The sequence below is a fragment of the Pogona vitticeps genome, chromosome 2, assembly GCF_051106095.1.
Source record: "Pogona vitticeps strain Pit_001003342236 chromosome 2, PviZW2.1, whole genome shotgun sequence".
NCBI lineage: Eukaryota > Metazoa > Chordata > Lepidosauria > Squamata > Agamidae > Pogona > Pogona vitticeps.
This window is the reverse complement of record NC_135784.1, coordinates 176,064,630-176,175,836: the sequence shown is the minus strand read 5'-3', so window position 1 is coordinate 176,175,836 and position 111,207 is coordinate 176,064,630. Positions and strand designations below refer to the sequence as shown.

General features: G+C 44.1%; 2 protein-coding genes and 1 long non-coding RNA gene across 7 annotated transcripts; 2 read left to right on the top strand and 1 right to left on the bottom strand.

Moving 5' to 3' along the window:
- Positions 1-21,615: 21,615 nt before the first annotated feature.
- Positions 21,616-70,272, top strand: SLC38A5 (solute carrier family 38 member 5). The gene is made up of 16 exons (XM_020797653.3): positions 21,616-21,809; positions 42,303-42,500; positions 47,043-47,127; positions 48,548-48,663; positions 49,398-49,471; positions 51,470-51,562; positions 52,247-52,328; positions 54,861-54,943; positions 58,193-58,251; positions 58,481-58,603; positions 60,196-60,275; positions 61,482-61,582; positions 63,178-63,302; positions 64,457-64,601; positions 66,903-67,006; positions 68,127-70,272. Exons 2-16 carry the CDS (start codon positions 42,409-42,411, stop codon positions 68,229-68,231), a joined length of 1,467 nt encoding a protein of 488 aa, XP_020653312.3. The 5' UTR covers positions 21,616-21,809; positions 42,303-42,408; the 3' UTR covers positions 68,232-70,272.
- On the bottom strand, positions 49,309-52,205 carry LOC140704714 (uncharacterized). Of its 2 annotated transcripts, none has more exons than XR_013542269.1 (2): positions 52,083-52,205; positions 49,309-49,516 (listed from the first exon to the last, which is right to left on the bottom strand). It is a non-coding gene; the product is annotated as an uncharacterized LOC140704714 (long non-coding RNA). The 2 variants fall into 2 exon arrangements; XR_012084078.2 differs by lacking the exon at positions 52,083-52,205 and adding an exon at positions 50,276-50,376.
- Positions 70,273-81,694: 11,422 nt separating the features above from the next.
- Positions 81,695-102,895, top strand: WAS (WASP actin nucleation promoting factor). Of its 4 annotated transcripts, none has more exons than XM_072991329.2 (12): positions 81,696-81,924; positions 86,788-86,928; positions 88,345-88,431; positions 90,756-90,852; positions 91,578-91,619; positions 91,934-91,981; positions 95,217-95,394; positions 96,536-96,578; positions 98,146-98,299; positions 98,987-99,402; positions 101,235-101,340; positions 101,849-102,895. In XM_072991329.2, exons 1-12 carry the CDS (start codon positions 81,811-81,813, stop codon positions 101,899-101,901), a joined length of 1,479 nt encoding a protein of 492 aa, XP_072847430.2. In that variant the 5' UTR covers positions 81,696-81,810; the 3' UTR covers positions 101,902-102,895. The 4 variants fall into 4 exon arrangements, with proteins under 4 accessions (XP_072847431.2, XP_072847433.2, XP_072847430.2 ...); XM_072991331.2 differs by lacking the exon at positions 81,696-81,924 and adding an exon at positions 82,810-82,911; XM_072991330.2 differs by lacking the exon at positions 88,345-88,431 and having other exon boundaries at positions 81,695-81,924.
- The last annotated feature ends 8,312 nt before the right edge of the window (positions 102,896-111,207 follow it).

Below are 111,207 nucleotides of genomic sequence, written 5' to 3'. Positions count from 1 at the left end.
CATAGAGTAAATTGTAATTGGTTGAGGTAGGGATTTGAATGTGCCCTTCTCACTTGACATTTGGGAATGGAGGCAAGCTTGGGTCAAATGGAATTGGTCAAATGCAAGTGCGACGAGAATCCATGCATAATTTCTGTTAAGCAGAACTGCATGTTTAGTCTGCTGGAAGCTGGCTGACGTGTAAAGGGTCCTGCAGTTCCACTGATCCATTTTTATAAATAATCGGAGCTTTGCTTATGCTCTAGGATAGTAAGACTTATAGTCCGTCTCCATGGCCTCCATTGTGTTTTCTCCCAACTGAATGAACACTACAAGACCTCTTGATAGACTGATGGCATATGTAGGTTTGTCAAACAGGCCAAGCCAACTGTCTGCCTTTGGGGTCTCTCATTAGTGGGTGAGGGGCTTATATTGCTCTTCCCTAACTTGCCTTGCTTCTGACACTACTCCCTTGTAGCCTAGTAAGTCAAGATTGCTGGCAAGGCTGTCCATGTGTGGTAATAACCATTGGAACAACATCTGTTACATATCTTACTTTTAACAATAACCTAATTCCAGGGCTGGTTTGGGAAGGGTGGATCACAGACCCCCCGTTGTGGTTTTCTTCCTACATCGTTCTGTTGGAGTCTCTGTGTCTCAGCCAGGTTTCCTTGGTTATTTGTTTGACTTCCTGACAGATTCTACTCTAAAATCAGGGCAAGTTTTTAAATAGTTCCCCTTCATATGGGGACAGGATGGGCATGGACTTTTACTTCTCCCCATGCTCAGAAAACTTCCCTTGAGGAACTAAATTAGGATCTGCCTCTTCGGTAGGATACATAAGGCCATTGTTTGTCTCAGCTCAAATAGAACCACCAGCTCAATAGGATTTATAGAGTCGACATTAACGTAAGACTCAGTAGGATCTGGAAAGATAACACTAATGTAATTGATTCAGTGGTCTGCTCTGTTTGGGATAAGCTATTGGGTTTACATCTTAAGAGAGTAGCTGGCTGCAGCAGAGTCATTATATGTTGACATTAGTTTCTTCCACTGCTGTATACTGGACCAATTGTGAAGAAAAATACTTTCTTCCCCCAATACTCTAGATTCCACCTCTAGTCAGTATGGTGCTAATCATTATGTTAGCTGGATAACTACTGATGGTTGTGTTTCAAAAAATAATTTTTCCAAGCTGATTGTCTGCCTCTGGTGACCATATTCTTCTGTGATGTTGATTATGAAAAATTAAGCAAATAATGGCTTTTAGTTATAAAGACTTAGCTTTGGAGCAGGGAGAGAGAGGGGGGAAATCTGTATTGGGGCACACTTGAGCTAAGTCCTTGTTATCCTTGCCTATATCAAAGCTTCTCTTTTCTCCCTTCCTTGCCCTATATTGCTACAGCTACTACCATCAACTCGCTCCTGTTTCCTCTGTTTCATGCAGAGGAATTTGGCCATGAGGCTGTCACTCAATTAAAAGTGTACATAATCTGTTGGGTTGCAGCAGAACTATTGTGGTAATGAGCAAGATTTTAATTCTCATGCCATTCATGATGCTTCCCTGTCAGCTTTGTGCGGGAGAGTTTCCTGGTTGGTGTTTATTATCAAGGTTGTGGTTGCGATCATGTTTAGGCAGCATGCGTATTCGTATTTCTGCTTCTGAACATCCACCAATGGTCTTGCTTGGTATTACGGGGCTTAGTTTTTAGCTCTCACTCTGCCCGAATCAGGTCTCTGTTCTTCCCTACTTATTTGATAATTCTGAAGTAGAGATGGGGATATTCATATAAGAATATCTCCATGCAGCTGGACTTAACGAGGGTCCGGCCCCTGGGGCAGGACTGTCCACTCACATGTCCGCCGGCGGCAGCAGCCTCACTCATCCTTCCAGTTGCGCCCAGAGCACCGCTCTCTTCCTGCTCAGCTAGCACTCCAGGCAAGGGGAGGGAGGACGAGTTTCCCTATATGGCTGCCGAGTGGCCAGCCAAACGGAAAGAGAATGGCACTGTGGGCTCGATTGGAAGGATGAGTGGGGCTACCTCTGCCAGCAAACTCACGAATACCCCCACCTCTATTCTGGAGACTACATTATAATTGGTGTCAAAAGCCAGGCAGCCATTGTGTTACTATAGCTTTTCTACCTGCTCCATGTGAATTCCATTTTGTATGATTCCATCTTTGGAACTCTCCTGCTTCCCACCAAATTCTGTTGGTTTTCACTCCCCCACCCACCCAACAAGAAGACTTTCAACTTATCCAGACTTTTTGTTCTGTGAGATATATATATATGTCTATTTTTACTCTGCCTTTGTATTATTTCTGTGCTGCTGGTTTATTTTTATATGCCTTTCTATTTGTTGTGGTGCTTTATGTTTCAGGCTGGGACTTGGAAACAACACAAAAAGACTTTAAAACTGGACTGTTTGCACTTGGGATACTGATTATGCCAGAATCCCAGTGTGCACAAACGTTGGTCGGGTTCCTTTTGTATAGAAATATTTACTTCAGTCTCCCATATGCTCTCTTTGACGGGCTGGCTTATTTAAGGAACAGAAGCGGAAGAAATAACTTGTTAATAGTAAGATTCAAATACTGTATAAGTCAAAATAGCATGGGACTTAGTACATGTTCTCTTAAAACGGCCACCTCAGGCAAAGGATTTGGAGCATCATTCAGAGTTATGAAGTAGGAGTAATATCTGAATTGTGGCACAGAATGTAGTGGGAAGATCTCAAGGCAGTGCCTCAATGAAATAATTAGGCACATGGTAGGCGTTTTGTATTCCATTCATGTCAATGGGGCTTGCACAAAACAATATTGCCATGGGTTGTAGCTTCCTGTTCATCAGCGAAAGAAAGGATGTTGTGTCTGCTCCAAGCACCCTGATGTGTTTAGTTACCCTGTGTACTAACTCTTGTGTTTGTTTTTGATTCTGAGAATGATGGAGGCATAACATTTGGGCACATCTGCTGAGAAAATGGAAGCCAACGCCCTATTTTTCTTGGCAGTCCATCTCTTCTGTAAACCTTGAAGCATTGTCACTTTGGAATCGAGTTAGGATCACATCCTTGGGCCAGGATGGCATCATTTCTTTTTATCCTGGGGTTCAGTGGGTCAAGGAGTAAAAATATCTAGCTGGCCAAATAATAAAAGAACCAAAAAGGAGCAGTGCATTTGGTGGCATGGCTGGACCAATGCTGTGCCCTTTGACATTCAGTCTCTTCCAAGTCTTCTCTCTTTGGACATGGCAATGCCATCCTTAGGGCTGCAGGCTTGAAGGTAATTCCTATTTAAACAGTTTTGGTTCATGTCGGTATGTAACTTCTCCCCCGTTTGATTCCCTGTTAATGTATTATTAGATATGACCATGTTTTCTTCCACACCGCAGGCACTTTTGTCTGTCTTTATTTTAAAGCTAATGTGAGAAAGGAATGGAAGTTAAAATAAAACGGTGCTGCTTACTACTGACTCGGTTTAAAGCTGGTTTGGTAGGATGGCAGGTTGTTCAAGGGTGTGCCTAGTGGTGGGGTCTACCACCAAAGCAGATGGTGGGAGGAGACAAGTGAAACTCTGAAAGGCAGATCATAAACTCAAATGTGCTTAAATGACACAGGCCTAGAGGTTGATCTGTGTTGAAGTTATACTGGGAAAAGCTGCTTCAAAATGCAATTCCGTGCAGAGTGTTCTGAAAACTCAAGAACTGGTGGTTTATTTTATTAGCTCCATGTAGATAATTAGAAAGCTGAGCTACTTCACCTACCTGGACTGCCCGATTTTATGAAACACTGCTCAGAGCAGTTTGCATGAATTAAACAAAACATACAACCATACTAAAAAATTTTAAAAAATCATAAAACAAACATGACAGAAACAAGAACAGAAAGGTGATCATACGTAATCATAAATTCTACTGGATAAACTAGTTTCCATAGTAAGGTTAAGAATATTTATTTAGATTGCAGAGTTGCTGGAGAAAATGTAAATCTTGTACTTCATGACCAGTGTTTCCTCTAATTTTCTACTAGTGGCGGGTTCTGGCCACAACCGGAACCAAATGGGTGGCAATACTGGCTGCGGATGTGCAGTACTGATGCAGTGCTGTGTGGCCATGCACTCACACAGCTTGGAGGGAATGACTAACTATGCCACAGTCATAGGGGGTAAAAGCAAATGTCATTAAGTGTGGCACATTCAATGCTGTGTTGGTTAAGCACCCACAGCCATGGTCCCCAAACTTTTTGGCATTGTATCTTCTTGTTCTTCTTCATGGCCTCTGTGAATGCACACAATTGGGTTAACAGTGCCTGCGCTGGTCTTCTCGGAATCTTCTAGAGCTTTTCTGAACTCACAAATGTAAGTCAATAAATGATAAGGATTTAAAGGGCAGGTAGGGAAAGAGTAAGTTCTAAAAGGCATGTTTTGTATAATTTTATTTATTTATTAAACTTGTATACCACCTGGTTAGTGATAAACACTACGCTGGGCTGTTTACAGCTGAATAAGCATAAAGTAAAACAAATTATAAATATAGTAAGAAATACAAGATATAATCAATGAAAATTTCATTAAATAAGTAAGTAAAAACCAGACTTGGGAAATAGGAAATCTAAAATTAGCCAGTCATATTGCATTAAGAGAGGATGCTTTCAAAGGCTTGTCTTGAGTATCCTCTTAAAAGCAGGAAGGAGGGAGGCCAGGTGTAGCTCCACTGGGAGTCCATTCCAAAGCCCATTCACAACTTAGATGTCAGGCAGTTGAGAGCACTGGAATGAGATAGTGGAAGTATAACAGGTGGGGGGGCCTGACTGCCCTCGCCATAGTGGAATCCCCTTAGATGAGCCAGTGAGCAGGGCCACAGCCTGGCCTAGCTGAGGAGCCAGAAGCTCGGCCATGCCCTTTGGGTGGCAGGGAGACACAAGAGTGTGTGCATCTGCATGGGGCTTCATGGGACTGCCATTCCTGGGTTGCCCTTCTGTTAGTGTCTGGAGGAGATAATGATTGGCATGGGGTGACATTCAGGTCTCTTGATGAACTGGGTCCATCCCCAATGCTAAGCCAGGGGAGCTGTTGCTGTAACTGCTACAGGTGTGGCCTTTTCTGTTCCAGTCAGTGGTGGTGTATGAAAAGCAACCGTGTCCAGGTACATTAAAAAAGAAAAAAATAACATTAAAGGTGTGTAAGTGGGGCCTGCTTTCCATGTTTCAAATATTTGGAAAGGTGTGAGAAAGAGGATACTGTAGTGGCATTTCACCTTATACAGTAGCCACTCTTGCCCAACTTTCTTATCTAAAATGTTGTGCAAGAGAGATCAAATTATATCTAAATGATCTTTGCTGCCTATGCAAACTGTGAGGCACAGTAAATGGTTTCTTATTACATTTTAGGTTGCACGACTGGTTGAATCTGTGTGTGGAACAGTTCCATTAGTTCATTTTGCCCACAGCCCTCAGGAAGACAGAACAAGCAATGATGTCTTCTCTTCAGTGAAGGAGGAGATTGCTCCTAACAGAAGGGTTTCAGTTGTGCTGAGTATCCTGCCCCCTCCCTTTTAAATACAGCACATATTAGAGATTTACTAAACTTCTGCTTCCATTATAATATTCCTGTTACATCTTGTAATTAAGACAAAAGCCCCATGGAGCTCGTGTGCCAACCAAGGTATAGGTACTTATCCATTGGCTTGCACTGAACATCTGTGACTATCTTTGTTGGATGGAAGCTATATTCATACATCTGGTGCACTGAATCCGTTGCTCTTCAGAAGCCAGTGCATTGTATTGTGATGATGAAGTAATCAGGTAAGTTCTGCTTCTCCTTGGTACTTGTTTCTACAAATAAAAGTAGTAGTAAGTCTCCAAGCAGATGTATGCAGTTGGGATCTTTGGGGACATGATAGAAAGCTCCCTCTCCCGTGCTGACAGGTCTGCAGTTTATAATGAGCTTGATGGGCAGAAGGGCGTAAAACAAATGAATTTATTATTTCTGTTTATATACTTCCTGTAGCACGCATACATTCTGGGCTGTTAACAACATGTATAAAACACATAGATATGCAACAGATATACAACAGTAAATCCATAAAATAGTTAAACCGTGTCCCTAGCTAAAACCTAGCTTTCAATAAAATTAAAAGAGATTTGAGTTTCTCAAGTAGTTAATAAAAGGCAGCTTTAAATGCTACAATTTTTACTGATTTCTTAAAAACAGCAGGAAGTCACTTGACGATCCTCTCTTTGAAGTTTATTTCAAAGGGAAGGGACTGCAACCAGAAAAGCATGGTTCCTTGTGTTGTCTTTTTTGGGCTTCTTTTGGTGTCACCATTTTTAACATCAGGGACTTCAAGGAGCAGGTAGGACAGGCCACCGTTTTCTGGGAGAGATGTTACAATGAAGATGAAGGTTATCAACTGTTCAGGGCTTTATAGGTCATGACCAGCGCCTTCCATTGGGCATGGAAAATATAAAGTTGAGTTGGATAGCGTTTCATACTCCAAGTACTGTTAGCTTGCAATATCTATCATCTGTAGTGCCTAGGGCTGTTCAGAGGTTGTTGGGTTGTAGCTCCTAAGAACTCTGGCCTACTCCCTGTTGATGGTGTGGAAGGCAGAGTAGTCAATGGGAGGTAGAGCCAAGTATTAACAGTAGGAGAGTCTGAAGCAGAGAACGAGGCATACATGGGGAAACTCCGGTCCACGTATATACACTAAGGCATTCCTGGGCTCACATTTATCTGAGCCACTAGCTCTTTGCTTAAAAAAGGGAAATTGAGGCAAGGAACAGGAAGAACATGAACCCAAAAAGCAGCCCACTCATGCCATCAGAACCATTTAGTAATAAAAACGTACACACTTAAGCTCACATTTTACTACTGCACATAATCAGCGACTCTTATTGTCAAATTGCAGGAAATAGGATGGAGAAAAATAGGTTCCAGTCCAGTAGGATAGTGATTGGCCGCCCCTATCATTCATGGATGTTCCTTTTAATTAATTAAATGTGGGGTTTCTCCAGAAGACCTTGGAGGGACCAGCACTCTCTATTGCACACAAGCAGAGTGTTTGTCTTCTACCTCCTGTCTGCCTGAGGGGGAAACACAGCATTCCACACAATTTCTTCCTCACAAACCTGTTCAGCTTCCAACATTGTGTCTGAGAAGTCTTTGCCTGCCAGTGGAAAGACAACAGGGAAAGGACTGATCTAGCCTTCCTTGGAAGGGAGTTCTGTAGGTTGAGAGAAGACTCCAATAGACCCTCTCATGTCCTTACCAGAGGTGCCTGTGAAGATGATAGGGGACAAGAGAGAATGGAGAGCTGTTCATATGTGTTAACCAGACAAAATGAGACCTAAATGTAAAAGTCAAAAAGAGTACAGTAGGGGGAGAATCCAGTTTGGGAAAGACTCATCCGTTAGAACTGATGATGTGTAAACTTTTCAGGTTCTCAGAATGGGATTAGGTTTGAATTTGGCAACAGGGATTAGGTTTGAATTTGGCAACAGGCATATAGAAGCAAATGACAATGTTTTACAGAGATCAAAAGACATAGTGAGATATTTAAAGGGGGACACAGCATGTGTGGGTTTACAATTAATATGATGGAGCAATTATATTGTGTTTATGTGATTCCTTATCTAGAGCTGGAAGAGGGTGCATCTGATAGCTCTAATCTCTCAAGAGTTGTCCACTATTTTCCCATGCATTCAACTTCTTTTTTGTTTTCTGAAAGAGGAAAATGAGAAATGAATGCAGAGGCCATACTTTCATGAGAAAGCACAGTGCTGGATAGCTCAGTGGCTTGGGGGTTCAATTCCCCACTGTGCCTCCCTGAGAGGGACTGGACTCGATGGTCCCTTCCAGCTCTGCTGCTGCTGCTGCTGCTGCTGCTGCTGCTGCTGCTGCTGCTGCTGCTGCTGCTGCTGCTGCTGCTGCTGCTGCTGCTGTTGTTGTTGTTGTTGTTGTTGTTGTTGTTATTATTATTATTATTATTATTATTATTATTATTATTATTATTATTGTGTGCCATAGTTATTGGATCAACACTACAGTACTGTACATTCTGGAATTACTTGCAGCTACCCTTGTAGATCACCAGGTGGAGATAAACCCTCAAGTCATCCTTAATGGCTACAAAGATTAAGGATACAGTGTACTACAGAAATGGTAGAAGTGACTTATCTCTGTTGACGTCATGGCAATAGTCCTTTGATTCTTTCCCAAAATAAACATGGGCTTTCTGGTCCTGCTCTGTCACAATTCACTAACATACAGAGTAAACTATAATCTAAAATTGGGCTCATCTCTGTTTTGTACAATGGGGATTAGCCATGTAATATATATCTGAAATAGAGCATGTGCAAAGTAACCATTGACTAAGCAACTTCATCTAGTTTATATATGGAAGAATGAGAACAGAGGTTACAACTGAAAGAAGAGTAATTTCCCAGGCAGACATGAAGCCTGGTGCCTCACTTTTTAGGAAGCAGGCACAGATAACTGAAGGAAGTGATGCAAGATTTGCTAAATATAAAAGGATGAAAGATTTCAAGACAAGTGGGTGCAAGAAGCCCCACAGAGCTGAAATTTCCCATCAGCAAACTGGATGGTGTTTCTCAGAGTCCAGTACTCTATCACTCTCCTTTTTTTTAAAAAAGGCTTTCATTTAATGCAATGGGGATCACTCAGGATTTTTTTCAATACTGCAGTATGTGAATTGTTTGTGTGTTATATTCTTTTTTATCACTTCAGCTATCAGAATGGATCTTCCTTACTCATTTACGTCATTCGCTCTGCTTCTCATCATGTGCTGTCAAGTCAATTCTGACTTAAACCATCTCTTTTTCCGGGTTTTCCAGGTAGAGAATACGCCAAAGTGGTTTACAATTCTGGGGGCACCCTGGGACTGCCTGGCTTATCCAAGGCCACACAGGCTGACTCTTCTCATGGAAGCCACAGTGGGGAGGGGGAGTAAAAATCCCAACGTTTGGCTCCACAGTCAGATACCTAAACCACTGAGATATCCAGCCAGCTTCTCTGCTTCTAGCTCTCTATTAATATATCTGTCCGTCTGTTCATCTATTTTCATATGTGCACACACCTCTGCAAAAATCTGTTGCCGCCGTGGCCAGTATTAGCAGATAGTGGAAGGGGTACTTGCCTGAGTCCAGATACCAGCAAGGGAGAAGGTGAGTGCTACCATTATAAATTCACAGGGTGTCCGACGCCATGCAAATGCTCAGGCATGGATTTCAACATGGTTCTCTTGAATAGTCCTAAATTGCACTGTTCAAGTAAAACATCTGAAATAACTAAAAGTCAGGTTTTCATTCTATAAAATACAGATGTGTATTTGCACATGGCTATACTGTACAGCAGCCTTATAGCTCTGGTACATTGCCCTTTTTAGGGGATGAGCCAGGAACAGAAGCCAGACATTCTAGCTCTTTTCCAGCACCGTTGTTTACCGTGCCTGGAACACACTAGAACTATAGATACACAGCACACCTATTTTTGTCTCTCTTCCTGCTTTGAAAACTGAAATGACACATCTGTGGCCTTGAAGGTGGGAAGTGCTGGGTGTGGAGGTCCATGAGAATAGGGTCTAGCACAAAAAGGTGAGTGTTTTCCATAAGTGTTAATGGGCTGACTGACATCAAGAGTGTGGCAGTTCTCACTTAGCATGGGCCACCCTAAATAAGCTCTGGGGCAGTGTAAGAGAACTGGTATGCATATGCCCCATATCTTCTAAGATAACAAGGTTGCCTTCTCATAACCTTTAGAATCCCGGCGCCACCATGGCGGCAGAAAGTCAGTGGCCGGACGTCAGCGAATTTGGACAGCAGCTCTAAGTGGAACAACGTGACCACCAATGGGCAATGAATTAGTTCTAATAACATGACTGTCTCTCCATGCTGGAACAGGCCTCATGACAGGCATGAGACAGAACAATCCAATGCTTCCTTTTACTGTGAGGATCAGCACTGCAATAAACCTACAATGCCACTGATTCCCTGGCAGCCTGGGATCTTGGGTTCCAGTTTCTGCAAGATGAGTGGAACTGATTCTAGAAGACTGAGATGTTTTGTTTCCCAGTCACACTTCCAGTGTTCTCTCTCTCAAAAGACTGAGACATGGAAAGCTGCCTTATATGGAATCAGCGTGTATTCCATCTGGCCCCATACTTATCAATGGCAACAATTTTAAGGGTTTCACACAGGCTTCTTTCTTAGTCCTCTTAGGAGATTCCCTGGTGGTCTGGTCTCCTACCCAAAAAGCTAGTAGGCCTGACCCTGCTCAGCTTCTGATATCAAGATGAGATCACATGTTCAGAATGGCCCAGTTGTATTCTGAATGGTTCAAAAGGAGATTTACAAAGCAATCATGTGCTTATTTATTCCACTGTAAACCCCACTGAGCTCAATGGGACTTCTTTCGAGGTCAATGCATGTGGGATTGTAGACCAAGCAGCAAGGAGACTAGTTATACAGGCCATGATTAGACTAGCCTTCCTTAGTATGGATTTCCACTGCCTTCTATTGGATGGCCTTGTGGAGGAGGAGAAGACAGGCCAGTTCCTTGCCCATTTTCAGAGGAGACTCTGGAAAACCATAATCACATCTGCAGTTTCTTCTGCGTGTTTGAATTCACAGTTGGGAAGTCAGTGACTGTTGCTTGGGAAGTGGCTGGTTTGTGAGTTGTTAGAATGGAGGAATAGAGGGCTGCAGATGATGGAGAAAAAGAGGCATAGGCATAGGTTTGTTTCCAGTAGATGAACAACTGGCATGGCTTGATTGGGTGCAGAGCCCTCTTCCTGCCCCCAAGACTTGTTTTCTACAGAAAAGGCTGAGACTCCCATCTTTTAACAATAACTAGTCTCTATTCTTTTTACACAGTGGTAGGAACAACATCAATGGATGAGACAACGTCTTGCTTCCAAGGTGTCTCTGTATATAACTTCTCTTCAAATAACAACAGATCCCTCTCATCCGACATGGGAATAAAAATCTTTAATATTGGTATTTTGCTGGGATGCCTAATCTCGACTTCTAGAATTTCCATGCTTTCTTGCCTGACTCCAGATGTGTTTTGGGTCAGAAAAGGCTTCTTCCAGGGGGTTCTGAACATTTCTTATTCTCTCTGTTCTGTTTCTCACCTCTGCCAATCCCCAAATCTCTTTCTGATTTTCCAATCTTATGTCTCTCCCCAGTATAGCGGCTTACAGTATTTCTGTTGTCTCCACTCTGATGTGCATATTCTCGAGTTACTCTGAATTCAGTTGCTTTCCAAACCTGCAGTGTAGGGGACTGCAGACTCCTTGCTCCTCCCAAACAACTCCTCCCAAGAACCACACCCCTGCCCAGAGCATCCCTCTTGTCTTAGACCTCCCAACAGGAATGCCATTTTGGGTTAGGGTGTACCTCATCATTGTGAGAGAATGTGGTGGCGCTGCAGGTTAAACCGCTGAAGACTCTGTGCCACAAGGTCGGAAAACCAGCCATCGTAAGATCGAATCCATGACACAGAACTCCCGTCACTTGTCCCAGCTCCTGCCAACCTAGCAGTTCGAAAGCATGTAAAAATGTGAGTAGATAAATAGGTACCACCTCGGTGGGAAGGTAACGGCGTTCCGTGTCTAGTCGCGCTGGCCACGTGACCACGGAAACTATCTTCGGACAAATGCTGACTCTATGGCTTGGAAACGGGGACGAGCACCGCACCCTAGAGTCGGACACGACTGGACTAAATGTAAAGGGGAACCTTTACCTTTACCTTATCATTGTGAAATACAGATGAGTAGAGCAATATCAAATATTGTGGTCTGCTATTAGCAATATCAGATACACAGCATTCTTTCTTATGATTTAATCTGGAAAGCATCAGGGAATATGACATTGGACCTTGTTGTGAATCACCTTCCCTTCAATTGCACCTTAAGATTGTGCTTCTGGTCCTGTCCGGACTGGTGGATGCTGCATCTCTCTCAGGCAATAGTTTTTCTACCTTTAGGAGGGACAATACAGAGTGAGTCTTGTTTCCCCAAGCTGATCCCTCATTTTAGCCCCCAAGCAGTTTTCCTTGGATGTCCATCAGACCCAGATTTCCCCTGGATACAGCCCTAGAAACAGAACAGTCAGAGCTCATAAAAGTTACTTTATTGGATTACAATCCCCAGAACCTTTCAGCCAATGTCATCCATAGGATTCTGGCAGCTGTCATTCACAAAGTAATTTTCCAAACTTTGCTAGAGTTTTGGGAGCGGGGAGATTACTTCAGAAAGTTTAAGTTACTGTAACAGGGGCCTGAAAACATAACACTTTATCATTATATTTCAATCTAACTTTTAATAATACAAATACAGTATAAACAATATAATATTTAATTTTATATTTTGATATAATATTTCAATATATTTCAATATTGTAAAAGGGCTATTTGAAAAACATCAAAATGGTATGAACAGCTGTGTTGGAGTACAAAACACGCTTAAACAATAAGGCCACAGTTCTCCTGTAATTATAAAAAAGTAATTGCAAAGCCAGTTACTGTTAAAGTGTGGAAGGAATGAAGCTATCTGTCATTACTACAAACTTCTAAGCTGCTTGGACAGTGAGTTAGGGGGAGCTAGAGGTTGGGAGTTCAATTCCCCACTACGCATTCCAGAACAGCCAGCCTGGTTGGCCTTGGGCAAGCTGCACAGTCCCAGGATGCCCACAGAAGAAGGGCATGGTAAAACACTTCTACTATTGACCTAGAAAACCCTGAAAAGTGTCACTGAAAGTCAGAATTGACTTGATGGCACAGAATTATTATTATTATTATTATTATTATTATTATTATTATTATTATTATTATTATTATTATTATTATTATTATGCTTCTGTGTTCTGCTTAAGATCCTCACTGCAGTGGCAGACTATAAAAAAACCAACAAAGGCAATTGTGATGAAGAGAAAGTGCCTCTGGACATGCACAGAGTTCTTTTAATATTATCTTTGAGCAGGCCTGTCCTCAGACATCTGGAATATGCGACGAGGGCTTGGTTTCCAGTGATCTATTAGCTTTAGCATTTTCCTTTCTTGAAACTGGCTGCTGCTTTTTATGCCTTATCGTTTATGCACAGCAGGTGCTGGAAATCGAGAGTCTAAATTCACACACACACACACACACGCACCGCAACTCCTTTCCTAGTGCACCTCTTTCAGGAGAAAGTGGTTCCTTTTTGAGCCTCTCTGTTCTTCCAAGCACCTTGATCTGAACGCACAGCCTCCTGGGAGCAGAAGAAAGAGTAGCCAGGAAGGAGGGAGGAAGGGATGGATCCTCCCTTGCTGTGTCTTTCTTTCTTCTGGCTTTAAAAATGCATCGCAGACGCTTGCAATCTGCCTGGAAGTCCGGATATGTGTGAGCTGTCAAAATACTTTCTCTTGAGAGTTTCCAGTTCACAATGAAGCGTGGAAGCTTGGCAGCTATTTTCCTGCTTGGGAGCAGAACTATTCATACCAGCAGAACTATGACTAGTTATGATGACGAGAGGGAAAGTCAGCTGTATTCGTGGCAAGGAGGAGGGAGAACAGCTGGGCATGCGTGAGCCAAAAGTCCAGACAAACGAACATCAGCAGCAATCCTTGCGTGGTGATACACTACTGGGGCAGTGTATATATATCTGGGGTTTATGGCAGTTGTAGTCCAATAACTGGAAGGCCACAGGTTGTTCCCAACTGTTCTAGATCACAAAAATGTCTGTATCCTTCTGCAACCTAGAAGTTGCAAGACAAGGACTGTTGTGCAAGTAATCTGCAATATATTGTTGTTTCAATTTTTATACTGCCCCCATAATGCTAGAACACTCTCTGGGTAGCTTACAATAAAATTATGCCAGGGATACTAACCACTGGGAGAGGTTGTGTGCATATGGAATATTTACATGCACCCTCACAAACACATGCATGGTCAGCCTTACCCTTCTAAAGTATATACACCATTGATCGATGCATTCTTGGTAACCTTGACTCTGAAATGTGAATGTATTTTTGAAATACACATGTGCAAGGAAAAATACTCTGCACATGCTCAAAGGCATATTGACCTTATTCCTCCCTGTTCTGAAAGTTACAGATTCCAGAGCTCAGATCCAGACACCGGCCCTCCTTGCATAAGGTGCAAAGACTGCTTCAGAGGTAAATGTACTTAGGCATCTGTGAGGATTCGTTGCCTAAGTGACCACTCGTCCTTTGGTGTTTGACAGGGTCAGGCTTTCCAGCAAACCTTTGGGCACTGGTCATGCTGGCTGGGGGATTATGGATGCTGGGATCCCAAATGTAACTTTTCCAAGTTCTGGTTTCCAGCAGCCACTTTGTTTTAGGGCATACACAGCCTCCTCAGGATCTTGTTGCGTGCAGAGTCAGAGGCAGTGCCCTGCAAACTCCTCCACGAGGGCACAGATGCCTTCTGGGCTGGACCGACTGCGGCCAGCCAGGCAGCCTGGAAGTTTGAATGGGGAAAATTGTTCTCTGTGCAGGAGCAGCAGCAGCAACAACCCGGGAGGAAGTGGGAGTGCCTCTCCCGCAGGATAGGGACAGGCCTGTGGTTGGCTGATTCGGTTATCTCCCTTCTCTGCTCCTTGGGAACTGCCCTGTGGGCAGCAGCTGCGAAGGGAAGGGAACACTGCTTTGCCAAATATGAAACTGTCTTGCCAGTGCCGTTTTCTTGTGAGCTGGGTTTAGCAGAGTTCAGTAGCTTCACAATCTTGAGTACAACAAGGCCCTAGGTCTTGAATGGTAAAGACGAGAATGCCTCTGTGTTCAGAATGCTGCTTCTCCCATTGCTATAAGAACCTCACCAGTCCTCTAGAATAAGGGGGTGATGATGACACCTATGCTCTAGCTGTCCCGCTGAGCCTGACATATCTGTATCTCTTTTTATAGATTTGGACAATGTTAAAGAGGCAAAGGAGTTGTTGGGTTAAAGCACAGGAGAGATGGGAACATAAGACTTCACCTTTTACTGAGTCAGGCCCTTGGTATTACCAACTCTGACTGGCAGCAGTGGCTCTTCAGAATTTCGGATAGGATTTTCTCCCCTAGCTGTATCTGGAAATTCCTGCTGTTCCTGGTGGTCCTCCACCATAGGGGCACCACCCAGGCCAGCCACTTGCCCTGGACATGTGTGATGGCGTTCTTCCTTGATTGTGTACAGTCTCTTTTGTTGAGTCCACAAAGAGCCCAGGACAGGATTTTCCTGCAACATCTTTTTATTGGACAACAACATAGGAGTGTAAACAATAACTTTGTTGGGTTCAACCTAACCATCAACACAAGGCCCCATTGGCCAACCTTTAACTCTGGTGTTACAAAGGAATTGACCAATGGCAGCTCACTCCCAAACCTCTCCTGGCCAGCGGGTTTTCTGAGGGGTTTCCTCAGAGTAGGAGAAAGAGTCCTGCAATGTGGGTGATGGGCCCATTCTCCCTCGGTTGGATCTAGGATCATTGATGGGGCTCCAGGATTGCCTCCTCCTTCCAGGGGACTCCCTTTCTTTGGATATACAATAAATGGTCTGTTCTATGAGCCTCTGGCTCCTCTAGATGCACCGCTATGCCCTGGTTTTCTCACAGCTCCCTGTTCCTTCCTTTCCTTTTCTCCCCGATAGAAAGGCTTACTAACCGGCTTGCTTCTCTGTCATCTCTCCATCTCAGTCAAGGGTAGTTTAATCTTAACCATTTTGGGGTCCACAGATCCTCCAGCTCTATCCACCCGCAACCTATACATATGTCTTCCTCCTTTTCTTCCTTTAACTTTTCCTCCTTCTCTGCCTTCCGTTTTACCTTTTGATCCCAATCCAGACCTTCTTTGTTCTCCTCCTCTATTGACACCTCTGCCTTCCTGCCAGTCATCAACAAGCCTTCCACAATCAGAGGTCTACTTCCTGCCGCCAGTTCCCCTCCTTTCTCCTCTTTGAGTTTCCCGCTCTTTTCATCCCACATGTTTATCTGAGATAGGGTGAGCAGCAGAGTGTACGCTGTCTCGTATCCCTCCTCTATTGACGGTGGAGGGGACGGCTCACTCTTGGCTCCCGTAACTGGAAGCTGCACCTTCTCACACCATGGTCGGCTTCCAAGATGAGATGACAGCCGTCAGTTCAGTTTAGCAAGGGAGTTCCCCCAGGGTTGACCCCACCATTCAGCAGAGTGAGGCAGTAGCCTCAGGCTGCAGATGCTTGCAGACATGAAGCAGTCATGAGGGGGTGGAAGAGAACCCTCAATGTATGCCGGACAGACAGCTGTATAACCCCACACCCCTTGCTGGTTTCCCTTCCCTCAGGTACTGCAGAATTAAGATTCAGTTGTTGCTCTGGTTGTGTTCTTCATGTGGGATGGTGGTGGGGTGCCCTTTTGCCTTTCTTCTCAGGCTGAGGTTACCAGGTTAGCAGCATCCCATCCCCTGAGCTTCCAGGGCTAAAACAGGAGTCCTGAATCAGTCCCTTGTGATGTCACTGAAGCAGGGTAGGCAACAACTGGGAGGGAAAACAGAATTGCTTCTAGGCCAACTGACTGTGGAAACATCCATGAGGGGAAGTGAGGTGAATGGGACCCAGCATCAAGGTGAAACCATCCAATTAGATAATATGCCAACCCAGAAATAGAATTGACGTGGGTGGGTTGGCAGCTATATCGGTAAGGTAAAAAAATGTGCTCACTAGCTTTGGGACTCACAGCCTTTGCAGTCTTACCTACAGCACACATAATACGTGGGGTGATTTACCCCAAGCTGCTAGGGCTTGTGAAAAGTTCATTGCCAATTCAAGCAGTTTCCCCCCTCCTTTCTAGACCATTTGCCAATGCTAACAGAGTTTATGCAAGAAGGCTCAAGAGCTGTGATGCTGGTGCTTCACTTCCCGCTATATTTCAAATGGTCCAATGAGCCAAACTGCATACTTTCACTGTCTCTTTCCCCCAGGCCTCTCCCCTTACCCCTAGCCTCTTTTTTTGTTGGAGTTTTATTGGCAACTGCACACACTATCTGTAATTGTGTGGCTGGAAGGGACTTCTTTGGGCTGGAGTGATTGTACATCTATCCAGCATTAACTAATTGGTCCTTCCAACATTTTGATTTCAAAAAGAGCCCTGCCTCTGTGCTGAGTGCCTTTCTCTGTAGTCTGTTGATAGCAGTTGTTTGTTTGCTGTTTATCTGTTCAGTTGGTTGCTAAATATGTGTGCAGTAAAGAAACCAGCATACCCAAGTTTATAATTTCAAACAATTGTAAGTAATTTTTTTTTACTTTTTCTCTTACAAATATCTTAGAGTGAATTTAAGTGCTAGTTCATAAGAAACCAATGGCTTCTGGGGAACTTGTAGCTATTCTCCTTTGTAAGTCTCTGTACTTCTATTTTGTAGCAAAAAGGAATTTTGCCAGAAATTCAAAATTCTGCAACATTTTTGGTGCACCAAAGTTGTTGTTTTACTCTCTGGTTTAGAGAGACTCCCTGACACTGACCAGGTTGATGCTGAGGTTATTATACTTACAGACCAAACCCCGCCTAACCCTCTTCTGACTTCTAAGTAATTACAGGAATATGGTGAGAGCTGGTCTTTTGAAAGGCTACAGTCAGTAGCCACTCCATTTAATTAAAGCCGTTTGATGTCATGTTTTGTGGCCTGCAGAGGCAGTAACATCCAGAAGTTAAAGCTGGCACTCAATATTCCCTGAGTGCTCCTGGCATTTATGTCTTCATGGGTTATGTTAATAATCCTTTGCCCTTTGGAATTCCAAGCTGCTTTAACAAACAGTTTATAATTATACCTAATTAGTAAGGAGGCATAATTATATCCATTGTCAGGCACAAGCCTGTTTAAAGGCCTGGCCCCTGGAGGAATATGGAAATTCAAGGGAAGGGTTTTTCTGAGGCTGCAGCAGGAGCTGAGCTGAGAAACAGACCCTTATACAGCCATGGAAATTTTGGTTGTGTATATAGACACTCCACATACAGTGTAAACAACACAGAAAGAAACCAGCCCAACTGAAGTTCCTTCTTCAGGCAGAAATGCTGGCAACCTTTACAGTATGTCCTGCTCCTGTGGCTGGCCTAGCCAGTGGTGTCTCGAGACATTTTGCTGCCTGAGGCCAAAAATAACACCCAACCCCCCCCCCTCCTTTCATATATAGAAACACCGATGGGACTGGTGGCTGACGTTTGGCAATGGGACAGGTTCCTCTGCTCTACCACAATTGAGGATTGTATGCCAGTTGAGAGATGCAGCATGAGTTATGTGGTACATAGGAGTGCAGTCCAGGAAGGAGGTTGGAAAGTCCAGGGGGAACAGAGAGGAACATATGGATGGGGGTTCCCCTGCTGCCTCCCTGTCTTTATCACCTCGGGGAGGCTGCCCGCCCTGAGAACAGTTCAGAAAGGCAATTGCCCTTCTCATCTTGCAGCCGGCATATTTTATTGCCTGATGCTCTTTGCAAAAAGGAAAAGTGTAGCTCCCTCCCTTTTTATAGGCAAGCCTGAGAATTGAGCAGCCTGGCAAATGAGGAACTGGGTGGGCTGCATGGCACAGAGGTTCCTCCTCCAAAACAGAGCTGCCAGCTTTCAGCATCTGCAAATTGACAGCGGCTTCTTCAGGCCGCCTTAAGGAGAGGGCTAGCACCGTTCCCAGCGATCCGGAGGTTCTGGTCCCAATTTATAGGTTCGAAATTGGAGCGATTCCAGCACTAAGTCTTCAGAGAGCTCTATGGAAGCCCTGCTGTTCCTATCCCCACCTCATTTGAAGGAAGGCGCCCACAGATTTGCAGAAGTGCTCCCAAGACACGGCAGAGTTCCTGATTATGTGAACACATGAGAAAGTGCAGACTTTCGCTGTAGGGTGTTGTTGAATGTGTGAGAGAAAACGTCACTGTGGGGGAAGATGAAGCCGGCTGAGAGGATGATCTGCTTCTGCAGCCTTCCAGAACCTTCTTTGAAGCACGCAGAAGAGAGCCATGTTTCCTCTGCACAGCCATACACAAAAAGCTTGAAACAAGATAGCTACTGATATTTTGATTGAAACAAACAAACAGGACTGTTAGCCTATTAAGTATTTATTTTCCAGTTAACAATTGCTTGCTCTTTAACTACTTAGAACCTACCCTCCCAGAATACCTATGTACATCACACCATCTCTCTCTCCACCATCCCTGCCTCCCATGTTTCCCCTGAAATCCCTGCTCAAAACCCACACATGACCAGTCAAATCTCTTAGTTTCCTAAGCCACCGCTTGGAAAAGTTACTTTTAAATCCTTCCAGCGATCCCAAAGAGTTACAATTTAAAATGTAACTTTGTCTGGATGGTTTTAGGAATGGCAGTCCAAAAAGAGAAATGTAGTGTTTTCAAACTGTGAAGCATACATGTAAAAAATGTACATTATCTTGTATTCCTTTATGTTGTTGAAACAGCATGACATAGTGCCATAATCCCAACATAAACATACATTTTCTATATTGAAAAAAGAAAAAGAAAAAGAGAGAGAGATCATTATGGTTGATGAAATGCTATCACCCTTTCATAGGACTGACCAATTTTAATGATGACTTTCCATCTTATAGCAAAAACACGAGAAACTAAATTGTTCCGGAGGATGAACTGTTACAAGTTGTCGTCACTGGTATCAACAAACTATTGGCTATTGAACGATTACCACCCCATAGGAGCCCGTCTTGGCTTTTAAGATCTTCCAGGGAGGCCCTTCTCTTGGTTCCATTCCCTCCCCAAGCTCCTTTGGGGAGCAGACAAGAGAGAGGGCCTTCTCGGTGGCTGCTCCCAGGCTTTGACATGCGCTGCCCCGAGAAGCCAGGTTGGCTCCCTCTCTCTTGTCTTTCTGTCATCTGGTGAAGACCTTCCTCTTGAGGCAGGCTTTTAAGCAGTAAGTTATATCAGGAATGCGGCTTTTCAATGTATAGGTAGGTTTAAAATGTTATTTGAACTGTTTTTAAACTTGATTTTTACATTTTTTAAAAAATATACAATATGTTTTTTAAATATGAAATTTATGTACGGTAATGTTTTTTTAAAAGCCAGGAAGGAATAACCATGTGCGCAATGTACCATTTTGCTCACAGTCAACCAAGAGGATTCTGCCTTTTTTTTTCTTTTTTCTGTCTTCTGGGATTTCAATCCTTTAGGATGACAACTTGCCTTCCCCCCATTTTTTTTAATCACCGGTGCGCAGTCTGGTCTGCCCACTGTACTGTCTGTTTCATATGTATTTATTTATTTTTAATGTGTTTTCTTAATTACCCATTCCTATGAATAGCAATACAAATAAAGCCAATTTTTTTTAAAAAAAACACAGTATCTGAAAATCATCTCATTAAAGTAAAGTAAAACAAAACAAAGACAACAAAGCAGAACTAATCAGACAATGAAAATGCCTTGGCAAACAAAGTGACTTTTAGCTGCTGCCAAAACGGGGGCAGGGTTTGCACCGGCTGCACCTCCCTGGGGAGCATACTGTATTCCATAGCTGCCCAGATGCCACAGTTGACTGAGTCGCTCACAGTTGCAAAGGAGATGCTTGGAGAAGAGCTTCTCCTGTGCTCTTCAGGTACAAGGAGGTTAATGTAGGGAGCACACTTTGGCGGCCCTTTTGAGTTCCAAGTTGTGCAGGGCTTTGCAAAAATACATGCTTGAATGGGAGTCAAAAGTCTGGCCAAGATGGGAAAAAAAAAACATTGTCAATGACAGCCAACAACAACAGCTAGGCAGGATTTTCCAATTGATCATGTCTATGAGCCTGTCTCTGATCCATCTAGATAACAACATTGTAGACTGGCTAATATGCATGTGTGCCTATCACTGACACCGCAGAAAACCTTTTGGCATCACTTCCAGTAGAAGGGATTTCGAAGGAAGCCAGTTCACTCATTTCACTAGAGGGATGAACAAATGCAAACGTCTCAAGATGTTTTCTATACTCATTGGCGGCACATTTGATGTCTGGCTGTTTAAGAAAATGTCTCCACAGAAGACTATAAGGCAAATAAAAAAAAAATAAAGAAGACAAAAACGTTGTAGCACCTTAAAGACTAACTGCTATATTTTAATGTGAGCTTTTTGTGGTCAAGTCTGAGGAAGTGGACATGTCCACGAAAGCTCACAGTGAAATATAGCAGTTAGTCTTCAAGGTGCCACATTTTAATTTTCTTTGTTTTTTTTCCTTTTCTTTTTGTTGCTTGATATGCTGGCACAAACCGACAGGGCTGCCTCTTCTAAATCCACAGAAGCTTGTCTGGGAGAGGACATAACCTGATGTTGCCGTTCCTTGTGCACTATTTGAGCCCTGATGTCCCATGCACGTTTGCAAATCATGCTGAACACTGCTGTCACCAAGTGATAAGAAAACACTTGTGAACCATGCCTATGAGATGTTCCACATCCAGGTGCCAACCAGGTTCAGGCATGGAGATCCCATACACTAGTGCTATGCAGATTTCTCTGGCCGCCGTGGGCGAAAGTCGGAAGCCACTGCGGGTGGGAGTAAAACCCGGCCCTGCGCCCCACCTGCTTTCATTCCCACGAGGAGCTGGATTTGCTTTTTTTCCTCCCAATTTTTCTTTCAAGCCTCAAACTTCCCTAGGGCGTGATTGGCTGAGAGGTGCTCGCGTATGTGTTTGTGTATGTGTCCGTGTGTGTGTGTGTGTGCGCGCGGGTCTGCCTGGTGTGTCCATGTGTCTCCGCGCTGGCAAGGCAGGAGTCTCTTAGTTCCGCGCCTTCTTCGCCTGGGGAAGCTGCTGCACTGGGTGGCGGCGGACAGAGGAGCTCCCTAGCGCGGCGGTCCTTCCCCAAGACCCACGGAGAGGGTGAGTGTGGGGCTTACGGCGAGGGACGAGGTCTGAGGGGAGGGGAGTGCGCGTAAGTGGGGAAGGGGGGAAGGAGGGGAAACGAGGCGCCTGCTCCCTCTCGCAACTCGACCAGCCTGTTGCATCAGACTCCACGCGCTGGGACGGGGAGAGGCATGCGGGGAGGAAAGGGGGCGAAAACGGGGCTTCGCGGGACGAACCTGGAGGGCCTCGAAGCCCTCCTCCCCGAATCCCCCCACATCCTGCCCTAGTCCCCCTTTGGAGAGGCCCCTTGGGGTGTGTGTGTGGGGGGAAGAGCCCAGTCCCTCCTCGGGCACACCGAGGTCCGCTTCGACGGCTTCGCGGAAAAGGCGCCCGAAATAAAACGCCCACGTCTTGGGGGGGGGGAGAGTCCAGCGTGTGGGGAGAGCTTTTGTTTGTTTGTTTGTGAAGTGTGTGTGTGTGTGTGGACAGGAAGCGTAGTGCCGATGTGTGGGGAGCCCGAATCTGGCGGTGGGTCGTCGGTAGCCTTGGCTGGCCAGGCTGGTTTAAGCCGACGTCTCCTTTTGCCAGGCCTCTCTAGAGGGGATTAGCAGAAAGGAGAGGGGGGTGGTGGTGGGGTCGCTTTAGAAGCCGTGTTTAGAAGAAGAAGGGGTATCGGGAGGGGGGCTTGGGGGCGACACAAGTCAGTCAGGCTCCCGCGGAGTGGGGTTCGCACCCTTGGCAAACGATTGCCGTGGCCTTGTGTGTGTGTTTGTGTGTTTTGTTCTGCGGCGGAGGGTGCCGACGAGCCATCTCTGCCACGTGGGGTCCCAGCGAAGACCCAAAACGGGTCCCCTTTGGGGGCCGCCTGCTTGCAGCCCCAGCCCCATAAACACCCCCGAGAAGGGGCAACGCTAGAGATCAACCACTGTGGCTGGATGTTGTTTAACAGGAGGTAAAATATAGTATCATATCCCCACCTCTCTCTCTGTGTGTGTTTTTAAAAAGGGCTGAATTTCTTGATAGGAAAAAATGCTCTTTGTGTGTGTGTGAGAAAGACAGAGAGAATGAGTTCTGGCAGGCATTGCTACCCATAACTAAAGTCACACAATGTGCTAGTTGATCTTTTTTTTTTATTTTATTTATGGACCACCTTGCTTCCAGTAGAGGGACCCAAGGGACAGAGAAGTTGGTTATTTCTGGTGGGTTATTTCCAGGGAATAAGGCCACTTCCCTAAAAAGTATTAAAGACACTACTGCTACTGAAGTAAATTTGATTACTTTTTCTTTCGTTTGGGACCTCTTTTCCTTTGAGTGGGGAGATCGTGAAGTCTCACTGTGGGAAAGCTAAGAAAAGCAAACCCTTGGTAAAGTAAGGTGGTGACCAGAGATATTTTCACTTTTTCATCGGTCATCTTGCAGGCAAAATTAGTCTGAACTGATTGGTGCAGTTTGTAACAGCCTTCAGCCGTCTACCATAAAGTCAAGGAAAGTAAAATTCTGTCATACAGTTACAGAATTTACTGCTTAGTTGTACTGCTGAGGAAGTATTTTTAGCTTTTCAGTGGATTGTTAGGGCAGGGTAAACTGACCTTTCTCAAATGTTTGGGGGGTGTCTAGGAACTCATCAGTCATTTCAGCAATTTTATGGTGCTCACTCTGCTACAAGCACCATATGTACATTGGCCTATGCCAGATTTTAGCCTTGGTATTGATTACAAGTGCAGAACCAAGTGAGGATAGTTAAGGTGGATTGGTTGGTCAGTACACAGTAGAAGTGTGTGTATGAGAGAGAGTGTAAGATTATAAAGCAGAGGTGGGGATGTATGTCCCATCAGATATTTATGGCAGCTCCCATAAGCGCTGGCTAGTACAGCCAGAGCTGAAGTATTGTGGGGAGTGGCCGTCTAGCAGTACCTGGAGGACCACCCATTGTGGCATGCAAGACCACTGCGTGGTATTCCTGAACAATGACCCCAAAGTAATTCCCTCGCCCCTAGCCTTGTATTCAGTCACTTGACCTAAATAATGCACTGGAAGTGGCTACCCACTTGATTGTGAGGATAAATTGATTAAAAGGCACCAAAGGGGAGTATGTGTGATAATTATTGGATAACCATATGTACATTTCTGAATAGTTTTGCATAATTTATGGCAATTAATTACTGCTTAGTGATAGCTTAACACATTTTGTGTATCATTTTGATCTACGCTAGGCAAAAGAGGTACAGGAGGAGGGGGCACTTCTCTCTATTTTCCTCAACACTGTCCCAAGCTCTTTTAATTGCTTGCTGATTACAGAACATTTTGATTAGGTTAGTGCTTTGAGAGAACAGGGCTGGTAACTGTAGTTCTGAATGAAGTAGTTAGTTGGTAAAAGGTTTGAATCCAGGACTCTTGTCAGCTGACAGACCTTGCTGAAAACTCCATCCAATCCTAGCAGGTTCATTTGATACCCCAGTCAGCAAAATTTATGGGGTGAACATGAGCCCCTTTCTAGGATGACTGGATGGAGCTCCTTGTCCTTTGCAGAACCAGACAAATCTTGTTGAGATCTGTTATCCTTCAGGGTGGGTGGGTGCACCTTGTTCACACCCTTTGCCTTGGGATATTTTGGAGATCTGTCTTGCCCGCCTGCTCCAGCAATACTGTACTCATATGTGTCTTCTCATGCCAGTAAGAAGCCCAAACATTTAATTAAATTAAATCAGAGAAATCTTTATGAATCACTTCCTAATCTCCTGCTCTCTTTACTTTCTTCTCACTCTGCTTTCCCTACACATAAACACTGTTGTAGGGCTACACCTATATACTGTATTCCGTAAAAATATCAGAGTCTATATCTGGTTTCTCCTCTTTTGTTGAACATCAGTTGAACCCTCAATTTGATCATGCCTGGGTCTCCAAACATTTATTTTAAGGCCTAAGTGCTTTGCAACCCCTTTCCAGATATAGTGGTGAGGCTCATTCATTGTAGGCAGGAAGTCACTTCTAGAGCTCTAAGCCTTAAGAGTCTAAGGCATAAATCCACCCAACCCCATTTCTATTTTGTTACTCTCTTGCTAATAGAAAATGACTGAAGAGGAAAGCCTCCACTATCTCTACATAGGCTCTCCAGAAATTCAACGCCCTGGAAAATCTGCTTCTTCAATCATGTGGATAGCAAGAAGCTTCAGACCCTTTTCTTTCCATCTGTAGGAGTGTGATGAAACTAGAAACAGAGGTGGGCAGAGCTGGATCACTCCTCTTTACATGTGAAGACTGTCCTCAAATTAGTAAGAACTGAATATGGTTTAGATAAGCATAGGAGAGATCTGTACCTGAAACAACAAATAGCTGCTGCTACTTGAGATGGAACTAGGCAAACTATTTCATCCCTGTTTTGGTGATCCTGTAAGTGGTGAAACATCTGTTTGTCATGGCAGGTTGATTTTCTTCACCTCCCTATTTTATCTTGCATTTCATGTGTTATACTTTGTTTTTCAGTTGATAATGGGAAGGGAAACACGGGCGTACTTTGCAAGCTGGATTGCTGAAGAATATATCTGCAAAAATGTCCATTGTAGGAGGCCAGAGGGAAACTGTATTAATTGTTGTAGGCAGTAAGCTTTTCTGAGAATATCTAGTTTGACCATCATTTACTTTTATTGTCGACAGAACTGGGTTAAGTGGTGTAGTGGTTTGACTGTATAAGAGACAACTTTTTGCGTTCCGGTGATTGTGTGAATTTGGGCCCTTTGAGACAGTATTTATTCAGATGATCTGAGGTGAAGAAGAAAATTCTGCCTGTGTTTTCACTTCAGAGGTACTACATTTATGCATGTGTGGTATCCCTGGATGTTACAGACAGTCTTGAATGAGCATGTGTGTAAACCAGCATTTGTGGCGTTGTGGTTAAGACATCGAACTAAGACTGAGGGGAACTCAGTTCCCATCTCCACTGACTCATAAAACTCAATGGTTGACCTTGGGCCAAGCATTTTCTTTACTTAGCCTGATCTACTTCACAGGGCTATTGTGAAGTGAAAGTCATGAATGCCAATTTAGATTGTTGGCAGAAAGACAGGATAGTAAATACAGCTAGTATGCGAAACAATAGTAATGGCAGCCAAATGTTATGACTGGCTCTGCTAAAAAAAAATTGCATGCGAGACAACATGAATGCTGCAGCTGTGGCGTTGGATCGTTGGCAGCCCCTTCAAAGACATTGATGGAGCTGCCATCATCAAAGGATGAGCATGAGTGTATGTGTAAGGCAGCCCTGACATGCTGCAAAGTCTTTGGAGCATTCTGGATTGTTGCTGCATGTGTTACTTGGAGTGCCGCCCTGGTGTTGGAACCACACCTGTCTGCCTTGCCAATCGTCTTTTGGATTAGAGAAAGTGCCCCTTAGAGGCCATGAATTCTGTTGCAGTTGTGCCCATCCCCACTCAACCCCAACCAACTGGGATTATTTTGGAGCCATCAATATATGTCTCCTTTCCCTGAATCTCAGTAAGGAGACTGATTTCATCTGTAAATCAGTGAGCGTGTCACCACCTCCTCCTGTGCTTTCCTCTTTGCAATTATGTCCCCAAGCTGGAAGCACATACGGAGACTACCCTGTTTTGATATGGGGACAAGAACACTTCGCATTTATTCACCTGGGATGGAGAAGGGGAGCTGCAGTTAACCCCAAAGAGTGTGCCAATGGAAGGAGTAAACAAGGAGCCCTGTGGCACACAGTGGTTAAACTGCAGTACTGCAGCCAAGACTCTGCTCAGGACCTGAGTTCAATTTTGACGGGCTCAGGTAGCTAGCTTGAGGTTGGTTCAGCTTGCTATTCTTCCGAAGATGGTAAATTGACTACCTAGCTCCACTGGGAGTTGGGCAGTGTGTAAACCTGTAAACCGCCCAGAGAGTGCTTTAAGTGCTATAAGCAGCACACTTTGTTTTGTTCATTGTTGGTGTTAATGTCTCCCAGTCCCTGCAACATCAGAGATGCAGAGGCTGTTGATGAGCATGCGTGTCTCCTGGTCCTGAGCATGCTTTAGGGATCAACTTATATGCCCGTGTCGTGCCCTCAATAATGCTGGGGAAATGGAAGGATGAAATCGGCTGTACATATATAGATACAGCTGGAAGTGATTTCAGCACACCCCAGCCACGGCTATCGTGGCAGGAATAGTTACAGATGTCTTTATGTGGGGTTTTTTTTTTTTTTTGGCTTTCTTGTTTTTGTTTGTTTTTTTGGCCTGTCTCCTGCTAGCATTTCTCAGTGTGGTTACGGAGGAAGTAAGTAAAGCCCTGAATGAGGGGAAATGGCCTTCAGAGAGTAGAGCTTGGAAAAATGTTGGTCTTGTATCTGAGACAGCTGCTGCCAGTTGTGATAATAGTCAGGGCTGTGTGGATTGTGTGTGTAAAAGTTGTGTGTGTATGTATGTTTGAGGAGTCTGTAACTAGCATTAAATAAACTTGGCATTAAGCTAATTTTTTTAAGTACATTAAAAACTGCTGTGAAATGTCACCATCCCAAAATTTGCCATTGCTATGTGAAGTATGAGCATGTGACAGATTTGATGATATTAATGTGGTTTTTTTTTCTTTTATGTGGGGGAAAGTTTGTCAAATTTTCAGAAGAAGGCCTTGCTTTGACAGTGCCAGTCCTGGTGTTTTCTGAGCATCCCTTCTCCTCTTAAGCTTTGTTTCTCCTTCATTCTAGAGAAGGCACAAAAGGGAAATAGCTGAATTCTGGGCCTCTGCCCCCATTCTTGCCCCTCCCCATGATGGCTGCTTCAGATGACACTCTCATTGTGACATTGTGGGAACTTCAGGGGGTCTAAGTGGCTGTGTATATAATAGTTTTGATAGTATATCCACATATATATGTTCTAAACTGTGCACCAAAATAAAATGTATTTGGAAAACTGAATACTGTAATTTGCAGGTTTGCATAGTTTCTTCATTTTAAGAGAAATATTTTGCCTTGTAATGCAGGATCTCTGGGCGAAGAACAGTTAAAGCACTTCAAAATCATAAATCCAATGTAATGTAATGAATGCATGCAAATCCAATAAAAACCATATTCAAACAGAGAAAATAATTCTAGCTGTGGTCATGTAATCTAATCACAGCAAAGAGCAGAAAGCAACCTCATAGAACTAGAGTTACTGTAAAAAGCAAACGTTGACATTTAGTCCAGTGTCTGACTCTAGGGCACGGTGCTCATCCCCGTTTCCAAGCCGTAGAGCCACCATTTGTCTGAAGCCAGTTTCCGTGGTCACGTGGCCAGGATGACTAGACACGGAATGCCATTACCTTCCCACCGAAGTGGTACCTATTTATCTACTCGCATTTTTACATGCTTTCGAACTGCTAGGTTGGCAGGAGCTGGGACAAGCGACGGGTGCTCACTCTGTCACGTGAATTCGATCTTACGATGGCTGGTCTTCTGACCTTCCAGCACAGAGGCTTCTGCGGTTTAACTCGCAGCGCCACCATGTCCCTTCAAAAAGCAGAGACTAAAATAATTTTATAATTATATTGAAATAATATTGAAACAGTCTGTGAAAATTGAAAACCTCTCTCCAGGCAAATGCTTATCATAAAATAAAATAAATACAGATATCAAGTGGGTCTCTTGAGGGGAGGGAATGCTAGAGGTAGGACACTGAGAAGGTGTTTTACACCATAGTCCCATCTTCCGTATCTCTGGTTGGTTTGCTTTTTTTCAGTAATGTGCTGCTTATATTCTGCACTGCTCTTTGTAGCCACCAGAAACCTTATCCTGTTGCACAACATTTACCAGGGCAAAAATATGGTGTGTTCTTTAATATACGGTGGTGCCTTGCAAGACGAATGCCTCGCCGGACGAAAAACCCACAAGAAGAATGGTTTTTGCGATCGTGTTGGTGACTCGCAAGTCGGCTTCGTCTATGGCCGTGCTTCACAAGATGATTTTTTTCGCAAGACTGATGCCTCACAAGACGAAAATAATTCGTTCGTCTTGCAAGGTTCCCACAAGAATGCATTGCAATGCATTCCTATGGGAAATAACTTTTCGCAAGATGAAAATTTCGCAAGACGGCGCTATTCACAGAACGAATTACTTTCGTCTTGCGTGACACCACGGTATTCCCATTAGGCAAGTCCCTGTCAATCCAGCAAGAATGAATTGTGTGGGCTTGGGGGAGATGTTTGTGATGGGGGTGAACGTGGCCAGCGCCAGGTTTTCTACCTGAGGCAAAATGGCAAAGATAGGTTCCTTCCACCCCTTGCAACCCAAGTTTTCCAGTCCAATTACCTTATTTAGGTCTATGAGCAGAAACACCCAAACGTCCCTCTCCCTGTTTTCAGCACAATACAAATGAAATAATAAAGGAAATAGCTAGGAATGTTCTGCCCTCTTATGACATTCTAAGTCTGTGATTCCACTGGCAAGCTAGATGGCTCTGGTTTGGCTTCGCTGCCATTTGATTTGCAGCCTGTATTATGGTGGAATTTGCAGTCCATGATCATGGAGGGCTGCAGATGGATTCAGGTTCAGTGTCCACACACAGATATGATGCAATTTGCCTTTCAGCCCATAGCCTTCTTTCTTTCTTTCCTTCCTTTCTGTGGCCCCACCTCTGCTGATCCTTTTATGGTTCACTGTCAAGTCATTTGACTTTGAAAGATTTGTAAAATGTTCCGGAAAAGGTGGCAGTATTTCAGAGTACTTAATGTATACAGAAATAATACATATCAGAGGAATGTCATTTATTTCCTCTGGGTTGTTTCTGTTTTGTTTGTATTTTTTTAAAAAAAACTCACCTAGAGGTGATCTAGTGCTAAACTGGTATTTCAGTCCTGTGAGCAAGGTGAGCAAGCACTAACCTCATATATGTAATTTAAATAATAATAATAATCAGAGGATGATCAGAGGGGAAGCATGCAGGGACAGGTGTTCCTGTGATCCTGAACACCATGCCCCAACTATCTATATAACTTGAAACATCATCCACAAAGATGACCCCTGTCTTTACAAGAATTAATCCACTGATCACATGGGAAAAAGTCAATTTCGGTCATTCTGGCTTGGAAAAAAAAATAGAAGCCCTCAGCCACAGAGGAAAAAAAGGATCAAAAAGGGTGGCGCTGATTCAAGTCAGCCTTTGTGTCATGTGATCGGAAACAAATACTTCAAATCAATCTAGATTGTAACTGCAGCAAATCCTGCAAAATATGATTGTGTACTGTCAAATTAAGTTTGCCTGAGGTAACTACTTTATTCTGCCTAATGACAGGGTCAGCCCGGTTCCTGAACTTGGGCATGGAGAACTAGTTTTGAACTGTATCACCAGACTAAGTCAATTCTTACCACATTATGGGAGGGAAAATTGTAGAGCACAGCCTACTGTCTCCTGTAGGAACAATTTGCTCTTTTCTTCATTTGAAACCCACAGATGATAGGCAGGCCTATGGCTCAGATTAGTCATATAATCATCTGCTCTCTTACATCCGTAGGCCTATGAGGTTGATTTTTTTATATACATAACAGTTTTTTAGGATCAACATCTGACACTTGATACTGAACACTTAGGTGTCTCTTATTGTTGGAAGCCCTATTAAATATTGTGGGATTTACTTTGAGTAAAACGTTTATAGGATAGCACTGCTCAATACCTTTGGCCAGCTTTTATTCAGAGAGGCTGTGAGTGCAGGTTGTTTAGTCGTTTAGTCGTGTCCAACTCTTCGTGACCCCATGGACCTTAGCACGCCAGGCCCTCCTGTCTTCCACTGCCTTCCACTTGTTTCCTTGTCTTGGGAGTAGAGCATGTCTCTCTTTGTTCTTTGGCTTAGGGGTGAGAGCATCAACCATGGAACCACTATGTGGCTATTCACCGTGTACTCCTTTGTTCCATTGACGTCCATATGGCTTACTCCCTGGAAAATGTACTAAGAATACAATAATCAGGTCTCCTTTCAACTGTAAATCAATGTTCCTCCTTTCTGGCTTTCAGTCAAATTGCAAATGATTTTCCACATTGTCCGTGACTGTCTTGCTTTATGTGTACATTTCTGCAGCATTCCATTCACACAAGTGGGTGTGGCATAACTGCTGGGTGCGGAGTCATTTGAATGAATTAGGATGTGTTGATCTTTCTATGAGTGCTAACATATTTTTCCACCTATAGTTTTTTTAGAAATGAAAAACAGTTACAGTGCTCTAGCATTTTAATACCACCAAGCTAATTTTAAGCTTAGCGGTCAGTGAGTAAGCAAGGTATTTTTTCAACTTGTTTTTAGAAAGAATATTACAGCATGTTGATCTTATTTTTTTAATTAAAAAAAACTATAGTCAAAAGAACAAAAAGAAGTTTTTAGTTTTTATTTAAAAGGCAATTTAAAAAATAGATAAGCATCCATTACAAAGATTTATAAAGAACAGGTGTTGAACTATAGAAGGTGTAAAGAAACAGGAAGGGGATGGAGGGGGTGGAGTAGGAAGTGACAAAGAGAAATAAGGAATGGGAGGAAGACAGAGAAAGAGGGGAATGGGTGGTGTAAATGGGTGAGTGAGAGTATGGCTCTGGCCTTGCTCCCTTTTGCCTCTAGTCCCAACTAGCACTGGTGTGGCTCCTTCTGGCAGGTTTCTCACAAGGGAAGGTGGCCTTCAGGCTGAAAAAGAGTTCCCACGCCTGGCACAAAGATAAGTGAGTCGTCAACACCAACTCATGTCTGCAGATCAAGTTGCTGTTGCAGGTACAGGACCAGGGTTGGGATTAAGAAGGGTGCTGGCTGAAAGCTAGAGATGTTTCATGCTTTACGTTTGGTACATTTCACAAGTATTAAAGTACAACGTGTATGTAGTGATGCCATCAGTTTTGAATGGTGCCAATGTGCTTTGGTGGCTGGGCTTTCTGCGTAACGTTATGAGCAGTTGATAAAAGGATTGGGGCCTATGTGGTAAGTGAGAAATGGGTTTTGCTTTGGGATCTGAAGAACAAAGGCTAGCATGCACAGACTTTGAAAAAGATCTGTTTTGGATTATAGGTCCAAAATCCCCCAGTCAGCATCAGCCATACTTCCGGCACAGAGATTATGGGAATTGTAGCCTAGATGGGAACTTCACTAAACTCGGTGGTGCTGTTATGATTTGCTCATTGCCACCTTCTGAGCTCCACAGAGAAACATAGATTTGGATATTGGTTTGCTACATCCATACCTGAAGCTCTAGCCACCATGGAACTGCATTCATGTCTGGCTACAAAGGTGCCCTGACTAATCTCTTATTGCTCAGCAAGTCTTAATTTGAGCCAAAGCAGAGCAGAACTCAAGTTCAGCCCAAGAGATTCTGCTGCCTGAGGCACTGAAGCACCCCAATCCCGCTATGTGGTACCCAAATCCAGCTGAGTTATTTTTAGCACATAAAAAAGAGAATTGCACAAGTCCTATTCCCCATCCTTGGCAGTAGAAGGACAGTAGGGAAATACACCAAAATTGCTGCCATTTTGACGATCCCCGTTCCAAATCTGCTCCCTGCAGCAGCTGTTTGACTTTTTCTGATGATAGGGATAACCTTGGTTGAGCTGCAGATCCGGTTGGCAGTGCTAGGGCTGAGTGCGGAAGCAAGAGAAAGTAAACGATGTCTTTGAATACATACAGAGAGTATTTCTCTTGAAAGCCAAAGAGCCACAAGTAGCTCTGGATCACTTAGATTTGAGACGCTGTAAGGATTGTGCAGTCTTTCTTGTGCACCATCCAATTCCAGCCAGACTTAACTGTAGGAAAGTCTTACTTTGGCACCACTGTCAACCATAGCTAATACAGACCACAGTTTGTTTTGAACCATCTTTTGACAACAATTCAAAATCTCCATAAAATGTTCCCTATGCTTGACCTGAAAGGAACTGCACCGAGCATCATTAGCTTCAGTTCCGCATTAGTATGTGTAAACTTGTGCTGGTTTGTCCTAGCAAGGAGCTCACATGGAAGAGTGAGCAGAGGTTCTAGAGACGAGAAGTGGTACAGGAGGACCATGGTCTCTGTGGGGGGATCCATTCCAAGCCCTCCCACAAATGCTGGAAAAAAGGGGAAGTACTGTTTGAAACACTATTTCTTGCTATAGGGTTGCTATAGTGTTGCTAAAATAGTGTTGCTATTTCTTGCTATAGTGTTGCTAAAACACTATTGCTTTTGAATTGTGGTGCTGGAGGAGGCTCTTGAGAGTCCCCTGGACTGCAAGAAGAACAAACCTATCCGTTCTGAAGGAAATCAACCCTTAGCGCTCACTGGAAGGACAGATCCTGAAGCTGAGGCTTCAGTACTTTGGCCATCTCTTTGAGAAGAGAAGACTCCCTGGAAAAGTCCCTGATGTTGGGAAAGTGTGAAGGCAAGAGGAGAAGGGGACGACAGAGGATGAGATGGTTGGACAGTGTCCCTGAAGCGACCAACATGAATTTGACCAAACTCCAGGTGGCAGTGGGAGACAGGAGGGCCTGGCGTGCTCTGGTCCATGGGGTCACAAAGAGTTGGACATGACTTAACGACTAAATAACAACAACATGAAACACTATACATTGCATGCTCTCTGACTCCCTCTCGTGGCCAGTTCTGGTAAATACACCCTGAAAATGTACATAAATACAGTAGGTGTTTCTGGGTTTTTTATTTAGTATTTTTAACCAGTGGGTAAGTGAACCAGCAGATCTTGAGCTCACAGATAAATGGGTTCTACTGCATATCAGAGCCAGGTCTCACAGGAGTGAGGTATCAATCCTTTTTGATTAATGAGAATAACATTTATTCATTTTGCATTACAGTATCTTGACAGTAACATGAGAAAGGCATTCCCTCCCAACAATGTTTGGATGCAGATTATCCCTGTTGTAGTGCAAAGTATTTTGGGAGGACAGATCAAGAGACACAGTCATGGACATGTAGTTTAATAGGATTGTGCTGTTGGCATTATATGTATAACAGCCCTGGGAACAGACTTCCTGTGGTCTGCATCTGGCTTCCTAGTCCAACCACATCAGTCACAACAAACCAGTGTCACTTTTGGCCCAGATTCTAGCTCCTAGCAACACAGCTTAGATAAGGTAACACCCATCCAGGTGTGTTTCGGGAAGCGTGGCTGGAATCACATGGCAAAAATGGAAACAACAGGTAGAAGGAAGAGGCGGGAGCAAGTGTCTGTTAGCCTTCAAAACCAGTCACGTTGGCTCTAAAGATAAAAATATTTTCTATTTCTTTTGCTTCCACTATCTGCAGATTCCCTATTTTGAAAGTGGGAGCCTCTTTCTTACAAGCTGTAGAGGGGTCTAGCTCCATAATCCACTCATCTTTGGCTGAGCTAGGCAAGGCTGATAGAAATTGCAGGCCAGACATCTGAAGGGACCAGTGGTTTATTGTGCAGCTTCTGGAGACTGAAACAGGAACAGTGAAATCCTGGGCTACCACCCACTTTCTCCAGGCCGAGTAAGTTCCATTCTCTTGCCAGCATAAAGGGTAGATGTTTACATCTTCTGTGGGAACATAACTTTGAGCTAAGGATGCGGTGAAAGATCAAGGCACCATCCAGAGATCTCAGCTGAAATTTCTCCTGCCCCGCCCTGCCTCCAGAGTTCTTTCCCAGGTATAGGCAGTAAAGGTTAACTCTTGAGCTACTAGCTTCAAGAGACTTCAGCTCCTAAAGTAAAAGTGGTTATTAGTTCATCCATCCATTCATGCATTCACTTGCTGCCTTTGTTCTGAAAAGGGACCCAGGACAGCTCACACATTGCTAAAAGACACAGATACTGTTAAACTCTCAATACATTTGAGTATTAAAATGCAATATTAAAAAAAGTTGTAAAAACTGCTAGCTGAAAAGAAGTCAACAGCCCATTGGAAAACATGACAAAAGTAGTGAAATACATTCTGCACCCCTAATTGGAATTAATTTTTTCCAGAGTACTCAATTTCCAAAGCTTTGAAATAAAGCACTTTTATCTGCTGGTGAAAGGACTGTACTGTACGAAGAGGATCAATCTAGCCTCTCATGGGAAGGAATTCCATAGCCTGGGTGCAGCCACTGAAAAGTCCCTCTCTCACATCTTCACCAGATGTGTCTGTGGAAATGGTTGGACCAAGAGAAGACCATCATCCCCTGAAGACCTTAAAAGCAGGGGAGGGTGATTATATTGTGTGTAAAAATACAAAAGCTTTAATTAGCACTAATAGGAACTTCCGTTCTAGCACCTGGAATATCTGAGAAGAGGATTATTGCAGTATGGAAAGAAACGATTAAATTTTCTCCTAGAGTCTCATTTTTGTTGTTAAAAAAAAACACCCCAAATTATGTTAACCTCAACATGCAGTTTGGCCCAAGGGTGGAGGGGTGAATTACCGTTTTGCCTTTCTTTCTTTTTTTTAAAACCTGGCAAGTAGCCTCTTGTTACACTCAATTTTTATTTGTTGTATAGATTAAAAACTTAGGAAGTCTGCCAGAAAATGAAGCTGGCAACCCTGGAAAAGTGTTGAAATCTGAGGGAATGTTGCTGTGGTCGGTTTTTCTTATCATTTACTGATTTCAGTTCATTTGTATTCTGCCTTTCTTCCAACTCGGGGACCCAAGGTGGCATGCAAAATGGAGGCAGTGAGAACAATATTAAATTAAAATATCCTGTCAGGCTATTTCCACCTGTGCAATGTGAATCCGATAAGGTCTGACTCAAAAAAAAAAATTCAGTTTTGAACTGCACAAAACTTTGTCTCCCTGCATGTGAGCTGTGAGTATCCTGAAATTTAAAAATACCCAATCTGCCGAAGCCTGTCACATCATTCCTGTTGCATGGGCAGTGCTGCACAAAAGGATTTTGGTCAACAATAATTTTAAAAAACAATTAATTAAAGATAGACACACATTTTTTGTTGTTCCTCAGAATGGCTCTTATAGTCTGAGCAGCTGTATTACAAACCATCATTTGAGTCACTACCTGATGTGTAGTATCGAGTAACACTTTATTTGTTGAATTTTTGATGGCAGTGTGGATAATTAAACAACTTCATAGTTTACGGCTGGGATGAGGGACATGCAATCCCCCTCAGGCATTTTTGCACAGGACCATTTCCTGTTCATACCCCAGATGTCTTTCGGAAAAAAACTTCATTTGTTGAGAAAGTCCTCTGGCATAACGCTAGGGGAGGTGGGGGCAATGTGGCCATGTTATCAAGGCCCTCTAGCATCAGGGGCCCCTTGTGCCCCCCAAAAAGTATTCTTAAAATGTGGCCATCAGAGGGTGCAAAAGAGCTTTTCTAGTTTATTAACACAACGTGTTTTAATTGAATCCATTTTTCAGTTGTCAAAATCTTGTTAACTTTGTTATATATAGACATGCAGGTTAGCTTTTTTGGCTAGACTTTCCCCATGTAGCCCTCTCCCCCATGGAAGCCTAGCCTGCAGGCTGCTGATGCATCTGAAAAAATGGCTGGCCCTCAGTTCAGCTGAAATCGCCCACCCCTGGCACATAGATGAACAATGAAACCTATTAGGCATAGGCATAACACAGTCACCCACAGCATGTAACGTACCGTCCAGTCCACTGGTATGTCTATTTTCTGCTGCATGTCCAAGATGCAAGAGACTTGCTGGGAGAGGATGGAGGTAAGGAGAAAAATTGGTACTTCTTTAATATCTCGTTTGATCTCAGTAGTACTGAATTTATCAAGTCTGTAGCCCCACATATTGGCCACTTTTAATGAAACTTAAAACCTATCACTTTCAAGTATCCACTTTGCATGGTCTCTTAACAGGGCCATCTCTACTGAACCCCTAGAATGTAGCCATGCATCCTGCTTAAAAACAAACAATATAAAAACTGGAAGCGAAGGTGGGAAAACAAACAGATGAAAAAACAAAACAAAAACAGCAGCAAAGTGGGAGGTGCGGAGAACAGCCTGACCTCCCATGGGAGGGAGTTCCACAGCCTGGGAGCGGCAAAAGCCAGGGTGGATTTGATTTAAGTTTTTGTTAAAAAATCATTTATTTTTATCCACTCTGACAACAGAGGAGGCCCTGTCTTATGTCCCCAGTACCTGTGAGGTTGGCGGGAGGGAGAGGAGGGCTTCCCCAATAATTTGGAAACCTAGGCAGGCTCATGCGGGGAAATAGCTATGCCAGATGCTTACTGTACAGCCCATAGGGGTTCCCTACCCAGTCTGCTGTTCCCTACCTGGTCTGCTGTTTTCACCTCCAGGCAGTGGCCAACAACTATCTTCTACTATCAGGTGACTGAAGATAAGAACATTTCCTTCCATGGTGAGAAAGAAAGCTGTTTTTCAATTCCCAATGTGGAACTTTTTGCGGGGAGCCATTAATCTCCCTCCACCTGTTGTGCCACATTTGGGGGGGGGGGAATGGGCTGCAAGTGGCCTCTTCTTTGGCAGAGACATGGGGATTAGCTGGGGAGGAAGACTAGGAAAGGTACATACGAATGGGGTGTGTCTGTCTGTGTCAGGTCATGGCTGTGGATGGTGTGGATTCATGAGAAGGATCTGGCCAGACCCACTGTTGGCCTGCAGCCCTCTGGTGGTCCTCCCAGGTGGCAGTCCCACCCTTGGGCTTCAAAAGGTAATTGCACTAGTTTGGGATAGGTGTAGAGAATTATTCTGGTGATGACGGGATACATGGGCAAGTGTGAAACCTGTTGGACTTCCTGCTGTTATTGTCTTGGTGTCCTAGATAAAATGCCCTCTGCCCCCTCTTTTTTTCCCCTCAGGACCCTGTTTGCATTTCCAGTTGTGTACATGACTGCTAAGGCAAGAGGGTTCATTTGGCTCCATGGGTTTTTGATCCCTATGGATGCCACCAGATCTGAAGTTTAACATGCCTTCACCTTATGTTTGCCTGCCGCTTGCAGTTATCAAGATCATGTTCTCTTCCAAGCTTGGAAGTAATGAGGTACAAGTAATGCAGTCACTTGTCAAGGCTAAGGGTTTAGTAATGAGAGTGTAATGAAGTTCCTAAAGTAGCACAGGAAGTGTGAACTAGACTAGGGGTGTGGCATTTTCTAGTCAGTAGGCATCCTTCAATCTCGAGAGACTATGGTAGCGTGCTCTGTATGGAGGTCTTGGAACAGCATCTAGTGTGGCTGAGGAGGCCAATTCGAGAGTGACAATCCCTTCCACACGTAGGACAAATACAATCTGTACCCCGTCTAGCTCCCTGATTTTGCTGCTTTCGTGACTGCCTCTTTGCCTCAGCCTGCTGGGCAAGGGTCTCTTCAAATTGGGAGAGGCCGTGATGCACCGCCTGCCTCCAGGCTGAATGCTCAGATGTCAAGGTTTCCCATCTGTTGAGGTCCATTCCTAAGGCCTTCAGATCCCACTTGCAGATGTCCTTGTATCGCAGCTGCGGTCTCCCTCTGGGGCGGTTTCCCTGCACTAATTTTCCATACAGGAAATATTTTATTTTATTTATTTATTTATTTATTTGATTTGTATCCCGCCCATCTGGTCTGGTCGACCACTCTGGGCGGCTTTCTTTTGGAATCCAACCATCAGCCATTCTCATGACATGCCAAAGCCAACGTAGACGGCGCTGTTTCAGTAATGTATACATGCTAAAAATTCCATCTCATTCTAGGACTACTCTATTTGGAACTTTGTCCTGCCAGGTGATACCAAAAATGCGTCGGAGACAACGCATATGGAAGGTGTTCAGCTTCCTCTCCTGCCGTGCACAGAGGGACCAGGACTCGCTGCAGTACAGGATGTGCTCAGGACACAGGCTCTATAGACCTGGATTTTGGTGTATGCCATCAGCTTCTTATTAAGCCATACTCTCTTTGTGAGTCTAGAGAACATGGTAGCTGCTTTCCCAATGCATTTATCCAGCTCACCATCTAGGGAGAGAGTGTCAGAGATTGTTGAGCCAAGGTACACGAAGTCATGAGCAACCTCCAATTCTTTCGTGGAGATAGTAATAGAGGGAGGTGAGTCCATACCCTGGCCCATGACTTGTGTTTTCTTCAGGCTGATTGTTGGTCCAAAGTCTTGGCTGGCCTTGCTAAAACAATTCATAAGTTGTTGGAGGTCTTCAGCAGAGTGGGCAACAATGGCTGCATCATCGGTGAAGAGGAAGTCCTACATGCATTTCACTTGGATTTTGGTCTTTGCTCTCAGTCTAGAGAGATTAAAGAGCTTTCCATCAGATCTAGTCCGGAGATAGACACCTTCTGTTGCAGTTCCAAAGGCCTGCTTCAGCATGACAGCAAAGAAAATCCCAAACAGGGTCGGCGCGAGGAAACAGCCTTGTTTTACTCTGCTTCGGATGTCAAAGGGATCTGATGTTGAGCCATCAAAAACTATAGTGTCCTTTATATCCTCATGAAAGGACCTGATGATATTAAGGAGTTGAGGTGGACATCCAATCTTGGGAAGTATTTTAAAAAGGCCATCCCTGCTAACTAAGTCAAAGGCCTTTGTGAGATCTATGAAGGCCACAAAGAGTGGCTGTTGTTGTTCCCTGCATTTCTCCTGCAGCTGTCTGAGGGAAAATACCATGTTGTTGGTAGATCTATTAGCTCGAAATCCACACTGTGATTCTGAATAGACTCTGTTTGCAAGCACCTGGAGTCTCTTCAGCACAACACGGGCAAGCAGCTTCCCTACAATGCTGAGAAGAGAGATACAGTGGTACCTCGCTTAATGACGATAATCTGTTCCAGGAAAATCGCTGTTAAGCAAAAACATCATAAAGCGAAATTAAAAAGCCCATTGAAATGCATTGAAAACTGTTCATTGTGTTCCAATGGGCTAAAAACTCACTGTCCAGAGAAGATCCTCCATACGGCAGCCATTTTCAGTGCCTGTATAGTGAGGAATCCATCCCTAAGCACAGCGGGGAGCCATTTTAAGCACCCGGTGGCCATTTTGAAAACCTGATGATCAGCTGTTTTTGATCGTCGTAAAACGAAAATCGGTTCCTGAAGCAGTGAACCGATCATCACTAAGCGAAATTCCCCCATTTAGACCATCATTTTGCAATCGCAATTGTGATCGCAAAAACATCATCATAAAGCAGATTCATCGTAATGCGGAGTAATCGTTAAGCGGGGCATGACTGTACCACAGAAGTTGTTGCAGTCATCCCTGTCACCTTTGTTCTTATACAATGTGACAATGTTTGCATCCCTCATGTCCTGTGGTACTCCACCTTCCCTCCAGCAAAGACAAAATACTTCATGCAGCTCGGTGGTGATTATCTATTTACAGCACTTCAACGGGGATGTTATCCTTTCCAGGTGCCTTGCCAGAGGCAAGGGAATCCAAAGCCGCTTTTATTTCTACTAAAGTTGGTTCACTGTCCAGCTCTTCCAAGACAGGCAGGCACTCTATGTTATTTAATGCCTCTTCGGTTACTACATTCTCTCTAGGATATAGCTCAGAGTAGCGCTGCACCCAGCGTTCCATCTGTTGTGCTCGGTCCTGGATGATCACGCCTGTAGCAGACTTCAAGGGAGCAGATTTCTTCTGTATTGGACCTAAAGCCTGCTTGATACCATCATACATTCCCTTGAAGTTACCTGTGTCTGCTGCTATCTGTATCTGAGAGCAGAGGTGAAGCCAATAATTGTTGGAACATCTCCTGGCAGTCTGTTGGACTTGGCTTCTATTCATCTCTTAAAATTAAAGGACATCATTAAAATGTATTCTGATAGAAATTTTCCACGTTTCCTGCTGTTCTCTCATCTCTTGGGGTTCTTTCCACCCCACCCCCAGAAATGTACCAAGCAATGCATCAGGTTCGGTTTATTATTGTTGTTGTTTGGGCAATAAATGATTTTAACAACCTTAAGACAAGTTATGCAAACAATTTATAAGAAATAATTTTCAAGACTGTGGTTCCGATTAGAGCTTCAATTTTGACAGTGTAAAGCTCCGCCAAGCTGCAAGAGTGCCCCTTAACTGATGGGCTTAAGTGCAAGTAAAAGAATGAGAGGAGGATAGAATACTGGGAGAGACCGAAGACAGCTGGGGATAACCTTGTGCATTGGATTCAGTACATTCTTGATCTTATTCAATATAGATGTGGCTCTTAAAACCCAAAGATTCATATTTTCCATGCAATGGTAAAGGGATCTGCTTTCTCCTCCCCATGTCAGTTTTATACACTCTGTATGGTTCATCACAGCTGGCTGGATAGCTCAGTGGTGTAGGTATCTGGTTGCGGAGTTAGAGGGTTGTGAGTTTGATTCCCCACTGCACTTCCTGATAGTAGAGTCTGCTTGTGCGGCTTTGGGCAAGCTGCTCAGTCCCTGGGTGCCCCCAGAAGAAGAGAACCATGGGCCACTTCAGAGTACTCTATATCTAGGAAACTCTGGAAAGGGCTACCATAAGTCAGAATTGACTTGACAGCGCACACCATTATGATGATGATGTATTTCATCACTGTGTTTGTTCCCTTCTCTTTCTGCCTCCTCCTTACCCTTTGCCGTTCAGGGCCTTGCATCAAGCTGCAAAACTCATCCTTGTGCAAAACAACAACAAAAACAATCCTCTTAAATCTTTGAAAGGAAGCATACTTTCAGAGATAGAAGGTTTGAAAATTTTATAGTAATATTGTGAAAATGCGAAGGTATGAACATTTTCAATATTTATTGTAGGTAATTAATTCAGAAAATGTACACAATACATTCTGAGGGCAGAATTTTGCCTTTCCTTGGCATAAGCCACTAGCTGTTCTGAGAACAGATTATTACAGCAAGTTGTGTGAAGCAAATTGCATAATAAATACCATCCTTTATGCAGTGAAAACATTAATTCAGTTGTTTTTTAAAACACGAACGTAGTTAATTTACATCTCTGAAATCAACAAGTGAACTGAGACACATTTGTTCCTGTGTTTTTGTGATGTATTTGTTCAGTGGCCAAAAATGGCATACAAGAATGCATGCATAAGAGAAAACACTATACAGTATTGTGCATCATACCAAAAACGAGGTATAAAATTTTTTATAGCTTTGTTGATACATCAGATAATTGCTGGCAAAAACTGTCTGCATTAAGGCACATGTTGGAAAATGCACAAAGCAAAATACAGATCCTTTAAAAAGTGGTGGTTGATTTTTTTTTTAAGATCAGAAAAATCAGAAACTGAATCTACCTGACACTGACAAGAGTTGTCTTTCCCCACTGCACACACGAATATAAGAATGTGTGAAAATGTTGGCTAGAGCAGCCTTGCCAGCTCATGCCTAAAGGTGTGAGCGGGTGGGAGAGCTGGGTAACATCCTTCCTCACCCACCTCCTGTCGGGACAGACTCTCCCCCAGGCATGGAGTTGGAATCACAGACTGTTCCTTGGCAGGTAGGTACCCAACTACATGAAAAGGCAGCGGTGATGCATTTCCTGGCAGCGTCCCCCCTCTCCCGCCACTGCTCATCCACACCCATTTTTTAATCTGGGAATAGGATATCTGGGTATCTTGATTCCAACAAGAACCACCCTATTCCAACCCCCTCTGGCTCTCTGCGAACGTTGTGTAGCACCTTGCTTGCTGAATTGTTCTCTTCTTCGTGTCCCCAGGTGTGTTGCTGATCGAGGCGTATTACTGTTGCTGTCCCACTCGGTGCTTTACTCCAGCTGCTGACGGACTTGCTCCCTTTCTCTGAGGATTATTTACACATTCAAGATGGAGCTGCAGAAGATGGGAGAAGAGATGGTCACCGAGAGGCTCAATGGGACTATACCTGATAATGACAAGGCAGCTGTCCTGGAGGATGGGTGAGTCTCTCTCTTTTTGTCTCACTCTCCGTGTGTGTGATGATGGAAAGACAGCACAGGGATGGCCACCCTGGGAGAGGTAAGCCAGCCAAGGCAGGTAGAACTAGAAGGGGAAACCCGTTGTTCCTCTGAGGCAGAATTCATTCTGTTCGGTGCATTAACTTTCATCAAGGTATGGAGAGCTTCAGGGAGGTTTTTTAATGAGTTCAGTTTCCTTATTGCAAAGGGAACAAATTGTATTTTATAATCTGCCGCGTATTTGCAAAATATATATACAGTATATGCAAATTGAGCAGGTGGGAAGGCAGCACACATGCCAAGAACACTTGGCAGGGAGCAGGATCCCTGATGTCTTCCAGGCGGCTTCTGCCACCAGAAATCCTCTTAACCACTTTTTCCTACAAACCTTGAAATACACCCATTTCTTCTTTTCTGCCTTTTCTAAAATAGTGCAAAAACTCTTCATCCTCTGCGGAAGTAGGTGAGGTGTGGCCCACTTCCCATGAATTTTGCATTAACCCTGACAAAGGACATGAGCTAGGACTTGCTCTCCTGTTCTTTCCTTGCCTCCTTTCTCTCTCTCTTCGTGGGACATTTTGCATGACCAAAGGGCGCACTTACAAGGATCCAACACTCTCGGATCACTGATGGGGGCTTGGTAGAACATGACATAAAGTGTATTTAGATAGTGGCTGTTCCTGCACTGAATTCAGCATTGGCACACTGAGTGGTGCAGTTGATCAGATTAGACCGGAACCAGGAGTATGTGGAAAGTAACATCTCTTCCGCTTTTTTGGAAGGCCCAGACGCAAGATACGTGATAGTCCCTAGCTTAAGATTTTTCGTTTTAACAGGTTAGATGCATTCATGGAAGATGGCTGTATTATCTATGATAACTGAAAGGAGAGCCTCCACGTTTAGGGGCAGTATGCTCTAAAAACAAACTACAGTGGTGAACTGCATAACAATTACCCTGCTCCACAACGAATCCGCTTAACGATTAGGTTATTGCGATCACTTTTGCGACTGCAAAATGATGTTTAGATAGCAAAAAAACACTTTATAATGATTGGTTCCCTGCTTCGGGAACCAGTTTTTCGCTTTCCAAAGTGGCTGCCCGCTGTTCAAGATGGCTCGCCGCTGTGTTAGGGACGGATTCTTCACTCTACAGGGAGCAGAAAATGGCCGCCCTATGGAGGATCTTCGCTTTACAATGAGGTATTTCGCTCATTAGAACGCATTAACCAGTTTCTAATGCATTCTAATGGGCTTTTTACTTTCGCTTGATGACGATTTCGCTCTACAGCGATTTTGCTGGAATGGATTAACATCATCAAGTGAGGCACCACTGTATTGGAACAAATGACACCCTAATCCAAAGCCCAGATCCAGGTGCCCTGTTTGTGCCACTGCATAGGATGTCTAGGAGAGGGGCCATCCAGCCACTCTTCTGGTTGTGCAGCCAATTGGCCTAAGGTAGCTGGGGACAGGGTTGGAACCAATCAGTATTGACTAGTTCCCTGAGGGTGGAGTTTGGGCAGGCAGATAAGAGGAAGAAGAGTTTCCTCTCTAATCTGCTTTGGGGATAATCTTTTCAGAACCTTTTGCTTGATCTCAGAGATAAGCTGCTGTTGTGTACTTTTGCTGGATCATGGAAGCGTGGTTGCTTCGATGGCCAAGCGCCTTGCTGGTTATGATGGCAGCATCTACTCTGCTTTCTTGTAGACTGCTGGGGGGAGGGGAACAGTCCCAGTTCTAGTGGCTTGGAAATGCCTAACATTTCTGCTGTGAATGGGACAGAGTGGAGTGAGCAGGGTTTCCTGCCTCCCTCTCTTACTCCTTGTACCCCCTGAAAAACTGCCCCAGGAGGGGGAGACGGAGGGGCCTTTGGGAATGCTGTGAGATATAAGGCAGGGAGCTAGAGGTATGGGGTTGTTCAGTGGGAATGGATTCCTCCTTGCATGAACAGAAGAGCAACCTAAAACGTAAACCAGTGACGGTGGCCAGATGTAAAAACAATAACCCAGAGCTGCTAAGAATTTTGGCTTAAAGTACCTGCTCCCTGCTTATCTCCACTCAGTTCCTCCCGCCAAAAGGAACAACTGCACTAACTAGAAATTAGTGAAAATGCTGAAGTTTCTTGTAACGCTCAAACGTCACTCTCCAGACAAGCCAGGAACAGAATGCCAACTGTAAACCCTGGTTTGGGTTTGGGTGTGAAGGGAAATGTTTGCTTCCTCCTGATTTCAGCAACTCCCAGTGGTGGGAGAAGTCGAGGAAAGCTGATTAGGCAGCATGTGCTAACATGCGCTCCTCAACGATAAGCCAAGATTGCTGTTGCCAAACATGGCCACTGTTGGCCCTACATTTACACTACAAGAAAGGTCTGGAAGTGTATTTGTTGTTCTTCTGTGCTCTCAAATTAGAACCAACTTAATAGGGACCCTAACAGGGTTTTCAGGTTAAGTGAGATATTTAAGGAGTGGCTTTTCCAGTTCCAGTTCCCCAGTACGTTTCTATGGCTGAGCGGGCATCAGAACCCTGTAGTACTCCAGAGTCCTGGGCTATCGTTCTATCCACTACACCAGGCTGAGAACCAGGAAGTGTATTTAACATGTCAGAATTTTGCTGGAGCTTTAGAGTTCTTAAATGCTGGTCAGATATTTTCAAGGCATTGTTAAAACAATAACAAATAATTGTGATCATTTATAGGTTTGACACCAGAACTAATTACAAACAGTCTTGTGTGTGTTTGTGTGCATGCACGCATGTCAAAATCCCATTGTGTAGCTATGCCTGCATAATTCAAAGTTGCACAAAGTACACACCAAGACAAATTGTATGCAACAAGTAGTTTTACAGACACAGTTATGCAACTAATCATGCAGTCAACTACGTAGTTGCTCAGTCAGACACACAGATTGCCCAGATGATAATATTCAGTAATTTCTGCAAGCATAACTTTACACTACACTAAGTGCAATAAGATTTTAGCCCTCAACTGACTGTTACTGTGAAGCAATGATATTATGTTACATTAATCACACGTAACATATTAGTGAATCATTTTGTAGAAATACTATCCTTTAAACAGGGATAAGTACTGTACCATTCTGTAAATGGGAGTGATTTAATCAAGACTTGTTCTCTTCAACCTTGATCTTGGGATGTTGGGGGTGGACGTCAGCAACAGAACCAAATTTTTAAAATCCTTAAAGCAAAAATAAAATAAGAATATAGTGGACGCTTCTGGTGCTGCCATTCAGAAGTCATTGAGCAGCTATTCTGCCTTTTTCTTCCTTAACAGATTTTTGGTGGAAATATAACAGAAGTGGTAGTAAAATATAGAAGGACTAAAAGTGGAAAGCCAGGATGCTTGGACGTTCTGCAAAAGTTTGTGAATGAAATGGGATAACAGCACTATTAAAGCCTTATCTGAAAGCATTTAGTGAGATTTTGTTTTAAAAAAATTAAAAAATAAGTTTTAAAAGGCCGTTATAATAAGTAGTCAAGTGCTGTTATCATAATGGCTCCATAGAACATTGGGTAAGACTTGGCTATACTCAAATAACAGGCAGCAGTTGATTCTGGATTGGACTGGTGCGGGTAATCTCAAATGCTACAGAATCTGGGGCCTTCCAGATGTGATGGAAGGACAACCCCATAATTCCCAGGTTGGTGGCTCTGCTGATGCTTGTGGTCAGAGTCGGTAGGCTAAAATGTCTGGAGAATCCCAGGTTGGGAAAAGATGTTGTAGAACAACGGTATCTCTTTGGAAATCTATCTTCCAGTCTCCTTTCCCTGGGATAGAACTCCCAGATAGCTCAGCGGTTCAGGTATCTCTGTCTGCAGACTCAGAGGCTGGGAGTTCAGTTTCCGGTTGTGCCGCCTTGACAGGGTCTGGACTCAATCATCTATAGGATCCGTTCAGGCTCTGCAGTTCCAAAATGGTGATGAAGATTGACTGAGCAATTTACTTTCCTGTTTGCTAGAAGGCAGCAACCTGGCTAGGCTAGAGGCAGTGCTGATAGAATAGTTGTGTGTTGCCCTTTCCTTTCAGCCTATTGTGAGCAGCAGATAAAGCGGATAGATTGGGACCACACCTCTTCCTTACGGTTCTGTTATCCAGAATGTGTGCCCTTGGGAGTCTTCGATTAGTTAGTGTTTAACCTTTTAACTTGGGAAAGAAACTTGGGAAGTTACAGCAGAGAGACCTTACTCTGTAAGCTGTGCCATTTCTCTAGCTGTCTAAGCGATTTAGACTCTAAATCCCTTACCTGAATCAAGCTCTTGTACTGTTCATCTGTACACCTCCAGCTTCCTCTTCTTTCACCCATTTCAGTTCCCCTCCCCATTCTTCAAAAATGCAAATACCAGATTTTATACGAGGAGCATTGACACTGAGATACAACAAGCATGTTCTTTTGATGGATGGTTGTTTTCTGAGGGTGGGTTTTTTGTTTGTTGCTGATACTGGATGGAAGCACCAGTGTCTTGAGGATCACATCCATGACATTGATCTTGTGTCTCCTTCCCTTTCAGCTACGAGGAAGAGGAGCGTGTTCTGGCTGAGCAGGAGGAGTTCCTACCCCACATTGCCAGCAAGAAACTGAACCAATTCACTGACGTAGGTGATGAGGGTTGTGCTCAGATAACCTTTCTTTCACTCTGGGCAGACCTTGAGCCTCTCTTGACTCTCAAACTTGTACAAACCCAATGCAAGCAATCTGTTTCTTTGACCTCTAGTGTGTAACCATGCAGAGATCTTTTCTTGACCATGTTTTGTGGAGATGGCAGAGGCTCCTTACATGCCCAAAGAGAGAGCAACTTCTGCATTTGAGGTCTTTCTTGTTGACCTCATCTCTGTCTTCCGTGCCCCTTGACTGTTTCAGAGGATCTTGGATGAGGAGTTGCTGGAGTGCACAGTTAGCAGAATCACAAGGAATCTTTTTTAATGTTCTAAATCATGGATTGTTCCATTCAGACTGCAGGTGGGGAAACTGTCCATTGTTTTTCCACTGAAAGCAGTTCATGAGTGCAAAAAAAAAAGAGAGCACATGGTAGATTCCATGACATAGACAAAATTAAAATAGAGAACTTTTCCTTGCTGTGCTAGCTTTACACATCAAGATTTCATTAAATATGAGAGCCTTCAAACATTATAAGTCGCCTCCACTTTGCAGTCTTGAGTAGCAAATCTCAGCAGTGGCTGCAACGCATGATTCTTCTGGTAGCGAGTTTCATTTCTCACCCAGTTCTGGAACCTGCAGGCCTTTGATTCCAGTTTGGAATGTGACACTATTTTGTTCCTCTCCTTGTCCCTTTCTATTCTTTTTAAATCTCTACTTGTTTCTCTGAGACCTCTTTATTCTTTGTCATCAGGTACCATAAGCATGTATGTATGTCCTGTACTTCCTGGATTGATGATTCTGGATAATCTTGTAGCTCTGTGCCCAGAGGCCCTCCAAAATCCTCCCATTTGCCAAAACTGGAAGCCACTCTTGTCCCTCCAAACCATGACAGCCCTAATGAAGGCCAGAATCCTATTTGTGCCATTATGCTCATGCAGCTTGAGGCTATACCCATGGTAGTTGCGGTAGTGCTGAATGCCCCCAAGTGTGCCAGGAACGCATGACCAGTTGCACCATTGCATAGCGCTATTCCTTGTTGCTGGGTGTAATGCCCTTCCACATTGACACAGGCACAATATGAACAGGATTTTCCACAGGATGTTAGCCAAACGTTTTTTTCCTGCTGCTGCCCAAACAAGTAAAGCAGATCCTGGCAGATTTTCATTATGGATTGCAAAAGGCCATGGTGGCTTGGAGATTCTGGGTCTTGTGGTCCAAAAATGTTACTTTTTTAATCTCTGTGTAATAGCAACCTTCTTGCCATCCCTTTTGTTTTATTGCTCATCCATTAGCAGGATTAATACTTTGCTTTTCTGTGCAGACCCTCCCCCCGAAAAAAAAAAACCCAGTGTCCTCAAATTCTTCCAGCCATTTTTTCTGACTAGGTTTCTGTCTTTCGTACTTTTGGCTTTGCAGTTTGAGGGGAAGACTTCCTTTGGCATGTCCATCTTTAACCTCAGCAATGCCATCATGGGCAGCGGTATCCTGGGCCTGGCCTATGCCATGAGAAACACGGGGATCATCCTCTTTGTGTAAGTGACCTTCCCGCAGCGCTCGGTCCAGAGGCAGAGCCTGGAAAGTTACCGGGAAAGGGGATGGATATAATGACATTCTGAAGCTGTCCGTAGCTGAGCAGTGGCAGATGTTGTCAATGCCGTCAGCGTAATATGGCATTCATTCTCCTTAAAATAACTTCTGAAATTTTGCCCGGGAGAAATGGATAGCCCTGGAAGTTTGGTCAAGGGTGAGGAGGAGATGGGAATCCATGTCTGCTTTTTCTGCTGATAGACATAAACTGATAGAATTGTGCGCCAGTCGTATGTTTTGGGGAGCACAGACAACCACATCATAATAACAACAGCAAAAACCAAAGCAAACAAAGTCCGCAAAAACTGCAACACCTTTTAAGACCACCAAATTTGTTTCGGTGTGAACTTTTGTGGAATATAGTCCATTTCAGATACATCTGGGAGAAGTAGATTGTGATCTACAAAACCTCTTAGTGAAGTACATTTTTGAGACTTAAATGGGTTGCAATACTTATTTCTGTGTTGTTGCTGTAACAGACTAATACAGCTACCTCTCAGCAACCACAATGGCTGAAAAGCTCTTCAGCAACAGCTGAAGCAGCAGTTGACTAAAACTCAGTGGAAAAAAAATTAGATTTGAAGCTTAAGTTTGAGGCAGTCCAGCTTCGATGTCTGTTTATTCCTGCAAGAAAAAAAAATCAGGCTGGCATTTGTTTTTGTCCTCCTTCTCTTATCAGGGTGCTTCTGATCTGCATCGCATTGCTCTCTTCCTATTCCATCCACTTGCTGTTGAAGTGTGCTGGGGTTGTGGGTAAGTTGTGGGCTTCAGGAGAATCTCTTCACCAGCAGAAGGGTTCTGTGAGGTACAAAGCAAAATCAGTTTGGCTATGGTGATGGGTGTTTGAGGAGACTAAATATTGAATAAGTGATGTTTTGTTTAAAAAGTTGGACATGATTCAAAAGAGGTTTTTTTTGTTGGTTGTTCATTCTGGTCCAAATCCTGTTCCATAGTTACACACAAAGAAGGCAAATGGCATAACTTTCAGTGGCTTTTAGCTGGCAGTTAATGAGTCCCTGCTGGGATTCTTGAGTACACCCCCACCAACCAGATTCCCTATGGTGACTTGTTAATTGCCAGCGAGAACCAACTGAATGCTATGCTGTTTGCCTTCTGCATGTGTAACTAGCTAACAGGATTTCAGCCACTGTTGTGTTGTGTTGTTTTGTTTTTACAGTGCCAAAAACCTGTTCATTTTTGTAACTCTGCCAATGTCAATATCTGGCCAAACAAGTTTAACAGGTTTTTGAATCAACACAAAATACATCCAAATCTTATGTCCAGAAGAAGAAATAGATGGATCGGCAAGAATACAAGCAGCATTCAAAAATGTTGTCTGTCCCTAGCTTATATTGGTATCATCTAGTTGCCCGAGGTACTTATGCACATTGGACTGTATACCAGCAGAGATTAGGGCAGGCCACAAGGACCCACATATGAGAACTAGGAGGATCTGAAATGCTGTAACACTGCTTCAAACTGCAGGTAGGAAAAGTTGTCCTAAAAGTGGATTAAAGTGAGGCTATAATCACCCCATCACCCCATCTCATCAATTACATTTTGTGTGGTTTCAGACAATGTTGCCTTCAACTTCAACCCTCTCTTGCTGTTCCAACACTTCTTCCATCCTTTTCTTTAGCAGAGGAAATCTATAAAGGACTGGCAGGGTGAGGTGGGGAAATAGAACAGTAGCTTAGTTTCTTCTAGTTTTTAAAATGAGGATCCCTCCATTAGAAAACACCCCAGAAAATATTTATATAGCAGATTTGCTACGCCGTGCTACGAATTGCTTCAAAGAGATGTTTCATTTCTCAGGTGACCTTGGGGGACTGTAGTGAAGTTGGAGGATCTGAGAATACTTGCCATGCTACACCATGGTGGGAAAGCCATTCTCTAGCACAGCAGTCCCCAACCTTTTTCAGTCCACAGACCAGCTGGGGAAGGCAGGGCACACACCCCCACGCTCGTGTGCATGCGCAAACAGCATGCGACGCTCACATGGGCATGCTGGAGCGCACGCGCAGGTGCAAACGGACTGTGCAGGGGTGAGTGCGTGCGGGGGTGGGGCAGGAGGTCTGTCTCGGCGGCCCAGTCTGGCTCAGGCCAACGGACTGGCATCGGACTGCAGATCGAGGGTTGGGAAACCTCTGCTCTAGCAATATCCTTTCAACTCCTTCACCTCGTATGTGCAACACTCAAGAATCTTGAGCCTGTATCCTGTTAAAATATTGCTGAATGGAATGTCCTGCCAACATAGTAAATGTGGGATCATAGTCCTTGCACAAGTACTGCCACGGCAGACATGGTGAACTCCATGAAAGAAAAACTATGTGTGGCTCTCCAGTGGCAACATATGTGGGAACAATGTGATCCCATGCTACTACATTGCTGGGATGTTGTGTTCATCAGAAGCCCGATAGGTGGTTTTTAAGTTGACTTGAGCATCATGTGGAAAGATGGGTTATAAGTTTTTTAATGTGGTGTATGAACAGAGCAGCTTTTTCTGAAAAACGCAGTTGGTCTTTTATACACTGTTATTACCAGTGAGTTCCATACTTTCCTAATTAAGCAGGTTAAGGAATGTGTTCTGTTGAAGGAAGCCATGCCTGTCAAGACAGGTAATGCAAACATGTGCATGGGTTGGAGTGGTGGCAACACCAAGCCAAGAGTTATGAGTAGTAATTAAAATGATATGATTTCCTCAAATATCTCTCTCTCTCTCTCTCTCCCCCCCCCATTTCATATATTTAGGAATTAGAGCATATGAACAGCTGGGTCTCAGGGCATTTGGCCACGGGGGCAAAGTGGTTGCTGCTGTGATAATCTCGATACACAACATAGGTGGTAAGGACCTGTTCTTACTAATGGGTTACTCCCATACCAGCTGAAAAGGCAAAAACAAGCAGGACAGTGTGTGCTCTAAGGTGAAATAACATCCTGCCATGGTAACATGAATTCTGTACTATAAAAAAGGCATAGAACTTCATGGCCTCTTGCATATTATGTAATAAGTGTGGTTGCATGTTGGCTGGGTAGCTCAGTGAGTTTGGTCCCCGGCTGCAGAGCCAGAGGTTGGGAGTTAATTTCCCATCGGGCCTCCAAGCAGAAGAGCCAGCCTGTATGGCCATGGGCAAGCTACACAGTCACACAGCACCCTCCTCAGAAGGGAAGGATAAACCAGTTCTCGTTACTGAGAAAACCCTGAAAAGCATCACCTTAAGTGAGAATTTACTTGACAGTTGACTGTAGATGTTGTTGTTATGGCCATACAATTGCTTCCATTGCAAAATGTGTTGCATTTATGCTACCTAAGAATCTGCTAGTTGTGTGGGGTGTGTATAAGGAACTCTAGGAGGTTACAAACCCTGATGTCTTAAACATCTGTGGCTGTGCAGTTGGGTTCTGCATAAAGTGCTGCATTTGCACCACGGTGACTGCAGGAATTACATCATTCATCCTGGCTGTTGATCTTCTTCTTGCCCACCAGCCAGATACAGTCACAATCCTGACAACTTGCTTTCTTCACAGCAATGTCCAGTTACTTGTTCATTGTGAAATCTGAGCTGCCACTTGTGATCCAAACCTTCCTAGGACTGACAAGGAACAACGGGTAAGCAAAATGCACAGTTCAGTTCCCAGCTGCCCACCGATATCATCTTGTTTTCACAAGTAATTGTTTTAGATAATTACTATAAACTGCAAAAGAACTACAACAAATATTCTGTGGCCTATCCCTTTGAAAAAATAGGCTTGGTGACCAGTATGCCTCCCCCCACTTACAAATTTGCTCCAGAATGAAGTAAAAGGAGGCCATCTCCCACTGTTACTTAAGTTCCTAGGAGTTACCAAAGCAGTTCACTTATACTTTGCTGCCTCCAATCTGGTGCTTGACCTACAACTTCTATAATACCACAGGTAGCATCCAAGTGCTGTTGTAGGATTATCGGAGTTGTGGTCTAAATATCTGGAAGGCACTAGCTAAAGATTGTCCTAGTGCAGAAATGGGCCTTAGGCTTTCAGGAAATCCCTGCCCCTCTGTTTTTGTGTTTTTCAGTGGCACACCACTCTCTTTTTCTGTTTTTTTTTTTTTAAAGAGATTTGTTGCTCCCAGAAGTCTTCCAGAGTGACAAAATACGTTTTTTAAATAGGTCACCATGCACCATCTAACACCCCCAAAACACCAGTTTTGCAAAACCAGAAGCAGATTTATAGTCATCTACACCTACGCCTTCTCTTCCCTCTTCCTTGTCTTCTTTCTCTCCTGGGTGGTCTGTGCAGCTGCTGGAAGGTTTGAGGCAGCAGAAACTTGGCCCTGAAACTGCCAAAGCTGCCCCTCCCTTGCTATTGTGCCTTCCCTGGTCATACCATGAAGAATTTCAATGAAGACACTTAATAATTTCATCTCAGAATCACCTTGGAAGTAACCCTTGACCATATCAGTTGCTATTTTATGGACAAGAACATTCAGTGGCCTTCCCTTGTGGAGCCACCTTAGGGCCACTGTGACCTCAAATGAGACTAGAGGTGGTGTGTGTGTGTGTGTGTGTGTGTGTGTACACACACCACCTCTAGTCGCATCTGGGGTCACATATACACACACATATACACCCATGTTAGGACAACACACTCTTCCGTTCTCCCTCCCTGCCCCTACTCTTCCCTCGAAGTAAGGCTTGCTGGGAGCCTTTCACAACACTTCTATAGAGGGAAACAGCTGGTCTTTTTGGCTCCTTTCCTCCTTCTATAAATGGATCCATCTGGGGCCTGCTGCCCTACTCACATGCCTTCCACAACCAGGAGAATTATGGGCCCAAGCCCCTCCTCTTTGTTGCTCAACAGCATAATGACTCGGAGGACTGACCCAACAGCACCCTTTCAAGGGAAAAATGGGGAGAGGCAGCATGGATTCCCCCCCCCCCCGTAAAATAATCAGAAGCTCGTCCCTGTCCACACTTACACTTTGAACTCAGAATCAAACTGTCCACAACACATTCACATGCAAAGCTACCCCAAGGCCCATTTCTGAGGTCAGGTTAAACTTGGAACAGAAGCCTAGATAAGGGTAAAATCAGGTGAAAGGGGACTGTCTGCCATTGAAGGAAGCAGCAGGTGAGAAATGGGTTAAACAATTTCTGTTCCCCATACCTGTTTCTCCACAGCAAGATTCCCCATCTGAGGAAGTGTTAGGCCAACCTTCTCCAACCAGGAGTCATTTAGATGTTCTGGGCTACAACCCTCATTGTGCCCAGGTGGACACACACCAGGCTGGGGACAGTTGCACGAGGGCCAGGTTTTGTGTTAGTGTGTTATAGCATGCTGTTGGGCCCTCACACTTACAGTAGCCCATTCCAATGGCAGAAACGCTCTAGAGTTTGAGGCAGAATTCTTTCTTACCAATGGTTGGAGATCTGTGGCGTTCTCTGGTGATCATACATCCGAGTAATTGGGAGGCACAACCCTGCTTAGCTTCCAAAATCAGATGCTATTGATGTGGACAAGCTGGAATGGCAGTCTAGGGATTTTATTGAAGGATATAGTAAAAAACAGGGCTGTCCTGAGACATTTTTCTGCCTGAACTGGAATAGCAAATGGTGCTTCCCCAGTCACCCATGTCAAAGTGACTGGTACCTAAAGCCAGAACAGTTATTTTGGCGCTTGAGAAAATTCTACAAAAGGTAACTCGGGTCTCTCTGTTGTTGCCCCAACACTTCTGTGGCTCTCGGCAGGGACCCACTGCAGCCATGCAATACCTCTGTTGCACATGGTCTCACCTCCCTCTCCCCTGTCAAGTCCCCACCGTGAGGGGACTTATTCTTCAGATGTGAATAAAAAGTATTTTGCTCGTTATCCTGGCTAATTAATGTAGGCTTTGGAAAGGTAAAGGTAAAGGAGAGTCTACTGCAAAAGAGTGCAGGACACCTGTACTTCTGAATCATTCTGCAAATAGACAACATCCGTCTGTGGGAGGTGTAAAAAACTGAGTCAGAAAAATGATCCCACCCTTCTCCCAGCGTGGATGTCCTCATTAATGAAATTATTAAAGGCCCAGTAGCCCTGTTTTGTTTTGTTCACCTCCGTCCATGCTAGGAAGTCAGAGACCTCATGGTGTCCTTATTGTGACTCTGGCACTGTTTGTTTTCAGTGAGTGGTATATGAATGGGAACGTTTTAATCGTCATTGCCACGGTCTGTGTCATCCTGCCTCTGGCCATGATGAAACACTTGGGTAAGTGACAAGGAGTACCTGCTCTGGGTGGTTTGCTTCAGGATGGCTTAAGTAAACAACATCTGGGGCTCCTGGGCGTGTTTTTGCGTCACTGCTGATTCTCTTTTACCTGAAAGTTCAAGGCAAGATCCTGTTGATTTTTCCACCCCATTGACTAAGGCGTATGTACTTATTTCTACTGCCCTCTTCTGGAGGAAATCAGGTGTTATACCCTTGGCTCTGACTGACTGATATCGTTAGAAACTGAAGTCATGGTAATCCAGATCTGAGGCTCCTGTTGAGCGGTTCAAATTCTACCTTTCCCTTGAGTTAGCGATAAAGAGAACTAAAGGAGAGGCACAGAAATTGTAACAAGAGGTTCAAATCTTTTAGTGTTGTTAAATTAATCACAATAGGACGTAAAACCTTACAACTTAAAATACTGTATGTTATCCATGCCTAAGCAAGTGTAACAAAGAATAAAATTGTATTGGCTTCATCTGCAAAGAGGGAAACCTTCTGAAGGCATTATTGATTATCTATGCCCCTTTTCCTGCCCAGAAATAGCAAGACAATACCACTTAGGGTATGACTACGCAGCAAGAAAATAGGAATGAATCTGCTGTGAAATTGCACCCAAGAAGCTGAGTTTCCCTGGTTAATTTGTTTCAGCTGACCACACAGAAGTCAGCAGATTGAGAGGAAGAAATCAGCCTTGTTTGTAGCTTATTCACTCTTTGAATCCTCTCCTTCCCACTTCTGGTGCCTGGGCCTGCTTGTTTCTTTCTTCCCATCCTGTTCTGTTTCTTTACCTGACCCCCCCCCCCCTTTTAAACACTTGCCGTCCTTGCGTTAGGTCAGCTAGGTGACTGTGAGGAAGGGGCCTCCGGCACCCCCAGCAGACTGTCTGTTCTCGCCCTGGGCCCCTTGCAAGGCCCCCTTGGAGTTGACATCTGCTGGGTCTCCTGGCAGGCACTGCTAATTAGGCTGCCCAGATTAGGGAAAAGGAGACACCCAGTGACAAGAGCCACCTCGGAGAGAAGGCAGGGAGGTGTCTGGGAAAGAGGGCGGCAGGAAGAAGAGGCAGTGACCGGGATTATGGAAGAGGAAGATCTGGAAACAGAGGCAGAAAAGACTTGTGGTGACACAGTGGAGGGCCTCAAGCCAGCCCTCTTCACCAAGTGGGGGTGGTGTGCATGAGTACACCAGTGGGGAGAACATGTGGACAAAGGTCCTGGTGGAGTTTGGTCCGCCCCAGGGAAGGGGCTGTGGCTGAGGCTTGCACCAGGTTCCTTGCCCACCCCCCACAACACCTGAACTGCCACTGGAGACTGTTGCAACCCATCAGACAGCTGACCCCTACTCTTGACTCAGAAGAGGCACCGGAGATGCCAACACCAATCCGGAGGGTCAACAAGCGATAGCAGGAGGGGGCAGTAAATCCCATGGGGTAGTAGTGGCTCACCTTTATAGACCTTCCCCGAGGTGGTGTCACTTGGTGGGGAAAATTACTGGGACCTTTGGCAGCCCCTCACCTCATGTACATGCTGGTCCCAGTGGAGACAACTGGGAAACCAAAAGTATATAGACCATCCGGGAGGGGTCTGGTGACAGGGCTCAGTCCCCCAAATGGACAGATGGGCAGGGAAGAGATTCTTACTGTTACCAAAGCTGTATCACATGTTCAGGAGCTAATAAAGGTAGCTTTAGCTCACCTTCCTGGCATGGAGCCTGTGGATAAAAACACCAAGGAGGTTTTGCTTGCCACGCCAGCACTTGGCAGAGTGACTGAAGAAGGAAAGAAAAGTGACAAATTGGCAAAGAGACAGGAAGAAGTCTTCAGTTCAGCCTTGTTTCCAGCTGCTTAAGGTAATTCTGCTCTGCCTATCCAGGATTGAGGCAGGCACAGTTAGATCAGATCTACCTTAAAAATTCTTCCCCTCTTTTCCTGACCTCTTTGTTTACCCACCTGCCACAACACTAGATTAGCAAGCTAGAGAAAGAAAGAAAGAAGGAAGGAAAGAAAGAAAGAAAGAAAACAGATACAGGCAGCAGCAGGAGAAGATTTAAACTAGACATGGAGCTTTGTATTCGTATCCTGCGGATACAAATATGAAGCACAGCAGTATCAGTGCTACAGCGGTCCATTCCCACTCCCCTGAACCAGCCTGGTCCACTCAGTGAGCTCTGTGTGGCGCTCACATCTGTCAGCATCATCGTTGTGCCAATTGTGGAAATAGTCTCGCCACCGCTTCCCTCTCTCTCCCCACAGCTAACCACTCAGCACATGCACAGGGAGACTTGTCTTCCTGTCTTCTTGCTGAAGTGCAGAGGCGGGGAAGAGCCAGCGGGACTACTTCCACGATTGGCATGATGACAACACTGATGGATGCACATGCTGCAGAGAGCCCCGTGAGTGGACCGGGCTAGTAATGGACCATTTTGGTGTTTGGTATTCTTATCCCCTGGATACGAATATGAAGTTCCCATGTCTAATTCAAACAGCAGCCAATTTCCCTGCTGCCTGCCTCTGCTGCTGCTGTAGCCAGCTGGAAGGGCCTTAAATACATTGGCTGCAAACCTCTCCATACTGGATAGAGTTACCACCTCCTTTGACCTAATGTGAACATATTTGATTCAAAAAAGTAGAAGCCCCAGTGATGGAGAGAAAAAATTACAGATTTAGTGCTGGGGGGGGAACACGGGACTTCAGGCTTATTCATTTTGACTTTTGCATCATGGAGAATAATGCCTATCAGACTGTCCTAATCCCAGAACATTTCCCACGTTATTTGTCAGCGTAGTTGCCTCCTCAGACCCCTCCATAAGAATACAGTATCTGATTAGGGTTGCCAATTTTATGCCTGGGGACAGGAGCCTTGTGCCTTTTAACAGTTGTGTGATTTGTGTCCATTAGATACTGCTTTTGTAGACCTGAAGAGGCCCTGACAAGGGAAACTTTACCTCTTGACTTTCCATTTGTTGGGAAAGTTAAAAGTACAGTATCCTTGGTTCACTCTGCCCACTCACTGGAACAGAAACAAAAACAAAACAAACCCCTCAGGCAAAAGAGGAGGTTAGCTGAAACAGGCAAGGGAGGAGGAGGGGGAGAAGGACACACTATTTCTGCCTTCCATGTCCCAAAATGAGAATTGCCCAGGTGATTGCTTGGGATAAGATAATGAACTGTCTGAACAACCTGAGTTTCTTTTATAATGACTGCTGTCTTGTAAGTTGACGCCCCCTCTCTTGCTCTCCTCCTCTTCACAGGCTATCTTGGTTATACCAGTGGACTTTCACTCACTTGCATGTGTTTCTTTCTCATCTCGGTGAGTTGACAAAGAACTTCTAGAGAGTCCAGCTTCACCCGGGAAGAAAATTCTGTCTCCCAATTAAGTTGCTAGCCATTAGTATAAAAAACAAATACATTTGGCTGTGAATATTTGTGTAGAAGGGGAAGAAGTCCTGGCCGTTAAAGCCATCTACTCCCCCAGTGTTTTTCTTTCTTTGTTTCTGATCTTGTGACTCACCTGCTGTGTCTTTTTCCCATCACCAAAGGTTATCTACAAGAAGTTCCAGATTGCTTGCCCACATTCTCTCAATGACACCCTGGGGAACAGCAGCACAGTGAGCACTAAGGAGGACACCTGCACCACGGAGCTTTTCACAGTCAATTCACAGGTGAGCAAGAGTTTGGGCCTTTGAAGTCCTTTAGGGGGTGGTTGAGGGACTGAGGGGCTTTCGGGTGGTAGGAACTGCATCCAACGAGAACCTGCAAAATGAACTTTAAGGAAACTATATCAGTGATACCTGTGCTACTGGGGATATTGGCTTCCTCCAGTGTCTAGAATTAAGGATTTCAGCATTGTTAGACAGCAATAAGCATGTCTCAGTGAGTGCATCTTTTTTATAATATGTCTTGGCTGGGGTCCTTTTGGACTCTGGAGAACACTGGAGATCTCTCAGTTGCACACATGATTCTAGTACCTTGTCAGAGATCCTTTTACAGAAAATCAGGCTTACCAGGAGATACTGGGGCCATTGTGCAAGTAATTTGTCTCAACAAGATCCTGGCCTAAGGGGTATGGAATGTTTGGCTCTCAAACGTTTGGACTGCAGCTCCCATCAGCCCCAGACATGGGAGCCATTAGTAGAGAATAGTGGGAGTTGCTATCTAGTAACATATGGAAGGTCACCTGGGCCTCTGTCTCTGTTACGCAAGTTTCATCTAAAATAATTTGGATCACAAGGGCCTCTTGCAGAATAGTACTACAAAACCTCTGCAGAATGTTGATTCAGCCCCTAAAGAGTTCTTACTGAATATCTGTGTAAACGTCTGATACCGGAATGCTAGGATGAGGCTATTAACTATGAAAATATTCATTGACTATGAAAATATTCTGAGATTCTGTGCTGAGATGTCCTTATTGAGCCATGGCAAATGTTTTCTCTACTTTACTGACAGAAAGTGATAACTATAACTTTTAGGAGCAAATAATAGATCAAGAGCTGTTATAGGGTAGTATCAGAAGAGTTCTCTCTCTAGTTAATAAATTAAATGCCATAAATGGAGCAAGTACTACATCTCACAGGCCATAGAGTATACCTCTTCTTGCAGGTGGAGAGGGAAGTGGGCCCACACATATACTTCTCAGATGGTCTCAGAGTCTTCCATTGTTGTGGCTGCCTTGCTGGCCATGAGGGAAAAAAAGGGGGGGGTGTTTACCAATAGTGGTTCAGGGGAGGCCTTGGATCTACTTGGTTTAATGACACCCCCCACTGGAGGCAGTGGGAGGGGAATTTCCAATAAACTGAATAAAAAGGGAAGGTGTGGGAGTATGTGTGGGGGAAATGGCTTGTCTGTTTGTCCTAGCTGGCCTGAGCCTGACAGGGCTTAGGAAGGGACAGTTCTTATGCCACAGATTCTCTCTCCCTGTCACCCTGAAGAAAACTGTTATTATTTACTTCCAGTAGTAAAGAAGCAGGCGGGGGGGGAACAGTAATTGTAGGACACCACCCCACAAATGGAAGCACTTCCTGCCGATACAAAGCCATTATTCAGAATAAGCCATCATTTATTTATTTGTTTCATATTCTTCTAACCTATTTTGAGTGTTTCCTTAAAAACATTAAAAAGGAGGAATAAAATATATCGATGATGAATATAAAAAAATTGAGGATAAAGGCAGGGGCGGGATTTGTTGGCAGTCTCATGTTTCAGGCTGTGCAACTGGAAACAGAAAACAAACTTGGGATTCCCTCTCCTTTTGCAGACGGCTTATGCCATCCCCATCTTGGCCTTTGCCTTTGTTTGCCATCCGGAAGTGCTTCCTATTTATACGGAGCTACACAGGTAAGTAAACTTGATGTAATGGAAAATGATTAAAGAGGGGAAGGTTGTGCTAGGTTTGGATTGTGTGGAGGAAGTGGGTTGGTTGGTTGGTTTTTAATGAGGCAGAACAGCTTTTTGGAGTATTAGTTCGCCTGTGGAGCAGAACACCTGCCCCCAAATTTCTTAGCATCACATTGCCCCCTTTTTGATTTTTGAGAAACCCTTATGCCTCCCTGCTTCTTTTTTGCTGCCATCCAACTCCCTGTGAAGAGAAGTTTCTATTCATAATAAAATAATAAAAAATAAACACAAAAATCTAATGAAAATTATTTAAAATTTTTTAAAAAATTTATACTTATTTAGTTTTCTTTGAGAAGTCCTAAAGTCTAATAATGATATCTATCACAAATAAGGTGTTTACGCTGATTAAAATACTTTCTTGTATGAAAATCCCAGTCTTCATCTCCCCCATCCAACCCCACAGGCATGCTTCCCACTCCCGCACCCTGAGGACCAGTGGACTTAATGATCCATTGGGTCCTTTCCAGCTGTGTGAAAGATGGAAGATCCAATCAGAAGACCCCATTTTTGAAGCTGGGAGGTTGCCTGGGAGCTGGATTTCCCACCCACTCCTCAGGATCACAACATCACATCAACAACAGCCCTGCTTCTAGGTTCTAGCAGTTTCTTTGCAAAATGAGAATGTGCTTCCAGGTCCTCTGGGATATTCAGCCGTGCATTCAAGGGAAGACTTTTTGCCTTTGTGTGCCATACTTTCCTTTCCTTTGTTACTTCTAATCAGGATCATTTGTAATCGGGGAGTGGGGGGGGCAGCATTGGTCGGGCCAAAAGCGAAATGTGAGAGAGAGATGGCTGGTTTCTGGGTGATCTCTAATTTGCCATTAAGGCACTTATTCTCATGTCAGTAATTCCAAGGTAGGAAGGGGAATGCGTCTTTTTCAACATACTCTATTTCACCTCAATCTCCAACCACCCCTCCATGCGAGCTAAGTAAAAGAAAGCAAGGTGTCCCCTTTTTTAAACCAGCCAACGGTTTTGTGCGCGAAAAATGTAAACCCATGATGGTGTCTGTCTGCTGGATTAGAAGTGGGGCCCAGCTTCCGCCTCAGACTCTTTCTTGTGAGATGAGTTGGCGGAGTTGACTCTGACGGGATTGGGGCCTAGCAGGTTCCACCCTAATGAGTGAGCCATCTCTGACTTTCTTAGGGCCTCAAAGCGTCGGATGCAGAATGTAGCGAATGTCTCCATCCTAGCCATGTTTGTCATGTACCTCCTGACTGCTGTCTTTGGTTACCTCACATTTTACGGTAAGCTACAGTTTCCCCAGCAGGTCATGGTGGGGGCTGCAATTTGAGTATTTTTCTTACACAGGAATAGAGGTATGTTTCTCTCTCCTTCCTTGACACTTTCTTAGCTGCCAGATGTTTGAAATGTCACTCATCCCGATATTCCATAATAATCCTATTACCAAGACGGCTTTTGGTTCTGTGGCCCTTTCTCTTCTTACCCATAGAAAGGCAAGAGGAAGATACCCACAAACTCACCCAAGATGGTGAGGCATCCCCCCAATTAAAAGGTGTATGTGCTCCAGAAATGGAGATTTTCCTGAGCCACCGCTGGGAACCTTTGACTGTTTGCATGCTTTAGACAGAAGCGTCAGCCAGGGTGACGAGTGGCAAAGCAGTGAGAGAGTTCTAGTTCAAAACATCAGGAACGGCCAAAGGTTCTCAGTCTCAGCCTTAAACTCTTACTGGGACACCTTGGAGGTGTATTGCATTTACATCTCACATTTCCTACAAGGAGCAAAGGCATGGCTCCCCTACTCTGCTCCATTTTAATTCTCACAATACTGCTCTGAGGTCAGATGAGACACTGCAACAGACCTGAAAACATTCTATAAGCTTCATGGCTGGATGCAAAGGTGGTGCATTAAGGCCTTGGCCTTCGTATGAGTAGTTTGACTTGTCAGAGCTTCTGAACTGTGGTGTCATGAAACCTGGCAGACAGTTTTTAGTTACTCAATTAAAAATGCGGAGTAAGGGTTGGGAGGGACAACAACTTTTGTGAGAGCTTATAACTGAATGTCTATCTTTAGGCCAAATGTAAAAATTCTATTAAATCCCTTCCTGATGTTCCCTTATTTCTTGTTCTTTAATGGCCAGAATCCTACTGAGTAAATTATACCTGCATAAAGGTGATGTCACTATCAAGGAGCGATTGCCAGTAATTAAGAAATTCCTGTTTTGGTCCTGGTGCTTGCCCAGCTCATCTCCAGTGATATTTGATTGCAGATGAGTTGTGGCCAAGCAGAAACTTATTGATTACTACATTGACTCTGCTGGTAATGACACCACTCGTATATGCAGTCCTAATTTGCTCAACAGGATTTTAGCAATAGCTGTGCTTATATTCTACCCTTCCTCCAGTGAGTTGAGGCTGGTACACAAAGTTCTTCTCTTTTAACCTCACAGCAGTAACTGTGTGAAGCAGGCTACGCTGAGAGAGAAAAGTCCAAGGCACCAAGTGAGTTTTGTGGCTAAGGGGGAGACTTGAATGTGGATAATTCACATCCTGGACCCTCGCTCTAAATCATTGCACCAAAGTAGTTCAAGTTTGATTGTGGGATTGAATCCTAACACCAACGTCTGCAAATGCTCTTTGGAAGAGAGAAATTAAAAGTCAGCCTTCTCCTCTCAGCCTCACCCTTGGGTCAAAGGTAGCATCTAGTTAAATCCTGTCCCTGAAGTTGTTCATTGACTGCTTTATATTTGCCATTTCTCTGATGCCTTGGATGCAAGGGTGGCTTGTGTACCAGAGCACCGGAGCATCTCAACCCCAAATTTTGGAGGAGGCTGTATCACCACTGTCTAGTCACAAAGCCACCTGTTCTTCTTTCTGTCAGAGACCGTTGAAGCAGAGATGTTACATACCTACAGCAAAGTCGACCCTGGGGACAAGCTGATCCTTTGTGTCCGGCTGGCTGTCCTGTTGGCTGTGACGCTCACGGTCCCTGTGGTTTTGTTTCCGGTAAGAGACTCTGTTTCTTTGCCTTCTTTTTTGCCTTGAATGACTCTCACCTCCCCACAACGAAACACTTGCATTCGGACTCCAGGCAGAGGAGTTCTTTGTAATCTCTCTTCATTTTAAAATTCTGTCTCACAGGGCAGGGTCTGAAATGGAACTAAGATATTAGGTCACAGTTAATGGGAGCTAGAAAAGGCTTGATGCAATTCACAGTAATTTGTTTAATTGTACTAACCCTGATTTTGTGTCATTGATACAAACAAGGTAAAAATATTCCCTGCCTTATTTCCCTTTCTCTTCTCTTGCTCTCCCTTGTTTCTTTCAAATGTAAGCCCGGGGGGCTGGGAGGAGGGATTTCCCTTCTCTCATTCTTTGTAAAGCAAAGCAATCTGTGCTGCTTACACCGTAAAGCACTCTCTGGGCAGTTTATAGGTTAATTATGCAGCCTACACAAAGCACCAAACGCATAGGAAATAGTCAGCTTTAGTCTTGTGGATGTTTTTGGCATACAGTTTTTTAAAAATCATTTTTATTGTGCATAAGATGTACAAGAAAAGGAGGAAAAATCCTAACATATACAAATACACAGAAGAAAAAAATTTATCTTAGGTGAAGAGCTAGAGACAAACTGCTCAGTGTTTTGGTCTATATCTCCCATCATCCTTAGCCACCGTAGCCCATGATGAGGGATTGGAGGACTTGGGAGTCCAAAAACATCTGCAGGGCCACCCTGAAGTACTTGTATAGTGCTGTGTAACACATGAAACATCACTGCAGCTGTTTAAAATGCTGCAACGAGCTTCAAGGTACATTATTTGAGTAATCCTTACAGTATACCTGGAAAGTTAGCCACTTTGTCCCCCATGGAAGAAGAAGAAGCCCATGAAGCTGGAGCAGTTAAATTTAGTTCTTCCTGTACATTGTTCCAACTGCAACATGGAATGGCTGGGAAAATGGTTGGCCATGTCTTACCACTAGTTTTGAGTCTCCATTTTGATAGCTGCTCTTGTCCCTTGATGCAAGGTGACATCTTTCCATATGTAGAGCTGCAAAAGGCACCTGCCTTTGAGCAGCAGGTGAGAAGTCTTTGCACCGCCCCTGGGTCTCCTGTTTGCCCAGGCGCCCTTGCGTGCAACTCATCTTCTTTTCCCCTGTAGATCCGCAGAGCCATCCAGCAGTTGTTGTTCCACAAGAAGGATTTCAGCTGGGTCCGTCACGTCATCATTGCCTCCTGCCTCCTTGTCACTGTGAACCTCCTTGTCATCTTTGTGCCAAACATCAAGGATATTTTTGGAGTCATTGGTAAGCTTGAGACTTTAGTTTTAAATGTTTCACCTGGGGACCACTGACTTTTTTTTTGATGTGTGTGCTTTGGCTTGTGTTTTGCTTCTAGATGCTTTTTTTTTTTGCATACTGCTTTAACATTCCATTTTAGATGCAGCAAGCAGTAATATTGAGTATTGCTCATTAATTGATCAATGAGCAATATAATAAGCACAGATGGTTTCCCTCCCAGATTATAATGATAAAACATAACAAAACAGCTTAGTGGGAAGCCGAGAGAGCAGAACACCACAGTCCAGTTCTAAGAGACTGCAGGCAATTTTAAAATTATTTTTACACAGTTTGCACTTAGATGAGCAGCTTGTGGCTCTCCAGAGGCTGCTGGGCAAATCCCATCATTCCTCTCGATAGACTGACTAAGGTTGATGGGAGTTGCAGTCCAGTAACCTCTGGAGAAGCTGCATGATGCCCCCAGTGTCTCTGCAGAATTCCACACTTGTGGAGAGAAGGGGGTAGGATGAGTGTGGCGCAGTGTTACTGGTATGGGTTTGCCATGGTCGTGCTGAACAAGGATAAGACTAATGCCGTGGTTCCCAACTACAACTCCTAAGAAATCCTGGCCAGCACAGCTGGTGGGAAAGGCTTCTGGGAGCTTTAGTTGAAGGGCATCTGGGGACCCAAGGATGAGAACCACTGTGCTCGTGTCTTCAGAGTTCTCCTGGAAGGGACATTTTGCTATGAGTATACAACCTGCAATCTAATGTCCACGACTTGTTTTGCTAAGAGTCTGACTACATATTCATTCATTCATTCATCCAGCTTGCATCGCTGTGTATCAATGGGTTAAAGCTACCTACTGGTTGCACTAATATTTCAGGGCTTTCACAATATTCAAAATAGTTCAGTACAGCCTAGGCTGGGGAGGGTCCATACAGATCTGCATGGAGCCACATTAGCTGCTCAGAGTTTAGTGCCGTAGCTCTGCGATGCCTCTGTGACGACAAACCCCACCCCACCCCTTGCTTCCCTATGCAGAAAACAGGGCTGTGGAGTTGTCTGCCTTTGCTCTGCCCCTACTCCCCTCTGCCCAGGAGTGTACAGAAGTTAAAATAGATCTGTGCTAGAGGATACAATCTCATTTTATTTGCAAGCGGCCATAAAAACTGGATTCCCAGTGGGGTGTCATGGAGAGAGTAATGGGCAGGGACGCAGGACGCCTGGGTTCCAATCCCTACTCAGTTGGGAGAAACTCACTGGGGGAGTAGAATTAATAAAGCCTTTCCTTAAGTATCTTGCTTACCTTGAAAGCCCTGTTAGGGTTGCTATACATTGGTTCTGACTTAACAGCACATAAGAACTGCAATAAAAACTGGCTAAAAATGATGATGAGACCAATAGAAATATATGCTTACAAATTGTATAGAGCAAACATTTCAGTGGATGTTAAGAGCCACCATTAAGTAATAGGTCACCTGGGGAGTCGCTTGTGCAGGTGTCAGGTTGCAGCTTTATCCAGTTCCATACGGTCTGGATCTTGTAAGCATTTTTTTTTCTGGTGGGCGGGGCCCTCTGACTTCTTGCTGCCCATAAGCTGCTGGGAATTGTCCTTCAAGAAAGTCACTTTGATGAAGTGTAGAGTCTTCCACTTCAGACGGAGATCTTTCTCAGATTGACTTGGCCCTTCCTGCCGCTGAAATTAGGACCTCCTGCATGCAAAGGATGGGGTGTGCTGATGGTTTCTTCCCTAAAGGTGGATGATTGAACCTTATTTACAACTTTGCAATCTCTTTGCCCAAGTCTTCAGTGACTGGGTCCATTGAACTTTAATGAACAAACCTTTCAAAATTGTTACCAGACAGGTATGTCGATCGAGGTCAGGTAGGCAGGTAAAAATGAGAATCACTTCAATACAATATCATAATATTATCCTTCCTTCTCTCCATTTGGCACCATCACTTCCCCCTTTTTCAGTTTAAAAGAGTGTGGGAGAGAATAGTAGTGGATCTTTTTGGAAATGTGAAGAAGCAAAGAACAAAGCTGGCACCACCAGAACGGGAAACAGGGAGAAATTGAAGTAGAAGCCATAAGAGAGAGCAGGGACAGGATGAAGTAACCCTTCACCATTATACTCTCTAGCAAGCAGTTTCTCAATGGCTGGAGATGCGGGTAGCCTGAGGCCTGGGATGGGGGTGGTGGTGGCAGCTTCCCCACCTGCCTTGTTTACTAGCTGTCAGTGGCTTGGAGGCTAGAATAACCACATACCCAGGGAGTTGCTGCACTCATCTGACAGTATTCTTCTTTGGGGTTTTATTTCCTCAGGAGCCACATCAGCCCCCAGCCTCATATTTATCCTTCCTAGCATCTTCTACATCCGTATTATCCCCAATGAGAAAGAGCCACTGCTATCCAGATCTAAAATACAGGTAAGAGATGCCAGCAGGTGGTGAAAAGGGGGGCTCATCTGTGTGGGGAGGTTGATAGAAGTTTAAGAGAAGCCTAAGAGCAAAAGCAACCAGAGGGTCATTCAGTCAGAAGTGTGTGGGGTGGGTGGGTGGGGAGTGAGCAATGACAAGCCAAGCCTGGATACATCCATCCTAGCTGGCTAAATGCCTGGCAGGGCTGTCAGCATGGCTGTAAAGCAGTTAAACAGGACAAGACAAGTTACGGTGGGACGATACCGGTTTGGCAATTTTTGATTGAGGTGGACACTGGTTGGACCTTGAGGAAGAACACCTCCCATTCATCTGCCAGACACTTACACCTTTCTAACCCTTAGGACCTGATGCATATGTCAGGGGTACAAGAAATGTAGTTCACAAGCTGCATGAATTCTCCCAGATCCCCAGTGGGGCCCCAGCAACCCCAAATAACCGCAATTCCTGTTCTTCCATTTTTTGTCCTTAAAAGCCTCCTGGGGAGTGTGGGGAACAATTTTTCATATTTTCTAATGATGGGCACTGAACTGTTTCATGCCTGAAGGAACTTTTTGTTTGAGAACCTAAAGGAACTTCTGGTTGCCTCCAGTCTTTGAAGAAACATCTCCCAGCCCAATGGGTCAAATGTGGGGTGAAATTTCCCCCGATGCCTCCTAGGGGGCATGAGAAGTATTTTAAGATAATTTTGAGGTAACATGGGACAGTGCCATTCAGGTCCAAAGTGTGGCCTCTGGAGGTTGTTCACCCTGACATAAGCTGCTAGGACCTGATGCCCAATACTGTTGTTAGGACCGAACACAAGAAAGGTCCTTCTGGCAATAATGGGGGCCAATTGTAGCTGTTACTCAGGGACTGGCCTTACCAGCCAGAGCTTCCAAAGATTTTAAGAATCAGAGGGTGGTGGGGGTTGAGGTTTAAGTAGGGGTATGGTGATGCATGAGAGCAAGTAGAGGTGGCGGGATGGTCAGGAAATAAGCAGGGAGAAATGTATCCTTTCCCCTCTCTACTTACATGAAACCACGGCCTCCTCCTTTCCCCGTGGAAACAGGCAAAATGACTACTAAAACCATTACTACTAAAACCATTTCTTCTTCTTCTTCTTTTGTAGGCTGCCTGTTTTGCTGCCCTCGGCTTCATGTTCATGGTGATGAGTCTCAGCTTCATCATTGTAGACTGGGTAACCACAGGAAGGAGCAGCGGAGTGGGACACTAACATCCCTCTTCCCTCCCCCAAGAGACCGTGGTTCTAACCAGGGAGGGGCCATTCTGTGCCAGAGAATCAGCATCACCACCTCCTGTTTCTCATCATCCTGGAGAAACCATGGTTCTCCCTGCCCATCGCCTTGGAGAAGCACAGCAGGCACCATTTGTTGCCATGGCAATGCAGAGCCACTCAGAACAGCACTGGAGGTTTCTCTTGGGCTCTTCCTGGCCTCTGAAACAGGTTACCCGAAACAGGCCATTTATTGCCATGGATACTTATTTGTTGGTCTTGGTGCTAGGACAACGCCGCCTCCGTTGGCCATACCTGCATCTGGCTCCTATGGTAGCACCACAGGGCTTTTTGTTTTTCCTCCTTTACCTCCCTGGCAACACGATACCATTGCCAGCTGTTGGGTGTCACAACAACTCTGTGTGGGATTGGGATGGGTGGGGAGCGGGTTGGTCCAGGATGATAGTGCTGTCTGTCAGCCAGAGGTATCACTCCCTCCCATGATGGAATGAATCTCTGGTTCGTCCTCCTCCTCGTCACTGTAGCAAAGGTGCCTTGTTATTGGAATGGCAACGTCTTGTCTCCAGTTAAGCCCAGAAAACGGGCTCTGTTCTTTCCATCACTGTGCTCCCAGATACCTCACCTCCGTCTGTCTGCCTTTTCCCCCTGCCTGGGGGAAATAAGTTAAGATGGGGCAGTGTGGATATGCCAATGGGGCTTAGGGGTTAGAACCCCAAGGTGGAGGTGGCCCTCAGTGGACAATCAGATTTTTTTTGTTACTATTTAATTTGAACACAGCTACCAGACCAAAGACCACAGCACAACCAACCTGGTGTTTACACAGCCCCATGCCCGGGATCCTAGGTTTCAGTTAAAAAAAAAAGGTGAGATCTGGGATGTTGAAATGGGGGTGGGGGTGGCGCAGACTTCTTTGGGGCTCTTTTCCCAGCTAGGTGTGGGGTGGGAATAGGGGTTATAAGTAACAGCTGCAGACTTGACAGGAGGGATTTCTAGGGGAGGGGGAGGAAATGCAGCTGTCCTAGGTCTTGACCTTGTGTCCTTCTTCTGTCCGAGTGATGCTAGATTTTTTCCTGAACCCACTCTGGGAATGTACACTACATAAGTATACCAGTGGTTTCTCTTTAAAACAACTCCTAAAGCCACAAATAGCAGAAACTTGATTTTATGTCCAAATTGGTGCTTCCACCGTTTGCCCTTGGAGAACTCTAAAATGGTTTGAGGCAGCTTGTGTGGCACTTCCATCTGAGGCACTTACCATGACAAAACTAGACTTTATTCACTCACTCTTCACAGGGCATCGGGCACTTCTTGGCTGCACTTTTACCCTGGCCCTCGAGTGTTTCGTTCAGGGAATCTGGATGATACCCTTGTCAGTTTGCATCCTTCATTGTTCTTCCTTTGTGTCATCCATCTTTTTTCTTACCATGAGTTAAAACTGTGGAGGAAGAAAGATGGAATCACGGCACAATGTTTTGTTCTTGTGAGCACTAGGAGCCCTCAGTCTAAAAGAAAGCTTGGAGATGTAACGTTTTTGATTCCCCAAATCCCCAGGAAATAAATTTTGCAAGTTCGACCAAGAAGCACCCAGCTACCTGCTGGTACCACCAGATTATTTTCTTTCAGTGCACTTCTGCCTGGCTGTATACCTTCTTCTGTCTCTCATTCTCAAACTTCAGAAAATCTGGTCTTTCTTTTCCTTCTTCAAAGGACAGACTAATAAATAGAACAGTGGTGACAGCTGTGGATTTTAAAAGTAGTATTCCTCCATCTGCTTGGAGACAAGTACTTTTCATGCCCAGTGAAAGATTGAGCAGGTCGGCCCATCACCCCAAAACTGGACTTCAGCAACGCCTTCACTTTTACCTTTCTAGTCAGCGATGTGTTAGTTCTTTTGCTTTTAAAATCATATCTTTTAAGTTGGACTTTTTGCCTATTGTGTTTTTATGTCTTCAGCATAGTTGAACAATAGCACTTACATGCTAAAACTTTTTTTCATTTATTTATCTAAAAAACAAACAAACATCCCTCCACTGCTATGCTGACACTGCCATATTATCACTGGTTTTGTTTTTTGTTTTTCTTCTGCTTTTTAAACATGGATGCAAATATGCAGAGACAATGACATTGAAGCAATTTTTAGTGCAAACCTCTTTAAATTATTAAAATTGATATAGAAGAAAATAGTTAAGGATTACAAGTACTCATAAGTTGTTCCCTGCTTCATATCATTTCAGGGGAAGAAATCAGTCTTTTGGAACCTGCCCTGCTAGTATGGTAACTTTATAGCAAAATCAAATTGAACAAAGTTTAATAAAGATAGCTTACTAACAAAAACAGTCCATGAACCCAATAATAACGAGCGCACCGTTTAACGACGAATCCGCATAGCAATCTATTTTTTTTATCGCTAATGCGATCGCATTGTGATGTTTTAATGGGTAAAACATTGCATTGCGATGATCGGTAAGCGTTTCGCTTACCAATCTTCACATTGCGATGTTTCTAAAACACCTGATCTGCGGTTCCAAAATGACCGTCGAGTGCCCAAAATGGCCGCCGCAACCATTTTCGCGCCCTGCCCTTGCTTACCGAGGGCGCGAAAATGGCAGCGCTATGGAGGAACTTCGCTGAACGGTGAGTTTGGGCACCATAGGAACGCATTAACGAAGTTTAATGTGTTGCTATGACTTTTTCCATTCCATTTAGCGATGTTTCCTCATAGCGATGATTAATCCGGAACGGATTAACGTCGCTATGCGGGGCACCACTGTAATAATAAACATGTCCCAGCCCAGAAATGTGGATTACACTTTGCAATTCCACCCTTAGGGGAAAAAAGCAACAATTCGTTGGTGATCGGAGCATCACTGATGGGCAGCCATCCAGCCAGTGTTAGAATTTTCTAATGGCGGTGAATCTTCCACTTTCTGTGGCAGTCTATCCCATTTGTCAAAGGCTGCAAGTTCTTCCAGGCCTTATTCAAAGTTCTCTTCCTGATCATGAGTACATCTTGATTCCCATCCAACCCTCTGGAGTAACAGAAAACAAGTTGGTCATGCTGGCTAGGAATAATGGGAGTTGTAGTTTAATGCATCTGGGAGAGGAGTAGTTGATGGAAAGTCTCTTTTGACTGATTTGTCCCAATCATCAATAGCCAGTCATAATAGAACATACATTACTTCTGCTTTGATTGACCTTTATATATTGCTGTGGCTTTTACCGGTCTTAGGGTAACACATTGATCATGGCCAGGGGTGTCTTTTATCAACTTTGATTGTTTGCCCAATTGCACCCCTGCCTGGAAAGTAAATGCTTAATAAAATTGGTTCAAGCATTGGTAACCTCAAAAACAGACTACTACAATGCTCTCTATGTAGAGCTGCCCTTGAAAACAGGATGGAACCTCTAGCAGGTCCAAAAGGCAGCGTCCAGACTAGTTTTGGGATTAGTCAATTTGATCATGCATACCCAGTCTTTGCTTGCCTACATTAGCTTCCTGTTAAGTTTCTGTGCCTAATTTGTGGTGCTGGTGCTGACCCATAAAGCCCTTAATAATTTAAGTCCTCAATATTTGTCAGAACATCACCCCCAGAAAACAGCTGCACATTTAACACACTTCTCCCAAACCACAGTGTTAAGTGTGGCCACGCTACTAAGAGGGGCAAAAAAGACGAAAAGAAATTGGGCCTTCTCAGCGGTCATCCCTACTCTGCGGAATAAACTTCCATCTAAGATTCGCGAGGCTCCGTCCCTCCTGACTTTTACTAAAGATTTTATAAACGTTATCCAGTGGTCATTAGAAACATATCTCTTACTATTGTGAACTTTTAATTTTTAAATGTAGGGCTTTTTTTAATGAGTTGGTCATTGCCATATTGTTTCCGGTTGTATGTGACTGGGTTTTTTTTTGGGGGGGGGGGAGTTTGCAGGTATGCTTTGTAAACCGTCCAGAGTATTGTCATTAAAGGGGTGGAATACAAGTTAAATAAGCAAATAAATATAATAAAAAAATTTGGAAGTCAGGAAACACAGTACTTTCGAATGGCAGAAGTGCACACAGTGAAAGAAGGCTTCTGTAAAGGTGGCATCTTTCCCTGCAACTGCAATAATTTTGCCCTCTGGCTAATTTTGAGGAGGAGTTAACTAGTTCATACTCCAGAGCTTACTTCAATGGTTTTCAGCCTTTTCTCCACTTCTAGATTTTGCATGTCAAGTCTCAGCGTCCTTGACCGTTGACCACAGCGGTGGACGAAGCTCCTGGGAGCTAAAGTCCAGAAATTCTGGAGGCTCACTCTGTTGGATGTGTATTGAGTTTTACATTCAGTATCTCTTTAAAAAACGTGCCAGTGCTACTTCCAAATGTCCGTGGTAGCCCAGAGTGACTCTAGCTTTTTCATTTCTTTCCTCATCCGGTTTGTCAAATGACTGTTGCATTTGTCAAGTTGTTGGCACTCACAACAAATCCTAAATGCCAAAATAGAAATTCAGAAGCATTTGGCTAAAAAAATCCAGTGAGCGGTGATATACTTGGTTGTAGCTCTGCTGCCATCCCTCGCCTTCCAATCTGTTAGAAGCCGAGTGGCCTTCTATAATTTGAGCTCAACGTCACTTTTCTAAGGCTATTGGTTGGCCTAGCCATTTGGAACACTACAAAAGAGATTAAGCATCTTGTAGTTAACCTCACAACTACAATCTCAAATTCTTTCTGCTTCAGTTAGGCTTTCAGGAGATATATATATTTTTTCTTTTGTTCCTTGCTATTGTTTTTGTTTCATTTACCAGATTCTCACCTTATAGCTAACGCATCATTAGAAGCTAAATTCCCATTACAGTTTTGGACACGTGATCCTGGCAGGCCAATGTGTCCGAGCAACTATGGTTGGAAAACGAAGCCTGTGTTTACTTCCCAGTGACCAGTCACAAAGCCGGGGAAGCAAACCTTGCAAACTATAGGAAGTGCCAGAAGTTCCTGCTGTGACAATCAGACCTCTTTCAGCACTTGACATATCTTCTCTTCTAATTTCATGCTTCATGCGACACGTATTTAGAGAACATAACTATTAAGTAGAGGCAGGGAACGTGCTAGATAGGACCACAGCCAGAAGCATCCACTAGTGAGCCAGAGTGACAGCCAGAAAAGATACTAATATGGGATAAGCTTGTCTTCTTGCTTATCTGTTTAGATCTTACCCATCTTTTTCCCAACATAGTGTAAGTCTTTCACTGTTGTTTCACTGTTTTTTCCATGTGTGTTTGGGTGGCTTCTACTTTTTCATTTTTCTTTTCTTCTTGTCTCTGAAAAAACTCAAGATGCTTTTTCATGATGGTTTTCCGGAGCTTTGACTTGGATTGGGATAGTGGGGGCAGGACTAGGCTTCAGACTTAAGGGAGGAGGGAACAGATTCAAAATGTGAAATTCATGTAAGGACACAGCATTTGTATAATTATTGGAATTTAATAAAAAAAATACTGCGGACCTTCAGTGGAAGCAGTCTTGTGTAGATAATTATTTATTTTATATTTTGTGTTTACAATACTGCCATTTGGATAGACAGTCTTCAAAAAAATCCTGTTAATGACAATGTATATGCACATATATTCTCGTTTGTCTATGAATACAGATGTTCATTGACACATGGAAAAGAAAAAGAGAAGGTAGGGAAAGATGATACTGCTTTTGTGACATCTCTCACAACTTATAATGGGGGGAATCACGATTATTCAATCTTCACTGCTCTGCTTGGAGTTATCCCTCTCTACTCTCCACCCTTCCCCATCGGTGGGGTGGGATGAGTGTGCAGATCAGTGCCCAATACCAACTGAATTAAAATCGTGGATTTCTCTTTTGACTTCTATGGGAGGCTCTCTGTTTTGTCACTGGAAACATTTTAAAATACTTTTTCAAGTGTGACCCAGAACAAACCTATTCCAATAGTTGTTTCTACCGTTTTTCATATATCCATGGTTCCTCCTGTTCCAGTGGCTTATTTCTAGTCCTTGATTAGTTTGGTTTCTTTTTCACCTCCTCACTTTACTCAGCCTTCTGTGCCGCTACACATAATGTGTGTGGGTTTTGTGGGGAAGATGGTCCACCGGTCAGGGTTTCCCCGTAAACATTCTTCTTGGCTTTACAAACCACAGGGTTCGCTCCTCCAGGTTCCTTTGGGCAAGGTGCATTGCCCCTATTATGTTTGCCCTCCCATCAGTGTGTGATTTATTTATTTATTTTATATACTGTTTTTGGTACCATCCTCCTTTCCTAGCACTTCCTCCTTTGTCTCTGTATCAGCAGAGATCTTGTTCGGGACCTGCACCCCGGGTCCAGTTTATTGGAGGTATTCTGAACTTGAGTTTGCAACCTAGGCAGTCCTACCATGAGACCAGGCACAAGTCACTGATGTTGCCTGCATTCAGAAGGCAATCACGGGACATGGATGTAAAGACTACTGGGTCTCAATCTAGCCTCCCAGCAATTCGTCTTCATAGCTGCTCATTAAAAATAAAATAAAATGCTGCATTGGTTTTTCTGCCATGTCTCCAACCGTAGATCTGTGACCACCTGTTTATCCTTAATTCCAAGAATCAGCCAAATACTGATCAATGGGCTCTTCCACCTTGCTACAAGGCACTTATCTAAGAGTAATGTTTGTCAGTTGCCAGAAAGAACACAGTAGGTCCTTACATGTTAAAGCTCCCTGGTTTCCAGAGGAGAAAGTATAACATATCCATGCATTGGATTGCTAAGAGGTGGTCAAGGCGACTGGAGACATTTAACATGGAATTCTAATGAAACAATCCAGTTGGTGCGTTTTCCTCTTCTGCTGTTTCTGGTACAACAATTTGGGGAGTGGTGTGATTTACACCACCAGGTGCAGTGACCCCAGTCGCAAACCATCCCACAGAGGACCACAATCAGTCTGTGCAGGTGCTGAGAAGGAGGAAATCCACACAACTCACAAAAGTGGACATCAGCCTTTTGGACAGTACCTGTGTATCTGCTCTTCCACCACTGGCATACATTGCAAAGTGGATGTTTTCACAACACACTCCAGCAAGCTGTGTGCACTGTTGTGACAGAGAACTTGAGAGAGGTGTTCCTTTACTAGGGGTCAGGATCATTTCTCTACATGAGGCTGGATGAGGTGCAGCCACCCAGAAGCTGTTGGACTTGAATTCCCGGGAGTCTCCACCATTGTCTGTGCTGGCTAAGACTTGATGGGAGTCGTGGCCCAGCATCGGAAGGCCCACACTTTACCAAAGTGTCCAATACAACAATTTGTGGCGTGGGTGTGATTTTACTCTGCTTTATATCCTCTTTTTTGCCTTGCCTCCAATCCACACGGTTGCAAAGGTCGCTTGGTATTGGGACACTACAAACTGCTGACCTGGAACTGTGGTGTCTCAGGACCAGAGTGATCATCTTTCACTCATCCCTTTGCAACCTTGGCTGATGGCATGGCTCACCTGGCCATTGTGTCGTTCTTGCCAGCTTTTGCAGAAGTACCTGGGGATGGGGAGTAGGGGCTAAAAGGCCATTGCCCCAGTGCCCCATCCAGCAAAATAGGACGTGTTCATGAACTTTTACCAAGCAGTGCCAGAGAGATGGGGGCATCATCCTCCACAGCGCTGGGACTTTTTGGTATTTCTCACAATAAAAGAACTGCTCTGTTTGTTGCCCGTTCCCTTTCCTCTCATTTTAAAATTTAAGCATTTTATAAAAGAGCTGACTGTCTTCAACCCTATGCCCTGCCTCTGTTTTTCCAGGTCCTCGTCATGGTTTTAAAACCTACTCTTCAAACTGCCTTCCTCTTCTCTAGCTTTAGGAGGTCCACAGTAGAGGCGCTGCACAGAGACAAAACTCATGTACTGCACATGACCCACATTTGCAAAACCCTACCTGGTTATGTCTTTGTGAATTCTAGGGTTTCTTTTAAAACTCAACTTTTTTTTCCTTTTCTTTCTCTTTTCTTTTTGTTTATGTTTTTGTTTTTGCAATTTCTTTGGACAGCGATCACTCGATGAACTAAAGCCACACAGTTAAGAAGCCCACTCCATGTTTTCTTGGTAACAAAAATGTGAACAGGTGAGGATGGGAAATGAACTTGCAGTCCATGACCAGCAGGGGGGGCTGCTCAATTTCTCCATCAACTTGTTCATTGTTGCAAAAGCTAAGCAAGGAAGACCAGCTATGGCCTGGGTGTTTTCAGGCAAAAGGAACAAGTACAGAAGGTGTTAGACATCACACCCACAGATTTTCTTCTATCAATTCACCTTCTGGCCCCACATTCCTTTCCTCTCCCAAAATCCAAGTTTGTATTTTTTTTCTTTATTCAAATCACACCATTGGACAATTTAAAATTATGGACATACTATATATAAAATTACAAACAAAATATTAAGATAATTAGACTGTTTTGGACCAGAATTGGGCTTCTTCAACAGTGTTATCTCGGCCATTTGCTAGATCTTCTTTTGAATACGTGGTAGGGCATAAATTGCATGCACCAAAGTGCTGCATTGGCTAAATTTCTCTACAGTCGCAGAAAATTTGTCCTGTATCAAAGTAGCCCTATTTTAGTTAATTATTATTTGATCTTCCTACTTTGTTTCAAAGTCTTTTAAGTGACTTCTAGGTGATCCAGACAGAGCCTTGTCCTGGAGAGAGACACTTCAGCATTCACCCATTTGGCAAGGTGTATTTTTGTGCTTCATAGGTTTAGCCCAGCCTCTTCTGGTTTAATGTTTAGAGCTTGAGATATGTGCAGAAAACCTTTCCTCCATTTTAGCCATACTCTGGCAGGAGGTTGGTATTGCCTTACGTCATTCATTATTTGCTAGCATCTCCCATCATACTTCCGGAAAGGCAATGCCACCAATTAATAAACCTTTTACATAGGGTGGGTTTCAGGCGGCTAGTACTCATCCTGCATGATTTGTTAAGAGCTTCATGTGCTTGTTTAGCATGTGCTGATTTGTACCATATAGTACCAGCATATTCTGCTGTGGAGTGGCACAGGGACAAAGATGTCATTTTTACTGTTTGTGTGTGTGTATCCCAGCCTGACCCAGCCAAATTTCCTATGTATGATATTTCTGGCAGCAGCGTTCTGTTTGGTATCTAGACAATGATTTTCAATCCCGAATAATGCTCCCAATACTTTGGGGAAGGGCAGTACTGTATTCCAAAATCTTGCCTTCCCAGCTGACTCACAGCTTCTTCACTGCTTCACTATTCTTTAAGTTGAGCCATAGACCTGGGTTTAATTTCATTTGGTTGTTTTTATAATAGAAGGAAAGACCTTCTAATGGAGAAGTTACAGCTGGTGTTTGATGGACTCAAAAATTTCCCTCTGGACTGTCAAAGCAAGATCATCGGAGTAAATGAAACTCCTAGAGTTTCGGAATGTTGATTGAACATTTATGTAAATATTAAAAAGTAATGGTTCCAGGACGCTATTCTGTGGGAGACCATTCCAGAAACCATGCCTCTCTTGAAATTCAACAAATAAGAGTAGAACGGTGACCATTTCTGTTAGTCCACAATCTTGAGTAAGCAGGTAGATAGTGGACAGTAGAGATGGGGACGAATATAAAAACAAAACGCTATTTTCAATGAATATAGCCGATTCGTTATATACTCATTGATCCATATTTGTTAATTTTGAAGACTTGATGAATATGACTTGATGAATATTTTCTTGGTTTTATTCGTCGATCCATCAATTCGCCAATATTCGTCTATATTCCTTACCTTTTTGGGGGCCTCTCTGTGCCATCTCTGAGCTTGTTGGTGCCAATCAGAAGAGCTCTGGCTAATCAGGAGATCCTGGATTGGCATGTCAGGCAGTCAATAGCACTGCTGTAAGGGCTGTACCTTTTATAGAGGTTTTATAAGCTTTTCCCCTGCAGCCATTTCCCACTTCTGTTCTGATTCTCTTGAGAGGGAGAAGAGTTGCCGTTGGTGCTTGTGCTATTGGTACTTGCTAGCGGTGGCTGTGCTTTCACTTTTGTGGCAGCAAAGCAAACACTTCTTTTTCTTATTTATTTAATTTCATTTATTTCATTAGTAGAACTTTACTGGGAATTGGAGGAGGGATTTCTTTAGCAAATTTCAGTTAGCTTGGGCTCCTTCTTTTTTAGAGGTTTGCATTCAGGCACAGTGAGTGGGAGGGAATTTGGTGTGTGACTCTGTGAAATCCCTTTTCCCCAAAGTTATTTCCTGAGTGGTTGAGAGCGTCTTCCGAGGGCTTCTAACTGAGTGTTACCTAGCTAGATATTTCAACAAATCTATATTGACCTCTTTTTATTAATTTTCAGTAAGCTGAACAAAATGCAAGACACAGGGCATTTCAGAAAGTTGTTGAACACTATGCCTTATTTAATTATTTATTTGCATCCCATCTTTAACTCAATGTGGTTATTTCAAGGTGGTTACCTAGATACAGTCTTGTGTAACACGGTAAGCAACGGTATATCACCACTTAAATTATAGCAATGATGTCTAAATGTGATGTTATTTGCATATATTACTTTTTTGCATATACAGTGGTGCCCCGCATAGCGAGGTTAATCCGTTCCGGATTAACTTTCGCTATGCGAAAACATCGCTGTACGGGGCAGGAAAAGCCTATTGGAACGCATTAAACCAAAACTTACCCCTCCAGCGATGTTTTCGCGGTCCGGCGGCCATTTTGGAGCCGCCGATCAGCTGTTCGGCGGCTCCAAAATGGCTGCCGGATGACCCGAAATGGCCCCCTGTCAGTGTTTTCGCGCCCTCCCCTTGCTTACCGAGGTCGCGAAAACGCTGCGGGGGGGCATTTTGGGTCGTCTGCAGCCATTTTAATGGCTGCGGATGACCCGAAATGGCCCCCCGCAGCGTTTTCGCGACCTCGGTAAGCAAGGGGAGGGCGCGAAAACACTGATAGGGGGCCATTTCGGGTCATCTGGGGCCCATTTTGGAGCCGCCGATCAGCTGTTCGGTGGCTCCAAAATGGCCGCCGGACGCCCCCGATCGTCGCAAAGCGAGTGCGGCGATTGGGGCAGCTCCGTATAGCGATCCCCAAAAAGGGATCGCTATACGGATTCTTCGTTATACGGTGCGCTCATTAAGCGAGGCACCACTGTACTAATTTAATGCGACATTTCCTCCTTTTTTGTGAAGAATGACCTTTTGAGGGGTGGGGAGCGTGTGTGTTCCTTGTCTTTCCATCTGCTTTATCGCAATGTAGCGGTGGCCACCCTAGTCTGTCCACGATAAAGGCATCGGAGTCTCAAGAGAAGCAAGACTTGGCTCATTTCATCTGGTCATCCAAAGAATCTCTCATCAAATGTCCCCCTCGTGGGACTGACCATACATCTGTCAATCATGTTTGCAATGAACTCCACATATGCTCTGGAGCCTGAGACACGATGAGTGAAATAAGTCATGTGTAGCTGGCTAGTTATGTTAGATTGATGATGCCCTTACTTCATTTGGGTTTCTCTCCCTATGTGTATGTGACTGAGTGAGGGGTGGGTAACTTTCCTTGCTTTCCTCAGCCCTGTCACTGAAAATTTGGGGCTGGAGTGGCCAGAGCATTATGAAGAAAACCCTGAAAAGAGAAAATAGGTGAGGTGTAACACTTGTAGGCACATATAATTGAATAGGTTTCATGAACGCCCCCAGGAACTCAGTATGCTCAATAGGCAGGCCAAACAAAACCCAATGAGGCCAATCACCTGGCTAATCCTAGTCTGGGAAGATGGCCAAAGAAAAGCTTCCTTTCACAGCTAGAAATGGGAACCTCCCCCTTTCCTCCCATTACATTCTTTTTATATTCGGACATACAGCTTGCTTTACATGGGCATTCCTTACAAAGTCTCTCCCAAATGAAGACCCGACTGCATGCTTTCAAAGCAACTGCTCGCATTCTTAGGATTTCCACACAGCTTTTTTGAAGGCTTTTTTGAAGTGGGACTGAACTTTGAGCAAGAAAATTCAGAGCATCTTTCCTTTTTTTTCAAGCCAGGCTGAAAGGAGGAGCCCATCCTCCAGTGGGACAGGAGATTCAGCTTATAGGTGTAATTCTTATGGAGAGGATCCTTTGTCAACAAGGGGTGTATTAACAGTGGAAATTCTGGATATGGTCTTCCCACTAGGGTGGCCACATGAAAAAGAGGACAATGCTTCTATGCCTTTATGAACCGCAGAAGGGAGGTGGTCCACCAAGTGTAGCTTTCTGGCATTCTCTCTTCTGAAGGGCCCATCCTCCTTTCATCCTTACCACCTAGGTCCAGCATTGCCCAGTTTTAAGGTGTGCCATCCACTCCTGTTTCAGCTTCAGCCATCAATCCAGATCCAATTTCTGCAAACCACAGAGTGTTTGGCCTGGAAACCAGTACCTGCAGCAACATTTGGGATTCTGAGAACCTTGAGCTTCAATTTGTTTTATTTTGGGCTTCCTTTAAGTTTTATTTTATGGTGATGAAGAAAGTAAATAGGAGGAGCTGGACTACTACCAGTGCCTCAGAGAATATAATGACAGTCAGAGCTCAGCTTTGTTGCATCACACAGCTTTATCCAAGTAATTCCTCATGACTGGATGCTCCCTTATGTTTGCTGGTGGCCCTGTGACCAGCGTTACTGTTCTAACGCCTAGCTCTCTCTCCCCCCCCCACTTTTTTTTCTTTTTTGCATTTTGTATCTGATGTTGAGCTCAGACTACAGATTATTTGCTGAACCCGTTTATGGAAAAATAATGTTTTCATAAGGTATTGCATTGTATTTTTATGTGTAAAATCCATTGGAGTTTTGTTTGCAACCTCACATGCTGTTTGTAGTTTGTGTGACTGGGATGGACTTTTCTGGGCTGGGATCGATTATCTGTCTGTCCAGCACTAACCAATCGTTCCTTCCAGCTTTTGAATTCAAAGGGAGCCCCACCTCTCTGCTATCTTTTTCACTCTCATTTGTCTGTTGGAGGCGGTTGTTTGTTTGCTGTTGATCAGTTTGGTAGGTTCCTCAGTATATGCGCAATAAAGAAAGCAGCATACACAACTCAGTAATTTCAAGTAACTGCAAGTAAATTCATTTTCTTATTCTTTTCCCCACAAATCTCTCAGAATAAGTTATTGAGACTTTAAGTGCCAGTTAATGAGAAAGGGGTGGACTCTGGGGAACTTGTAGCCATTCTACTCTGTGGGTCTCTTCTACTACACAATGAAAAGGGAATATTACCAGAAATTCAAGACTCTGCAACAGAATCTGAGGGGTATCTTTCTTAGAGCAAAATATGGATTTTCCTGTGCCAGTTCTTATAATCATTCAGGGGAGAACCTTTTGCTGTGGCCTTCTTACATGTTATTCCACTCTTGGATGAGTTGCACGTCAGCTTTGTGTGTGATTCTGTTGTTGGGACTCCGAAGCAAGATGGGGAACCCAACTAGCTAGCGTTCTCTCTCTCTCTGTGAGATCTGGTGGTTTCTGAACTTCCTGTGGAAGAAAAAAAAAAGTCTTGCAACACGGAAGTTCCCTCTGGGTGAGACTCTGGAGAGCCCTGAGTAATCTGACAGGGCCAAGATGAGCCGACGGTCCAAGCCAGCAGCCCGAGGGCAGACGGAAAATGTGCCTTCCTATCTCCTTGAGGACCACGAGAACCAGCAAATGTTCGATCTCTTGGGAAGGAAATGCATGGTAATTCTGTTATCATTCTGGGGTGGAAAGGCTGCAAACAGAATCCTTTTTCTTCCTTTCAATGGGGCAGGGGGAGGAGTTTTGCTACTGGGACACCCGGCAGGTAGTGGTAGCTCGCATAAAACAATCCCGTACGAGAGACAAGCACTCAGTTCAGCACCCAAGAGGCAAGTCAGTGTCTTTCCACCCAGCCTCTGTCTTAGCGTTGTGCTGAAGGTAAATGGTGGTGATGATGAGTGACAGAGGGTGGGTCATTCAGATGCCGAGAGGCACGGCGTGGCTGGAGCATGAGGATAAGAAGGTTGGGGAGCTTGAAACGGGAGCATCAGCCATAGAAAAAGTTCCTCTTTTGGACTACAGTACAGTGCTCCGAATACCCGGGCCAGCATGGAGTCGTACACCCCCGAATAATGTTGCTGATATCTGGGGATACATAAGGTCTAGTCTAAGAATAACCCTCCATAGCATTTATCTCTCCCTCAAACAACTCTTAGCTTAGTTCCCATGTAGGGATGTTGATCAGTCTTAATTGGCTTTCCCCAAACTGGTGGCCTCTAGATGTGTTAGACTGTCTTGTTACATGATCCCCAATCAGCATGCTCATAAAAATTGTACCCCAACAGAACTAAAGAGCCCTTGGCTGAGGGTGGCATTTCCATGCTTAAACTGTCTAGCACTAATTTTGAAATAAGAAGGAACTTGGCCAGGTTAGTTTAACACCAGGCAGATCATAACTCCTTTGGTACAGGTTGCTCGCACAATGATCTCTTAGTCCATTTTACTCATTTCTCTGCCTTCTGTGTAGAAGCAGGCGGAAGGAGCTAATTCTGAGACAACAGCTTGAGGGAGAATATGTACTGTATGTAGTTCATCGTTTTGATGAACTGCTTTGCCTACAGGAAATGGAGAGAGAGAAAAACCACTTCCTCAAAAGGCCCTGTGTGACAGCCTGGGCAGTAATCATGATGACATGTAAGAAGCCCGGAGGTGAGCCTGTGAACCATTACCACCCCCAGTAATGCTTGAAAATAGGCTCTTCCACCCCACCTGGAAATACAGGATGGGAATATTGGTTGTTGCAAATGAGCATGTTGCCAGGTAACAGTCAGGCCTTGTTTTGAGGGGTATACCCACTCATAAAGAAGTTCAGTGGATATGGTTTCCTTCCAAGAGATGTTGCACTCTTGAAAGTGGATTAAGGCACTGGTTCTTAACCTTGGGTTACTCAGGAGTTTTGGACTGCAACTCCCAGAAGTCTTCACCACCAGCTGTCCTGACTGGGGTTTCTGGGAGCTGCAGTTCAAAAGCATCCGAGTAACAAAGGTTAAGAACCACTGGATTAAGGGATCCTTCGCCTCATTTAGAGACGTGGCACACCCTTATTTTAAAACAGCCCCCCCTCCCCAGATCTGACGTATCCTAAAGTAGTAATTCCAAAATATCATATACCACATAATGTCTTGGATTCCAAATAACTTTACAGATCTCTTGTATAGGTAAGACCCACTGAGTTTAAAAAGTTCCTGTGGGGTTCTCCCTTTTCCAGTCACCTCAATATCCCTTGTTCAGGAAAGTTTCTGAGTCTCCAGAAAAGGTTTGTGAGGGGCGGCACAGATGGTTGCCGCTGAGATGAGAGCACAGGAAACTTTCCGTCCAAGAATTTCCTGTCGTTAACTTGTCTTACAGTCCAAAGTGACGAATGTCATATACTCTATGCTATAGCTATGGAACAGTTTTATGATGCTGCTTTCCATTCTCAGGTTAACTAAAACCTCAGTTTTATTGCAGTGTTGGAATAAAGTTTTGGAATAGATTTTATGGAATGAAAATATAAATGTGAAACTCTTTGCATACAAGACTGGGCAATACTTCTCTCATTTGCACGTCACAACCTTTTTATAATAAAAATACCCCCCAAATGCTTTTGATGACTACAGTTGGGGTGAGGCAGTCGCTACGTAGTACATGATCCGACTTCTTGGAATGTTTAGATTTTTAAAATGCATCCTGGCGTGCTCTGGTCCATGGGGTCACGAAGAGTCAGACACGACTAAACAACAACAACAATGATAAGGAAGACAAAGGTACTAGTGGGTGGGTAGGCGGAGGACAACCAATTCATACAAATCAAACAAGGGAGGAAACATTGAATGGCAGACAGGTGAGCTCCCATTTAAGCACATGAACTGCAAAAGGACTAGGCATGCCCCACAGAGCTACAGATGACCACCTAATTTAGATTAAGATGAACTGCCATCTAAACGGAGAAGTTAGAAAAAACAGTTGTGTGTCTGTTTGGCAGAGGAATTCCTGTCAGGTCCAGGAAGAGAACAGCCGCGCTGGAAGAATCATGAAATCTGCAGTCTTGTTGAGGTCTCGGATCTTACTGGGTTTGTCCGTCCAGACACCCACAGACATTTTTGTCCTTTTCTTCCCTTTCTCTCCTCTTTTTAAATTCCCTCCTGTTGTTCTTGAAGGGTGGGGAAATTTAACTCCTCAGCACCGGAGCTGCCATAGTTCCCTTTGCCCTCTGGTTCTGGATGGGGTGCGTACTGAGCAGGTTGGTCCCCATCGAAAGAAGAGAGCTGTCTGCTTAAAACTACACCAGCTGGTTTATACCTACAGAGGCAAAACGGGGAATGGTTGTTAAAATTTAAACTGAATAGCGGTTCCTTGTGCCCAGGTGACCTGTGTGCCTCCTGACTCCACCATGAGCTCCCTCCTTGAGGTCCTTCATCTTTCAGTGGGACTTGCCCTACTCAGCTCTTCAAATAAGAAGAGACTTAAAAAAGAAGACTAAGATGGGGGAACTAGGAGGATGTGCGGCCACCTTAATGTCAAAGGAATGGCAGGGAAGGCCTGCTTGTTGCCCTGTCTGTGATAAGAGACAGTGGAAGAAGCCATCAGACATCAACCTTTCTGCAGATAGATGTTGAGGGCAGGGTCTTTCCTTGCTTATAAATCTCCCTCTCCACATGAAGAAAAGAGAGCTGCAAAACCTTATGGCCCCTCACTCATTGTCAAGACATTTTTTTAAAATTTTTTTTGAAGGAGCAGACGTGGTTCACACCTTAGAAGAGACACCTGTCCTCTTCCTACAAGAGAGTAAAGGCAGATAGTTTGTTCCAACGGTTGTCATCTCTGCCCAAATTAAAAGAAGCAACATTTTTAAAAATGTGCATGAGGAATCAGGAATGGCTTTTTAGTCCTTGTGAATATTGTGAATGATTGATCTGTGTAAAGTTTTCAAAACTAAGCAATTTTCAAAACTAAGCCGCTTGTTGAGAGAGGATATATGAATGAATATTTAATATTAGTTCTAAAAAAAAATTAAAGGGCGGAGGAAGGATCCTATATTTTAAGGGACGTTTTGATAAAAAGAAAAACAAAATATTAAATTTAGTATTAAAATAGTACAGTGCAAACATGGCACTTTGAAAAAGTACATGCAATGATTAACGTGAGACCCGAGTTCACACTCTTGCTGAGCCATGGAAATTAATGTGGGGTGAAAATGATAAACTGGTCTCCAAATATCTCACATACTGTACTTAGAAAGCCGTAATTGGGTCATCATGAATTGGAAGCAACTTTATTTATTTATTTATTATTTTATTTTATTTCATTTATTAGATTTATACCCCACCCATCTAGACCGAAGTCTACTCTTGACAGTCCATAAAAAATGACTCTTGTGTTTCTTCAAAATAACCTTGAAGAAGTGAGAATTATGCCAGGTATAGCTTAATTTACAGTTGCATGATAATAGAATCATAGAAGCGTGAAGTTGGAAGGGGCCTACAAGGCCATCAAGTCCAATCCCCTGCTCAATGCAGGAATACAATCAAAGCATATCTGCACTCACCAACTCTTGAGGTAACTGGTTCCATTGTTGTACTGCTCTAACAGGACCTTTTTAATGAAATTCAAGTTTATGCAAGCTGATAAGCTTATACTCACCACAATACCATCTTCTTCCCATTTATTCCCACATAATCTTTCCTTTGTGATGTTCGATTATGTTGGTCTGGAGCCTCCTCCCACTTCTAGCCTCCAACTAGCCTCTCCCATAATTTTGCATGTTGGATTTTACAAGGATTTTGGCTTCTTGCCAGAGACATTGCCCTTATCCTTATTGTTCCTCCAATCACACAATTTATTTTATTGCCTGTTAATAATACATTGTATCATCATTGCCACACACCAGGGAAATTTAGCCTTTTCCTCTGTAATGGCCAGTTCTATTATTGCATCTTGAAAAGACAAAACCCAAGAGTACAGTAGGACCCATGTATCTGTAGTGGGTTGGTTCCAAGCCCCCCCCCCTGGTGGATGCTAAAAACCCTGGATAATAACAAAAACTACAGTACTGTATTATAATAGTGATGTTATAAGTAGAATGTTCTCTGGCTCCCTCTAGTGGCCAGTTCTCATAATATAATGTAAAGATGTATAGTATTTCTGGGATTTTTCTTTTAATAGTTCTAATATTTTCAAACCATGGAGAAGTGAAACTACGGATAATGATCCCACAGATACAGAGAACCTATTGCACTTTCCTTACTGCTTAGGATTGCTAAAAGACTGCCGTTAAGCTTTTTTAAAAAATCCTGCCCCAATGCCTTTAAAATGCTTTCAAAGTGTTCTTTAAAAGTTATTCTGTCAAAACACTGATAAACAAATTAAACTATGAAAACAGTGAAACAAAGGCAGCGGACTAAGGTGAGGGAGAGGTTCAGAATTTGGTGGTTTTTGGTAGGCAGCCACTACCGGTGCTTGGTCTGTTACCACATGTGGGTGCCTTGCTATGTTGCGTGATTAGTCCAGATAGGAAATGAAGTCACACTTGTTGTTTCTTGACAGACCATGGCCACCACAGTGGCTCAACTGTTGCTGGCCGTGCCACAAGGCAGCAGAAACTGGTCCAAGCAAGGCGCTGGCATCCTGTGCTTTGTGAAGGATAACCCAAGACGTTCATACTTCATGCGCCTCTACGATCTTAAGGTACCCACGCTTTGGTTCTACTGTGATCTTGCCCTGCATCCCACTCTCACCTGAGGCAGTTACGGATGTGCGCTTCATTCACTAGCATAGGAATGCAGGTAGGGGGGATATATGGCACCATCAGATGTCTTTGGACTTAAGATCTCCTCATTAATCACAATGGACCGTTCTGGCCAGGACTGATGGAAGCAGTGGGTCTGGCAAAGTCTGGGAGGTGGCACACATTTTCAACCTCCTATTGCAAGTAGGAGGGCCTCATCCTGTATTCCTTCTATATCTCATAGTGGGAGGTGAGAATGGAAAGACCTGGGCATTGACTTACACCCTTTGTAGTTTCTTTGCTATTGTTGATCAGATTTCAAACAAATGGGATATTGTATGGTCGTAGTTCCCGAACTGTTTGTTGTGGTACCCCAGGGTGCTGCCAAACCCAGCCAGGGGTGCCGCAGAATCCTCAAAATACTCATGCCGGGTTTCTCCCTACTCCCTTCCTCCCTACCCTCACCCAGAGTATATGGGGGGAGCTGCATCCAGTGGCCTGTAAGTCAAAATTTTTTTAGAACCATTGTTGTATGATGTAGGAATATCTAGGAAGAGGTTAAAGGAAATTTGAGAAATGCTGCTTACATATCAGGCATGAATGGCTTGTGGTCTACCTGTGAGGTGCCTGATGGTAACCTACTTGGTTTTGCAGTTCTGGACATGCAGAAAAAAGACCTTGTGCTTTTATTTAGTACAGTGGTAACATGCACTCAGTGAGTGAAGTTCATTCATTTTTGTTGCGCAACTGCTTTGCAAGCACTGTCATAATTCCTCATAGATGCATTTTAGCCTTGTGGAGATGATCCTGCAGGCTATCTTGGTTCAAAAGCCAGTGTTGGGCTCTGAGTGGGGAGACCTGGATTCAAATCTCCATTCAGCCATTTAGCCCACTGAGTGACCTTCTGCTTGATAGTGTCTCTCAGCTCAGCTTACCTCTCAGGATTCTGTGGACAAGCATGTAAAAGTGGTCTATATCCTTTGCTTTGATTTCCAATGTAACAAAAAAAGGAATTGCTTTCCAATATGGTCAAGTTTCAAGGCTTGTTACTAGTGATGTCACAGACTCTGGCCAATAGGGTTCTATAATATTTGCAAAGCCACATTCCACATCATCCTTATTGAATATACACGAGCACATATTTTTATATGAAAATCCTGATAGACTTGTTTCCTTTAAGTAAGAGTCTATAAATTTGCACTGAGGAGTACTCCTGTGCAGGCCAAATGGAGGGAAGTAAATGCTTTTGGTGTAAATCTTTATTGTAGTCCCTGGTCTCTTGCACTGTTATATTTGGAGAAAGAGAGATTGAGAGAGTAGGAAAGGCAAACCATGGAGCAATGAGTATCTCTGTGTATTATTTTTCTTTGTTGCAGGATAAAAAGATGATCTGGGAGCAAGAACTGTATAATCAGCTGGTTTACACTGCTTCCACTTCCTATTTCCACACTTTTCCAGGAGATGTGAGTATTGGATTATGGATGAGTGCCTATGTGTACACATGTGAAGGACTGCTAAAAATGTCCGGAGACTCCTGCCAGAGGAAAAGGCTAGCTCAGGGATGTAGGTATCTGCCAGAGGTTGGGAGTTCGATTCCCCACTGTACCTCTTTGACAGGGGCTGGACGTGATGATCCATAGCGTCCCTTCCAGCTCTGCAGGTCTAAAATTGTTGCTGCTGTTGTTGTTGTTACTACTACTTGTGATTGAGAAGGCGTATTGTTGCATTCCCTGCTGTGTTGTGTACAGAAGCAAAGTGTGCTGCTTTTGCTTCTGAATTTCATGGATGCAACAAAATATATTTATTTTGTTGTGTCCATGAAATTCATAACATATATTCGAACATCCATCACTGTGGGGTTTTTTAAGTGCCTGTCTATTCAAATGAAATATGATGATATGCCACCAACAATGCCTACTAGTCATTGTGACATTTTTGTGACTTACAATTACTGTCATACAGGATATTGATTCTGCTGTTGAAGTTGGCCTTTGTGTGGCTGGGTTCCATCACTTCATTACATTCACGGGTTAGGATTTTCCATCTACATGCCATGTCCAACCTTATCCTGGCCCTAGGTTTTGCATCATCCTTGTGCAACCCACTCTCCTACCATCATTGTTTTTAATTGCCCATATATCCCCCTTTTCTGGTATCCTGCTTCTACCTTTTCCCCCATATGGGTCAACGCTATCACAGTCTGCTGATTCCACTGTTCATGCCACTGAGGCTGGGGAAAAGAACACTCCCCAGCCCAGGAGAGAAAACATCACCAGGTAACTCAATGGTGCTGTTGCCCTTCCCTGTTAGGAATTCTTGAGCCCAGTACAATTTTATTTTTATTTTATTTATTTAATATATATCCCGCCTATCTGGACCACCGGACCACTCTAGGCGGCTTCTAATACAAGATAAAACAATAAAACACAAAAATGTACATAATCATTCAATAACAATTATAATAAAACAAAATAATATCATCAGCATATTGATGACACAAAGACCCACACCCCCTGATTACCCCTCCCAGTGGCCTCATATAGATGTTGAACAGCATTGGGGAGATGCTCGACCCCTGTGGAACCCCACAATTGAGACTCCACGGGGCCAAAACGCTCTCCCCAAGCTGCACACTCTGGGAACGGTCCCCCAAGAAGGAACGGAACCAGGCAAGTGCCAAGCCACCAATTCCCAACTCAGAGAGCCTCCCCAGGAGGATACCATGGTTGACAGTATCAAAGGCCACCGAGATGTTGAGGAGGACCAACAGGGACATTTTGCCCCTGTCTGCCTCCCCCAACAGGTCATTGTATAGGGCGACCAATGCCGTCTCTGTACTGTGGCGCAGCCTGAAGCCCGACTGAAATGGATCCAGGGCGTCTGTTTCATACAAGAGCACCTGAAGCTGGTCGGCCACCACCCTCTCAACCACTTTGCTCATGAAAGAAACATTGGCGACGGGCCGATAATTGCCAATTTCGTCTGCCGCCATATTAGGTTTCTTTCTTATGGGCTTAATGATTGTCTCCTTAAGGTCTCTTCCATCTGCCCTTAAGGAGACACTCATTAGTGTGGCCACCACCTCCTCTTGATTTGACGCTTCGCTTATCCAATTAGCGAAGAATGATCGACATACAGCCTTTACCTTAGTCAGGTAAAGTGTCACTATTTGGCTTCAGCAGTGTGTGTGTGTGTGTGTGTGTGTGTGTGTGTGTGTGTGTGTGTGTGTGTGTGTGTGTGCGCGTGCGTGCGTGCGTGCGTGTGTGTGTGTGTGTGTGTGTGTGTGTGTGTGAGAACGGACAGCTGGAACAGTCACAGGAGACACTTTTTGGAATGGAATCCATTGTAGAGTCTCTGACAGTGTCAGTAATGACAACGAGAACTGCTGTAATGGTACTGATATCTATTATTTATTACAACATGATCAGTGTTTATCTACTGAGTATGGGAGGGTCCTTGTCCTAAGAGGCTTACAGTCTGTATTTGACAGAGATGAAACAAGCGAAGAACGGGAGAGGAGATGAGGTGGGAGTAAGCAGAGAAGCAGTCTGCGGTTGTTTTACTTGAGCACAAAGAGTGGGTATAGCTCGATGTGTTGGCATACTCGGTTGCAGAGCCGTGGGCTGGGAGTTCCCATCTATGCTATGTCTCATGGGGAAAGGGCCAGCCAAGATCACCTGGAGCATGTGTGGATGATGAGGGTCACATGTCCCAAATATTGACTTGCTGTTGCTGGGAATGGCTATAGGCCTTTAGTACAACAGAATCACCCTCTTGTTGCTTGCAGGATTGCACAGTTGGGCTAAACTTTGCTGATGAAAAGGAGGCATATGCTTTTCAACAAATGGTGGATGAGAAGATCCAGAAGAGGAACCAGAGGATGGGTAGGTGGGCATTCCAAGTGAGGCGTTCTAATAGAATTGGGCTCTTTGCTTTGGGAAACATTGGCTTCATTTGAAACAATTGCTCTGCAAAAAACTCTATTTTGGGCTTGCAAGACAGAGGCAAACCAAAAGGCCTATGGAATAGCTTTTTCTCCCTCCTTCCATGTCACCAGCCTCAGTTAATAATCTGGCTGCTGCATTTTGGGCCCACTGGAACTTCTGAACGCTTTCTGTGAATATGCAATTAGTTTCTCATCAACTGTTGTTGTATGTCAAGCTATAAGGGAGATGGATCAGGGTTTCTGAAGACAGTTTGAAGTCATATGGTAGTCATGTGGCTTTTGGGTCAAGGTGTGCATTCTCTTAGGAAAACCTTTAAATCTGTTCTTAAGCTGTGTCATATATAAGTTGAGAGGGCTACATGGGCTTTTAGAATCATTGCATTCGAGCCTTTGTCCCGTACCCTCCTACCCTTGAGCTGGCAGCCTTTCACAGCCACTAGCTGCTGCTACTGCTGTTGCTGGCGTGTTATTTCATTTTAAAGGCCACTTTGCCCACCCCACCATGCCCTGAATCAGCAGGGAAGAAAAGTCATGCAGGGGGAGGACAAGGGGTCAGGCTCACCCTCCCCGCACCTTGTATTCCAACAAGGACCAGCCAGTGCCTTCCACAAGCAGGACCTGAGTCACTTTTACCTTCTTCCTAACCCTCTCCTCCTTTTTCAGAATCCAGGCAGCTGCCACCACTGCCACCTCCGGTCAATGGAGGTATGTCTTCTGCCTATCGTTTCTTAATCATTGGTGTATGTTCCGAGTGATCAGAGCATGAAAAGAACCTCTTATAACAAGAGTTGAGCCCTATTGCTGTGCTCATCATGTGCTCACTCTATTTACCAGGCAGAGTTTGGGGAGTGTTGCTATAAAGATCACCCGGATCCTAGGAATACGATTTTAGAACATGGGGACAGTTGTTGGGATAAAGTTCCCAGAAGCTGGAGTTTTAAAAAATGATATAGCAAGAAATTGTCCCGAGGCAGTCAGTGCTTTACTATCACTATTTACTTGTATTTTTGCCTCGTTAGACAGAAGAACCGGTCTTCTTCGTTCATCAGCTGGAGTGGACTCAACTGGTAGGTAATTTGCAAGTTTGGATGACATAGAAAAATCTATCTACTAAGAAATGTATTTACTGAGTGTGACTATACAGTACTGTATAATGGTGGTGATGATGATGATTTGTATTCCTGCATTGAGCAGGGGGTTAGACTTGATGGCCTTATAGGCTCCTTCCAACTTCACTATTCCATGATTCTATGATGATGATGATGATGATGTGTCATCAAGTCAATTTTGGTGACCCTTTTCACGATTTTCCAGGTAGAGAATACTTAGAAGTGGTTTTACCATTCCCTTCTTCTGGGAGCGCCCTGGGACTGTGCAGCTTGCCCAAGGCCACACAGGCTGGCTCTACTCATAGGAGGCACAGTGGGGGATTGAACTCACTAAGAATGCAACTATACTGTCAGCTACCGTGGTCTTTGCTCTGGTCACAAAACAGATGAATTCAATTTTTTAAAAAATCATCACATGACACAAAGACCAATTCAGTCCATCACTTTTTGTTCCCAACATGGAGCATTTTTCCCTGCTGCTAAAGGCTTTTATATATTTCAAGCAGGAACAATTTGAATTTACTTCTCCCTGTATTATCAAATTTTCATTCTGCAAAAGGACAGGGGGCGTGTATTGGGAGGGGTTAGATGTGATGTTTAGGGACCACGGTAACACCGATCCTTATGATTTGTCCCCCCCCCTTTTGAGTTCAGCTCTGAGTCATTGTTTTAATATATTCTCTGCAGAAAAAAAAATTAGAAAGTGAACCATAAAAGGATTGGCAGAGGTGGGAAGGAAGGAAGGAAGGAAGGAAGGAAGGAAGGAAGGAAGGAAGGAAGGAAGGAAGGAAGGAAGGAAGGAAGGAAGGAAGGAAGGAAGGAAGGAAGGAAGGAAGGAAGGAAGGAGGCATATGAGCTGAAATGTGGATCACATTGTGAGTGGACACTGGCGCTGTATCAATCTGTGCCCCCCCCCTTTGATCACTCAAAGTAAATGGAAGTGGAAGACAGGCTGCAGATCAAACCGCCGCAGTATATCAGTGTAGTCACAGTCTACTTTTTTTATCCTGCCTCTTCAAATGTAAGAGTTCACAAGGCAGCTGACAAAGATAACATGGAAACCTGAATCCCATTGTTTTATTGATTAAAATAATAGAATTGGAAATTGAAATTCGCTTTTAACTGCTAATTGGGCAGGGAAGAGTTTTAATTTTGGATGCCGTCCATTATTTTACTGTATATATTTAATTGTAATAAACATCAGATCCCTTTGACATCCGAAGCGGAGTGAAACAGGGCTGTGTCCTCGCACCAACACTTTTTGGGATCTTTTTTGCTGTCATGCTGAAGCATGCCTTTGGAACTGCAACAGAAGGTGTCTATCTCCGGACTAGATCAGATGGAAAGCTCTTTAATCTCTCTAGATTGCGAGCGAAGACAAAAGTCCAACTGAAATGCATGCGGGACTTCCTCTTTGCAGACGATGCAGCCATTGTTGCCCACTCTGCTGAAGACCTCCAACAACTCATGAATCGTTTCAGCAAGGCCTGCCAAGACTTTGGACTAACAATCAGCCTGAAGAAAACACAAGTCATGGGCCAGGGTGTGGACTCACCTCCCTCTATTACCATCTCCACACAAGAATTGGAGGTTGTTCATGACTTTGTGTACCTTGGCTCAACCATCTCTGACACCCTCTCTCTAGATGTCGAGCTGGATAAACGCATTGGGAAAGCAGCCACCATGTTCTCTAGACTCACAAAGAGAGTATGGCTCAATAAGAAACTGACAACACATACCAAGATCCAGGTCTATAGAGCCTGTGTCCTGAGCACACTCCTGTACTGCAGCGAGTCCTGGACCCTTTGTGCCCGGCAGGAAAGGAAGCTGAACACCTTCCATATGCGTTGCCTACGACGGATTTTTGGTATCACCTGGCAGGACAGAGTTCCAAATAGAGTAGTCCTCGAACGAGCTGGAATTTTCAGCATGCATACATTACTGAAACAGCGACGTCTACGCTGGCTTGGGCATGTTGTGAGAATGGCTGATGGTCGGATTCCAAAGGATCTCCTATATGGAGAATTAGTGCAGGGAAATCGCCCCAGAGGGAGACCACAGCTGCGATACAAGGATATCTGCAAGCGGGATCTGAAGGCCTTAGGAATAGACCTCAACAGATGGGAAACTCTGACATCTGATCGTTCAGCCTGGAGGCAGGCAGTACATCACGGCCTCTCCCAATTTGAAGAGACCCTTGTCCAGCAGGCTGAGGCAAAGAGGAAGTCACAAAGGAAGCAAAACCAGGGAGCTGGACAGGGGACAGATTGGATTTGTCTCCAGTGTGGAAGGGATTGTCACTCTCGAATTGGCCTCCTCAGCCACACTAGACGCTGTTCCAAGTCCTCCATACAGAGCACGCTACCATAGTCTTTCGAGACTGAAGGATGCCTACTACTAATAATTTATTGAGTTTTTAACTCATTTATCTTTCAATAATTTGCGAACTGCCTTGCATCCCATAATAGGGAGAAAGGCAATATAGAATGAAAAGGAAAGAAACATACAGAGTGAACAACTGCAAATGATTTCCAGTGATGGCAACCATAAAATTTTGTTAGCTGGACAAATTGTGTTAAACATGATTTACATAGATAGGTAAGGTAAAGGTAAAGGTTCCCCTTGACATTTAGTCCAGTTGTGTCTGACTCTAGGGCGCGGTGCTCATCCCTGTTTGCAAGCCATACAGCCAGCGTTTGTCCTTAGGCAGTTTCCGTGGTCACATGGCCAACGCGACTAGATACGTTACCTTCCCACCGTGATGGTACCTATTTATCTACTGTACTTGCATTTGCATGCTTTTGAACTGCTAGGTTGGCAGGAGCTGGGACAAGTGACGGGAGCTCACTCCTTTGCATGGATTAGATCTTACAACTGCTGGTCTTCCAACCTTGTAGCACAGAGGCTTCTGCGGTTTAACCTGCAGCACCACCACGTCCCTTTTACACAAATAAATAATTCCAAAAAGATGTAAAATGTTATTTTGTAATGAATGTAGTAAGACTTGGTTAGTCACAGTTGGAAATTTCACTACAGCCACCAACCAGTGACACCTCAGATATGTAGGCTGCAGTACTACACATAGTTCTAAATTGTGAAGAGTTCATGAATTGGTGGGCACTGCAGTGGCAGGAGAGAAGAAGTAAATTTGTGAGTCTTCACAGCTCATCACTCTGTCTTGTGTTGCCCAAAGGACCTGGAACACAGTCAAACTCCCTTTCGCCTGCTCTCCCTCTGGCAACTGTGAACATCCAGAATCCAGACATCACATTTTCTCGCTACCGAGGACTCCCTGTTCCCACCGCAGTGGATAAGAAGAAGGGGAAAAAGAAGATTTCTAAAGCTGACATAGGAGCTCCGAGTGGGTTCAAGTGAGTGCCTCCAGAAGAAATAAATACCTCTTCAAGGACAGGCAACAGGATTGAGGAGGATCTTTCCAACATTTCAGGCCATTTTAGGGAAAGGTTTCCTTCATTTCTGTTTCTGTGTGCCATATTTTCCCGTCAACGCTTGCATGTGAGATGATCTGAAACTTCAATTTCCACATACCACATGATGCAAGTTTGGTGTGAAACAGTTCAGGAACTCCTGCTGTTGCCTGTCTTGAATGATCAATGGATATAGTAACTGAAGCTGGTAATCTATCTTACTTACTTATTTACTTATTCATTCATTCACTCATTCACTCACTCACTCAGTCATTCACTCATTCAATTTGTATCCTGCTCTTATTAGTGCCAAGATACTACTCTGGGAGGATACAACACGTATAATAGAAAACAAAAACATTAAAAACAACAACAGCCTTACAAACAGATCCTCCCGTTACTGTTTAGAGTTGATGTACGGTATCTCCTTATGGTCTGCACAGATGCAGGTGCAACCCTGTAAAGAAATTTCAGGACAGCCCAAGGACACAATGGTGCACAGCAAATAGGAAGCAGATGAGAAGAGGCAGAAAGGCTTGGAAAGCAGGTTGAGGAGGCCCCAAAGCCCTAGTATAGCCACTCAGGTGCTTATGAAGAAATACGATTATTTGCAAAGGCTTTCACGGCCAGGATCTAATGGTTGTTGTGGGTTTTTCGGGCTCTTTGGCCGTGTTCTTCCTAACGTTTCGCCAGTCTCTGTGGCCGGCATCTTCAGAGGACAGCAATCTCTGGATGCCCTTGTTTCCTTGTCAAAGAATGAACTGACTTTGTGACTCAGGATCTGTTTGTTTGTTTCTCCCCCACCACATTCGTGATTAGCTTCAGGTGAATAAGGTGATGAAGTTGTGTTGGGCCCCCAAGACTAGTCAAGGTCCCATTGCTCCCCTTCTCACTTGGCATGGAGCACCTCAGAAGCTCCGAGCTCCTGCCTACCAGTTCCAAGTTTAGGGAATCACATCAGGTGCCTTTTCTGCACCTTCACTCTGATCCTGAAGCCATTACTCTTTGAAGCTGGTCCTATGAGGGGATAACAAATTGACTCAGAACTTTTACTGACTGGATGTCTTCTTTGTTACCCTTCCAGGCATATCCAGCACATTGGATGGGATCCCAACAGTGGATTTGACGTACGTAAATGGAGGAATTCATCACTGCATTTGGAAGGAGGAGGTTAAATGGGTGGAAATGAGGCCGTGGCCTAACATGGTTAGAGGATTAGACTCTGGAGTTACTACAATCCAGCATTGATGTGTGAACTGCTCATTTACCCCTTACTGAGTGAGAAGCAATGAGGTGCTTTTTGTCAGGATTTGCTTGCATATTCCAGTTTTAAGGAGTTACTGAACCCAGTTCATGCGCAGGCAACTTCAGTACAAAGCAAAAGCACAGAGGAAGAAATGTTAGTCTGTAGCTTTGGCAGGAAAAGGAGGAGATCTCCTGGTTTACTCACAATTCAGTGAACAAGCTTAGATGACATTCTTTGCTCTGAAAAAAAAAAGCTTCTGAATTAGAAGGTGCTGTAGGGGTCAAGAATTTAAATCTAAGGCCTACTCTGGCTTTTTTCCTTGCTAGTCTTCTTCCTTCCTTTCACCAGAGCTGGGTGATGGAATACTAGCTGATAGTAATTGGGGTGAGGGAGCAGGAGAAAGAAGTAGGAAATAAGATCCTTTCCACATCCGCTGCTTTCCATTTGAACATGTCTTCTCCAAGCCCTTGGTTTTACCTTGCAGCCATCCAAACTGCATTTCAGCTCTCATAAGCATATTTGTCCAGGGGAAGAGGAAGTAGCATGTGACTGGACTAAAGGTTAAACGCATATTCCCTCCCTCTTTTCTGTGCTCTGAATCTTTGTCTTTCTCTCGCCATCTCTCACCCACGCAGGCACAGATTTGCTTCTAATGTTTAGTTCTCCCTTGAGTTTAGGGCATTAAGTGACCCAGAAATGAGACTTGAAAGTAGCTGCATGATGGTATCTTTTCCCTTCCACGTGGCTAGCCAAAGAAAATTAATTCATATCCTGTCAATTCAGTTCTGACTTACTGGGACCTTCTCAGGTTTCCTAAGTATAAAGTCCTCAGAAGTGGTTTAGCAGGTCCTCTTCCCCACCCCTGCTGAGACTATGGAGCTTCTGCAAGGCTTTGTGGATGGCACGACCTGTAGTCTCACCAACCACACATGCTCCAAGTGAACTTGGTTGGCTCCACTCCTGTGAGGCACGACCCTTGACTCCTTATCCAGGCTGTCTTATTGAACGAGCTACCTTCATTCGAGAAACCAAGTAGTTTATGGAAAATAAGCGGATGGTAGCAACTACTCATAGTCTGCCTGTTGATTCAGTTTGCGTCTTCTTTTTATGGTTCCCATTCTCAGAATCACATAGAACAGTATGGCTGCACTTAAGACACTTCAGGATTTTGGACTGGTTTGGCTTTGAAGATGGTTTGAGGGGATGATAAGGGCGTGACTATGCATGACAGTCCCATAAGGCAGCAGTTTAGACTTCCTGACCTTTGAGTGATACTGTTCCATGCTGGAAATCAGAAATTAAACAGTAGTATAATAGCCTTAGTGCAATGATCAACTGGTCGTGTACATTGGCTTGCATTAAGCAGCCACGGCAACACAATGTTTGGCACACTCCACACGCACACACACACACAGACAGAGCCCTATCTATCTGTGCTTCTCTTTCAGGTGAATAACCTAGATCCTGATTTGAAGACCCTCTTCTCTCAAGCTGGAATCAGTGAGGCTCAACTGACTGATGCTGAGACGTCCAAGATAATTTATGATTTCATTGAAGGTCAAGGGGGACTGGAGGCTGTAAAGCAAGAACTAAGGCGACAGGGTGAGCTGCTAGGCTGGGAAGTTGTGGTAGCCTCTGTTATCTCTCATTTACCTTTGGCACCCCATCCACCCACCCACTCCCTGAGGTTGGGCTAGTTAAAGACCTAGCTTCTGCCCTGATCTGAATAACAACAGAGCACATATACTGGCCCTTCAAGTGCAGTCAACCCTATGTGGCAGGTTCTATACATTCAAATCCAAATGCACGCAATGACAACCTTTTTAGCTTGAACTAAGACAGTGGTACCACAGTATTAATTCTCATAGCCAACCTAGGCTACTTCTGTTATCCTCATTGTGAATGATCACTGTGCTTAGTCCCTATACTTGTCATGTAGAATTATCACAAATTATACTCCCCTCCCCCATATTTCATGACATTTCCCTTCACCCTTTCCTGCCCCTCTTCTCTGGTCATTACTCAACTGAGGGAAGCACATCTTGAATCTAACAAAACGGACTCTATTGAACAAAAACATATGCTGCAACAAAAATATATGCTGCAACAATTACATTACTGGATACATTTTTGTGTTGATTGTTTTTACTAATTTGGGTGTAATCTAAACAGGGAACCACATATTGTTAGCTTGATTGATTGATTAAGTGAACAAAATGTTAACATATAGAAAGCCATTCCTTTTATGTACAGGAATCTGAATGTTCATATATGTCTCTTTTTTTCCAGGTCCAAGCCACCCCCCTCCCCCACCCCCAAATCGTTCAGGCCCCCTTGCCCCATCTCCCGGGCCTGGCCGAACTGGTGCCTTACCCCCTATCCCAGGCCCACCAAATAGGGGAGTTGGCCCTTCCCCACCACAGTCCTTTCAGGGACATCCTAGCCCTCAGTGTGGGCCTCCTCTGCCTGCCTCGAGGCCTGGGCCAAACCGTCCTCCTCCTCCTCCCCAAGGTGGGGCAGCCCCACCACCTCCTCCCCCTCCCCCTCCCCCTCCCCCACCTCAGTTCCAGAGTTCTGCACCATGTCCACCCCCACCCCTTCCCTCTGGAGGCCTTAGTTCTCTGGGGGCTTCACCTGCTCCTGCTCCCTCCATGGGACGTGGAGCGTTACTGGATCAGATACGACAAGGAATTCAACTCAACAAGGTAGGACATCTTTGGGAGACTTGGTCAAATGCGTATCCCAAATGTCTGACTGATCATGTGAGATCAGGAAGGGAATTTTCACCTCACCTCTCCCCAGAGCAGATGGGCTTTGTCTTTCTTTGTGTGTTTTGCCCACTAGAGGTGTTGTTAAATACGTCAGTCATCAAACCTGCGTTTGTGTATGAGAAACATCTTAGTTGTAGAAATCTGTGACAATGGAGAAGGCAACATTAGATGAAAGAAATATGATGTGACATATACATGTGCTCACTACTTCTCATTTGACTAAGGCAGTGTTTCCTGACCTTGGAAACTCAGGTGTTCTTGGACTGCAACTCCCATAAACCCCAGCCAACACAGCTGGTGGTGAAGGTTTCTGGGAATTACAGTCTAAGAACACCTGAGTTACTCAAAGTTGAGACCCACTGGACTAAGGCCACATTCCCTTTAGGCTTGTACCACTGTAGATCATGGGCGGGGGACTGACACAGTGGAGTGCTTGTTAATAATATTTGTGCGACATCAAGTCAATTCTCACTTAGGGTGACCATTTTCAGGGTTTTTTAGGTAGAGAGTGCTCAGAAGTGGTTTTTCATTCTCTTCTTTGGGGCATCCTGGGACTGTGCAGCTTGCCCAAGGCCCCACAGGCTGGCTCTACTGGGAAACACAGTGGGAAACTGAAATCCTAACCAGGTCAAGGAAACAGTTAGGCCAAAGCTCTTCTTTCTAATATCTAGATATCCATATACAGGGATTTTTAAAATAATGTTTAGAATCATAGTTGCATGGTAGTGCAGCGATGTTATTGTGCAGCAAAGTAAATCAACATTCTACAAGACAATTCTAAAAATGAGGGCAGCCCAAACAAAAAAGTATAACTTTGAAACTGGACTTCAGGTGTGCACCAAAGGTGGCACAGTTGTAGCACAGACCTCTGTGTCAAATTTTGGGAGATTTGGTCAAAGGGTTTATGTGTTAGGATTTTTTAAAAAGTGAAGCTCCCCCCAATGCAGAAACAAGCAACCTTAAAAGTCCCCATATTTAAAATATGTCCTACAAATTGAAAAGACCAATCATGCTGCTCTTGAAAGAGAATGGTTGGTCCCATCCATTTTTTTAATTTGGAGGGAATCTGAGCTACAGGGGCTGAAATATTGATCCTCAAAAAGGTCTTTCAAAAGGGGACAACAGCTGCTTTGTTATAAGACTGAGCATGCATGGAACAAGCTTGCCAGCAAGAGAGTTTCAAATTTGCAGTTTCATAGGCAGCAGTCAAGATGGTCTATAAGATACCCTCTTGTGCTCACTACCATTCATACTTGTCAAAAAACAGACATGACAATTGCTTTGTGTTTTAGTGAGTAGTGGTTGATTTATGAAAAAAGGTCAGCTTCTTGGATTTTCCCTTGCTTGGTGTCACTTCATGAATGGTAGCAAGCACATGAGGTATCCTATAGATCATTTTGACGGCTGCCATTGGTGTTGTCAACATTCAGCCTGCCCTTTGCTATGTAAAGCCTTTTTCCTGCTGGGAACACAGGCACAAGATTGTGCAGCAATACTGGGCCATTTCCTGGCATTTTGAATCATGGGTATAGAAGCACAATATCCCACATTAGTAAACTAGAAGTATGAATATCATTTAACCATAGTGGTAGTGAAGTGGTGTAGCCTGGACAGGTTTACCATGTTATTGTGAAACAGACTTATATCTTTTCCATTTTACTGCTTTGTCCAATGTGTTATTCTAGGTTGTTGTATTTAGAGTTTATAGTGACCCTCAACACTGGGAGCTGTAATCAGATAGTTTATAATCCCAATCTGCATTTCAGACACCTGATGTGTTGGAATCACCACCACCTGCAGAGAGCTCGGAAGGCCTGGTAGGGGCTCTTATGCATGTGATGCAGAAGAGGAGCAAAGTCATTCACTCCTCAGGTAAGCTGGGTTGCTCATCTCCATATGATACCCCTCACCTTCAGGCAGCACCCATTCAAACACCTTTATCCTATACTTGCAATAACCCAGAGCTGTTTTGCTTATCTTGAAGAGCAATGGTGCAGCAAAGAAGGAATAGAAACCTGGTGGCATTTTGCTAAGAATAAAATCTTCAGTCCTGCATTGGTTTTGTTCCTGATGTGTGACAAGCACAGACTTAAGGAACAGAACAGAATGAAATCACACAAGTGGTATATGCACATGTGCGAGAATGGCTGTGGGTGGGTACACACAAAAGGACAAACATATGTATATGGGTGTACAGTATATGTACCGGCTGACATCATTCAGATAGGGAACTCATTCAGATAATGAATGTTTGGTGACCACACATACTCCCTTGTTTATATACACACATTCCCTTGGGAACTGTCATGGAGGTGCACTATTATAATGCTGTGTGGCATGGTTCCTGACATATGGTTGCCCTGTTCTTCTTTACGTACAGATGAAGATGAAGACAACGGAGAGGAAGACGAGGACGATGAGTGGGATGACTGAGTCCAGAAGGACACTTGGCAGAGAGACAACCCTTCCTACCAACCTGTTGTCATTTGAATGGCTGTGGACATTTTTATGTAGTTAGGCTGCTCTATAGTTATTGCCCCCTCACAATCTGTGCAGACTCTTCTGGAATCCCATAAGAGAAGGGTCGAAACTCTGTTTTTGGGTAAGCAGTCAAAGGCTATTCTTTTCCCATCCCCCCCTCCATCATTATTTTTGGTGCAAGGAGAATTCTCACTCCCTTACTCTCACCTGTGCATCTGAATGCCTTTGATAGTCTTAGAGAGTGGTAATCCTACCTCTTTCCCACCCTCAGCCTTGACAATGCCATTCTAATCACCTGTATTCTATTTTCTCAGAGGTGTATCATCTTTCACCCCACCCCCTCATCATCCCTTCCTTTTCCCATACCATCTAATCATGTTTTCCCCCTAAGCAGGTCCCCTTTTGAGGCCAACATATAGGTGTGCATAGAATAGGAATGTAAGCAAGCCCTCTTTCTTATAGCCTTGTCATTTGGTTCTGAAGTCTTATTTTGGGTTTTTTTCTGCACACATTTCTGAATGATGTTTTCTTCTGCATCGTGCAGGTTACCATTGATAAACTTTAAGACAATTTTCTTTGCTACCCTGCAAATGTGGCAGACAGACTTTCTCCGAGTGTAATGGCAGGAGCCTAAGGCTCATCTTGTCCAACATTTGTTCTGCCTTAAGGTTTGGGTCCTGCATGGATTTATGTAGCTGTTCTTCCAATATCCACACAATGTTTTGCTTATACAAACTACTGTGAATCTTCTGTGACTTTTCTGCCTCTTTGTGTTCAGTCTGGTGTGTCAATTTTTTCTTTTCTCTCTTTTTAAAATTTATTTTTAGTAGTGGTATGTTTGGCATTATTTTGTACCACTACTGTATGGTGGGATCAAATATATTAGTACCTTTGGTCTAGATGGGCGGGGTATAAATCTAATAAAATAAATAAATAAACAAATAAATACCAGTCAAATCTATGAACTTTGGATCATAGTGCATGACATGCCCGAATAATGTGACCTGTGGTAGTGAATTCTTCGTTCTTTTGCCTCCCCCCCCCCAGTAATAATACACATTTTACCCTTTTAAAAGTGGCAATGAATTGAGCACTAGTCATGAAAGAACAAAGTGGCTTTGTTTTTGATTTCACTGCAGCCCTGACAAATTTCTTGGAATGAGTTGTTCAAGTGATAAACTCAACAGGGGGAAATCCAATTTTTTTTAAAGGACTTGGCGCCAACAGAATAAAAAAAAAGAAGTATTGTAATAATTTCTCTCTAAACTGTAGTTTGGAGTGACTTTGTTGTGGTGTGGGGAATGGAATAGTGGGAGAGGAGGTGAGGAGGACAAAGAATAGGGTGGATAAATTGGTGTAAAAGGAGAACGGGGAACGGGTATTTGGAGACCTATGAGAACATATTGCTGTATGCATCTTCATCTAACAACCCTTAGATGTCTGGGTGTACAGAGTGAATAGTACTGTTACAAAACCTGAAGAAGCAGAATAGGAAGTACTGTACAAAATCATGCATTTGAAATCACCCTGTCTGGATAAACTCCCTGTCTTACTGCAATGAATGCAACCTCCTCTTTTAAAATTACAGAGATATTTGCAGTGCCTTAGGTCATCTCTTCACAGATTGCTGCCTTGTCGTGGTGAAGGGGCTTGAGTAATTCAGAGAAGCTATGGGCTATGCCGTGCAGGGACACCCAAGACGGACAGGTCATAGTGGAGAGTTCTGACTAAACGTGATCCACCTGGAGCAGGAACTGACAAGCCACTCCAGGATCTTTGCCAAGAAAACTCCATGGACAGAAACAAAAGGCTAAAAGATATGATGCTGGAAAATGATCCCCTTAGGTCATAAGGCGTCCAACATGCTACTGAGGAAGAGTGGAGGACAAGTACAAGTAGCTCCAGAGCTAATGAAGTGGTTGGGCCAAAGCCGAAAGTACGCTCAGCTGCGAACGTGTCTGGAAGTGAAAGGAAAGTCCGATGCTACAAAGAAAAATACTTTATGAAAGATCTATGAACCTTGGTATGCTGGATGTGGTCAAACAGGAGATGGAAAGAATAAACATTGACATCCTGGGCGTCAGTGAACTAAAATGTGTGGAAATGGGCAAATTCAATTCAGACGATTATCATATCTACTATTGTGGGCAAGAATCCCGTAGAAGAAATGGGGTAACCCTCATAGTCAACAAAAGAGTGGGAAAAGCTGTACTGGGATACAATCTCAAAAATGATAGAATGATTTCAATACAAATCCAAGGCAGACCTTTCAACATCACAGTAATCCAAGTTTATGCACCAACCACTGATGCTGAAGAAGCTGAAATTGACCAATTCTATGAAGACTTACAACACCTTCTAGAACTGACACCAAAGAAAGATGTTCTTCTCATTATAGGCGACTGGAATACTAAAGTAGGGAGTCAACAGGTAAGTTTGGCCTTGGAGTTCAAAACAAAGCAGGGCAAAGGCTAATAGAGTTTTGTCAAGAGAACAAGCTGGTCATCACAAACACTCTTTTCCAACAACACAAGAGCTGACTCTACACGTGGACATCACCAGATGAGCAATACCGAAATCTGATTGATTATGTTCTCTGCAGTCAAAGATGGAGAAGCTCTATACAGCAGAGAAGAGAAGGGAAACAAAATGCAAGGGGAAGTTACAGAAAATGGAATGCAGACTTCCAAAGAATAGCAAGGAGAGACAAGAGGGCCTTCTTAAATGAACAATGCAAAGATACAGAGGAAAATAATAGAAAGGGAAAAACCAGAGATTTGTTCAAGAAAATTGGAGATAGTAAAGGAACATTTTGTGCAAAGATGGACATGATAAAGGACAAAAATGGGAGGGACCTCACAGAAGCAGAAGACATCAAGAAGAGGTGGCAAGAATACACAGAGGAATTATACCAGAAAGATCTGGATGTCCCGGACAACCCTGATAGTGTGGTTACTGACCTTGAGCCAGATATCCTGGAGAGTGAAATCAAGTGGGCCTTAGAAAGCATGGCTAATAACAAGGCCAGTGGAGGTGATGGCATTCCAGTCAAACTATTTAAAATCTTAAAAGATGACACTCAATACAGTATGCCAGCCAGTTTGGAAAACTCAGCAGTGGCCAGAGGACTGGAAAAGATCAGTCCACATCCCAATCCCAAAGAAGGGCAGTGCCAAAGAATGCTCCAACTACCGTACAATTGCACTCATTTCACACACTAGCAAGGTTATGCTCAAAATCCTAGAAGGTAGGCTTCAGCAGTATGTGGACTGAAAACTCCCAGAAGTACAAGCTGGATTTTGAAGGGGCAGAGGAACTAGAGACCAAATTGCTAACATGCGCTGGATTATGGAGAAAGCCAGAGAGTTCCAGAAAAACTTATCTTAACAAGGGTGAAAGAGGAGGGCACAAAAATAGTCTGAAGCTCAACATAAAAAAACCAAAAACAAACCTAAGATCATGGCCACTGGTCCCATCACCTCCTGGCAAATAGAAGGGGAAGATTTGGAGGCAGTGACAGATTTTACTTTCTTTGGCTCCGTGATCACTGCAGATGGTGACAGCAGCCACGAAATTAAGAGATGCCTGCTTCTTAGGAGGAAAGCAATGACAAACCTAGACAGCATCTTAAAAAGCAGAGATATCACCTTGCCAACAAAGGTCCGCATGGTCAAACCTATGGTTTTTCCAGTAGCGATGTACGGAAGTGAGAGCTGGACCATAAAGAAGGCTGACTGCTGAAGAATTGATGCTTTTGAATTGTGGTGCTGGAGGAGGCTCTTGAGAGTCCCTTGGACTGCAAAGAGAACAAACCTATCCATTTTGAAGGAAATCAACCCTGAGTGCTGACTGGAAGGACAGATCCTGAAGCTGAGGATCCAATACTTTGGCCATCTGTGAGAAGAGAAGACTCCCTGGAAAAGACCCTGATGTTGGGAAAGTGTGAAGGCAAGAGGAGAAGGAGAGGACAGAGGATGAGATGGTTGGACAGTGTCATCGAAGCAACCACCATGAATTTGACCCAACTCCGGGAGGCAGTGTAAGATCGGAGAGCCTGGCGTGCTCTGGTCCATGGGGTCACGAAGAGTCAGACTTAACGACTAAACAACAACAACAAGGTCATAACTTGCGAAATCATTCACGTAAGAAGGTAATTTCTGCCAACACCCACCCATCTGCAGCCCCTCCTGAACCCGTACCCTCCCTCACACCCTTCTCAAACGACAGGCAAGATCAGATTTCGAGGTACTGCACTCCATAGACTGAGGAAGTGGGTGGGTGGGAAAGCCCCATTACATGAACATGGTTCCATTCAGAGAAAAGAAACTGGCTTGGTTCTGACGGGGCAAAACATCAAAGGAAAACGACAACTCAAAATAATATGGAAGGTCGGAACACATCAAAATAATTGTGCACTTAATGTTACAGTAGTTGGAGATTGGGCAAGCAAGTAGCTGATACAGGAAATCCTGACCCCACCCATGGTATTTTGGTAGTATGGATAAAATCCAGGCAGCTTCGTCAAGAAAACCCACAAGATTATTTCCTGTGAGTCTCACTACACGCACAACAGCAATCTTTTGGGATCAGAGACACATTTCCTGGCTCATTGATGTGCTCAGACCCCAAAGGTTCCTGCTGGAGTATTAAAGGATCGTATGTGGTGTCAGGATCATCTGTCTACATTACAAACTTCATGTGAATTTCACACTAATTTAACTGGCATAGGTCCAAACACACAGTACCAGAAAAAGAAGATTCCCTCTTGCATCAATATCCACTTTCCTTTTTAAGCCTAAGGTGGGAGGGAATGGTGGCAGGCCAAGGAAAAATATTCCCAGGCAGAGTTAAACTTAACTGCAATCAGCATTGTGTCAGCTTATTTATTTTCCCTAATTAACAAACTAACGTATATTTCTGCCTCTAGAGTTCCCCTGATTATATAGATGTCAACACTTTAGTTTTGAGTAGCCCCATTTCACTTCCAAGCTAATAGGGATTTTGCCACATGAGTCTGCAAGAGAGAGTGAGGGGAGCTTGCAGAACTGCCTGAGAAAGAGGAAACCATTGGGCTTCACATTTCATAATAACCCCTTCACTGAGATTTTTGAGCAAGGTAAACAGTGGCCACAAACCTGTTGAGTAAATGATGCCTGTGTAAGTAAGGGTGACGATGTCACTGGTAGGGAGAGATTGGCAGCAAGTGAAGAGTCCTCGCTTCAATCTTTGGTGGCCACTTCACTCACCTATAGCTCACCTGCCACCAGGCTCATTGCCAGAAAAGCAGGTGAGCCCAGGGATGGAAGCAGGAGCTCTTTTAAGCAGGAAGTGAAACATATAGCTAACCGATATCATCTACTGTACATCAGTGACATACATTGCATGCAGTGATCATAGGGATTGTACAAGGCAGTGCTATAATTCTGGAGTCTTGCTGTAGGTCTTTGGGTCCCAGAATGTCTAAGTATCTAAAAAGCACTCCTCCAGGGTGAGAGTGAAAACTAGGCTGATGCTCTGGAGGAGCCTGACCCCCCAAATAGATGCAAGATGCGCTGCCCCAGAGGGTAGTCTTAATTGAGGCCCCATCTTCCCTAATTCTCTGCTGAAGGGGCTCACCATAGAGGAACTTGGAGACAACTTGATGAATGACACTGGGGTGTCTTTTATGGTCCCCATCAAAGTGGAAGAGGCCTGCCCCTTCACAATTGGCCAGTCACATACTAGCTTGTCACAGAGCACCCCCCTTCCACACTCTCGCTTGTCCCGTACACAACGCCAGTCCCACAGGAAATGTCCACTGCATTGCCCCTTCTAACCTGGCTGCAGTGAAGAGCATGTTAGCGCATTTCCAGGCAAAAGATTTTAATATTGTCTTTAAAGACACATGAAAAATATACTTCCCAATGTTTTATATTTGATTTTTTTTGATGAATGTAAGAAAATGTGTCCTTTGCTTTCAAACTTCATTGTCTGCGGGGTCATGCCCACTGTTCACACCCCACCAACAAAGTTGAAACAACAACAGAGCAGAGATGCAGTTTTGTTAGAGCAATGTAGTTTAATTGGGTCAGCAGTGCAACACCTTGATTTGTGTGGAAATCTTTCTCACTGGAGGGTACATGCAAATAGAGCTTAACTGACTGTCAGTAAAAAATTATCTTCTGATCTGCCTCCCATGCAGCTTTTTACTCTGAACATTTTCCATAGGCAGTGTCTGTTAGTCTTTAAATGATTGAAACTTGTTTTTTAATTAGTTGCATTTAGAGTAGCACAAAAGAGGGATTCAGCTACTACATAATGGCCAATATGCTTAATGTACTAAATCATGCTAGAGTTAGGCCCCTTGCATCAGTTGGGGATTTAGTGAGTCAGCTCCTCCATAAGTTTCAGTTATTCAAATAGGCCTCCTCTAGTGTAAGGTACAATGCTAAGCAACAGGGTTTCGGCCAATATCTAAAAACCAACACTTTGTGGAATTTTAAAGACTAACAAGTTTTATTTGGCATAAACTTTTGTGGGATTGCAAGCTGGCTGGACAGCTCAATGAGTTAGGTACGTACTGTATCTGGCTGTGGAGCCAGAGGTTGGCAGTTCGATTCCCCACTGTGCCTCCTGTGAAACAGAGCCAGCCTGCGGGCCCTTGGGCAAGCTGCACAATCTCAGCGCACCCCCAGAAGAAGGGAGTGATAAACCACTTCTGAGTATCCTCTGCCTGGAAAAAGGTTGCCAAAAGACAGAATTGACTTCACAGCATGATGATTCTTCTTCATAGGATCGAAGCCCACTGCTCTAAGCCACCTTGTCACCCCCTAGAGCAGTGGTCCCCAACTTTGGGCCTCCAGATGTTTTTGGACTTCAACTCCCAGAAATCCTGGCCAGCAGAAGTGGTGGTGAAGGCTTCTGGGAGTTGTAGTCCAAGAACATCTGGAGGCCCAAGGATGGGAACCACAGCCCTAGAGAACTCTCCTAGAGGCAAGTAGGACTTGCATGTTGCATCACAGTGGGGATGTGGGCTGGGCGGCGAGGAAGCAGAAAACTGCAGCTGTATCATTTCTGGCAACAATTGTCTGAAATAAAGCAAATGCTTCTTTGGACTGTGACCTGGTAGTCATTCCTTCTTCTCACAATTGCTAATATCTTTCCTTTGCACTCTTATGGAAAATTTTAGCTGCATTTTTTGGGCAAGTTTGTAGGAAATGCATCTTTTAAATCTAATATCCAAATCCTTCAAAGAGGCTTACTTGTAAGGATTCATATGTCTTATTTAAAATAAGGATCTCATTTTCTTCCTGCTTGTCAAATGGTGGCAGGACAGAGACACTGATTCATTCAATTAATGCTCAGCGACCAAGACGTTAATTAAGCAACAGTTTTTAAGAGTATGGATGCTAAGATAACAGTATCTGATTCTCTGTGGTGCTAAGAGCAGGTTGTGAACCAGATCAGACCAGCAGGCAGGTACAGAAACACTGAGCAGAGAGGTTAACCATGTCAGCAGAGGAATTGAGTAAGCATATCCATATAGAATTCATCCTTCATTTTCAAAGAAGTCGATTTCCATCAGATTTACCATTTTGGAAAAAAAGAGGAGAGCAGTTAAGGTTAAAGAGTAGCACCACTGATGGGCATGCATACGAGTATACAAGACATAGGAACAGTGGGGGCAGGTTAGCTGTTCCCGGATACGTTGGACTGTTGTATCCTGGCTTTCTCATTTCTCTCTTCCTTTGGGCATCTGTGATGTTTTTTATTTCAAAATTTTCAGCCCCTTGTTTCATAGTCTTTCACCAGACATTTCGGTTCTGAGCAAGAGCGTCCCAATTGACATGGTTAACATTAAATTCCTTCAAAATGGTCTTAGGTGTGTCCTTGAATTATTTCTTTTCTCCATCATGCCATTAACCACTTGCATAGTGCTCTCCATAGACAAAATATATGTTTTGGGGAGACAGTTTTTTGAAGGGTGTCCAGAGCAGCTGACAACAGATCACTAGCAAAACAGTAACAAAACAGATTGACTCACTGTTTAGCATTACATATACATAGGCCTTAGCAACCATGAGGCTAAGCTGGGAGCAGTCATATAGCAGTAATGGTTGTTGTGGGTTTTTCAGACTGTTTGGCTATGTTTTGAAGGTTGTTCTTCCTAATGTTTCGCCAGTCTCTGTGGCCGGCATCTTCAGAGGACAAGAGTAGCACTCTGTGCTCTGGTGCAGTTTGTTTGGAAGTTGAGTATTTATAGCTCTGGGATCAGCTTTTGTCTTTTTCAGGAGATGGTGATTATGGTGATCAGTGTGTTTTTGTTGGTGTATTGTTGTGATGAGGAGATATTATTTGTCACTGTGATTGATGGGTGTCATTACCTGGTCTTTTGTGTGTAGTGATCACCGGTCCTTGTGGCTGGGTAGAGTTCGTTGACCTCTTCCAGGCTGTATTTTTCAGTGCTGGGAGCCTGAAAACCCCACAACAACCATTAGATTCTGGCTGTGAAAGCCTTTGCGCATATATATGTGACCCAACCCTAGACCAAAAGTCCAAAAAAGCTGCTGGATCAGTGCATATCAATAATTAAGCAGCAGATATTTTGTAAATACTAAGAGGATTTATTTCAATTGGGATAGGGAAACAAGCACACAAGCCAGCAAGCGCCTTTGGGATAGCTCCCGTCACTTCCTGCAACTTCTTCATAGGGTTCATTAGCCCAATTCTAATCACCCTTATTGGGGTACTTTGTGCTATCCAGCCCCTCATGACCCATAGCAGGGATGGTTTACATGCCTGTACCAAGAGCAATGGTAACAATCCCAGAACTGCCTGTCAAACTGTCCTCCCTCAGTCAGGTGCTGGTGTTCTTGTTGCCTCTGACTCCTCCAGTGGCACAACTGGGTGGCTGTAGGTTCCCTGGGCTGAGCCTCACATTGTTGTCATCACCATCCTCTACAGAGCCAGTCGGATCCATTTTTATGAGCATTCCATGGTCCGTACTCACCACTCCCATCACATACTTACGAAACCATATAAGCAATATGTGGTGGAATGCCCCACGTCACGCCTGTCCATCATGGGGAGCTCAAGGGCAGGAGCCTATGAGAGGACAGGAGGGGCGGAACCAAAAGGACAGTTAGACAATTAGAGGGAGAGTTGGAGAAAAAAGGGAGTTGGAGATAGGGAATTGAAGGGAGAGGGTTAGGAGATTGAATTGAGAAAGTTGAGACAGAGATTGGAAAGTTGGAATGCTAGAGTGTGAGGACAGGAGCC

Excerpts from the sequence above, each read along its gene's own strand:
- WAS (XM_072991329.2), top strand. The coding sequence starts at position 81,811 with ATGAGCCGACGGTCCAAGCCAGCAGCCCGAGGGCAGACGGAAAATGTG. Across the intron at positions 95,395-96,535 it reads GGAGCTCCGAGTGGGTTCAA|GCATATCCAGCACATTGGAT; the intron begins GTGAGTGCCTCC and ends TTACCCTTCCAG. Across the intron at positions 96,579-98,145 it reads ATCCCAACAGTGGATTTGAC|GTGAATAACCTAGATCCTGA; the intron begins GTACGTAAATGG and ends CTTCTCTTTCAG.
- SLC38A5 (XM_020797653.3), top strand. The coding sequence starts at position 42,409 with ATGGAGCTGCAGAAGATGGGAGAAGAGATGGTCACCGAGAGGCTCAAT. Across the intron at positions 58,252-58,480 it reads TGTGTTTCTTTCTCATCTCG|GTTATCTACAAGAAGTTCCA; the intron begins GTGAGTTGACAA and ends CCATCACCAAAG. Across the intron at positions 67,007-68,126 it reads TATCCAGATCTAAAATACAG|GCTGCCTGTTTTGCTGCCCT; the intron begins GTAAGAGATGCC and ends CTTCTTTTGTAG.